The 111,555-nt window shown below is 38.5% G+C and overlaps 1 protein-coding gene across 3 annotated transcripts; it reads left to right on the top strand.

The window, feature by feature from the left end:
* The first annotated feature begins 2,816 nt into the window (after positions 1-2,816).
* VPS13C (vacuolar protein sorting 13 homolog C) lies at positions 2,817-78,658 on the top strand. 3 transcript variants are annotated; one of them, XM_058033775.1, is made up of 85 exons: positions 2,817-2,964; positions 4,332-4,375; positions 5,361-5,403; positions 6,120-6,215; positions 6,944-7,045; positions 9,422-9,484; positions 11,104-11,169; positions 12,893-13,002; positions 13,836-13,895; positions 14,455-14,514; positions 15,262-15,342; positions 15,976-16,033; positions 16,336-16,463; positions 17,303-17,409; positions 18,069-18,240; positions 18,708-18,770; positions 19,370-19,505; positions 20,046-20,140; positions 20,744-20,886; positions 22,037-22,229; positions 22,382-22,496; positions 22,855-22,991; positions 23,684-23,810; positions 24,406-24,523; positions 24,897-25,026; positions 25,319-25,397; positions 26,175-26,314; positions 26,866-27,019; positions 27,421-27,497; positions 27,674-27,733; positions 29,035-29,191; positions 29,343-29,459; positions 30,457-30,560; positions 30,855-31,022; positions 31,785-32,089; positions 32,338-32,485; positions 33,169-33,277; positions 33,723-33,856; positions 34,159-34,315; positions 34,988-35,067; positions 35,883-35,942; positions 37,003-37,168; positions 38,138-38,254; positions 38,823-38,926; positions 39,348-39,515; positions 39,942-40,246; positions 40,624-40,768; positions 41,896-42,052; positions 42,911-43,041; positions 44,016-44,185; positions 44,735-44,973; positions 45,189-45,418; positions 46,192-46,284; positions 46,891-47,256; positions 48,411-48,500; positions 48,919-49,074; positions 50,083-50,347; positions 51,797-51,954; positions 52,378-52,499; positions 52,724-53,018; positions 54,415-54,804; positions 55,509-55,613; positions 56,134-56,298; positions 56,641-56,769; positions 57,321-57,454; positions 57,662-57,788; positions 58,747-58,982; positions 59,305-59,455; positions 60,511-60,651; positions 62,122-62,203; positions 62,294-62,363; positions 62,814-62,925; positions 63,247-63,360; positions 63,796-63,932; positions 64,202-64,283; positions 64,497-64,610; positions 64,866-64,941; positions 65,518-65,681; positions 66,509-66,554; positions 67,578-67,701; positions 68,345-68,459; positions 74,136-74,227; positions 75,208-75,331; positions 75,592-75,678; positions 77,022-78,658. In XM_058033775.1, exons 1-85 carry the CDS (start codon positions 2,865-2,867, stop codon positions 77,109-77,111), a joined length of 11,280 nt encoding a protein of 3,759 aa, XP_057889758.1. In that variant the 5' UTR covers positions 2,817-2,864; the 3' UTR covers positions 77,112-78,658. The 3 variants fall into 3 exon arrangements, 2 of the variants coding, with proteins under 2 accessions (XP_057889758.1, XP_057889759.1); XR_009115215.1 differs by lacking the exons at positions 75,208-75,331; positions 75,592-75,678; positions 77,022-78,658 and adding an exon at positions 69,235-73,963 and having other exon boundaries at positions 74,136-74,224; XM_058033776.1 differs by lacking the exons at positions 75,208-75,331; positions 75,592-75,678; positions 77,022-78,658 and having other exon boundaries at positions 69,235-74,151.
* Positions 78,659-111,555: the final 32,897 nt, after the last annotated feature.

Below are 111,555 nucleotides of genomic sequence, written 5' to 3'. Positions count from 1 at the left end.
CAGCAACTAAACCATGTTTTTGATGACTTTCACCTGAGTAAAGCTAATTATTCAATTCATATTTATCAAACCAATCATTAGGAAAAGGCAAGTAGAGTGCCTGGGGTTTTCCCCAGGAAGAATTAACATTATCTGTGTATTCAATGAATGCTGGGCAAACACCAATATTTCTGTTTGTCCTGGATCTGTTCTCCTAGATACAGAATCCTGACATCATACACCTGTGGATGAGGGGGTTTGGGGTTGTTTCCCTCCCCCCACTCCCTTTGAACTCTTTGCCTTTCTCATTGAGAACACACCAGGAATGGCACCTACCTCCAGACAGAGCAGCTTTAATTAATCAGTCCCTTCTGAGTGGTGTCCTGTCTGCACGGAGGCTCAGGCAGATGAACAAAGGCCTGTTGGTAATAGAGGTGTAATAATATGTGTCTTTATTTCCAAGTAATATTACAGTATTTAAACCACACATATGGTTGATAAAATATCTAATAAAACTGCTCACAGGTTTTCCATTGTTAATTCAATTTAATTTTCCTTTTATTTTTAAAAATTTATGTAGGATTTACTGAAATGGGATCTCTGACACGAATGTGACTGGCTGGTGATCTTTTCCAGGTTAAATCACACTCCTTCAGGAGCAGTTTCTGATCCACTACATCTCACGCCTCTGTTTTCTGGGTAAGCATGGGATTATTTAGGTTGGAAAGGACCTTTAAGATCAAGCCAAACCTTTTGCCCTGCACTTCCCAGGCCACCACTAAACCATGTCCTTAAGAGTCACATCCACAGGTCTCTGAACATCCCCAGGGATGGATCCTCCACCCCTTCCCTGAGCAGCCTATTCCAACGCTTGGGAACCTGAAGAAATTTTTCCTAGTATCCAATTTAAGCCTCTCCAGGGGCTACTTGAGGCCATTTCCTCAATCAAGATGATTTTATAAATACATGGAGTTCTTTTAAGTTCTTTAGAACAACACTTTATCAATCAGGATATTATTTAACCACAAAAAAATTACTTTTTGTGGTTTTCAACACTCTTTATAGTTGTGATTAAATTTTCTTTGGGTTTTTTTTTCTGTGCAGAAATGATGACCATTATGAAAGATGAATTAGAAAATGGATATATCATCCTGGCTATATTGTATAATTGTTACAGAGAAAATTTACTACCATTGATTTGCACAATTGTTCTTAAATTGATGACAGCTGCCCAAATTAGCCAGTACTTTTGCTTAACCTGTGGTTTGTATACACAGAAATTAAAATCTTTCAAAACTTCATTTTTAAAAATCACACATGAAAATTCATTACCTAATAGAACGGCAGCAGGAGGTTTATTCAGAATTTCCTGACATGTTTTCTTCCATTTTCTCTTCCCAATGATGGGAAAAGCCAAGGCTGTACAAAATAATTAAACAAATAAATTGAACATAAAGGTAGGCATAAATATATGTGTGTGTGTATATATATATATGTGTGTGTTCCTAGAAAAGCTCTCTGGATTTTCCTTAACTGCAGCAAGAGGGAGCTTGCAAGCCTGAAACACAGGCTGTAACAGAACCTGAGTGGTAACAATTGCTGATGGACCTTTCCTTTGTCAAACTCAAATATTTTCCTTCAGCTTTGTGGTTTTGTAAGTTCTGCTTGCACTAAGCTCCACAATACATTTGAAGGCTATTTAAAGCAATATTTGTCTCACCGTGTCATATTTATGCGCTGCTGATGTATTTTCACATACTTTTGAGGGCGAATCCAATTGCTAATATTGTTTTCTGCTCGCTGGAATACATTTTTAGACTGAATGTGCCATTTCGAGCTACCAAGTGCTGTGCTTCCATGAATAATTGAGCTCCTATGAATTCAGAATGACTTTACAGAACCAGTTTGAGATTAGCACTCCAGAGATTTAAAAATTTGTTCCAGGGTTGACACTGCTACCTGCAGGTTCACCACATGGAGCAGCATGTTCCTATGCACATTCTCTGCAGTGCTGTTACCTCTAAAACATCAGGGCTTTGAGATTTTTTCCTCATTTGTGTTTACTTCCTCTGTGACCTTCCTGAACTGCTAGATTAACCGTTTAAACAGTTTAATCGGCAATTTTTAAAGCAGAAATGGAGATTAACCGTTTAAACAGTTTAATTAGCAGTTTTTAAAGCAGAAATAGTGTGAGAACACACAGGTCCCGTCAATCCCAGGTGAACTGACGCGAACAATTCGCCCTGGGGCGGCACCAGCACCGCCAGGGCCCCACACGACGCGGCCCCACAGGGGGGCCCTGGCGGGACCCGCCTCAGGGGGACCTGAGGGCCGCCGGGCCGGCCGCCTTCCCCGCACCCCCATCAGCCTCCAGCCTAACCCGCACGGCTCTCCGGGGCTGCTGAGGAGCCGGGGCACGATGCCGGTGCCGGGACAGTGCCTGCGGGTGAGGAGCCGGGCCGCGGTGCCGGTGCCGGGACGGCGCCCGCAGCCGCTCCTCCCTCACGCGGTCTCCTGGCGCCGCGAAGCGCCGGGGGAGCCGCGGATCCGCGCCGCAAGGGGGCGCCGTGTGCCGCCCATCGACTCCGCCCCGCTCCGCGCGCTCCTTCGGCCCCGCGGCTCCGAGCGCTGGCGGCGGGTTCGGGATCCCCCACGGCCGCCCGGAGTCTGTCCATGCCCGGCACGGCAGCCGCTCAGCCGCTCCGCCGCTCCGAGTTCCCCCACGCCCCCCACCTCCGCACCCCGGCAGGCGCTGGGCTGCGCCCCGCCCCGTCAGCTGACTGCCGGGGGCGCGCCCGCGCTGGGTCACGCCGCGCTCGCCGCCCCCTCCCCTGCGCTCCGCTCCCCTCCCAGCCGGCGGCCGCGGCTGAGGGGCCGCCTACGCCATGGTGCTGGAATCCGTGGTGGCGGATCTGCTAAACCGCTTCCTGGGCGACTATGTGGAGAACCTGAACAAGTCTCAGCTCAAGCTGGGCATATGGGGGGGTAAGGAGCCCCTTCCCTCTGCCGCTCCCGGGCCGCCGGAGTCACTGGGGATAGGGTCTCGCTGGCCGCGGTTACCCTGTGAGGGGTGTGTGGGCCGTGCGAGAACCGACCCCTCTGAGGGGCGGGCGCTGGGTTGGCGGCCCCCTGTGAGCAGAAGGCGAGTTCCGGGGCCGCGGCCCTCCGAGACGGACGGACGGAGGGACGGAGTGTCGGTGTGTGGCCGCACAGTCCCCGCTCCCTTGGAGCAGCGTCGCTCCTTGTGTGCCCGTGGTCCCTGGCGCCCCTTCCCTGGCGTCGGTCTGTGGGGCGGGGGCAGGGGCGCACGGCGCTGGCCTCGGAGCGCTTCGAGGGAGGAAACCAGCGATAAACCCCCCGTTTTTTCTCCTATCCCTTCTCTCGGGTGCTGGGTGGAAGCACGATGGTGCTGTTGTGTCTGTGGGCGGGCTCATGGCGCAGTGCCCCGGGTGGCGGGAGCGCGGGGTGCCGGGGCAGCTGATGGGGTGCTTGGGCAGCCGTGTATTCCAGTTATCGGTGTAAATTAAACTGGGGTGCTTGGGCAGCCGTGTATTTCAGTTATCGGTGTAAATAACGCGTGTTAAACAGCCAGGATAGCGCGGGTGCCTGGAGTAGCTGTTCTCGGTGAATGTATCACAACATTTCCGTTCGCTGCGCTGTAGTTGTGTAGAAAACCGGCTGAAGTGCTGCCTAGGGAAGCTGGCTGGTTTAGGTGCCTTCCCTAGGTAGGTCATCACCTTATTTTTGCTCATCATGGTTGTACGTATTTTAGCATTTATGCGGTATTAATACCTATACTTCAAATGGAATATAGCTCTAAGGAATCTGACATGAAAGCACTAAGAGGTGTATTATATGGGCTTTCCTCGGGTATAATTCTGTGCCAGTATTTCATTTAGAAATCCTATTACGTTGTTTGTTTCAGGAAAAGTTAATGTGTTTGTGAAAGTAGGCATGTGTTTTTGTGGCTCTGTGATTCATGATTTTTCTTTGATGTGAAATCATGAAAAACAAGATACCATTTTCCAAGTCTACCCTACATTCTTAGAAGTGCAGTTGTCATTCACACTGAGTAATAAGAAAGGCTTCCTAATCTTGTGGGTGTATTTAGTAGAGTAGAAACATGTTGACGTCTAAGTTGGTGATGTTTTTATCATCTCTTCCAACTGAAATATTTTCTATAACCAATGTTTAGTGGCTCTTACAAATTACATGTTTATTGTGCTATTCTGTAATGGAATAAGGTTTTCAGGTTTTATTTATAAGTACTTGGTAGGATTGTGGTTGTGTTCTTTTTTCCAACATAAGTAATACTTGAAATAATTCTGTACTTCTCCCTTTCTTCTAAACAGGTAATGTGGCACTTGACAATTTACAAATCAAGGAGAATGCATTGGTAAGTATCCTAAAAACTTCAAATTGCTTTTATGGGTCTGAAGACTGAGGCTTAGGATAAAATGTTGCTCACTGTAGTCTCACAAACGGATGAGTTCTTTTTGACTGGTATAGGAAGTAAGTTCTTGGTTAACTCCTTCTAATTTTGCTCATTTTACTGGAACAGAGAAAGAAAAGCTGTGGTTGAAAAACAAGAAGTAACTTGCATTAAGTTCCCATACTCTTGTCTGGAAAAACAAATGCCTTGGCTAATTTTCATGTTTTTAATTTGGCTAATGAACATCTCTACTACTGGGAGAATCTTACTCCAAAATTTAATGTGTTTCAACTTTACTAAAGAGAACTGTTACTCTTCTGTGCATTGAAAACACATTGGGTCTTTATATGACCTGATCACTGACTTCTCTTTGTTATTTGAAAGTTTCATAATTTGCTTGTCCATTTCATCCATTCCTCATGGCTTTGTGGTACTTCAAATCTCTTGCTACAAATATCTTCATGTCTAGTAGATAGGAAAGGAAAGAAGTGTTACTTTGTACCCACCTTTCCTTCTTGTGGGGATGGATTCAGATTGCAGCAGTGCTGATGTAGAAAAATGCAGAGTCATGTATGTGAGTGACCAGAGCTGAGAGTGAGCTAAGACCAAATTGAGAACATAAAGTAAGGGGTGGTTCTGACAGCCTTAAAATTTCAGTGTGTTGGATTTCCATGCAAAAGTTATTATCAGAAGGTCAGTATTGAACACCACTTTTAGAGAAGTAGCCTACTCTTGAAAAAGAAGGGATCAAAGGAATATGATATGGTCCAGTTCTTCTTTTTTCCTCTAGTTTGCCTGTCTGCTGCTGTCTTGTTTTCCTTCTAAGATTTTCCAGTAGAAAAGAAGTAGCTTTTAATTTATGTATGTAAATAAAGTACTTTGCAAATATAATTTAAATAGATTTGATTTTTACTACTTCTGTTTAATACTTTATTTTTGTCATTTACAGAGTGAACTGGATGTACCTTTTAGAATAAAAGTTGGTCAGATAGGTAAGTTTTGGTTCCAACACAACAATTGCAGTGGAAATTTTAATATAGGCTGCAAGGTCAGTCTTGCCCCTGAATTTCTTTTATCAAGCTTTCTTAAGTGTAATTATACTCACTGTTGAAACTGGCATAGAAATTCAACTTGACTGCCATTGATGGTATCTGGCAAACCCTGTTTGTGTAACTTCACAGATTGATGTGAAAAACACATCTGAGAGGTTCTTCCTGGAGACAAGAATGATTGAGGGAGCTGTTTAGTGTAGACAGAGAAACTGACAAATATGCCAAAGGTTTTGGAACTCTTAGATTTTTTTTTTTTTTTGTAAACTTCTTTCCCTGGTAATCATCATTGGTTTTTCACATGAAACATTTTTAGGAGATTTATATATGTGTCGTATTTTTTCTTCTCCTTCCTGGTAAAATCATATTCATCCCAGTGAATTGAACTTCAGTCATGATCTCAGGTTTTGATTTGAAGTATTCTGACTCAGACTGTGACTTTATGCTTAAAATCATGGCTTATGTTTCCTGTGTATGTATTTTATCACTTCAAGGGCTTTATAAAATGTTCATGTCCGTGTGGTTTCTCCTAACCTTCTAAGGTGTTTAGGATATCAAGATAGAGGACCAGTGCTCTTTAATGCTGGAGGTGTTCTTTGGACCAAGCACAGAACTGAGTGAGATGTTTGTTTTGATGTAACTGTATCTGCTTTGTTTAGATAAACTTACTCTGAAGATTCCTTGGAAGAATCTCTATGGGGAGGCAGTTGTTGCAACTCTAGAAGGCTTGTATCTTCTGATAGTTCCTGGAGCAAGTATGTCAACTTCTCAGCAACAGTTAAATAATGGAAGAGAAAAATATCCAAGGGTACCATGTAAATGAGTCTAGAATAGCAAGTAGTTCATGTGAGCCACCATTTTTACATTCTGCTCCTCAGGGAAGTTTCTACACATATGCTGGCAATTTAGTAGAAGGGTGGGAGAAAACAGCACTTGTTGCTTTTATGGAGATCCTTGGTTGTATCCATTACAAGTTCAATTCAACAGCCAAGTTTCCTCTAAAAGGTGCTTATCCTGAAACCAATTTTGTGGCATGGTTTAGATCTTTAGCTGTTTATCTGCTGCTAAATGATAACAGTCAAAGTAGTAATTCCATTTGTACTGTGTGGAGGGAGAGGGAAGAGGGTCAAAGAACTTTATTAGTTTTCTCTGAAATCAGAACCTCTGGTGTGATGAGAAAACTTGCAGGTTCCTGGGGCATGAAATATATGTATAGAAGAACTTGAAAAATCTGTCTTATATTGCACAGACCACTCTTAGGAGTGGGAATTTCCATGGAAAATTTCTTCCTGTGAAATAGTGCATAATTATGTAAAACCAGCAGTTTTGGAGGCTGCCTGCAGTGTTCAGCAATGAAAAAAGAATAGCTTTTCCCTCAAACAAGGTGTTTTGCAACATGATGTTGTATATGGTGTGCATTGCTTGACAATGCATTTATATAACTTGAGATTTAGGATTAATGCTCTCCCAACTTGGCTTACAGGTGTTAAATATGATGCAGAGAAGGAAGAAAAATACTTGCAGGATAATAAACAAAAGGAACTGGCAAGGATTGAGGAAGCCTTGCAGAAAGCAGCAGAAAAAGGTACTGAGTTAATAATGCAAATCTCCATTGGAATTTGAGGACTTAAGCTGTGCTGTGAAAGAAAATTCCTGGTTTCTAATTGACTTAACAAATTTTGTTTTTTCAAGCATCTAGCTAATCTTACTACAGTGCTTTGAAATGTCTTTTTACTCTAAAGCTTGAAAGAAATGTTATTTGTTTGTTTACCATTCATTTCTCCAGTCAGCTTCCCTGGGAAATGGGAATTTATTCATCTGGTATGTCTTTTATTTTTTTTTCCCTTGGTGCTTTAGGGGAACAGGACCATACAGAACCATAGAAAGTACATTCTGTGAGGGTAATGTTACCTTGCTTTAGCACCATAATAATAGATAGATGTTTAACTGTGTGGTTTAGAGGTGCAGGTAGGGTATTCTTTGATGAAAGGAACCTTTAAGGGGAAAGGTAAGGCTTTTAAACTTTTGCTGCAATGATAATGCTTTTGTTCCAGTTTCTGCTGTGCTTTTATGATGCACTGAGTTTGGACTGGTTTGGTAAATGAGACTCAAATGAGTGAGCAGGAAATAATTTATGACACAACAGAACAACTGATTATGAACAGGAACCTTTAGGAACCTTAAACTTTTGCTCTAGATCATAAAAAGTGTTAAGCTCTCAATTAAGTCCTGTTAACTTGTTTGGTGGTGGTGATTTTTTTTTTGCTTATATTGTCATAACCCATACCTTTAATAGAATTATGGTATCAGTTGGGCTTGTTTGGACAGAAACCAAATTCAGAACCAGTGACAGGTAACTACTGTGTTGGAGGAAAAAGTTGGGGGAAAAAAAAAAACTTATCACTGAAGGTTTGTCTGAATTGAGACCTATTTGTTGGCTTGTGTAATGCTTCTAAAGATGCATTTCTGTGATACTTGTAATGCTGCAACTCATGGAAAAGTTACTGGGAAAGAGATGATGCTTTCAACACTTGGAAAAAAGATAGTTTGGGTGTCATCTCTTTGCTCACTTAATTCTCCAGTTGTGGGATAGTCTGTGGCCTTTCTCCTGCTCTGCTGGTTTGAGAGGGACATGTGCAGTTTCCTTCAAATGGCAATCTGACAATCTGGCTGCAATGAAGAAAGGAGCTTTGCTTTATTTCTTGTCTTTAATATGCCAGAAAATGTGTGAGGGCTAAGTGAATGAATTTTGCAGCCAATCAATTCCCTTGATACTGGGGGGAAGGAATGTTGGTAGAGGTTTAACCTCAGTTATGTAGCACATGGAGCCTGTACAGCAGCAGTGCTTCAGCCAATGCTCTTTGCACCAGTGGCAATAGCATGAAAGGAAAGAGAGATGAAAGGGTAAGATGAGCTTAACCTAATGAGTGCTGCTTGAGGAATTCCAGTTCTGTAGCTTTATGTATTTAAGAATGAGTCTGTGTGCCTCTGGCAGTTTTCTTTCTCAAGAAAAACTTACTGCATCCAGTGTTTGTAATGCTTTTGAAAAAAATCATCATGGAAAAATGATGCTTTAGTAGCTAAGCTGGTTATATAAAGAATGGGAGTTAGATTTAGTCATGTTTTGCAGTTTTAAACTTTAAGCCTTGACAAGGAAAAGCAAGAGGATCATTTAAATTGGATTATTTTCTACTCTAACTTGAGAAGTTCTGTTATCCTGTGATCATATTTCAGTGGTAGCCATTTGTGTTTGTGGTGCTGTACTAGAATATTGTAATCAAGAGGACTTTAGTAAGTCCTGCATGAGCAGATCCTTTGCTTTTGCTAGATATAGAAATCTTGGAGCCCATGTTGCCCTACTGAACCATTAAATTCTAAGAAATTCAGCTCTCTCTCTAGGCTTTTAAGAGCATGCAATAGCTGCTGGAAAGCTAGGAAATATCTTGAACAGAGAGTTGTCAGGGTTCATGAATTCTCAGTTGTATTTTCTTTTCTGATTAATGCTTGGTTTATGGTAACATGTTTGGAATCTTGATTCAGTCCTTAGATTTAAGAGTATAAATAGGCCTAGAGATAATATTTTGAGATGCTATTCAAATACTGAGCCAAATGGTCATGGCACTGTGTTGGTAAGGATGTGTGAGGGGGAAGTGGAAACTGCTGACACAAGCTGATGAAACTATTTTCTTTTTCTAAGCTGTTACAATCTATCAGACCTCATACATGGACACCAGAGGCTGCAGGTCTTTTGCTGGTTACAAGAAAAAGTGTCAATTGCATGATTTCCCTATGTAGGTAATCACTGAAAGTAGATATTCTGAAGTGAATTGGGCTGTCAGGTACTGTAATGGAAATACTGCTGTGTCATACAGATTTGGTGAACTTAATATGAAATCATGAGTTGATTTCCTTCTTTTAAACCAAATGCATTTCTTTGGTTATTTGCTGCCGTTGGACCAAGGCGCCCATTCACAAGATTCCTTGTATGGGTTGGAGAGTCTGGTTTACAAGGACGCCAAGCCTGGTGGGTATGCATGGTTAGTCACATTTTATACATGCATGATGAACAGGCAGTTGAGGTTTTTAAATTCCCCCCTCTCCAAAGCAGCCAAAGGTAGAAGTGAAAAAACAATACTTGTTTGGTGAACATCCACACATTGGTGGTTCTAGAAATAAGATTTTAATGAATATGGATTCAAGTGGAATCTTGAAATGACTTAGTCCCCTTTTTAATTGAGTGGCTGTTTCAGAAGATTAGGAGACCACTTAGATTTCTATCAGTCATGTTGAGCTCAAGAATGTTACAAAATGCTGACAATATTCTACTATGATTTTACAACACCATCTTTAGCTGTTTGGAGAGTAATTACCCTTACTTAATGTGTCTGGGCTTAAGATAAAGGAAGTCCAGGCTGTCTTGAACAAAATGAACTCTAGCAGGTTGAAGGCATTAGCATGCTTTCCCCTGCTTCTCTTTATTTGCATTGCTCTCAAGTTAGCCAAGGAAGCAGCTTCCCTTGAAGTTCAGGGGAACTTTTGTTTTTTGTACATGCTTTATTTTTAACTTCTGAAACCTGATTTTCAGAAATTTACACTTGGCCAAAGTTTCTTGCTTGAGCTGTTGTCTGAGCACAGGTTTAAAGTGAGCTTAAAAACATATATTTAGTGTAGGAATGTGCCCAGTTTCTCCATAGTAATGGATGTGGCTGAAGAAGTGGAATATCCTGTTTCCTTAGTTTTTCCATACATGGGACTGAAAGCCCGAGACCTGCAAATTCAATAGTAAGTGAGGGAAGCTGTCATTTTAAAGTAACCTTGATAAAGGATTACTTGTAGTGCTAAAAGGAACTATGCAAAATAAAATGTTTCTATTTGTCTAGTTTTTCCTTTTTATTATTTATGTTGTGACCACCTTACCTGCAAGACAGGTTGAAATCTTGGCAGGCAACAATTTCCCTCCTTTGTTTGGACAGGCTTGCAAATGACATCAAGGTGTTCCCCATGGTTAGGTTAGGTACACTGTTAAACTTACTTCCTTCTTGCTTTGTGGGATACACCCTTCCCATGCTCCAACCCCATAAAGATAAGCACAAGCAGCACTATTGCTGAATTATTTTTGCTGGGATGGCCAGAGGAGGAAAAGAAACAGTGCAGTTCACCAAACTGGTTTTCTTCAGAATTGTGGAGAAGCATGAGCATCATTTAAATAATGAAATGGTTGTGATTGTGTGGGTTGTAAAATGTGTGTTAATAATGGAATTTCATTTCATGTACAGCTTTTAGAATCATCATTTTTGTATGTCTTTTTTGTGGTTACTGGATTTGTTCTTTTAGAGTTGATTATCACGAGAATCCTGTTGAAAAGTGCTCTTTGGGTTTCCACATACATCTGTATCTTAACTTGAAAATTATGTCCTTGCATGGTGGAAGCCTCTTCTAGATGTATATTTTATGCTATGTGAAGTAGCTGATTGTTTGCTTACCACAGCTGCAATTCCTGAAAAGCTTTTAATGTCACCTTCTAAGCCATTATGCTTTAAGACAGGCTAAACCTTCTTCCATATTTTCTTATGCTTTCTCACATTTCTGCTTTACTAACTTGAATTTTATCCTTTTTCCAAAAAATTGCTTGCATTACAAAAGGACGTAAGCGTAAAAAGTACAAAAAGCATTTTAAGAGACCCTTTAGAGGTCGTGATCACTCAAAAGGTGGGTAACAGTTATGGCTTTTAACTTTAAGGCTTCTTTTTGCTTTCTGTTTGGATTAATTTTTAACAGCCTTGGCTGTCTATCCAGTGAGATCTTTTCCTCCTGTTTGAAAGAGAGGTTATAAATTGGAGAGAGCTCTTTCTGCTGTTCATGTTCTCTGGAGCCATGAGGCTGAAGAGAGTCCTTGTTTCTCTTTACCTGGATAGGTGTGCTTGTTCCTTTAATTTGAGCTATCTGTAGTATTTGCAGCAGAACTGTAAACTAGTGGCATTTCACAGTGACTGTTGGAAAAACTGCTTGTGCAACTTAACACTTGTTTGTCTGATTTTTGTAAGATTCCAATAATAGGTAAAGAAAACCTGAAACTGCTGCTATAGCAGTAAACAGTCTTTTTTATCACCTTTTAGCTCTGTTCCAAATAACTGGTGTAGTGCTATGACATATTTAAACAGGAATGAAGTTGATGTTGTTCCCCAAGAGGATAATCACTGTCTACAAACACCAAAGGATGCAGGATTGAGCATTAGCATGTGTCCAAGAATTGCCATGTCCCATGTGGTTGTGTTGTGGATTTGGTCTTGGAGGAAGCTGCAGCTGTACACAGACTTGCAGTTAGAGAGAAAACCTTGTGGGGACACCAAGCTTTGCAAGGTGTCACACACATTGCTGCTGGTAGCTGCATGTGGCTGCAAAAATGTTCATGGGTTCCTTGCACTTGGAGATCATGAAGCTTAGATAAGCACTTCTGCCTTTTTTTTTTTAGTCAGTTAATTGGAGGAAATGTGTGTGGCATATAAAAGTGATACAATGTTTCTGTTTTTTCTGAGTTCCTGACTAATTTTTTGATTGAAATCTAATGCTCTTTTGACTGAAACTGTTATATCATGTTCAGTAGTGAAGTCTTCATTTTTAAGCAGATTTCCTGAACCTCTGAAAGATTTTAAAAAAAATTCTCATTTTTTAAGCAGTATGTACAAAGTTAGATACCTGCTTTGCTCACCATGCATTGCATATGTAAAATGTTAGAAATAGTTGAAGTAAGCTGAGTGAAAACCTCTAGTCCTTATTTTTCTCTATAGCCATGACTATTTCTTCAACTTGAGCCATCTGTAGCATTTCCAGCAAAAATGTATGAGCTTGGTAGGCTGATCAGTGGCATTTGCTGGAATTGCCATGTTGTAGGGAGGGTACTGAATGCAGCAGTGCAGGCTGTAAAGGCAGCTAGAGGAAAAGCAGCTCACTGATCCAGCCATACTTCAGGTGAAATGCTGAAACACAGCCTGAGATGGTAGAGCCATATCACCAGAGTGAAATAATGAGGGATTGTAAATATTACTCCTTGCATGTGTTATTCCAGGGTATTTTGTGTTAAAGTACTCTGTCTTACTAATTTGCTTCTTGAAACCCCTCACTGAGGTACTTTTAAGACAGAACCTTTTACCTTAGAAGGAGTATATTAATCCAGAACTTGCTGTGTGCCAAACTGTTTTGACTGAAATTTAGACAGGTACTTTCGTGTGTTTAAGTTATGCATGGGCAGCTAATATCACATCTTCAGAATACAGATGTGCAGAAAAGGAAAAAAAAAAAAAATGTAATCTAAATAAGTGAAAACTGTAGTGTTAATTTAGAAGAAATATTACATTTACATTGATGTAGTTGTTGGTGTTTCAGGATGCAATTATTACACTAAATAATGACTTTTTAAAAATTATTCTTCTAGACAAACCAAAGGAAGAGAAGAAGGATACTTTCTTAGAAAAGCTTGCAACTCAAGTTATAAAAAATGTGCAAGTCAAAATCACAGGCATTCATGTTAAATACGAAGATGATGTAAGTAACTGGGACATATTATCTTCATTTTAAATTGGACTTCAATGCATTTCTGATTCTGTTGTCCATAGAGAAACTGTATTTGCCACCTTGAAAAAGTTGCTGTGGTTTCTTCTGCAGCACTTCAAATAAGTTGCCCCAGATATGACTGAATGCCAGAAATATGGATATGGGGAACAGATGTTCTCTTTACCCTTGTCCAGTGCTGCCTTGCTCACTGAATGTGGGCAGTGTCTGTTCTCACACATTGCTGCATGCAGTGGATGCAGAGTTTTTCAGTGTCCTGGGCAGAGTCCAGAAGGGCAGAAGCTGAAGGGTTTACAGATGGGTCTGAAGGCAAACTGTTAAAAACACTTAACTGATAAACAATAATGTTTGTTTATATGAACCAAACTGGAATTACTAGTTTTACCTTCCTGTAGTAAAATAATTAAGTGGTTTGTTATGAAACGATTGAGTTTAAAAGAAAAGCACTGGATAAGAGGGTATTTCTCAAACCTTTCTTTGGGACTGTTTTCAGAGACACTAAAGTTAAAGAAGTGCATATCATAAAGTGATATAGATGACTGAGATGTGGTACTCTAATTTTAATTTTTTTTCCTGTATGATGATGTTAGAATCCAAAAGAAAATTTTCAGTTTGAATTGAAGTCCTAAGTCTATACACTACAGCCATATTAATTTGGCCTATCTGAGTGGGTTCCAGTAATGTTTCAGTTGGATTAACTAAGCAAAGGAAGTTGCTCAGAACAGTTCAGGATTTCAGTCAACTTTAAAGGCTACATTTGTCTGCAGCAAGAGAAATAAATACCTTTTACTTTTCTATTTTTGTAGATCACAGACCCACAGTGCCCAATTTCCTTGGGAATGACGTTGGGGGAGCTGAGTTTACTGGTAATGTGTGTGTGACTGCCTGTTCTTGTGTGTTGTTTGCTTGTTTTGGAGTAGCAGAAAGGAAAAGAAGCATAATAAGGAGATACAGAGACAGTGTGCATACAGCTGGAACTGAAGACAGTCTTTTATTCATGCAGATAGGCAGTATGAGCAAGCAGAAGGGAAGAGGATTGAGGAACATAACACTTTCTGAGAGTTGGTGATTTGTTCTAGTGATCTGAGTGACCTTTGAAACTGGGCAGGTTATATCCAGGCATAGTAAATGAGGGCAAACATTGCATCATGGTGATCAAGAGTTTGGTGTTTTGCCAGGAATTTTGAGAAATGGGGAGTGAAAATTTCAGCTTACCTCTCTTTGCCTTAGCTGTTAGGCATTTTATGGGTAGGATGAGGAGTTGAATATCAAAGTATGAAAGTAAACTGACAGATTTTTGTATGTTATCTTGATGTGTGTGTATGCAGAAAAACTGGATGCATTTGTTGCTTGGAAGCATAGGATAAACCCACAAATATGTTAGCTAAGATGCACAAAATTGCTTTTATCACTTTGAACTTTTAGACAACAAACGAGAACTGGACACCTTCCATTCTGAATGAAGCTGCAAAAATAATATACAAGGTAATGTATTGTGGTTTTTTCTCCTACACAAGTGAAGAAAGCAAGTGATCTTGAAGACTAGTAAACCTGGGACTCTAAATGAAGTTGGAAAATAGCTTACTTTTTGAATTCTCCTGTTTTTCTTTATTTTTGATGTAGTTTTAGCACAAGTAGAGCACAAATGACTGTTTTTTATGCAAGGCATAAAGTTAAACAAACTCCATTGTTTAAGTAGTTTATGTTGAATGTGAATGCCCCTTGTTCACTGCACTATACAGCAAGCCTGAGTGGAAGCTGTGATTTCAAACATGTTGTCAAATTACCATTTCCTAATCTAATTTGAATTCCTAGTGTAATTGGGATTCTGGGAGCTAAGCAGTTTCTCTGTTCTCCCTGCCCACCTCCTGAACCATCCCCAAGCCTGTGCAGAAAGGAGTACACAGAGATCTAAGGAATTATAGGAACAATCTAAGAAGGGTTTAATAGTCTTGGCTTCTTCATTACGCCAAGTACCAGTTTTGTGCACCCTTGCCCTTGTAATCCAGGGTCATGTTTAACAGATGTGCATGAATGTGTGCTTAAAGTACTTGCAATTCAATTATCATTTCAAAATAGTATTGTCAGATTAAATACATCTCAATCCTAATGGTTCATTTGCTGTCTCATCTGCTTTCATATGTTTTCTATTTTCACAAATGGAAAGCTGTATTTGTAGGATGGGTTGAATACAGAGTATGCAGTTTGTTGCATGTTTTCTTTCCTGTGCAGCTTTTGTGCCTGGACAGCCTCAGTGCTTATTGGAACATACACAGCAAAATGTATTATCATGGCTCCCGTGAACAAATACTGGTAATGTAGAAGAAAATGCATTAATTACTATATTGTCTGCCTCTTGTAGTATTCAAAACTACACCACGCTGATTTCTACCCCACTCCTCACGCTTATGGTCACTGTATTCAGGGTCATTTGTTAATCCATTGCACTATTGTTAATTATTTTGTGAACCTCATTTGTTATCAACCCCTATAGGGTGATATGATATATTTTTCACCATTGTGTTTATAAAGGTGCTCTATGTGCCCTTGTACAGTACTACTACTTACCCTTTTTCTTTTGTGCTCATCTTTATGGATACCTTTATTTTTGTTTTATTTTGTCCTTAACAAATAATGTACTTAACCCAAGTTAATGTACTTAACTTGGGTTAACATCAAAGATGGAATCAAAACTGTGCAGTGCTTAAAACCATCCAGCTGTCTAAGAACAGCCAAGTTCATTTGGCATTGCCTGTCTGTGCATGTTTTCCTTTTTTTCTCTCTGAATCTCAGTCTGAAGTGAAAACACAAATTCATACACAGCTTGAATTGACAACTGCAAAAGTCTGCAAAGTACACGTGAACTTAAGTTGGTCTGCTCAAAGTTTTGATAACTCTAAACAAGTAATGCTCTTCAGCAACTGTTAGAATCATATCCCTTTGCAGGACCAGCTGAAAAAAGGAATTCCCTGTCATGGTCACCAGCCTGAAGACTACCAGTACAGTAAGTGAGCTAGGAATGAGTGAATCTAAACTGTTCTGAGCATGTTGGTGTACAACAGCCTGATCTGATCCTGCAGGCATGGCCATACTATCTTCCTTTTAGAAAAACCATAATGTGATAGGACATATTAGGGCTTGTATGCTTTTTGACTATTACAGGACTATCTTAATTGTCATTGGTAATAATTGCATCCTGATTCTGGTGGGACTTGAGCATGCATGTTATCTGTTGATGTGCTTGATCTGTTCCTTGTTATATTTAAGTAAAAAATCAATCTTTTTTTTTTTTTTTTAATCTTCAAGTTTTCAGACCAGTGTCAGCCTCTGCAAGACTCTATATCAACCCATATGCAGAAGTAGAACTGAAAACTCCTAAGGTTGATTGTAATGTAGAAGTACAGAGAATTGTCATTGAATTCACTAAGCCACAGGCAAGTGGGTTTGGTATTTATCACACATTTCAGTTTTGATGAACTGTAGTGTTTTTTCACTGGAACACATTCTTAGGGATTTGTGTGCTTATATGCCTGTAGGATTTCTAAACTGTTTAGCAGTACCTGTGGGAGAAGTGTAGGATCTTTTCCCCCTCTGTGTAACAATCACTTCCTGGTGATTCTTGTGCTCTGACACTCTTACCTGTGGACCCACCTGATCTGTATTCAGCCCTTCCAGCAGCATTCTTTTCACCTAGAGAATGCAATCATGAGTAGCCCTTACCTTGTTAAATTACAATCCAGTTAGAACTGCAGAGATGCCAAAGTACAAGCAAGGGTGGGAATGAATGGAGTGTGCTGGCTTTGGCAACAAAGCCTGCTGAAGTATCAAGAAAGTAATTTAGATGGTTCCCCAGAAATTTTGTATTCTCATTTATTGAGACATAACTTGCAGTTAGTTGGCTAAAGAGCTTTTTAGCTCTTACTCATGTCTAAATGTATATATATAGAGTTCAGAGCTGTGTCAGTAAGGTGCACCAATGTAAATGCAGCTTTAAAATGAGGGCAACTGCATTGACAAACAGAAAAGTTGGTTTGAGAAAGCCTGGGAGGTTGTGCTGAGCAGGCTGGTAAAACTACAAACTGTTGTTCTTGGAGGGAAGCAGGGCTTCAAAGTGGTGTTCTTTGAGAAGAATGGGTGCAGTCAGTCCACTTTCAGGTACTAATGAAAATGAATCAACTTAAATTTCTGTGTAGTTTGAGAAATGTGAGGGCCATGCAATTGGAGCCTGCAAACAAAACCTGAGCCTTGCTAAGAAACTTTTTCCTGTGTTTAGTACCTCAGCATGATAGACCTGCTGGAGTCCATAGATTACATGGTTCGCAATGCACCCTACAGAAGATTTAGGCCAAATGTACCTCTCCATAAAAATGCCAAGGAATGGTAAGCTGTGTACATTCATGCATTCTCTGGGAGTCTTCTCCAGTCTCTTCATTCTCCTTTGTGATTAAAAGTACTTTTAAAACTACTCACATGCTGATATAACTTCCACAGAGCTTTGCTTAGCCATTAGATTCAAGTGATAAAAGATCGAGTTGATGAAAATCTCACTTGCTAAGCTGAAGTCCCCAAAATTTGAACAAAATGCCAATGCTCTCACTAGAGGTTAAAATGTAATTTTAGAAAGGCTAAAGAAAAAGCTTGGCAAATGTTATACAAGGGAAACGTGTGTCAGCTGTAGATTTGAACTGATACGCTTTTTGTTGGCTTTTTTCAAAGTACTAACTGATGCTGATTATCAGAGTGCTTAAGTTCACTTAGTGCTGTAACAGCCCAAATTTGCAAATGTGCAGAAGTCAATAATGAAGGTTTGTAGCTCTTCACTCATTAAATGTAAGCCCTCTGTATTCAGGGTCTGCATGAAAAATGAAAAAACATTTGTCAAAAGTGATGTTGAGAACATTGAAAGTTTTATAAGCCAAGTTACTCAAATCACAAGTGGTGAGCAAAGTGTTTGCATACTAATAAACTACCTCTGCAACCTGTAAGTTGTAATGCACAAATGAAATGGGAAGTTGTTCACAAAGATGAAATTCTTATAGGTGGAAATATGCAGGTAACAGTGTTCTGGAAGTTCACATCAGAAGGCGTACTCGAATGTGGTCATGGAGTAACATAAAACAGCACAGGCAGCTTCTGAAGAGTTACAAAAATGTGTACAAGAACAAGCTCACACAGAGCAAACTGTCAGAAGAAACACAGAAGCAAATCCAGGTATGAGTCTTCTCTCTTTGGAGGAATTATGTTTTAGTCCCTCTATGAAATAATTCTTTAGATATAATTGAGAGTAATCCAGGTTGATGGTTTTACAAGAGCAAAAGAGGTCTGTGAAAATACCTTCTTAATCTGAAGTTCTGTGTAACCCCTATTGTGGAAAACAAAATAAAATACTAGTCAAGTGCCATTAAAAGCAATCTGTATTTGGCTGAGGATTAGGGAGCATGGATACTTTTAATGAAGAGCAAGAGTAATCTAGTTAAGAAAAAAAACTGGACTGCCTAACATCGATTTTAACTTCTAGTGAACTTTGCAACTGGAGGTGGGATATACCTGTGATAGAAGTGAGCAGAGCTAGAAATCAATTGGAATGTAAATATGAAGGAGCTGGTAGAAAATTTACAGTGGAGAGCCTTTCCTAAATGTGTTTTATTTGCAAATAATTTGATAATGCATTTTTGTAGGACCTAGAAAGAAAACTTGACGTCTTCAATACAATCTTAGCAAGGCAACAAGCACAAGTTGAGGTAAGGAGTCATTTCTGTTCAGTAATATTGCAGCACTTCAAATAGGATGGTTTTGTCATGATAGTATTTTTAAAAACATTGTGCTGATGTGTATGATAGGTAGGTTGGAAGATAAGTTTCCTATCTTTCCAGGACATGAATAAAGTGATTTCCAAGCTGGAAACCAGTTCAAAAACAAGTTCAAAAGTTTTGAATGGTGCAGGATTGGTCCTCAGGTTTGTTACTACTAGGTTAAGAAATCTACTGGATTTAGGAATGTAAATGCTTTTTGTACTCTCTTAAATACTGTCTTTTTGTATGGTTCCTACCTTTCTGTAGTCTAAATGCTGGTGAAATGTGTAGAACAAACTGCCTAAAGTAAAAATAAGGCATGCTTGTGTCTGTGCATGCACAGATACACAGACACATGTCCCTTACCTTGGTCCACTTTTTGGCTTTATCTGGTGAGTGAAAGATCTCTTAATTCCTTGTGGTGTGGTGTTGCTGTCCCTCAGTTAAATGCATGTTCAACATGCACACATACATGGATTATTTACAGAAAAATAGTAATACAATAATTTATGTATTTTGTCCAATTTGTTTTAATTTTTGGTTTGTAGACAATAAGATCAGGACAAAAGCTACTGAAGAAGAAGAGCACTGAAGCAGAAAAGAAAAGTGGAGGATGGTTTAGTGGTTTCTGGGGTAAAAGAGAATCTAAGATTAAAGAAGATGAAGAACCACTCGTGCCTGAAAGTAAGTGTAGATTGTAGTGCACTAGGGAGATTTTACATCTTCTTATACATTAAAAAGAATACAGTATTTTTACTTCCTACTATACAGGAGAGAGTATGGCATAAGCAGTGCATTTCATGGCACCTCTTACTGAATATTGAACTGGCAAATAAGGCATTCTTCCAAATTGTCCATAAGCTTTTCAGAACCTTGGTGAGGAGAAAAATATCTCACTTACAGCTATAGTGATAATTGGCAAAAATTGGAATACTCTGTTTCTGGTGATTTTGCTGTCTGGATCCAAAGTTTGATCTACTAAAATTCCTGAAATCTGTTTTCATCATGAGGGGCTATGGATCCTTTTGTAATAAAAATTATATTGATTTCTGTACCACCATGCATGAAGACTGTTGTGTGAATTATTTTGCAATCTGGAATTTAGTTCAGTATGAAGAATCAATGGAATGCATCACCACAGCTGAAGTAGTAGGAGGCAAATGTAAACAAAAGGGGTAATGGTTATTTACTAAGGTGCAAATTGTGTGGGTTTTTGGTTTTTAGCTCTTGATGAACTTATGACCCCAGAGGAGAAAGCTAAACTTTATACTGCTATTGGATATAGTGACAGCTCCCATCACCTTTCATTACCAAAGCAGGTAAGCAACCTATGGGATGGTTTAAAAAAAACAAACCACACAACAAATTCAAGATGCCTTCAGCTCTCTCATTACCCTAAAGAAATGTGAAGGCTTCAAATTCAGGTAGGAAATATTATTTGATCCTTCTGAAGCTGCTGATTTATGTAGTAATAAAATGGTACATATATTGGGAAGTCAGAACCCTCTTTTGGGAAAGCCAAGACTTGACATTTAGCAGTAAGAACAATAAAGGCATACAAGGTGTGTCTTCTGAAATGTAGTTATTTAATGGAATTACAATGATTTTGGTTGATGTACTGAGTCCTCTACTGAATGTAGTTTAGCTCTGCTTGCCTCAGGGTTTAAAAAAATTTCCTTAATGCTGAAAAGAGTGAAACTATATTTGCTCTGCCCTAGTTGAATTACACTGTTTTATGTTAAAGAAATGACTGGTAAACATTGAATAAAGTAAAGAATCTGTACTTTTCTTTCTGCATAGAGATGAGTTTCTAATCTTAGTTGTCTGGAAAAACTTAGACACATTTTAGTTTAAAATGAGGTGTTCTGATTTTTTTTCTTATTGAGATGATTAATTTCAGTTTTCTCTATTTTTCTCACTAGTATGTTGCCCATGTTGTGACACTGAAGCTGTTAAGCACTTCTCTTACAATTAAAGAAGACAAGAATGTGGCAGAAACTCTAAAAGTGCAGATGATTGATCTGAGCACCAAAATATCACAGCGCCCAGGAGCACAAGCCATTAAGTAATTGGATTGGTGTTTTCTTTTTGTAGAACCATCTCTGCCCCTCCTCACCCCACTCCCCAGCTTCTTAACTTTTCTTGGGTAGTACATTGCCTTGTAAATTTGTTGGCATTCTGTAATTGTACTCTGTTGTAAATAATATAATTTGGTGAATGATATGGAATGGGAGGAAGAAGGGAATGCTGTCTGCTGGTTTTCACGAACAATGGCAACCTTGTTCCTGAATATAAGTGTTGAAGTGCTGAATATGACTTTTGGAAAGTGATAGCTAAGCCATGTGAAATGGTGTGGCCAGCACACTCCAGCCAAGCTAGTGAATGTGTTACTCACTGCCTAAGAAATGACAAATTATGTGATGTAGGTGGAAGATCAGCCTGAGCATAAGATACTGAGACCTTCCCGTGTTTTAGGAGAGGGCACATCAGAAATATTGGATTATTGGATTACACAGTCAATGAATAAGATTCCCATGTCTGGAAAATGAATCTGTGCACTTTTTGCTTTCATTTGCAGTTCCTTCAGTTCAGGCTTCATACATAAGATCACCAGCTCAGCCACTGACAATTGAAATATTTCTGCTGAAAACTATTCTGGGGAATTTTCAAGGTGCAGCTTGAATGCTGCACAGAAACTAAGAGCTTTGGCATTATTTTACATAAATACATAACATAAAATTTAGTTGTCAAGACTGAAGCAGTAGAACAGATAGTCTTATAAGTTTTATGTTTCTGAAAAAAATGGAGTTCAGTTATTTCAACAGAGCCAGGAATATTACACTGATTGTGGCCAAATATGTTGCCTTGCAAAGTCAGGGATTTTAATGGTGGAGATGCAGGACCTGAAAATCAGTTTCTTATGTAACAAGTACTTGTAAGGATGAATGAAGTTGGTGTGGTTTGGTGGTGTTCAGTGGCTTTCTTCAAAGGTGTTTTCCTCCAGGCTCCACTTAACACTGCTGTCAGGGCAGTTCTCAGTACAGAATTCCCATTTGCACCAAAAGAGGTCTGTGACTGCTTTTTACATCCATACACACTAGTAAACATTCCTACACTTTTTATTTATGTAACATAGATATTCTGCCTTTCTTTTCTCTTGCAACTGATTCTAACCCTTGCCCAATTAAATATTTTTAACTATTCATTTTCTTTAGGGTTGAAGCAAAGCTTGAAAACTGGTATGTGACAGGCCTGAGACAAGAAAACATTGTGCCATCTCTTGTGGCTTCCATAGGGGATAGCAAATCTTCTCTGCTTAAGATTGAGTTTGATATTAACCCAGAGGACAGCACAGCTGACCAGAGCCTTACTATTGAATCACAGCCTGTGGAAGTAAAATATGATGCAGTGAGTAGTAACCAAAACTCTCAGGTGTTCCTGGGTCGTCTTTCTCTGCTCTTACTCTCTTTGCTTTGTCCAGATCTGATTTTGAGTTTTTGTTGTGTAATACTATATAATGCTGATTCTTGTCTTTTTTTTTTTTTTTTTTTTTTTTTAAGAGAACAATAAATGCAATGGTAGAATTCTTTCAGACAAGTAAGGGAATGGATCTTGAAAGATTAACAACAGCCACGTTAATGAAACTGGAGGAAATCAAGGAGAGAACTGCTACAGGTAAGATAGTAACAAATCTCAGTGAAGGCAAACCCTTAAATTGTTTCCATGTGATTACCCAAACACTTGGTTTATGTTTTGATTTGTGAGCAAATAGTAGGATTGGGATTTTTCCTTGAGTTGCTGCCCACATTTCAGCTGGGATACAGTTAATTACTTCTCACTTCATTGCTTGGAGATTTAGGGAATGTTTTGTGGGAAGGAGCATTGAGTTTAGTAAGAAATCAGTAGAATGCTATGAAAGTCTTGATTCAAGAGGCTTTATCTTTCAGATAACATCTTTTTATATGCTGACTGTCACAGTTGTTTCACTTGTGAATAGCATTGACATTTCCATGGCCTTTCCTTTTCCTTTAAGGATTAGCTCACATTATTGAAATGAGGAAAGTCCTTGACTTGAAGATTAATCTGAAACCTTCCTACCTGGTGGTTCCACGAACTGGTTTCTACCATGAAAATTCAGATTTGCTGATTCTGGACTTTGGTACATTTCAGGTATATAAATGATGTCTCTTATAACCTCAGGGGAAGCAAATATTCTCTTTTAACATAGCTGTCATCTGGAAGCATCTTCCTTTCGGAAGGCAGGGTGATCATCTGTGGCAACATATTTTTAACTTATATTTCTAACCAAACAGATTTGGGTCAGCAGTTTGATCAGAGTTGCTAGGGTATCTTTGATGTACTCCAACTAGTTAATCCTCCCCAGGAAACATGATCATGTTACAATCATAATTGTAATACCTTGTCATTTAGTATCATTCATTTCTTCAGCAGAATACCTGAACTTTTGTTTCCTTTTTTGTAAAATTATAGCCTTTTATTAATAAAAGAGAAGATAATTTTTCTCTTGAACTTTGAAAATTAATTGTTTATCTAAAATGGAAAGATTGCAGTAATTTAACTTGATTTAATGACTGATTAAATATTTATTCTAGTGATATTCCATAAGTAAAACTATAGATTAGTGAAAAAAGGTTTTTGAATAGCTTGAATTAAGTGGATTGATAGAAGTAACAACAAAAAAAATCTACTTAGCAAGAATAAGTGAAGTGATTTAATCTTTCTCTGTAAGAGTCCAAATGTCAATTATTAACCCCTATAAATCATCTTTTCATCTTCACTAGAATGAATAGCACATGTCTGTTTTAAAGACTTAACTTTTATTTTGTTTTTTATGTGTTTAGCTGAACAGCATAAATCAAGGCAGTAGTGAAGCTTCTAACTTTTCATCTTTAGAGGAGATTATGGACAAAGCTTATGACAAATTTGATGTGAAAATTAAAAATGTGCAACTTCTTTTTGGAAGAACAGGTAACAAAACCACATAGCTGCTGTTTATGCAAAACATTTTCAAAGGCTACATACCTGTAATAAAGAAATATGTTTTTTAAAGAAAAAAAGACAAACTAAAATCAGTAGTTAATGAAAAGATGCGTTATAATATATGTAGGGTGTCAAACTTTGAAAAAATTTGTTAGTTTCTGCTCATTTTTTCTTTGAACCTGTGCATCACTAATGGTAGCAATGAATGTAAATAAAAAGAACTATTATATTTTCCATCATACACAGGAAGTCACTGCTAAAATTTGCCTTAGTTCTTCACTTAAGTTTATGTAATCAAAAGAATGCTAGGTTGCTCTTCTATCTTTTATCTGTCTGTCCATTTGTTTTTCTAGGGGTCAATGTAGATACATCTTTTAGTGTAGAATTGGGTTTAGTGCTGCTGAGGTAGTAGTGTTCACAAATGGGATTAAAAGCTCTTAAAATACTTCATCTAAGTTGTTTTACGTTTCTTAAGCTGGTTTTTTACCCTCCTAGTGATACCATTTGATTACTTTAATGATGCCTGAATTAAAGCAATTAGCAAGGGTTGTTTTTTTAATCTAAATTTACTGGACATTTTCAGGTGAAGACTGGAAGAAGGCTCGTTTTCAACACCCATCAACTTTGCATATTTTGCAGCCTATGGATATCCATGTACAGTTGGCAAAATCAATGGTGGAAAGAGATTCCAGGATGGCAAAGTAATGTATTAATGTTGAAAAGACTCATTTAGAATTACTTTGTACTTAGAGAAAAGAAAGCTGTGTTTTCCCTAAGGGTTCATTTGTAATTTGCACCATGTTCAGTTGTTCATTTGCACTCTGTAATTTGAAGATATTAACTAAGAAACTGAAATAAGTTACTACTGTTGGCAAAATCTTTTTTTTGGGTAGTGATTCTCTGAAACTTTTGCTGGTTACTAACTACTGCTTAAATCCAAGCCCTGTTTTAATGCAGAATCCCTGGCTTCACTGTGATGTGATCTCTGTAGAGGAGTATCCATATTGTTGAGATTTAAATGAAGAATTGGTACTTTTGTGTAGGAGTTTAATCAGTTGTTTTCATTTAAAAAAGGTTTAAAGTGTCAGGAGGACTTCCTTTGGTGCATGTCAGACTCTCTGACCAGAAAATCAAGGCAATCTCTGATCTGATTGATAGCATTCCACTGCCTCAGAAGTCATCTGTGTCAGTTCCAAGCACAAAGGTAAGCTGACTACAGCTAAAAAACTTTAAAAAAAAAACGCCAAAACAAGTAAAAAAACATCATTAGTGTCTTTATTGATTTACCATCAGAACATTCTGGGCTTCCTCAAGCAATGGTGGAGCTTTGTCATTGTTCTGCTGGTTTCAATATAAGTATTGGCAGAGCTGACCTTGCCAAAGAATGCGGGGAAAGCCCTGTGGAACATTCATCATCACTAGAAAATATGAACATACCAAGTTATATAAACTTTAAAATACTGTGTTGGTTATTTTGCTCTTTTCTTTCCCTCCAGGTACCAGCTATTCCCACAATTCCTGTTGTTGGCACAGGGCTGCTTAGTACACCCCAGCTGTTAGCAGAAATGGTGTCAGGTAAGAATCTACAGATGGGTCTTTGTAAAGGTAGCAGCCATAATAGCTAAAATATCAGCTATCAGGGGATAGCTGATATTTTAGCTATTAATATAATACTACTAATAATATTATAGCTGTTATTATTATAGCTGTTATTGATGTTAAAGCATGTAAGGACAACAGAGGTGAGCGGGCTGGGTCATATCTACCCTCAAACACATAAGGAGATTTGATTAAGATGCTGGTGTTACCTCAGATGAATAAACTTGCTTTTTCTAAAAAGCAAACCCACTTTTTAAAAAAAATCATTATACATAAGCAACCTCTTCAAATGAGTGTACTGTAAATACTGACTGCATTAGGTTGTCCTGACTGTTTTGTATTAGCAAAGCTCTCCTTTTTCTGAAAAGGCAGAACTGGAATAGCACATTACTGAGAAATTACTGTTTTGACTCTGGATTTGAGCATTTATTTTCATGGCTGTTCTAGAGAAAAATTTCCTGTGGTGGAACCTGGACACTTATTTCCTGGAGTTTCTCTTGTTATTACATTCTTATGTGTTCTTGAAAGTCTAATGATGCCTTTAGACTCTAGTGCTGTCTTTAATAGGGTTTTAATTTTGTTTACTTCTCATTCAGTGGGTAAGAGAGCAGTATAGATCTAAAGTTTATTTTATCAAGTTAGATTTAAAGTGATCATGCTGTCAAAAATGCAATTGGAATGGGAAAGAGAGAGTGGGATATTTAGTCCTGTTTCTGGAAAAGATTTATTTACAAAGTAATTTTGCTTCTGTAGACTCTGAAGAAGAATATTTTGATTTTGAGGAAAGCTCTGAACCAACTGACAGTTCAGTAATTAAAGGAGAAGAAATAAGAAAAGAGGAGCCTGCTCAGGAGGAACTGACAGATCTTCACCTCAAGTTTGAAATTAAAGAAGTAAGTCTCTAATTCTGTTTTCCCCTGCCTAAAGAATACTTTAAAAAAATTCTCATATTCTTTTACCAGTATTCTCCAGATTAGTGGATGCAGAAACATAATCACCAAACAAAAATCTTTCATGTACACACATACGTATTTCTATGCATATGAGATATTTCTTGTCTGTATGGGATGCATATAAATAAAACAAGAGGCATACATACAGATATATTTAAAAAAAAAGGAAAAAGTTCCTTATTGGAGTATTTTTCCTAGAAAAAATTCATACCAACTCATAATTAAGGGGTCAGAAGTGGGAATTTTGCACTGGAGAAACAAACTCAGTCCCAGGCAGGTCTCTTGCAAAGAGAAAATCCCCAAATATTTTTTGTATTTATATCTTTCACCATCAATCACTTCTCCTTTCTATTATATACTCTAAATCTGTAATAAAAACAGTGCTTCTGACAAAGCAGAGAGGGCAGTATTCTTGCACTTTTATTGTTGGTTTAAATGGTGAGAACACTGCATGTGAGAATATGGCATAACTGTATTTCTTTTTCATCCAGGTTTTAGTAGAACTCACCAGACAAAAGACAATTGAGGAAACAGTGCTTGTATTTGATGTAATGCATCTTGGGACAGAAGCTACTGTCAAAACCTACAATTTAGCAGCTGTGTCTTATTTGAAGAAGATTAGCTTGGATTACTATGGAACTGGAGGTAATAAGCAGGGGCAGAGAAATGGACTTGTGTGTGTGTAGCAATTAGCTGGAGCTCTCCTGTGCCTTGTGCTCTCTGAAATGCAAATGTTGTTCCAGTTTCCCAGCTCATGTGCAGCTGTCCATTGCAGTGCTTGTGCCACTGATAGAGTTGGTAAGCTCTGGAATCTCACCATAATGCTTATGGGATAAATAAATGGCTTAGAGCTCAGTCTTTGGGTGGAGAAGGGATTTACCATTTTGGATTTACAAAGAGAAACCAGTGACTCATATTTGGTGGTGCAATGTATTTTAGCAAATGGTACTGAAAGTTAATCCCTACCTTCAAGGCACAAATATTTTGGTTCTCTGAAAGAACAGAAATTATTCTAATTCTTGTTTATCTCATGTGGTGTTTTACAGGTAAAAAAGGACCCATTCATCTAATTAGTTCCTCAGACAAGCCTGGCTTAGACCTGCTGAAAGTGGAATATGTCAAGGTATACACAAAGCTTTTTAAAATTACTTTTAAAGCATTTCTACATATTCTTAATATATAGTCTATATATAGTCCTATAGCTACTATTCAGAGCTAGTTGGATTATTTTCTATCTTCTGAAGAGAGCAGTGACTGGTTGAAATTAATATTAAACATCATGCAAATCATTATTTTCAGGCTGACAGAAATGGGCCACAGTTTCAGACAATTTTTAACAACACTGAACAGATGATTCAAGTGAGTATTTACAGATTTTATTGCTTATTTTCTTTTGGTTTGCTTGCTCAGAATGGAGGAATTAATAAGACTTGTTTTGCTTTCCTGTTTTCCTGCCTTCCAGCAGGAGACTTCAGGTGTTAAAATGTCCTTGAAAATTTTTGTACCACCTTTAGAGCAGAATGTTTGTCTGTTGAACTGCTGAAAAAGTGTCTGTGTAGCTCATGTGGATGAAATTCAAACTACTGTAAAATAGCACCTTCTCATGCATCAGGGATCATGACATTCAGGGGCCCAGTGTGGGAAGCTACAGTGGAGTCACAAAGTCTTTCACTTTCATGTCAAATAATCTGTGTTGTGAGTGCTATGTATTCAGCACTCTGCTGGCTGTCTTTTATAAGGAGTCTAAACCCATGTCTGACTGTGATTTTTTTATTTTACTGATGATGTATTTCTGAGGCAGATTTTAGTCTAAAGAAAAGAATGACTGACATCTTGAAATAGATGATATTGAAAGGATGGTGTTTTTTGGATAGGTTATTTCTCCTCTTTCTACCTCTATGTCATTATTTTACCTGCCTTATTTTAGTATGAAGACTGAAATATTTCACTTGTTATGTAATAGTTTTAGGTGTCTATAGATTTCATCTGAGATCTTTAATTATTGAAATCTTTTTGCCAAAAACCAGTTCCTGAAGCTGCAGCAGGAGATGAGAGTTCTAATACTCCAGTGCTGCTGAGTTACCTGTCTTTATACTATGGGCTAGTGCTAATGTCAAGAGGACTGAATTTTCTGTACATCACCTGGAGTTGGAGCTCTTCAGGGGGACTTGTGTGCCTGGAAGAATTGCATTTGGGCTCTGTTTCCAGTTTCAAACCCATTCAAGTGGACAATCTTTATTAAACTCCACAGCAGGCACTTACTGACCTTTTAGACTCCTTAGTGGATTTTTTTAAGGAATACCCATATTGTAAATATCTACATATCAGCCACCTGCTGTAGTACTTTATTGTAGGAGCATTCAAGTCTAAGGCTGTGTTTGACAAAATTAATTTTGCATCACTTTTTTTGTACTGTGGAGGTTACAGGTTAGCAGTTTCAGCTGTAAGAGCTGGGTTGTTGATAGGTTCCCTTATTTTCTAAGCTTATCCCCATTCTGCTTTACAGAAAGCTTTTTCCTTTATGATCTGTTGCTGGCCACACGTGCAGCTTTTCTGTTTCTAAGGGATGGTTCTGTTACACTGGGTACTTTTGCACCTCAGTCTGATTCTGACACCTTTAAATAACTCTTTGGTCCTATGGACTCTCATGTTTTCAACAGGTGACTTTTTCATCACTGAACCTCCTGTTGCACACAGAGGCCCTTATGTCTGCTGTCAGTTTTCTAACAGCTGTTAGTCCATCAGGCAGTGAAAGAAGTGGAGAGACACTATCCAAAGAAGAAAAAAAGCAAGAAGATGAGTCTAGATTGAAGAAAGGTACAGTTGTGATTATCCAAATGATGGTTCTAGAAGGATGTGTTGCATACAAGTAAATCCAGTGAAGCACAATGAGCTTTGTAGAAGTAAAGATGAAAGTGAAAAAAAGACTTATAGGTATCTTGAAAATCCCACCTTCTCTTATTTCTAGTGTCTAAACCTTCCAAGGATAAGGATGTGTTTGACTTCAAGCTTTTTGCCAAGCTGGATGCCTTCTGTTTAAATATTTGTGATGAAAAAAAGAACATTGCAGAGATCAAGATACAAGGTATTAAATTCTTTATTAGAAATAACTGCTCTGGTAATTTAGTTTCAAAGCAATTGCTAATCATTGGACTAAAAAATAAGGTGTAAACAGGCAGCATCTGTTTTGATTTATTTGTTTATTTATTGTTATCTGTGCAAGAATGGCTTGTTGTCCTGTTTTTAAAGTCAGCCTTCAAGTCTGTCCTAATGTTTTGGCCTCCAGCCAGAAAGATGTGCTATGTTATTACTCAAATAATTAGGTTCATCTTTTGAGGGAGTTTGATTATGGATGGCTTTTCATGTTGCACTAAGTGTTTTTCATGTTGTACTAATATATTTTGAGGTATACCTTAAAGTTATTTAGGATAAATAATTAGGTAGGATAAGAAAACCCCTTCAAAATGTTTTCTTTAGTTTTTAACCCAAAGGGGTTTGTTTGGGTTCCTTGTTTTGGTTTTGTTTCCTTGATTGGTTTTACCCCTTGAAAGGGCTATCAATAATTCTTTGGGGGAGTTTCACTTTTGTCTGACTTTACCTGCCATCCTCATAGTTGCTAACACTCTCACGAATATTTAAGAATGTGTGATATGCAAGATTAGTACTACAGTTAAAAAAGTCTTTGCTTGTGCCCATCTCTAAATCATATAATGTATTCACACAAGATTATATATGCAAAATATTAGATTCAAATAGTTCAGTTTAGTTACATCTTTCCTGATAGAAAATCTCAGTGCACTCACTCAATAACTTGAAATGCACTCACTCAATAGCTTGCTTATTAAGAAGTGGAGGATTGATTATTTTTCTATGAATTGTAGCTCAGTTATTTCCAGAGATGATTGATATTGAGGCAGTATTGTATTACATGTATTTCTATTTTGTTTTGGTTGAAGCTGTAGTGCAGTCATTCTTAAAGTAACTAAGTAACTTTTCCTCACTTCCTCTGCTGGTGTCCCCACCCTGAAAATAACTGTTACTTCTGCTGTGCAAGCCTCTGTTTCTATTTTTTTACTTTGCAGGTCTTGACTCATCTCTTTGCCTTCAGCCAAGCCAAACTGTATTCTTTGCCCGACTTAAGGACATAGTTGTCACAGATGTTGATTCAAGGACCCTTCATAAAAAAGTACTCAACTACAAGATTTTAACTTTTACTTGATTCTTGGTTAGTTTGATGTGTATAAAAGTGAAATGTAATACACATTCCACTCTTCTAAAAGTATTTGATTTGTCATGAATAAGTTTTTTCAAGTAAGATACATCATAAAAAAAATTCATATTACAAGAATAGATTTCTAAAAGGATTAGAAAAACTAGAAATCTAACTTGTAATCTGATAGGCTGATGGTATCTTTAGTTCTTTGTGTCATTACCTCTGTAGAAGCTGCTGATGGCTGGTGGGTGCTGTTTCTCTTTCTAGGCTGTGTCTATAGTGGGAGATGAAGTTTTCAGTTTCAATCTGACATTAAATCCTCATGCTACTGAGGGAGAAGCCTACACTGACATGTCAAAAGTGGATGGTTCTGTATGTTTGAAAGTGGGCTGCATCCAGCTGGTGTACCTTCACAAATTTCTCATGTCTCTCCTGGTAAGTCTTATTTCCCTTTCTGTGTTTCTGCAGCATTCTCAGATTAGTCTTCTGGGCTGTGCTCTCAGTACAAGTGTTAGGTTTCATTTCCTGAAAGACAAGGGATGGGTTTAATTTTTCCTGTGTGCTATTAAAAACTTTGGTTAGTAACTGATTTAAATTTCAATTGGGTCACTTCCCATGCTCAGTTTTGGAAATAGAGAAAAACTTGGTGCTATTGAGGTAGCTTGGGGGTTTTATGTTTGTTGCCCTTTCCACCCCTAGCAAAATTCTGAGTTCATTGCTGACATGTCAGAGCTAACACTAGAGGAAAATCTTCCTGCAGGGTGGGTGTCATGATGCCTGCAAATTAACCAGTGTAAATATCAGTGTATCTGAGTACCCTAATGATAGCTTTTTCAACCAAGTAACAATGGGCTTTCTCTCATTCAATAGGTTCTTCAATAGGAATTCAATACTATTCAGGGAGGGCAAGAGGAACTTTCAAAATTGTGTCCCTAAAAGCTAATGAGCTAAGGAAAGAAGGAAAAACAGAGATGAATTTAGAATAAGTGGATTGTATGGGTTAGTACTTCTTTGGCCCTCCATTAGAGGTCATGCAGAAGGTACTCAGCTGTCTTTTCTGTGGAAAATTCAGCTCCCATTGATGCAGGCAGCATAACTGGCAGCAATAATTAGTGAATGATGGTGGAAAATGAAAAAGTGACCTAGAATAAAAACTATTTACAGACATTTCTCTATTCTCTTCAACTGCTTTTCTAGACCTTCTTGAACAACTTCCAGACAGCCAAGGAGACCCTGAGTGCTGCCACAGTCCAGGCTGCAGAGAAGGCTGCTACCAGTGTGAAGGACCTGGCCCAGAGGAGTTTCCGCCTTGCCATGGACATTCACTTGAAAGCACCAGTCATAGTTATCCCCCAGTCCTCCATTTCCCCCAATGCCATAGTAATAGATCTGGGCTTGATTAAGGTTCAGAACCAGTTTGTCTTGGTGTCCTCAGAGGGCAGTTCACTCCCTCCAGTCATTGACAAAATGGATGTGCAGCTGACAAAGCTGAAACTGTCAAGGTAGGGTGAGTAATACTCTGCAGAACGTGAATGTTCATGCCTAGAAACCATGATTGGTGCTAGTGTCAAGTATTTGGTATTAAAATACCTTTTATCTTAGAGCAGTTAGATCAGTAACAAAATCAGAAACTGGTTCTGCTTAGGAAAGTGTTTGGTGCTGCATTTGAGATTGTAAGATTTTCAAAAAATCTTAAGTTGTGCCTTCCATCTTTCCAACTGTTTTCTTTTTTTCCTTTCTGTGTTTCAAGGATCACTTTGGAGACAGATTTGACACATCCAGATATTCAGATACTTCACCCTATTAATTTAAGCCTGTCTGTGAAACGAAATCTCTCTGCAGCTTGGTTTCACAAGTTGCCAGTGTTGGAGGTCACAGGGTATCTGGATACAATGAATGTAAGTCTTGTGAGAAGGTGGTGATAATACTGTGAGAGCAACCCTTAATGTTGTTTCTGGGCACAAATGGGCAACATGCTGCTAATTTTTATTAGGTGTGGGGTGGATTTCAGCAAAGAAATAGGATTTATCCCCACCTAGGTGAATGCAGTGGTTTGAGAGGATCACATAAATGGTTTTGTGACCAGTTCTCTGAGCAAGAATTCTTTGAAGTGAAGCAAGAATTCTTTTCTCCTTTAGAAACAGAATCTTCTTGAGAGGAGTTTAAATTAATGCAAACATTTGCTTTAGTAACTCCACCTTCCTACCTTCCCATCACCCTTGAGTTTGTTGTGGCATTTTATGTACTGTGAAAGAAAGTACCAGGGACATCTTGGCTGAAACTGAAATGAAAATATCAAGGAGGGGCATGTCATTGACAAGAATGTATTAAAAGGATAGGTACATTAAATGCTGCAATGTATATTGATACAGCACTGGAGGTCAAAACCTTTAATCTCCTCAGACTTTTACAATAAGTGGTTGAAAGAATTTAATTTTCTTATTGAAGGGATGATTCTGCTGGCAAAATAGCTGTAAATAAGCATTCTTCTTGCCAGGAAACATTGTTCTGCTTTGTTAGCAGGTGATAAGTTCAAGGAACAATGTGTTTTTCCTGACAATTGTGATCTGCAACTTTTTAGGTTGTATTAAGTCAAGAGGATTTGAATGTCTGTCTCAAAGTGTTGACGGAAAACCTGGGTGAAGCAGAAGAAACTCAAAAGGGTGCAAAATCAGTGCTGCAAAAGGAAGGTCAGAGATGGAATTTGTTGTGAATGCTAAGTGTGTTTGCTTTCAGGAGTAAGGAAAAGCATTTATTTTCTGGAAAAGAAGTTTAGATCTGAGAGTATGACAATAAGCTGAGTCTAATCGATAAACTCTTTAATTTTGCAAGGACAATGTTCATACTTTGATACTTAAAAAAAATTGGAAACATTACAAGACAAAATTTGGTAATTTTATTAGCTGAGTTGTCAAGGAACTAGCAAGGTATTGAGATGTCAGTGTAATCTTACTGCCAGAACAGGTTTCTATTTCCCTTTCATGCTCTGAGTTTAAGGGCTCTGCTTGTGGAAATGTTATTAGCTTATCTTAGGTGAATGTAATCCATGCAAATGAATGAGAGAATTGGATGTGTTTCTTGAGCTAAACAAATGATGGTAGTTTCTAAAGTTAAGCAATATATTGCATGTTCCAGGTAAAATGAAAGAAGTGGAGAGATCAGTTTTGATACAGGATAAGAGTGTTTCAGAAGGATTGCTGTCTGAAAAGAGGAAAATAACATTAAATGAAGATGTAATCAATATGCTACTTAATTTTGAAATCAAAGAGGTATGTATCCATCTGTACAACTTACTCAGTCTGAGCTCATCTGTACTCATCTGTTTCTTAGAAGTAATGGGCTATGAAGTCCTTTTTAACAGTTTGACTTGGCAACTAAAAGAAAACTAACAAGAGGAAGAGAGCAGGGGGCCAGGGGAAATCTTTAGCAAATTGGTCTTATAGGGTCTATTTATAAAAATGCAAAATGTCTAGATTAATATTAAGTTTCACATTTAGCCTGTTTATAACTGCCTGCTGTGTCTGAACAGCTTCACTGAAATACTGAACTTACTTTCCTTTCTATATTCAAGGTTGTAATAACCTTGATGAAGCAGGTTCAGAAGGAGAGATATCCATTACATATTCTAACTGTGCTACAGCTTGGCACCAAAACCAAAATTAGAAATCATGAATTGGCTGCAGCAGCATATCTGAAGAAAATTACAATGAGATGCACTGAAATACATGGTAAGTCTTCTAGGGAACTGATACAATCAGTAGAGTGTGTGCAACTGGATTAATAGCCAGAGGATAACATATAGCAACCAATAATGAGGGGAGGGGAAAGGGTAATTTAGATAGAATTAATCTGTTTTACCTGATACCAAGTTTTACTGCTATTGCTGGAGTTAGAGTTAATGTATTTGAGTGAGTTGAGTACTTTGAGCAGGAGTGTTCCTGAGAAGTGTTCCAACTGTTCAGTGGGTTTTGATGAGCTGCTGATTCTGTGCTTTATGACCAGTTCTGTTAGCACTGGAAATGCTTCTTTGGTTGGTCAGGTAACAATTCAAAGTGACAGTGAAGTGATAACTGAAATAGCCATTTATCCAAAGTAGAAAAGTAAGGTTTTGATTATGAAAACATTAAGGTAGGAATGCAAAGAACTTTCAGTTTTAAGTCTTGCTTCAAGAGCAAGATAAATTAATTTTTACTAGTTTAATTTAAAATGAAGTGAATGCAGCATTTCACAAAATAATGCTTCATGTGTAGCTTCTCAGTGAAAATAGCTGTTTACTTTCACCATTTCAGCAAGAATAGTATTTAGTTAGTATGTAATAGAGAATTAGCATGGACTCATTGCATATAGGTGGAATAAAGCTTGAGTGGAAACACTTGACATTTTTATTTCTTTGTTTGCAGACTCAAAAGGAGATCCTCTTTGCATTCTTAATTCCTCAAGTGAGACAGATGAACATCTTTTGAAAATGGAATATATTAAGGTTTCAATACATTTTCAGTAAAATTACATGGGAAGGAAAGTAAGGCTTCCATACTGAGCCTGTAGATTTGTATCTAAAACCTACCCAGGCCTTCTCCCAAATACCTGTTTTTCAGTTTAACATTTCATTTAATTCTCCACTGCTTCCATATAGCTCTTGCTTCATAAGTCAGTGCTATTACTGAAATCACTGGCAAGACAAATATTTGTTTGTGTTCTGTGTGTACAGCACAAATGAGCACCTGTGTGAAACTTAACAGGTGTGATGGTCTTTGTGCAAGTGAAGAGTGACCCTACAGGTGATAAAACTGCATTTGGAGAGTGATATGTTGGTAGCTTAAAAAGCCTTTAAAAATTGCATGAACACTTGGGAATCTGATAGGTTGTAGAACCAGTGGGCTCCTCAGTACTCTTATCTGGACTGGCATCATTTACATAGTGAAAAGTAATTAATTTGTACTGGCAAAGGATTAAGCATAAATGGATCCAGTTTAAGTAGATTCTAGATGAGACAAAGTTTTGTAACTAGCCAGTTGAATTTTCATAAAATATGTGCTATGAAATGTCTCTGAGCAGAGCATTGTGAATAACCCATTCTGGTTATCTTGCTTGTGCATTATTTCAAGAACTTGTTTGTTCAGACTTCATCACTTTCCTTTGTTTTCTTTTCCAATTGGAATAATCCTAAATATTTTCCAATTGTTTGTGGCCTAAATTCAAATAATTCAGTTAATAAAATTATTCATAATTAATATTAAATTATTGGCTAATTCAATAGAGATTGACTATGTCCCTCTTCTGTTTTTTCCTCTTTAGGCTGATCCTGATGGACCAGACTTTGTTACTACTTACCAAAGCACTAAGCAAAACATCAATGTAAGTTTTGGATGTACTTAATTTGTTTTTTTAAGCTTTTTGAATCATAGCAACTGCATTAGTTACTCCCTTTTGTCTTATTGAAGAGGAAAAAAAAGGGAACAAAACCAACCCAAAACCAAAGCCCTGACTCTCATCATTAAAACCTACTGCTTTATATTTAACTACTTCAAAGACAAATCCAGGTAGAAAAAATGGATTTTTTTTTAACTGAAGTATTTATTGTAATAATTTATTTAAACTAAAAACTATGCATTTTCTGCTAGTTGGAAACACATCATTATGAATTTTAACTGAGGCCTTTAGCATGTGCTTTGTTTCTGGAGTGTCCACTTGGCACAGGGATAAACCAGGGCCTTGTGTTTCTGAGCTTGTAACAGTGAAATTGAGATGTGAGCTGGAATATCCAAGGAGCATTCTCAGGGGTCTTGAGTGCAATTAGTCCTTTTACTTCTCCTGAAAGCAGCTATTCATGAGTAGTTTTTCAAGTGACTTCTGGAGTAAGCATGTCATTGTGCTTTTGAAATGTTTCCTTTAAAACAGTAGTGGTGGGTCAAGCAGCTTCTTGAGGGCCTTGTGTGGAATAAGTGACTGATGCTGGATTTCACTCAGCACCACTGGCAGGAGTAGTCGCTGCTCACATACTCCCTGCTCTGATTGCAAATTTTGGATCCTAGTGGGTTTTTTTGTTGTTGTTGTACCAAATCTCCTAAAACATCTTCACACGTGGTTCTGAAGTTGTCAATCAAAGTGCTGAATGCAAAGCAATGAAAGGAAATGCAGCAGAACTCAAGAGAATGTCCTGAAAAGGCACAACCACATGAGGCCTCAGTTTTTAGATTGGCACAGTTCCTCTGTAGCTGCTGTAAGCTTCCCTTCCACCGTTCCCTCATCTGTTCTGGAGCTTGTGAGGTTGAAGAGGATGGAGATAGAAGACTCAAATACTTGTGAAATTGTGCAAGAGGCTTTTTTCCTTGGTTTTACGACAGCAACTCTGAGTTTTTAGGGTATAAACTGCTACTAAACCACAGTATGACTTTGTCTCCTTGCCTTCTTCCAGGTCATCTTTTCCTGTTTGGATATAGTGCTTCACACAGAGGCTTTGCTTTCCATCATGAGTTTCCTCACCTTCAGTGTTCCATCAAGCAGTCTTCCCAGTACTGAGAAATCATCAGAGCACAAGCCTCAAATGAAAGAACAGGAAAAAGGAAGCACTCTTAGACCAGGTAGTGTCATGTTACACAGGCTGTACTTGTGTTGTTTAACAGCATCTCACCTTCAGTTTCACAGGATATTATTTCCAGTGACAGCATTGCAGTCTATTTGGTGGAAAACAAAGCATGCGCAACTGTAAATGGGGAGGAAATCTTATTAAAAAAAACCCTAGCAGACATTTTTCCTGTTGCTTAATTTTACAGATTCTCCTTACTCAATATAACTTTTCCCTGGGTGGTGGTCTGATTTTCATAATGAAAGTTGAATAAATGATGTTGCAGTGTGCAGCCTTTCCAAAGGTTTAGTGTCACAGCCATGTAGCTTTGCAATCTGAAGGCTCTAAAGAGTGCTTACATTGCTGAAAATAAAGACTGCTCTGGGGAAGCAAAGAGAAGTTCTGAACTGAAGGGGTGGTGTATTTATTTTAGGTATGGGTCTTTGTAGCCTTGAAATAGGAAGAGTTTTTGCATGGAAGCTCCTGAATATTTTGTCAGGTCCTGTGTTGTTGATTCTTGTGCTTGTAGTTTTTGTGAAATTCAAGGTTTTCTAATCCTAAAACTATTGGGATTGAGTCCAGTGGCTGCTCCATTTTCTGATTGTGCAGTGTTGCTGCAGCTAATATCCCTAAATTGGCTTTGCTACTTGACACAGAGAGGGGCACTTCTCATGTGATGAGACAGTGTTTCAAATAATGTGGTGTATACTGCACTCAGCAACTGATGCATGAAAACTAGATATTATTGAGTAGATAAGATACCTTGATGACATTGCTGATTGGTGACAATTTGTGTGCCTGAAGGAAACTCTTAATAAATGACTTTTTTCACATTTTGACTAAAGATTATCATATCTTTTATGGAATGACTGCAGGCTGCTTTTGAATAGTTCATATATTTACAGAACTACTAGTCTAATATTTGTTTAAACAGTGGGCTTGTAATATTTGAACTCCTTGTATGTCTCTTGTGTTTCCTGCCCAGTGTCTGGTGATGCAGCCTGTGATGATGTCTCTGAATTGAAGCTCACTGCAAAGCTGAATGCATTCAGTATTACAGTGTGTGATCAAACCTGCACAATTGCAGACATTAGAGTACAAGGTAAGGTGGTTTTTATTTAAATAGGTAAGGTGGTTTTTATTTAAATACTAAATGAAACTGGCTGTAGCCAGAAATAGGCTGTTTCCCTCCCTTCACTTCTAAAAGGCCAGTGTCTGCATTGTGTTAGAGACACAATGCAGGTGTCTCTAACATTTGTTGAAATATATTTTGATTGTATGAAATGATCTGCAAGGAAAAAAATGTTTGATTCAGAAAACAAAGATGATTTCCAAGTGTAGTAAAATTAAAAGAAGTGAAGGCACTATGTTTTAGATAACACAGACTTCCATTTTTTAATAGCTAGATCCTAGATAGTGTTGGGGAATTGTACTCTACTCTTACAATCAGGTTATGTTGGCAACTTTGTCATGTGCAGTAAGGCCCTGACTTCTCTCTCAGGCTTAGCAATCATTGTTACATAGGAAAAGGCTGGATTTAGAGCTGTTATTATTCTTTATATTCAGTAGTAAATAATTCTGGGGGTTTGATTGTTTGTTTTTTAGCAGAAGTGTCTACTTAGAAATTTGTTGAACTGCGTTTATTTCCTTCCTTCTTTTGTTTCATTAAGGAATGGATGCATCTGTGGCTATGAAGCCTAAAGAGATTAAAGTGTTCTCCAGACTTAAGGACATTGTAATTACAAATGTTGATCCAAAAACAATCCATAAAAAGGTAATGTGTTGAGCAGATTGTAAACAACTGATGAGACCCAGTTTTTCAAGTGATTTAGTGACAGCACTGTAGTTTAATTTGCTGTGTAACAGAATGCAGTGTACAATGTAATACTAAGCAAAATGTATTGGTTAATTTCCTTCCCCTCAGAGAAGCAAAACATTCTTCCAATTAATGTTTAGTTCTTTTTAATTACATTTGCACTGGTATGTTTAATTCTGAGGAGCAGGGGTTAAATATAAAATGGGCTATGGATAAGCAAGTGAGAAGAGGCATGTACTATAAAATAGGGAATTCTGTTTTCTTTTGTGCCTACCATATGTCCAAGTACTGCTTCTGAGTTGCTGTGGATCTTTCTGGGGAAATATTTTTTGTTTCAGAAATACCTGGTAGTATTAACTGTGTGAACTTAATCTTCTAGGCTGTCTCCATAATGGGAGATGAAGTGTTTAGATTTCACATGTCACTTTATCCAGATGCCACTGCAGGGGAGGCCTATGCTGATATGTCAAGAGTGGATGGTAAAATGTCTCTGAAAGTGGGCTGCATCCAAATAATTTACCTGCATAAGTTCTTCATGTCTCTCTTGGTAAGACATTAGTTTAAGTTCTTTTATTGACATTAAAAGTCCTTTTTAATGAGATAAAATGCAATCAGCTCATTTTGCCCTGTACCTGGTGGTGAGCTGATGTGCAAGCACATAGAAGTATTTTGCATTAGAGTTACCATTTAAGTTGCACTGCTTTAGAGAATATTGCCAAGGAGAATGGTGACAGAAGTAATGAATGGAGCTGATAGCTTTCATAATATCTTAAAAATTACACAGTAAAATAATGTTTAAGCTTATTCATGATTTTAACATTTTTCTCTTTTGAAACAAGTGTGGTTGAATTAGCAATTTCATATTTAAACCAGAGGTGTAAATTTTTTTAAATTTACATTTTACCTGGACGTTGCCTTTGAGAAGCTTACTTGTTTTCATGGAACTTTTACTTTTTTTCCTACCTGTGAATAGAACTTCCTGAACAATTTCCAAGCAGCACAAGAAGCCCTGACTGCAGTCACTGCACAGGCAGCAGAAATGGCTGCTTCCAGCATGAAGGACTTTGCTAAAAAGAGCTTCCGCCTCCTGATGGATATCAACTTGAAAGCTCCAGTCATAGTTGTCCCCGAATCTTCAGCTTCATCTAATGCTTTGGTAGCTGATCTTGGCTTAATCAGAGTTCAGAATGAATTCAAGCTGGTGTCCTCAGATGAATCTCCTCTTCCTCCAGTCATTGACAACATGGATGTGCAGCTGACTCACCTGAAATTATCAAGGTAAATATGGAGCTGTTTCCTGAGTTGAAGTGTCTTTGTAAAGGAAAAGTGTCCATGTTCTGTATGCAGCATTCTTCTCTTATTTGAACATGGAGGCAATGAGAACATGCTAAAACTAAGCAAAAAACCATGCCAAGCTAAGTTTAGGAGTGCTTTTAGAGAGAGTCACAGGTCAACAATCTCTAAACCTCCTTGGAAAGAAAGCAATGATAGCACGGTAACTTGAGTTCATCTGGAATGCATACAAGGGTGTAAGTGCCTATGTGCTTATTCTTGAATTAATTATGCCTGTAATTTTGCTAGATTAATGTGATATTATTTTGCCTTCTGCAATCAGTCAACATTTTCCCTCTGTTGCTTCCATTGTCTTTTTTTAGGTGCATTATATCCACAGACTCACAACCAGATTCTGAAATCCTGCGTCCTGTGAGTTTGACTTTACTGGTCCAGAGAAACTTAGCAGCAGCATGGTATCATAAATGCCCAACAATTGGCATCAAGGGAGACCTAAAACCAATGCAGGTAATAAATATCATGAGTAATTATATCAAAAGTTACGCAGATTCTCAGAATAGTCCTCAGTCTAGTTAAGGATCTTTTAAACTCATTTCAGTTAGTGTCCTTTACAGTTTGTTGAAAGACTTCCAGCTGGATCATCCAGTTTATAGATTTCTTAGAGTTTTGATACTGTATAATGAATAGTTTTGGTGTAGCTGCATGCAAGTGGAATAAAATGTGATTTTCTTTTTCTGGAGGTCTATTGGAGCTATCCATGGACTCAACAGGCAGTAAAATCTTTGAGGTTATTTGTTGAGTTGCCATTTAAAAACAAAACTTGACAATTCAAATTGTTCAATCTGTAGCATTCAGGTTATTTGAATGCTTAATAGATGTATTAGGAATGAAAAGGTTATCTCTAATACACAGCAATTAAAATTATCTTTGCAGAGGGAGGGCTCTATTTTTCTTTTCCTGCATTAACCATGTGGATTGTAATGGGTAAAACCAAACTGAGGCACTTTTTCCTTGTTCCAAAGCCCTTTTACTTGTTCATTTCTGTATCTGTGCTGTGGCCAAATGTCACACTGGTGAAGCACAGAGAAATAAGAAATTTAAAGGAGTAGCAGCAAAATGAATCAAATGTAGGAAAAATATTCTTACACTGTGTGCTATGGGCTAAGTGACTGCATCTTGTCACTCAGCACTGCTTGCTTTTCTGTGATTCTGTAATGTTATGACTGGATGCTTATTCATTAAATCTTTGGAGGCTTACTGAATGGCAATTGCTTTAGTGTGTACAATGCAAATCTTGGCTTTAATATTTTCTGGTCATGTTTTTGGGTTACTGAATTGTTGAGAAGTGCTTATGTTTCTCAGTTACCCATATTTTTAATAGGCAAAGATCCTTTACAAATCTAGAAAGTATTTATCGTGTGGACTGTTATTTCTTCTTGTAACTCCTGTTTATAACAAGTAAAAAATGATACAGGAGAAATGGGCAGATAATTTTGGTTATTTTGGACAGGATAATTGTGATTGTCCCATTTGTTTCTGCTGGAAGCAGCCCATGGTTTCTCCTCAATGTTTGCATACTGTGTTAGAAGAAATGTTGTCACCAAAACTGAACTTGTGGCTTTATCACTTTACAGATTGCACTCAGTGAAGGTGATCTAACTGTTATCATGAAAATTTTACTTGAAAACCTTGGAGGGGCTTCTTCCCAGCCACATACTGTGCAAGAGAATATTGAGGATATGCAGATAGCTAAAAAAGGGAAAGCTCCACATGAATCTGGTGGCACTGAGGGTATGTTCAGTTCAAAGGCTGAATATGTGTAGGCAGAGGGCTGTTTGCAGATTCAAATATCATATTTTTCTGAAGCATTACAAATTGTTTTAACTGTTACAAATATATTGTAGACATGAGAATTATAAGTAAGAACGTATGCACTTCCATGGAGTGTGAGCTCCTGATGGTCAGAAGTTTTTGTGGTGTGTTTTTTGTGATTCATTTCTCATATGATGGTGTTGTTCAGTTTATATCAATCACTCTTCTGTCTGCATGTGGTTAAAAAAGAAAAAAGCCAAATCATCTACCCCAGAATGTTAATGCACAATTATAAAAATTGAGGAAGATATTAGTATTCAAATTGCTCATTAGTGAGTCAGTGTAAACAGTGCATGTCTCTGGATGAAATATTGTTAACACTTTGCCACATCTATTTCTTCCCCAAACTTAACATTTTCACTGTCAAAAAATTGCTCTTTAGCCAATAGTTGAATGGCTCTGCTGTGAATAGGAACTGGAAGGAAGGGTACTGCAGACTCCTTAAGCAGACTTGGTACTTTATATTGTTCTTCAATAAAGTGAACAAAGAACTTCAGTAAACTTATGACAGCTTCTTTTAAGGTTCTCATCCACTCTATGCTAGATAATTTTATTTTGCATTGGGTAGAACAAAATTAAAAATGTGAATTGAGTAGTTTTCTGAATTTAGAGCTTTCCCTCTTTTTGTGATTTTCTGATCTTAATTTAGAAACCCCCAAACACCAAACTGATCAACAACAGCAACAAAAAAAATAAAGCAGCCAACAACAAAAAACCCCAAAACCAGCAAGCCCAGTGTTCAGAAGAAATGTAAAAATGTTTTCTTTTCACTGACAGGTACCCTTGTTGATTCTGGACAAAAATGTGATTCTGCAGTTCAGTCTTCTGTGGAGTGCTCTACATTGCTTAAATTTGACTTCAATTTTGAGTCCCTTTCTGTAACTCTCTACAACAGTGACACAACTCAGGTTTGTGACAAAGCTTTTACCACACAGGTGGGGTTGGCAGCCAGGGCTTCTCACATGGACAGAACTCAGGTCAGAAAAATGAAGTTATATCAGCTGCAATGGCTTTGTAATGCTTTCCTAATGGAGCCTTGAGCTTTCCTGGGCAGGCAGTGTCCTTAAGAGGAAGAAGGTGTGTGCATTTCTGAAAGTCACACTAAAAATAGTTCTAAACCACCAAAACCACCCAGCATTTGATTTGGCCATTCAAACTTTGGTTCCAGTTAGCCAAAATAAAAATGAATATTTGAAAAGTAGGAATTGTTAGTTCAGGCAGTGCTAGTTCTATGCATGCTGCCTCTAGAGGTAGTAAGCAGATCCAAGCTGTATATTGCCCATAATTTCCTCTTGCATATCCCTGGGTATGAGCAATCATGGGCATCCTCTCTCTGCTGAAAACAGAAGAGAAAGATGTGAAATGTTGTCTTGTTTTTATGACTTAATCAAGTCTGCTTTGTGTAGATGTGAAGATGCTTGCTTTATGCATCTTTGTGTATAGTGAATATTTTTGTGTATAATTTTTAAGATGTTCTTGTGCAGTGAGCCTCACAGGGAAGGACACTGTAGTAGGATGTTATTTTAATTTCATTGCCATGTAATTCCCACTTGTTGCTGAGGTGCTCTTGTAGATGAGTTAGAGTGATGAGAGTGGAGAGATCCTTTGGGAAGGGATCTAGAGTTGAAATAGGTTATCCTTCAGTGAAGCATTCTGAGCAACTGCTGCCAGTGTGGTGCAGAAACAACTTCACTGCAGCCCAGCAGGATTTTGGTTTTCTCAGTGAATTTCTTGAACTCATTTTTATGAGTGGAGGACTGATGACAGCAACAGGCTAGTCAGATCCCTCGGTTCATGGATGCTGATGCACATGGCTAGCAGCAAGGCAAATGTGTCACAGCTTTGTTCAGGGTGCCCAGCCCTGCACTCTGTCCTTGTGCAGGAGTCTCTGCTCTCGGTGCACAGTGACAGGCTGCGCCTCGGGGAGCTCCGGCTGCACCTCATGGCATCCGCTGGGGAGATGTTCTCAGATGGCTCCATGGACATCACTGTCAAACTCAAGGCATGCACCTTGGATGATCTCAGAGAAGGAATTCAGAATGTCACTGCAAGGTGGGTTTGAATGCATCAGAAATGACACTACTCCAGCTTATGAGGAAGGCTTTTTCCTTGTTCTGTACTTTGCTTCCCATGGGATTGATAAAACTCAGTAGTGCTGTCAGCTGTGGCCTGTAATACTGTGTGCTTAAGCCATGAACAATTCTAATAATGTTGAAGAAGTTTCTACTCTTTTATGTTGATTTCTCAAGTTATCTAAAACAAAAAGACATCTTGGAGGCTGGCATATTGTAGTAAACTGTAGAACAGCTGAATAGAGGACACCCAGCCTCATCTAGAGAGTTGTGTGCCCTGAAACTTCAGTGTGATTGTCATGTGCTGCATGCATACTTTCAAAACTGTAGAAACTAGTTGTAAATGAAATTACTCTTCTGCTGGAAAAGCCTCTACCCTTTTATTTCTAGAAGAAACACTGCTTGTGTATATAGTAATTCTTCTTTATAAAGGGCATGGGGAGAAAAAATGGCAGTACTTCTGCATCTTTATTTTCCTAGATCTAGTGTTATGATGTTTGAGATGTTTCTTATTGAACTTGTTTTCCAGAATGATAGACAAGAAAGATGACACAAATGACACTTCTATGATTGATATAAGATACAAGCAGGATAAAAATGGAACTGAAGTTGTTGCTGTCCTCGACAAGCTGTACATATGTGCTAGTATGGAATTTTTGTTGGCAGTAGCACATTTTTTCATTAAGTCAATGCCAGTATCTTCAGCTGAAGGATCTGCACAATTCCAATTAAAGCAAGTTGCTGCTGGGAAATCCAAGGCAGATACAGGTCTGTAAAACCAGTTTCCACACACCTCCATTTCCCTCCTTTGCAGATTTCATTCTGAAAATTATTCATTCAAAAGTTTTCAAGATGCTGTCTTGGTATCAGACTTAAGAAATTAGTTTTTTCTTCAATAATATGTAGACTGGCCACTGACAGAGTAGATGACTTTCCTCTTTCTGGTTTTTATATTCAAGGTGTTTTTTTACCTTGTTTTCCAGAGATATCTGTACGGCCAAACATGACAGTAAAAGCTGTGATTCTGGATCCAGAAATTGTATTTGTTGCTAATTTGACCAGTGCTGATGCCCCTGCCTTAAAAGTTTCCTTCCAATGTGACTTTTCTCTGACATCAGACAAGCTTGCACAAAGGATGACTGCTCAAGTGATGGCCTTTAAAGTGTTGGCCTGTGCTTTTCTCAAAGAAAAACAAGGCAAGAATGTTACTACGGTAAGGAAACCAGTGTTTCATGGTGAAAAAAAACAATTAGAAGGGGTGGCAGGCATCTCCCTTAGCTGGCATATCTATAGCACTCAAAACTCAGTTTTCATATCACTGATTATTCAGGAGAGAGGAGGGACCTGTGCCATTTAAAGGTGAATCCTTATCAGTAGATGCAGGACTTGAGCACTTAGAGCTCTGTCTGAAACCTGTGCTGTGCATTTGTAAATGACATTAAAAGTTTCTTAGTGAAGAAACTGTGTGAGGGGTTTAGAAGCCCCAAGGCCTTTTGCAGTGTTTTTCAGTGCCTGTTGGTTTCCTTGGTGCAGTAGAGCCCTGAGCAGCATTTTGTCTGGAACCTGATGGGCACATTCCTGCCAAGGGAGCCTCAAAGGTGGCCTATGTGCTTCATTTCACATGTGCTTATCTTCCCTTAAACATTTAAGTTTTTTAAAGACTCAGATTTTTTTAAATTATTTTTTCACTGTGTGTTGGGCTTTTGTTTTGTCTGCTTTTTAAGCATTATGTCAGAAGCTTTTGTTTCACTGGCTTTTAATCTTCCAGTACAAAGTGGTGCTTGTGCAAATTGGGATGTGGGGTTGTTGCACTATATGAATTGTTTTTGCTCTGAGACATGTTGTTGCTTCATGGGATCAGTGCCCCTTTGGCCTATGGAGTGAAAAAAATGCAAGACCTTATGAAAAGGTTAGATTTAAGGAAATGAAATTGTTTTAATAATGAATAATAATGAAATTGTTAATAATGAAATTGTTTTCACTCAGGTGTTACGGCCATGTTTTTTGGTCATGGAAAATATGGTGCACACTTCAGGGTTACACACTGTGGCAGTAACAATGGAGGAACTAACTATTAAGGTAAGATTATTAAAATTGTCTTTGGAAGAACAGGTACATTTCTCAAACTGTAGCTTTGTTGTTGTGTAGGGTTTAAAAAATGGGTTTTAAATAATAATAATAATAATAATAATAATAATAATAATAATAATAATAATAATAATAATAATAATAATAATAATAATTATTATTATTATTATTATTATTATTATTATTATTATTATTGTTATTATTATTATTATTTTGTTTGCATATTGTTATTTACATTTTTTATTTCCCCATGAGTCTAATGCCAGAAATATGCATTTTAAAACTGCTCTGTGTTGGAAGAACTCATTGTGTGTTTGTCATTTTGACAGTCCCTTGACTAGAAAGGAATAAGTTAAATACTTCAGATTCTAGGATTCCTCCTACCACTTCCCTCCAAAGTTACAAAATAACTCTTCCCCCTGCTGCTGCCACCACTATTTTTGGGATATTTTACTGGAAAGGAAAACAGGAGGAGGTCCATGAATAGATTCTTTTCTTTGGAAATTAAGTTGCATCCCTGAAAAGTCTTTTCATGTTTGCTATTTCTATTTATCATAGATTTTGTATTTTAATTGAAGACTTTTTTCTTTTTTCGAGATATCACCAATAATTTTGAATACTGTTGTGACCATTATGGCTGCCCTAAAACCCAAAACAACAGAGGAGGATTCTAGAGGAGCAGCAGAAGTTTCTGAGAACTTGTGGCAAGTGAAGCCTGTGGATGAGTGCAATGCTTGGTTCCTGGGTGTTGACATAGCCACAGAAGCAACAGAAACTTTTAGGGACCATGAACAAATTCTGAAGCAAGAGAAATTTGATATTGTAGTGAAATCAGTTCAGATGACCTTGGAATGTGGCCTGGGCCATCGAACTGTCCCTTTATTGTTAGTGGAATCTACATTTTCAGGTGTCCTTAAAAACTGGTCCTCACTGATGGAGGTCACTGCTGATATGTCACTGGAGGTATGTGGGGTCAGACTCTTAGTTTAAAACACTTCTGCACAGTGCCTGAGTTCAAGTAACTTTTTGATATACATTATATGTGCTGAATTAATGATAGCTTTAAATTGAAATGCTCTCAGGATTTCTTTAGTCAGGCAAGTGAGCATAATGTGCTTTGTACAGAAAGTTGGATGTCCAGGAAGTTGGATTTTAAAGGCAGTTGTAATGTGAAATAATCTAGTCCTCTGTTTTTGTATTATTTTTGCATATTGAAGTTCTGCTGTGTGAACAATGAGCTTGGCTTACTTGAATAGTCACATTTAACTCTTCTTGCCCCCCCATTTTGTTTGTTTCTCCAGCATTATGTTTATTGGTAAGGTAGAAGTTACACTCCTTTTGCAACATGAGATTCCCTTCTGAGATGGTAAAAGCCTCTTATGGAGACAGCATGTTAGAATTTCATACAGCCAGATGTGCAGCTGCTTTATGCAATGCATTTACTACCCCTTGTCATTTTACTAAATTACCTCATTTTTCATTCTGTTCTTGGATATCCAAGTAGCTTTCTTCCATTGCCCTGTGTGCAAATCCTGGTGGAGTTTGGATGCTTGATTGTGTACCCCTGGGGGAGGTCACTGTGCTTTCAGGAGGGACAAGCAGAATAGCTGAAAGGGAGCATCCACAGCTCCTGAGTCCACAGCTTCCTTTCAGATCTGCAGTGATGGAGGCAAATTAAAAGCTTGGTGTTGGCTATGAGTTAGAGGAGTCATTCCAGTGGACCAGATTCAGATTATCGTTGGCTCAAACTAATTGTTATTTCATAGTACTAAAAACTACTTGTGGCAGTGAAGTTCCTGGTCTCAAAGTATTTCTCTCAAACCATGTGGGGGCAGATAAGAGACTTGATTATGTTAATTGAAAGTGTTAAAAAGATATGGCATTACCAGGATGCTTGGTTGCTCTCAAAGCAAGCCAGAAAATGAACTCTTGAAAAAGGTGTAATTTGTGAAAAATATATGATTTATTACACTTCTGTGTATTAGTTTTTAAAACCATTAAAAGTTAATAGTTGACCTCCAAAACATGAAATGAAGATTTGTTGTTTTCTTATTAATGTTTTTCATAATAATTGCTTTGTATTTAGATACCTTATTTAATTTTGTATATTTCTTTAGGTTCATTATTACAATGAAACGTATGCAGTGTGGGAGCCCCTTATTGAACGAGTTGAAGGAGGAAGGAAGCAATGGAATTTAAAGCTGGAGGTATGTAAAGATACTTGACATTATGTGCAATGGTTTGTACAGGCAGCTACTTTTAAATTTCTTTGAAGTTTTATGGGACATTGACCTTTTGAATGCTGTTGCTTGAAGGAGCTATGCAGTTTTACATGAAAACAAATTAAAAATCTTTCTTTAGAGATCTTAAGGTTTATCTGTAATGTGAATTATCAGTGCATGGATGCAATGAAGTGTGTAACCATGCAGAGAAGAGAAACAAATTTGCCTCCTGTGTTGGTATAAAATTTCCATCTTTGCTTAAAACATCTGAGATTTACAAGGCAAAGTAGATGTCACTTTGTTTGCACGATTGTCAAGTGTAAGTCAAGTAGATTTTTCCTGTTTTGACATAGGAGAAAGTAACCTATAGGTTTGTTATTGTCTAATGGAATTTTTCTTTCAGATGAAGACTAACCCTGTCCAGGAGAGAAGTCTGCTGCCTGGGGATGATTTCATTGTTATTCCTGAGCCACAAACTGCAATTAACATCTCTTCAATGGACACAATGAATATTACAATATCCAAATGTTGTCTTGCTGTTTTCAGTAACCTAGCCAAGGTAATAACAATCAGTTATGTGCTTCCATAGGAAATTCTGAATTATCTTTGTTTTAAGAACTATGTTGGCTCCCAGTGAAATGACTTCTATGCAGCTCTGACAAAAGTTGCCTGGAAGGGCTAAGGAGTTTTACTCAGCTCCTTTAGGCTCAACAAAAAGTTGGGGGTATCTTTTCAAAGAAGTAGCTTCTGTGTTAGACCAACAAATGTGCCTATGCAGGACTTAAGGAAGTGTCATACATGCAGGTTAACTGAACGTGAAATGCTTTAATAAACACAGCTGTTTCCTACTATACTCCTTCTGAAATATTGAAACAAAAATTTACTTCCTTTCCATATTTTCTGTTTAATTGAATACTGAGAAAAATGTGCATTTTAGGATTGGCCTTTAAACTGCAGGAGTAGAATGTCCCATGTGTTAAAAATACCTTTTACCCCTGTAGTAGGTGTGCTTATGAATGGTCAAGGATGCTTTTCCCTCCTTTTTTTTTCTGAGGTGGGGAAATTTTGGTCACTAAATCAATCTGTTTTTACAGAATGTGACATATGACTATTTATTTTTTAATTCTGAATGAACAGCAGTTCTCTAAGTACTTGCTTACACTGTCAGTCTGTGTTGGCAGTCAGTTGCTGGCTTCTGTGTAACCAAACAAAAGTTTGTAAGTCTAAGTTGTGATTGAATTTGGAGCTTGTACATGTTCCATCTCCTTGTGACTTCTGTGTCCCAGATCTTATGTTTCTCTTACACCCTAAGATTTGGAAAAATTCCCCATGAGGAGCAGGAAGGCTTATTGTAGCATCAACATTTGCTGCAAATCACAGAAGGAAATTAGATTCTCTGGAAATAACCGTACTTGCCTGAAATATTGCTGTACAAAACATAGATCTACTGTATATAATTCCTCTCCTCATTAAAAAGGTAGTTGCTAGGAACTGTCTTTTAAAGCCCTTATAGGTATGTTATTGTGGCTATTTATGTATGACATACTGTAAATGTTTTTATTTACAGGCATTTTCAGAAGCAACTGCATCCACCTTTGGCTATTCCTTTAAAGAGACAGCACCTATCATAGTGAAGAATGCCCTGGGTGTTTCTCTCAAAGTGATTCCTAGCTCCAGTTTTCGGATAGTGGGTTCAGTTGAAAAAGAAAATGTGAATGAAATAGGAACTGGCCAGAGCATGGAACTGGAATATTCTGTTTTTGAAGCCCCCCAGCGAGGAAGGTTGTCTGCACTGCACCGACAGGAAAGCTCTGTCTTCTCTTTAAATTTAGGTATTATGCTAAGGAGTGCTGTTTGCTATCACAGGCTGGGCATGGGAAGATGGGAGTTTAATTCAATGTGGTAGAAATTCAGGTCAAGTGTGTTGTGTTGGAATTACCTTTGAATATTGATGCCAATTAAAAAACACCACAAAACAGGTACTGGGCTTCTTAAAAAGATGGGAGATTCCTCTGCTCCAGTTTTTCAGAAAGAGAAAAGAGTGATATTTTTTTGTACCCCTTGAGAGAGTTGGAAGCCATTCTAGTGGAGTCATTAATAAACCATCTTAGAGGCCCCTGTGATATAGGCCTGTGTGTTCCAGCTCCTGTTAAACAGGATTTTAATTTCTCCTATCACTATTTTTATTTGGCTTTCTGTCGTTACCCAGCTACTTGAGACCAGTTATGATTCTGTGGCTTTAGCTTTGCCAGGAAATAGTCCTAAGAAAACAGGTTACAATAGCCACTAATATGTAATCATCTGAGTTTTTCCCTTTCCATCACATTCCATATGAAGGTGATACAAGGCTTGTTCTGTGTTCATTAACTCAGCCAACAAATACGTTTGATAATTGTTTGTAGTATTTCCCATGCTGTGTATAAATCATAAGGTAAAGTTGTGGAGTTGAGGAGTATTTGGACCCCAAAGCTTTCCTTCAGTGGTATTTGAGTACCATTTAAGGTGTTTTTGCCAGAGGATACTTTGGTGTCTTGGGACTTCTCCTGGTCAGAGTGACCCTGAGATATGTCAGAAAGTCTCTTTTCCCAGCTGAGCAGCTGAAGAAGAGGTCAGGACTCTTCTATCTAATTTCTCAAGGTTGTTTATTGTTTCTTTTCTATAAAATTCTTTCTCTGGCTTGCCTAGGTCTGTTCAGCAGGTCAGACAGAGGCACTCTGGCTGCCCTCAGGGCAGTGTTATCTTTTTATACTAAAAACTGCATGTACATTATTGACCAATACCCATTATATGGGTAAACTGCATGTACATAACTTCCCAATACCCATGACCTCTGTTAGACAGTGAGTTTCCACCTTAAACCAATCCAAAAGTGCCAGCATCACAGCAGAAGATGGAGGCCAAGAAGGAGAAAGGCTGGACATGCCCAGATTCCTCCATCTTGCCCCCTGAACCCCCATTCTAAAAACCCCAAAAAATCTGTTTTTCACCCTGTGACAAACTAATTATTATTCTGTTTAGACTTTCGTGGCTTGCAGATCCTCATGCAAGGTTGGTAATTTTTTCCATAATCAAAGGCAGAGGCATCTTAGGCTCTGTGCCAAGGTCTCTGAGCCCCCTGGCAGGGGTTCAGGCAATCCAGGACAGCCAGAGGGATGTCCTGAATTCCAACACTTTGGTTCTGGTTGTTGCTGAGTTTTGAGTAGCTTAAGCACTGTTCAAATAGGAAATGGCAGTGTGATTTGTGTTGCTAATAAAGGCTTTTGTCTGTTTTTGTGGATCAGAACTGGAGGGATACCAGGAGGCCCTGAGCATTCCCGTGGCCAAGCCAGGCCGGCGCCTGTACAGCGTGAGGGACGGCGCCGGCCGCCCGGACTCCGTGCTGGTGCAGATCGACGCCACGGAGGGAAATAAAGTCATTACTGTGCGCTGCCCCCTGCAGGTAAAACCCAGCCCAGGCACCAGCCCTGGCAGCACTGCTCTGCCAGTCTCACCTTCCTTTGCTTCCTTAAGGCGTTTCTTCAAGATCGTACTTTCCCAAAATGTTACTTAAAGGCCACTTACTAAGTATTTTGCTCTGTTTGTTATGTGAGTTTTCCTTTGGTTTTCCCTTTCCTGTTTGGCTTTCTAATATCCTCAGCCTTGGGGATGCTTTTTATGCTATGTGACATTTTAAGCATGTTTTTCAATTCTTGGGACTTAAGAGTTTTCTCATATACTTGTGTATGAACACAGCTCAAGTTTGTTTTCTAGAGGAATTTGGTTAAATCTACTAATGTTGGTTTTCCTTGTTGTTACTGATACTTTTTCCTGTAGAAATTTGTACCATAGAAATATAATGAAAACTTACTCATTCTGATTCCAGATCAAGAACCATTTCTCAATTCCATTTGTCATCTACCAGCTGGCTAAAGGCTCCAAGCTGCTGAAGCCAATTGGCATATCCAAGCCAGAAGAAGAGTTTCATGTTCCTTTGCATTCATACAGGTACATTTCCTCTGCTCTTTAGGGCCAGTCTCTGTCACACTGATGCACAAATACAGCATTAGTTTTGAAACCTTAATTTGCATGTGAAAGTCGTCCTGACTGGACTAAAACTCCAAAGTGCTGTCTTAGGTAATTAGTGTGCTGCAAAAACCATGACTTTAAAATAGATGAAGTTAGGTGTCAGTGCAAAGCCACTGTGTACAATTCCTGCTGTTTTCTTACAGGTGCCATCTGTATGTCCAACCAACAGGAATATTTGAGGGTCAGTACAAGGAGTCTACAACTTATATTGCCTGGAGGGAAGAGCTACACAGGAGTGATGAAGTCAAGTGCTTGTTACAGTGCCCAGCCACTGAGAGCAATTTCTTGCCTCTAATAATCAGCTCAGCAGCTGTACCTGATGAACTGAATTTTATTTCAAGTTCTGTAGAGGAGTTGGATCCTGCCTACATTATCCACCTTTGCCCTACACTGACTATGAGAAATCTTCTACCATACACCTTGAGATTTTTACTTGAGGTAAGTTACTTCATGGTTTTATTTGTAAATCCCTTCCTTGGTTTTGAGTAAGAATGCATTTAGTTAGAAGTGAAGGTGAATGCAGTGTGGAAGATGCTGAATGTTGAGTTTTGTATTTTCTGTTGTAAATGAATGAGGCTGATATAACATTCTGGATGTTTTGGAGATTTTAAAAAAAATTTGTGTGTACCTGACCAGCTCTGCCTTGCTCCTTTATCAGGAATCCTGTACTGGATTAGTCTTTTTCTTTTACATACTTCTGAGATTCTATTTCTGTTTTGCAAGCTGTCTTTAGCTTCACAAGAAGAGGTATAAGAGAAAGCATCTATAATTTCTAGAGCCTTTTTTTTCTATGTAGAAAATGAAAATTCTCTCCATTCTGACACTGATTCTTTACTGGTGAGTATTGTGAGGTCTTGCACAAATTGGAAGAATCCTTGAAGGATGCCACACAGACAGTTTTCCTCCTGTCTGTTCAGTATTTTCAGTATCTAGTATTTCTTCATTAATCTGAGTGGTTTTAGTAAATACAAGAGGTGTGAGCATTTAGAACCACCATCCTTGTTTGTTCTGTTTTGTCCTACTTGCATAACTGGCTGTGACATTCATTGAGATCTTTCTTTCACTCTTTCCAACATCACATTGGCACTATTCCCAGTTTTCCTCACCTCCATTGTACTTCAGTACTTGGAGTAACTGAAGAATGTAACTACAGAATGTAGAACAGAGTGGTGTTGCCTTGACTGAGGAGCTAGAAACCAGTAATTCATATCTATTTCTGAATTCACTGTACCTGTACAAGGGTTTGTGCTTATTGTCTTCACACCCCTGGGCTAATCAAGCCTGGATACTACTCCATACAGTTAAATATAGTGTTTATCAGTAAAAATGTTTTATCAGTAAAAAGTAGGAAAGCTGTTGTTGTTGGATGCCACTGCCTGAGCCATGTTGTGCTACCAAATAGCATGGCAGAACTGGCAGATCTGTGCCTTGGGGGTTCTTTAGTGTGAGAAATCCTGGCTGTGTATCTGCAGCATAGTCCAGTGCAGTCTTACACCCAGTATTGTAAGAATATGAATAAGAAATCATTGCCAAAATCCTTTGGAAATCATGGAGGAGAGAGGGAGGGAGTGGAAACAGGGAATATGTTAGAACAAGTTTGCTTCCCTGAGATCCAGAATTAAGCAGTCTGTACTGCTCTGCAAGTAAAGTGTAGTTCTCAAATTATTCACAGGATCAATCTCAAGTGAGAGTGATTGGAGATTAAGACATGGGTTACTGAGGTATCTGAAATGTACATCTTACAAGAGAATAAAACACTGGTTCTTGAACCAGCATTTAAAATCTAACTTTTATGTGTTGAAAACTTAATTTACCTTATCTAATTTTGCTACAGGGAACCGCAGAAGATGGTGAATTAACTGAAGGGAGTACTGCGGATGTTTTTCATTCAAGAATCAGTGGAGAAATAATGGAGCTTGTGTTGTTAAAATACCAAGGCAAAGACTGGCATGGCCATCTTAAAATCTGTGATGGGATGTGTGAATTTTTCCCTGTGCGTTTCGTGTCCTACAGTGCCTCAGAGCTGGCCGTGGATGTTTACATCCATGCCAGGCGGGTCGGGGGCCACATGGTCCTGTCTGTGTTCAGCCCCTACTGGATCATCAACAAGACCTCCCGAGTTCTGCAGTACCGAGCTGAAGACACTCATGTGAAGCATCCAGCAGACTACAGAGATATTGTTTTGTTTTCTTTTAAAAAGAAAAATATTTTTAGTAAGAACAAGGTATGCTTCATTTAGGTCTTTAGGCTGTGTTCTGAGGGAGAAAACACACACACTTGTTGTAAAAGGGATATTTTAATGTAGTTTTTAAGTCTAAAGGTTTTAATTTGACTGCTGCTTTCTTTGGTAGTTGGACATTTAAAATGCACACTGCAAATATTCTATTTTGTGTTACATACATTCCTTTTGTTTTGATTTTAGTGTGATGTTTACATGGTCAAGTGAAGAGCACTGCAATAGAAGTTTTTTTGAATACTTTTGGATTTTGGAAAAAATTTTGGATTTTTTTTGGAATTTAGAATTTTTTAAATAACTTTTTTTACCTAACAATAGTTGAAGAAATGGTTGAAAAACTATTCATTTGATTATTTCCTTCCATCTCTTCAAGTTTGTGAAGCACCACAAAGTGATGGGCTTTTTTTCCCCATCTATGTGTGCTGTCATGAGCACGAGTCAATGAGAACTACTCTGCTTTGATACCTTCTACTGTAACATCTTTCCCAGAACTCAATCACAGATTAATAAATCACAATATGAATAGTGATACTACATTATTAGGTTATCCTAATTTATGGGAGGTGCTAAAAGCACTGAAGTGTTGTGTTTACATTGCTATATGTGATATAACTGCAGTCCATAATGCACGAACCACAGAATGAAAATGAGTTTACTGAATTACTTTGCATGTTGTTGTTTTTTGTGTGTAGATCCAGCTGTGTATTTCAACCAGCACTTGGTCCAACAGCTTTTCCCTTGATACTGTAGGAAGCTATGGTTGTGTCAAGTGTCCAGCTAATAACATGGACTACCTGGTAAGATCTGTTGCAGTGATTTGTGAAGCTCTCTGTGTTCTTTTGGCTTGACTTTTTACAAACATGTAGTACTCTGTGTTTGAAAACACAATGATGGAGATAATTGTTCACAATTGTTAGCAAGTGTTTGGATCTGCACTCCTTATCCAAGAGTGCATTTTCACCACTAAGCAGAGTAAAGAGATGTGAGGAGTTGTGTTTTCATGTACTCTTTAACTGTGTTCTGATGATAATGGTCATTTTAAGTTGTCAGTATTTACTCTAGAGGGATTTTTGGTGGATTTTCCCCACAAAAACCACAGCTGCAAAATGCTGCTGCTAAACCTGTCAGTTTACACTTGTGTTAGTTGTGTTGCATAATCTGCTGATTTTACTGCATGGTTGGTGCTTTTACTTCAGGTGGAAGGAACAAGAGTGTTGTGTGTTAGACTTTGTAATTACACTGATGTTGACTTTTCTATCCTGACTTTTCTCCTTAGCTTCTTGCTGATTATTTGCTCAAATTCTCCTTGTTCAACAGGTTGGAGTCAGCATCAAAATGAGCAGTTTCAACCTTACCAGGATAGTTACCTTCACTCCATTCTACACAATAGCAAACAAATCTTCTCTGGAACTTGAAGTTGGAGAAATTGGTCCTAATGGTTCTCTTCCAACTAATAAATGGAGTTATATCTCAGCTTCAGAGGTAATGCTTCATGTTTTTTCTTTTTGATATCACTGTAGACAAACGCCTGGTGTTAAGGTGTCACTTGAGGGAAGAGGAGTTCCCTTACAGAAGCTGTCTCTTCTGGTGGCATGACATGGATATTTCACATCCCAAGGGAACTTGAACAGTACAGGTTGCATGTGCTGGTACATTAATCAAGTCCTTCAGTTTAGATGTGGATGTGTTAATCAGGAGATACTTGGCTAAGAACTAAGGCATGTGAAATAGTCTCAGTCACACAACCCTGTTTGTTTTACTGCTGGGTTACCATATTAAACCATATATGAAATGTTAAAGTCATGTGTATTTCTTGTCTTACAGTGTCTTCCATTTTGGCCTGAAAACTCATCTGGTGAACTTTGTGTAAGAGTAGTTGGCTATGAAAGCTCATCCAAACCATTCCTGTTTAAAGCCCAGGATAATGGTACTCTGCTGAAACTGGAAGAATTGGTGAGACTGACTTTGTGTAGTCTGTTGTTAATTCTCCATTTTAGCCCTGTGGTAGCTTGACTCAATGAAATCATCAAGATCAAAACCTTGTGCCTTAAGTTATGGGTACACTGCTCTTCATTCAGTTCTGTTGCATTAAAAAAGTTATGAATCAAGTTTGCAGTGTTGTTAATGTTTTCATAGCTGTGTAGTCAAGTTGATTTGCTTGTGACGAGCTTATAGGAAACTGAACAGCTCTATTGCTATTAAGTTACAAAGGTGTCTGACATCTGGGCTTTTTGCAGAGGGTATGTCTGGGTGCCTTCAGTTTAAGTAGGTAACAAAAAATAGATTCTATTTTAGGATTTCTTGATCAGCTATTATATGTTGGAGACACACAGTTCATGGTTAATTTGATTCAAATAAAGAATATTATAATTTCAGAATTCACCCTAGCCTAGCATTAGGCAATGTGTTTATAAAGGAACCATGTTCAGTAAAGTCTTTGGATATAATGTTTATCATAGTTCTAACCTGAATTAATGCTGGGCTTTGTCTAACTTCCTCTCCAGAATGGGGGCTTGCTGGTAGATGTGAATGTCTCAGAGCATTCCACTGTGATCAGCTTCACAGATTACCACGAGGGAGCTGCCCCAGCTCTGATTGTGAACCACACTCCATGGGATTTCCTCAGATATAAACAGAGGTATGGGAAAGGAAAAATTCATCATTGCTTATTTAACCGGGGTATCCTGGTTAAACATCACCAAGGTGTCACATGAGTATCTCCAAGAGCTGATGAACCTGCAGCTGGAGGGGTGGAGTAGTGAGTACTGGGGTTTGCTTGCACCACTTCCATCAGTGCTTTTAACCAGTGAGTGCTGTTATTTTCTCCTTTTCTTTTAACCTGCAGTGGATTACAGGAGGAAATGGAGTTGAAACCAAGGCAAGTATGCCTCTTTGCCTGGACAGATCCAACCAAACCAAGAAAACTGACTTGGGGCTACTCTCAATGTTTTGGTGAACATGACCTACTTAAGGTAAATTTTCTGAGGGGAGAAGGAAATGCTGAACCAATTTAGGACTATTCCAAAATTAAAACTGTTTGAGAAAAAGCTTCCTCAGTAACTTTGTCTCAATCTGTAGGAGACTTATAGGTACCATCAAGAAACAAGATTTTAGATGTTTTGATAGTCCAGTGTGTCTGTCTTTAATTAGCTGCCCACTTGCGCCTTACACTACAATGAATTCTTCAGAGGTGGCTTGGTTTTTGTGTTGAGTAACAGAGTTGACAAAACTGAAAAGTTTTGCTAGCTAAAAGAAGATATAGGAAAGCAAGTTTCAGTTTCAAATTTCAGTTTCAAATTTGAGTTTCAGTTGTACTGGAAATGGGTTTAATTTCACACACCTGAACTCAGACAGAACCCGTTACTGTGTGCTTTACTGTATAAGCACTTCCTTTGGTCAAATTTTTCACCTTTAAAAATGGTTTTAGTTTAAAACCCATTTCCTTACCATATAATTATGGTTGCATTCATGATTCTTTGGGGCTTTTGAGTAAAGGGCTTTAAATTATCTCAGTTTTACCTTACAAATTATAAAAAAGGAGTATCTGCCTTTGAAAAGCAGAGATCTTAGTAATTGCCTGGTTTTACTGTTTGATGGTATATGATTTATTGCCTTCTTCTGCCAGTACTAAGATTTGAAGCCTTTTGCTTTGCTCTGAAGGCTTTTGTTCCCTAATGATTTCCAATATTATTCTAAACCACAGATATTACTGGAATGTTTAGTTTATAAAAGTGGGAAAAAAATATCCCAACCTCAGCTTCTTTCCAGTGTTAGGGTACAAGGTGCAACCAAGTCAGGACAATGCAGTAAACTGAACAAACAGGGAAAATACTGAGTTCTGGTTTGTGTTTGTCTGTAAACTTGCTTATAAACATAGAGCAACAGCAGGGATTTACTCATGTAATATGCTTTTTTTTCCCCTTGATACAGGATGACTGTGGCCAGTTCCCCTACAATGCAAACACTCAAATTCACTGGGTGTCTTTCCTGGATGGACGACAGCGAGTGCTGCTTTTCACAGATGATGTGGCTCTGGTGTCCAAAGCACGACAAGCAGAGGAGCTGGAGCAACCTGACCAAGAAATAAACTTGTCAATCCATAGTCTTGGACTTTCTCTAGTTAACAATGAAAATAAAAAAGAAATCTCTTACATAGGAATTACTAGGTACTGCCCATGGAAGTGTAAATATTGCTTTGAATAATCAAAATTTGGCAGTGTATTATAATTTTAGCAATAGAGTTGAAGGGGATATGTTTCAAGTTAAATTAAGTGAAACATTTTTAATTAAAATTAAATTTTGCATTTACTCCTATAGTGGAATTAGAACCAACAGGATTTAACTGCCCCCCTTTTTTAGCTTACATTAAAAAAGACATAATGGAGTTTTTTGAGCCTGAGAAATTAGAAAATTATGTTTTACATGGTTTGCATGCATAAGAAAAGTATAAGTACTCTAAAATTGTTAACTTTGTTATTTGTCTTGCAGTTCTGATGTTGTTTGGGAACGGAAACCAAGGCAAAAGTGGAAACCATTTAATCAAAAACAAATAAACCTATTGGAACAGGCATATCAAAAGTATCTCTCCAAGACTGCTTTCCAAGGTCCTGGTTGGCATAAACTGGACAGCAATACTGAGGTAGGTATTGAGTTTTAGTGTTTAAATGCTTGCAGAACAAGTGCAACAGTTAAAACAGATTTCTGGTTTGCTAAGTTGGGATAGATGCTGTGTGAAGAGAAACAGAAATAAGAGGCAGGATTTTTATTTAAGTAGTTACACATTTTACACAGTAGAATGTTTTTGTCTTGTGATACTGAGGCAGTACTGAGGTATCATCCAGGCTTGTATTATGAAGTAGGAATTTTAAAGGATTTTTCTTTTGTGTGGTAGAAAAGATTGCTCAGTGTCTGCACGTTAGTTGTGAACCTATATTTGCAGTATATACCCTAAATTCTTTGCAGAAATTTTGGTTTTAGCTTCTTAATAAGATGCAGTTCCCATTACTTGATATGGTAAAGGAGTCTTCAGTGTTCAAGGACTCTGGAAATTAATCCACTTACCTGAGCTTGTTCAGACATTAATTATACATCCCTGTATTCCATGCATAAAGAGTGTATTCACATGGCTAAGTCCAATACAACCATTTGAAAGTACCATAGTCAGGCTTGTTTCCTATATCATCCTTTCATTTGAAAAACATGTTTATGCCCTCAGCTCTTTGAAAACTTGAATTTTGACCATTACAGTAGTGCATTTATAGTATATGGTATCAAATCTTTTATTTGTAGGTCATTGCATTGCACTCTCAATAAAGGAGAGCTTTATGCTTCTGCTTCTCATAACTTAAAAGTTGCAGGATCAGGGGGGAAATGTCAGTTGGGAAAGTAAATCAGCTGCATATAAATATCTTTAATTATGCCAGTGTAATATATAACTCATGAAGAAATAGCTACTTAGATGACACAGAGGTTCCTGCTTGGGACAACTAAAGCTGCCATGTAATGTCCTTGTCAGACTAACTGGTGGTTTTCATTGCTTTCCATGCAGTTAATTAGATGGAGAAATTCAGCAGCCTGTGATCTGATAATGAGGAAAACCACAGGGTTTATTTGCTAGTCTGTCAACTAGTAATGTACCATTTTATTGTTTCCCAAATTAAACTGTATCTTAGCTGTGCTTCCTTATATTTGCAGGTGAATTTTAGCAAGTCTCCAATGGAAATGCGTCTCCCCGTCAGATGCAGCATCCGCCGTAACTTCCTGTCAGGAATTCAGGTTGAATTCAAGCAGTCACCTCACCAAAGGAGCCTACGGGCTCAGCTCTACTGGCTGCAGGTACCTACAATTTAATATTTAATCCTTCCTCTGGTTTCAAAACCAGACAGACATATTAAGGCTTTGATTTCCTTCATTTATGTGAAGAAGTATTGAAAAATCAGGGATGCCCCAACGAAGGCAGGGAATGATGCATCTGACTCCATGTTCTCAGATGGCTAATTTACTACTTTATATTATATTAAAGAATACTATACTATACTAAAAAATACAGAAAGGATACTTACTGAATGCTAAAGAGATAATAATGAAAACTTGTGACTCTTTCAAGAGTCCTGACACTGTCCCCAACTGGCTAATGAGTGAAAACAACTCACAGCAGAATGCAATGAAACAATCACCTGTGGGTAAACAATCTCCGAACACATTCCACATATGAGCACAACACAGGAGAACCAAATGAGATAAGAATTGTTTTCCTTTTCTCTGAGGCCTCTCGCTGCCTTTCAGCTTCCCAGGAGAAAAACCCTGGGTGAAGGAATTTTTTCAGAGAATGTGAATTCCACAAAGAAATATCTTGAAATCCATATGCATGTGGTGCCTGTCTCCCTACATCAGAGTAGCAGGGGTGCTGTGATGGGAAAGTATTGCAGAATTGTCATCCCAGGATTTTGAAGTAGTGTGGGAAGAATTCCACATAACTGTGTGCTAATGTACAGCAGGGTGCTATGGTGGAGAGTTTATTTCTAAAGAGCTGTGTTTTGGTGTTTTAAAACAGACCTCAACCTTTTTCAAAATTTTACTGTAGTTTTTACACAGAAGTGTAACATTATTTTACAGAATATATCTAAGAGTTTAGAGACCTTAGTACAAAAACTGCCTGTCTAATGGGAAGTATAGAGCAGGCATTTAAATATGCTCAAATAGTATGCAGTAATGTATCTACATGTAATATTAACACTGAATTAATGTGCAACACTTGCAGCAGGTCAGCATAGTCCTGTCAGTACTAATAGTGTTGCTAAATTTGCCAGTAGAGCACTTTAGCAGGTACTGGCAAGAAGTGTTCAGAGCTAGAGGGAGATGATGTTGAGTGATCATCATTGCCATCTTCATCTCCATTTGCTGCCCTTCTCTGAGGGCCCTGGTGCTTTTTCTGTCCAGCTGGTGGGAAGTTTGCTCTTTCCTTTTATCTTTCATTTTGTTTTTACTTTTGCCTGAAGGTGGTTTTCACTATACAGTCAGTGTTTGCCATCAGCTGCAGACCTTGTAAGGGAGTCTTTGTGGGTGTGAACATCTCTAAGCGTCCCTTGTGCAGCACTTGGAACCATCTGACCTTTTATAACTGAATGAGTAACATTCCACAATGGTACCAGAGTAATCCTTTTGCTCTTTCCTCCTTCCACCCTAATAAGTAGGGCATTCCTCTTGAACACAATTTATAAACAAGTTACTCAAACCTTCTGAAATTAAAACTGTTTGATTATCATGTCACTAAAATATTCCTGTAATTATGCAATAATTTTTTAGGTTGATAATCAGTTACCAGGATCGATGTTTCCTGTTGTATTTCACCCTGTAGCCCCTCCCAAGTCCATTGCTTTGGATTCAGGTAAGAGAAAGCCTATAGTAATATCAGATTTATTCAGCCTTGAAAGTAGGAGCTTGACAATTTATTTTTGAGTGTTTTTTTTCTCTTTAGAACCAAAACCCTTCATTGACATCAGCATCATCACTAGATTCAATGAATACAGCCAAGTCCTGCAATTCAAGTGAGTGTAACAGTGAATTGTAATTTAATTTTAGAGATGTGATATATTTTAGAAGGGAACTTTGTTCTTAAGTTTGTTCTCCTATCTAAACCACTTTTGACTTCAGATTGAGTTTTTAGATGTCTCCAATAAAAAAAAAAATTCAAAAAGGAACTTAAATGAGGACTGACCATGTGAAGGGACTGTTATGCAAAGCCTTTAGTAATCAAAATTATTTCTTTCTTGTACTACAGTATCAGAGTTGTGTGTCTGTTTGTTTTGCAGTGCTGGCCAGTAGGCACTTCTAACTATAAATTGAGAGTTGATATTTTGAATTGTAAATCTTAATGTGTGATATATGGGTAAATCTTAATATGTGTGACCTTGCACAGCAAGACTTAACTTGTATAGGCTAAGCATGTAACATTTGAGTTAAATTTGTACAGGTATACACTTTCTTTCCCATTCTAGGTACTTCATGGTTCTTATCCAGGAAATGGCACTGAAAATTGATCAAGGATTTTTAGGAGCACTTAGTGAACTTTTCACTCCATCTACAGACCCAGAAGCTGAAAGACAAAGGGTAATGTATGAGAGAAACAGATTTTTGCTGGAATGGGACCATAAGTGATTGAGGAATTTAAGTGAATATCAATATAATATAAAATGGAAAAATCACCCAGAAATTTTGTGTCTGTTATGGGTTGTTTGGGTTTTCTTTGCTATCCCTGGATTCATTAGTGCACTCATATTTAAGTAGTTAGTTAACTGTATTTAACTATGATTATTTTTTCTACTGTTTATTTATATATATATGAAAACACATTTAGATATAATATGATTAATTGTATTACATATATGAATGAGATTAACTTCCTTTTTTTCTTTTAAATATTGAAACCAGTCTAAATTAATTCAGCAAGATTTGGATGCACTTAACACTGAGCTGATGGAGTCTTCCCTAACAGATGTGTCAATGCTCAGCTTCTTTGAACATTTCCATATTTCTCCAATTAAGGTATGCAGTAGAGAGATTATTGGTTAATAAATCATTCAATTAATTCATTACAGTAAATCTCTAGTGGGGATTTTACATTCTCTAGAATTTAATACTTTGTTGGAAAACTTTCTCTGTTGCTCATGAGTACAAACAGACCTTTAACCATAACTAAGTGGGGAGAATCAATGGGTATAATAATGCTGAAAGCCAGATAAAATACTGGATAATGTATCATAAATTGTATTAAAATACAATTTAATGGGATTATCTTAATGTGTCTCTTGAAGCAGTTAGATTTTTTTGGAGCAAGGGAAGAAAAATCATCACTAGATTAAATGATAGCTTTCCTCAGTTTTCATCACTGATTTGTTTACATGTGCACCACATGACCTGCTCTGGTTTGGCTTTTCTGTGGTCTTGATTTGTCTTCTTTTACTAACTCTGCCTTGACAGTTGCATTTGAGTTTGTCCCTGGCTGCTGGTGGAGAAGCATCGGATAAGGGGGAGGAAATGATAGCTATCCATTCTCTGAATTTGCTGTTGAAAAGTATTGGAGCTACTCTAACAGATGTGGATGATGTTGTTTTCAAGTAAGCGAATTCATTTGTTTGGGGTTGTTTGTTTGCGGTTTTTTTGTTTAATACTTTGTCTGCTGTACACTTAATAATTGGACCCATGGTAAACCTTGCTGACTGACTAGTGTAAATTTATACAGCCTTAGGGGAAAGGGAGAAATGGAGAGAAGATGGGGTTTGGGATTCTTTTTAAGGCAAGTCTTCAGGATTCTCTGAAGGAAAGCAGAGAAGTATTTGAATGAGGAAGGATATCTTTAACTTATGAATCATTACTTGTCTTTCAGACTTGCTTTCTTTGAAATTAAATACCAGTTCTACAAGAGAGACCAACTGAGGATGAGAGTTATTAGGCATTACAGTGAACAAGTAAGCTTGTTTAGTCAAGTCTTTGTGTACAATTTTGAGTATGTGTCTTAAAGAAAATTTTATTTTTCTTCACCGAACACTTAGTTGGGCACTCTAATACCTTACTTGGGTAGTAAATTAAAAAATGAACCAGGCTGGGATTCTGATGTGTGTGACAACAGCACATAACACTGCTTTTGTTGTTTGCCTTTTTTCTTCCCTCTCATCATTTAGTTCCTGAAACAGATGTATGTTCTTGTACTTGGATTAGATGTTCTTGGAAATCCATTTGGTTTGATCAGAGGGCTGTCTGAGGGAGTTGAAGCTTTCTTCTATGAGCCATTCCAGGTAGGAGTTCCTGATTCTTTAACTGTGTCTTTATAAAGGGCTGATTGAAGGATGTACTGGTAGGGGTTATAGTTTATTGTCACTATACTCCACACTCTGAACAGGCAGGCAGCAGTAATTTTTTAATGTGAATGTCAAAGGAATAACCTATCCAGATGGCCTTACTTGCATCAATGTAAAGGAATTGCTAGTTTTTCTTGAAACAGATGCATCATTGTGTGGTTTTCTGCTATTCCTTATTAATTTCATTTTTAGGGAGCTGTTCAAGGACCTGAAGAATTTGCTGAAGGTTTTGTAATTGGTGTTAGAAGTCTTCTTGGGCACACAGTGGGTATGTTCATAGTGTTCTTTTTTGATGAATTCCCAAATTATTTTTCTAGTGAGTGAGTGTTTAAGGTTGTCATACTGTTGCCAGTGTTTGTGGTACAGATCATTCACACATAATTTACCTGAGACCATCTGAATATCTGTTTGTAGACTGAGCAACCAATGTGAGAAACATTGCATAACATTGCATTGCATCACGTTGCATATATAACTAAGTTAGTAACATGCTCTGAATAAATAAGAAGCATAATTTTAATGGTTCTAAAATGTCTGGAAAAGCCTGAGCAGTGTTCTGTTACAATTACTTTAGATTTTTAGCTGTGTCTTGACAGTAATTAGAGAAAACATTGTTTCATCCATTATGCTATGTAACATGCAGTAAAGTGCTATAAATGTTCTCTGTTGCTGTATGTATGGATATCAGACCACATTCTGGAATCTTCTCATGGATAGCATGGCTCTGTGTGAATTCACCATATCTAAACTGAATAGGAAGGGAAATTGCTATGAACTTGCTGGCTGTGTGTTGTTTGCTGTTAAGATGTGAAAGCACAGTAACTCCTTCTTTGTGTTCCCTCAGGTGGGGCAGCAGGGATGGTGTCCAGGATCACTGGCACTGTTGGCAAGGGCTTGGCTGCCATCACTCTGGATGAGGAATTTCAGCAGAAAAGGAGAGAGGAGATGGGTCGGCAGCCAAAGGACTTTGGGGAGAGCCTGGCCAAAGGAGGAAAAGGCCTGTTAAGGGTATGGTCTGGGGATGAGTGTTTCATGTGGCAGCTTGCTTGAAAATCACCTGCAGGAATTTTGAGATCTTTTTTGTCAGTTAATTAACTAAGCAGAAGAGACAGGCAGTGGGTTTATAGGAGATTCCATGTAGTGCATCAGCTGTAGTGTTTGAGGTCCTGTTTCTGGTCACCTGAGGAACTGGAGTTAGGATCATGGGTGGGAAATAACACCAATTTCTGCTGTGTATTGTATAAATAAATGGTTACTCATATTCAACAAATGTGTTAGGTAATTAAGGTAACAGGGCTTGTAGGTACAAGGTTGTGGTAACTGGGGATGGGCACAGCTGAGAGCAGCACTGGCAGCAATGAGCCAGGGAGTGCCCAGGGGCACTGACAGCCACCAAAGGGAGCAGAGGGCACACAGGGCAGTGCATCAACATCAGGGGTGTAAGAGGTTGGGCTGAAGAGCAAGAGGAGCAGATGCCGGCAGCCTTCTGCAGGGGTGAGGTGTTACTCTGTGTGGGTTGAAGCTTTCTGAAATTGTATGGTGAGACTCTGTGCATCGTGGCCATGTCAGCTGTGACATGTGGTGCACCAGGCCCTTACCTGACCTTGCAGTCAATTCTGTCTTTAAAGTCTTTGCCTTTGTTATAGTTTTCTTAAAAATATCAAGTAAGAGAAAAAACAAAGCCAAAACCCCTAGCCAAACAGTGTTTCTGATACTGAACTTTACATTATAAACTACTAAAATAAAGATTTGAGACAATAGATTGCCCAGTTGTCAAATGCTGCCACAGACAGCATTTCAGTTTCTTATTGGGAACTTAATTATCTTTGTTTTAGGGTGTTGTTGGAGGTGTGACAGGCATCATCACTAAACCAGTAGAAGGTAAGCACAAAGGCTGCATTGCACTGCTTAAGTGGTTTCTCAATACTTGACAATTTATTTTGTAATGTTAAGAAATAGCAAACCAAGTATGGTGATGCTAAGGCATAGCAAAATTTTTTATATTTCTTATTCTAATGTGAATTTACATGATGATTTCCTCAAATGTCTTTATATCCGTTGTTGGGTTTACCACCTTTTAAACATTTGTATGGTTAAGAATAGGTTATCTCTGTGATGTATTTTGTTAGGCCTGCTGTAGTACCCAATTCATTGTCTGAAGCCAGAATAAAGATAGTATAAATAACAAAGTAAAAATCACCAGCTGAAAAAGTTTTTTGGGGCTCTAAAGGTCACAAATCTTAAAAAACAAATTTAGTTTTGTGCCTGAAGTCAGTATTTGTTCCTGTTACTTCATGAAAATGATAGATGATGAAAAATATCTGGGATAAAATGCCTCTTATTAATCTTCATGTGGCAGTGATTTAAATGTTGGGAGTCAGCTGTAGCTGTGTGGTGTTTTACAGCTTTTGTGCAGTACTTAGATATGTAGGCCTTGTCTCTTGGGTGGGTGACCTCACCTGCTTTCTGAACACTCCTTTGGTTCTCCCATAGTTATATATCACTAGAACTATGTAATTTTGAGATAGAAATAGTTAACTTCTATCACACTTCTGCATCTTAGTGTCTTCAGAACATTAACTTTTGTTATTACTGTCAACCTAGAAAAAACTTGTCTATTGGCCTATAGTCCAGATGGAAAGTGTGAGAAGGAGAATCTTGATAACATCTCAATTCTGGGCCCTTCAGAGGCTGGTGAGGTGTTAAGTGGACAGAGATGTGTCTGGGCAGACCAGGAGGCAGTGGGTGACTTTCCACAGACAGCTCTTTGTACAATAGGACTCTGCAATCACTGCCTGTGGGCTGTTTCCAACACAAAACAGCTCCCCTGTAGCAATAATGGTTTAATTCTGTGATTAAGTAGGTCATGAAAACATGTATTTTTCTGTTTCTATTCTTTCCAAGGGGCTAAAAAAGAAGGTGCAGCTGGATTCTTTAAAGGCATTGGGAAGGGGCTGGTAGGAGTGGTAGCCCGGCCAACAGGAGGCATTGTGGATATGGCAAGCAGTACCTTCCAGGGAATTCAAAGGTACAGTGCAAGGGGAAGTTCTCCTCCTATGGTGGATACCAGGTGGCAAAGTGCTCCAGTAGTGCCACACAACTATTTGTAAATACAAAAATCAGAATGATATGTGAGGTTGAGGAGTGTCCAGTGGCCTGTAACAAATCTATTTTGTGATGACGAGGAAATTGCTGCTTCAGAGAACGTGCTGCTCTGTGGTAGCTCAGGTAGGCAGTAACTAATCACTGTGGTAGTTCAGGCAGACAGTAACTAATCCATTTTTTCATTTTGCTCCTTCCACTGAGGAGAAACGTCTGTTAAATTTACTGTGAAAAACAGACCACTGAAATTTTCAGAGTAAAACTTCCCAGTCTGAAATTTGGTTAGCAGTGCCCATCAGGGCCTTCTTGTATTTTAATCAACTTGAGAACCCTTAGTAAGTTATCTGCATTTGGGAATCAACTTCTCCAGCTTATTCTGTAGCTGTTTAATTGACTAGTGCTACTTTTGATTTATTATTAGCAGTCTGTCTTTACTATTTACATCTGCAGGGTACCCAGGATCTGTAAGTGGGATGTGTGGCAAGTGAAAGGCTGACTTCTAAAGATGTACTGGTGAAACTCAGACTTGTATTAAGCTTACCAGAATCATGTTGCACTGTCTGTGGCAGGGTGGCAGAGTCAACTGAGGAAGTGTCAAATCTGCGTCCCCCACGTCTCATCCGTGAGGATGGCATCATCCGGCCCTACAACAGGGTGGAAGCTGAGGGCTATGATTTATTTGAGGTATGTTCTGCATTGTAAACACAGTTAAAATTCTCTTTAGAGAATTTTAGGGCTCCATAAAGGATTAATCTGTAGCAGTCATGATCTGAAGTAAAAATTTGCCCCAGCCAATTTCATAAAGCAAGCCTGGATAGCAGGGAAGACCCAGTGCTTGGAGTAAGCTGAATGCAAAATGGAAGCTGCAGCATTGCTGTTCTGTGGTCTTCTCCATTTTATGTTCACTTCTCATACACTGGAAGGAGGTAGTAGGATGAAAAATTACATAAGGATTAAGATTTAAAGATGTGAAAACCCCTCCATTTTGATAGATCCAGATTTTTGTCTTTATAATAAAGCTAAGGTTGGTTTACAGACTAAGCAACTAAGCAATAGACCTTGAATTGTTTGGTTGTATCAGCAATTAAAAAAACTGCATGAATTTTCATACCACTGCTGTTTGGTTTTTCCTTATGTTGTTCATAATAGCAATCTGTCATAGCTACAGGCACTGTGTGGACATTTAGCCTGCTTTCTCATGTGGATGTGCCTAACATATGGGAGATGAACAACATGAGTTTTCAAGTTCTTGACAGTCAGAATCAGTTAATTTGTATTTTAGACTTTGTGTTCTTAATACTTACCTTTAAATGCTTTTTCTGTTGCTAAAAAGTTGGAGTAAAATAACTGTCTGCATTAACTTGGATATTTGCTAGTTGCTTGTACATGGTCTTTTAATCCTTATTCCCTGTTCTATTTCTAACATTTATTTTCTTTCTCCTTCTCTCCTGGCATGCAGCAAGAACTGGAATAATGGAGTAAACATTTTCCATATTTCTTGTCTGTTTCTCTCATGGTTTTTCATCTGCCTTAAGTATTTAGATCAAGGGCATGATTGCATTTACCATGTCCTCTCCCCTTCTCAATCTTTTCTGTGTAGCAGTTGAATAAAACGGTGTTTGATGTTGTCCAGGCTCAGAAAACAAACTTGAATAACGATCTTCAGTAAGATTAGATGGGAGAGACAGGGAGGGTTTGTTTCCTGTATATTTATTTTTCTGAGGATGCTTAGCTCCTTATGAATGGCAACAACAGAAGGCACTTGGAAAAAAGGATCACGGTAGGTTAGATCCTGAATTTATTTATTTATTGGTGCTCTCCAGAGGTGGAGCTGTGGACAGAAGGGCAGAGCAGATCTTGAGCAAAATTTAAAATAGTGATAGAGAATGGAATTTAATTCTGGGAAAGTGTTTGTAATTTCAAGTTTTTTATAGAAGTGCTGAGAAAACCTGTACTTGTGGTTTCTGTGCTGTGCCATAACCCTGACAGCTACACATCTGCTGACCCACTCTGCCTTCAAGTTACTACTGCTGGTTCTTTATGAATTTGCTCAGTTAAACATACAGCTAGCTTAGTTCTCTCTAGCTTTTAGTCACAGAATCTTCAGGGGCTTTGCTCTTCAACATAAAAAATAAGTATAAACTGTCAGCTGTTAACAGGAATCTACACACACACACATATATAAATAAGTATACATGTGTTTCTATACTAAGCAATGCCATAAACTTCATTACTAATACATTTTAGAAATTAGCAAGCTAAGCTTAAGCTGTTGTCAGAGCAAATTTTTTGCCTATTATATGTGAAAATATGTTGAACAGAAGCATTTTTGCTGGCAATGCCTTTTAGAATGTAATGGTCAATTTAAAATAATTCAAAAGAACATTTAGTGAGTTTTTTTAGAGGATTAAATGAGATTAAGTTGTGATATACTAAGCAGGCCAAATTTTTTCTTCTTGAATGTTTTGGTTTGTTTTTTTTTTTCTCCCTATGTTTTTTATATCTGGCAAAAAGGAAAAGATGGCACAGTCAACACGGAAAATTTGATATTATGCCAGATGGTCCTCCACATCTGGTATTTGTACTTTCTTAAGAGGTGTAGATTGGAGCAGAATACAAACCAGGAATAGATCCTCTGTACAGTTCACTAAATACAATTGGTTTCTTTCAGCAAGTCACTTAATGGAATACAGGAGAGGTGTAATTAACTGTTCTTGGTTTTCGTGCTAGAGGTCAGTGTTGGGAAGGCTTTGTTTTCTAATGTAAGCTAGCAAGCAATGTAAAGCAAGACAGGACAGTGTCTTTACATGAAATTGGATATTTAATGAAAAAATAAGAGTCAGTCCTATGTGCGTTTACAAATTTAATCACAATAGGTACAAGTGCTGCTTATTTTTGGATCCGGTTTTGATCCTATATTAGAAGTAGTTCAACCAGGACCCACACCTTCTCATCTACTTTAACTACATTCAGTGCATATGTCCTTTTAAAATAAATATAAACTCATGGGGTGGAAACCTTGTAAGGTTACCTTAAGGATCACATGCCTCAGTACCATCCAGTGATTGGATGGAAAAATGTTTTACTTAATTACTTTTGTGTGAAATGTAGGCATTAGAGCTTGTCTTAGAGGAGCAAAATGTAGGTTTTAACAGGAAAGTGAGGGTTTTGGTGCAAACTGAGGGTGAAGTGGATGAGTTGAGTTGTGTAAAGTTGTTTCTGCAGTTCCTTGTCCCAGAAGTGCTGGATGTGATGTCTGTGGGGTGTGTAGGGATGTGCTCAGTTGGTCCCAAAGCTGGGAGTGAGATGTGATGTGAGCAGGCTGTGCCTCAGCCCATGGGCAGCACACCATGGCTTTGCTACTCAGAAATGCACAGCAGAACTCAGAGGGCAAATGGGGCAGCTCTAGCAGAATTGTTTTCCAAGGAATCACTTCTCAGGAGTTCCAGTCATGGTGTGAGCAGTGTTGGAGCTGAGCTTTGCAGGAGCAGGTGCTGGGAGCCCGTGGTGTGGTGGGGCTGTGCCTGTGCTGGCAGGGCTGTGCTGGCCCAGCTCCTCGGGGCTGCCATGATGTCACTCATGCATTATTCAATGCCCGTGGCATTACTTTGTTTCACATCCCAGTTAAAGCAGGAGCTTTATAAAGAATGCAGAACACCTCATGAATAATTGAGGCAGGGTGGTGAGGCAGTGTTGTGTGGCAGAGCATAGACTATGCTGGAAACTGCAGATTCTATTTCTGCTTGACTCACTGTTCTGCTGTGTAAATCTGCATTGCTTCTTTCATTTCCATGTAAAGTAAGAATGAGTTAACTTCTTCAGAGTGCTGTAGTATGCTCATAAAAATAACAGCTTTTGATTAAGATGTCTAAATTTTAAGAGTGTGCAGATCATGGAGTAATTTACATCAAGTGCAAGCTCCTTTTTACATAATGCCACCACCATTGTGCTGGCATCTATCAGGTGTATTGAGAATAGCTCACAAACACAGCATCTTTTCAGCACAGGCCTCAGTGGGAGCTCTTACTTTGGTAACATATTGCATGTAAAATCTAAAAATACTATTGGGATTGTTTCTGAAGTTATGAGAAACAGGCTTTCTCTCCAAAGCTTTGAGTTTGAATAGAGAAATATGCTTATGAATAAATCTGTTTAAATATGTGGCATGTCTAATTTCTTCATATTCAACAAAAGGATTCAGAATATGGATTGCAGCCTTTGAATTACAGTCCTCACATGGTGGTGGTTTTTCTATTTCTTAAATTTTTTACTTGTTTTTGAAACAGCTAAGGTTCAGGTATAAAATGTGAGTTCATATTTTCATTTTAGTCATATGCTGCCATGTTTCTTCTAATGTTTTGAAGAGGCTTTGAGATAAGCAGTTTTTCTGGCATCTTTTTTTCCTTTCATATCTACACTGTACAGTTTCAGAAATTTTTAAGATGGTCAGAAAGGGATATTTTTTATAGAAGATGTTGGTTGACCCTATGGTTTTGCTTACTAAAAAATGCTGGATTAAAATGTGTTTCAAAACATAACATCACTAGAGATCAAGTCTAGGAAAACACTATGCTGTTGATTTCAGCTCTTGAATATTCATCAGCTTTTGAGATTAAAGGATTTTTTGGAGTCAGTTGTGATGTATGATGATGCTTTAAGATATTTGTTGAACTTTTGAATATATGAAAATAAAATGCAAATAAAAAAATTCAAATGTTCTTTTAATTGATTCTTATGTAAGCTGATCTTTCAATTTTGGTTACTGAAACTGCATAGAATGAAACCTGTTAATCACAGTCAGACAAATGTGGAGTCAAGTGCAGCCTCTGTTGTCATCTCATTGGTTTTTGGGTCCATCTAAGGAAATAAAAAAGAAATGGCTATTTACAAGAAGTAACTGAAAACCTACTGAATTCTTAGTCCTTCCTCTTTAGGTTATTGTTACTAGTTAGTCAGAAACTTGAGGAATGAGACCTTGAGGAATTTACTGTTGGAGAGGCTGAATTCCACAGTAACAGCTGTAAAATGAACTGAAAGTCGTCCTACTTTGCTCTGAAGAATATCAAACCAATTTTGGGGCACCCATTTGCTAGAAGTTGATCTGAAGTATTTGCATTCTGTATCCAGGCATTCTTCCTTCTGTTTCCCCATTTTTCTACACAGGAGCTGCCCATTTTCCCTTAAAACAGTTTATATTATAAAAAAGGTGCTTGTATTGACCTGGAGGGTGCTATTGACCTTGTAGGGTATTGAATAAAGTCAATGTACATTGACTTCATACTTATATAATTGTCTGGCTACTTTTTCCTAATTAAACACTATTTTTCAGTGTATTTTTTAAAAGACTTACTGCATATTAGGAAAACCAGTAGTTGATATAGATTTGTTGTCATACTGACTTTGAGGCTAGGTTCCCACTAGTAGCATGTTATTAATTTCGTGCTTTAATCTTTTCCTGCATGATGTTTTGATTTGTATTCCTTTCCCACAAACATGCTCAGGTATCACTCTGTGAGTCTTGCTTGTGTTTAATCCAGTGTTATTGGAAGCTTGGTATGGGGGTGACTGTGAGCCTGTGTTCTGTGCTGTCTGTGTTGGTGATGGAATATTGTAATCCTGGTGACATGCTCTAGAAAACATTTTACTTTAGTCAAAGAGTATGTACAGAATGGGAAATCTGAAAAAAACCTCAATGAATAAGTGCCAAAAAAGCCCTAGGAGTATCATAGGATCCTATCCTTCAGTACTTTTATTTCAAAACTTTTTCTGTGTTTGTAGGTTGTCACTTGAGTTGTGGTTGTCTAATCAAAATGTGATGAGTGATTTAATCTGCACTTTCATTTTGGGTATTGAGTGGTCATATCTGCTCAGTTCAGAAATCTGATTTTGAGGTGTATTGAGCATTTGTATCTTGAGAGTTTGTTTCTGAGGGTCTGAGTCATGTGCCTTATAAAAATGCATGACCTTTGCAGGATTTTCACTCTTGAATGAAGCCTACAGCATGGGCTGTAGCATCATGAACATTATTAAACAATTGCTAGCACAGAAAGGAAATCAAAGCTGAAGAAATAGTCTGATACAGCAGTGTCAGTGTTCTACCTTTGAGTGGAATGGATCAGACTTCTCAGTGACTCAGCTTCAGGACTGAGAGCACTGTGAGAACCTCCCTTTAAAGAACTAACAATGAGGTAACTTTTCAGAAGGCTTTTCAATTCAAGACACCAATTTGATTTGTGGTTTTTGGTGTTTAGTGTTTTGTGTGTTTTTTTTTTAATTTGATTTTTTTGGTTTTTCTTTGGGTTTTTTGTTTGTTTGTTTGTTTCTGTTCAGCCCCAGAATTATTTTCTGTTTCTGTTTCAGAAGTTGCACATCAGGAAGCTGGAAAAAGAGGTTTATCGATACCACTGTCCAATTCCAAGAGGCAGAAGAGCAAATCTTATTGTTACCAACAGGTATTGAATTTTGTGTGCTTTCTAAGGGCTTGAGATGATTTCAGCTTGGGGATTAGACATCTGGCTAAGTCTAAACTGATTGCTCTTTTCTGCATATATTCTGCATATATTTTCCTTCTCCATTTTCTTTTTGATTTTTTTTTAAATATTTAATTTTGTTTCCTTAATGGACAGTGTGATTTAGTTGTGATGTCAGTGCTGGATACTAATTTGGGAAGATGGTTTACTCTGAGATCAGTGATCCTTTTATCATAGTGGGGGGAAAATAGTCTTTTTTTCCCCTCTTCATTTTTGATTTTTCAACTTAGCTTGTTATAAGTGTTTGCAGTCAAGCTAACCATTTGGTAAGCTTGGTTTATCATATTGTTAATTAAAGAATATTCTAAATGAAGTCTTAAGTCTTTGTACCAGCATGAAAATTATTATTTAATAATCTGACAGGTTTTAGAATTCAAGATATTGGCAGTGCTGAATTTGAGGACTCAAAACTTTCTAAATATGCTTAGATAATGAAAAGGATTATGATCTCCACAACCCACAGGTCACCAGTTTGCACCTTGCCTGAATGTATGAGAGAGGCTCATCCATAATAAGACCATGGAGGTTTCCCAGTGTGGTTTTTTTGATAATGACCAGCCCAGCTCAGAATTCAGGCTGCAGATGGATGAGATTTCAAGGCCATGGATGATAATTGGGCAGTTTAGTTGTTTGCAGCCTTAGCTAAATGTGCACTTCTCTCCTTAGCCCAGTCCTTGGCCTGCTCATGGTGTGTGATGTCTTGGATCATCTGTGGCTTTTAAACACCAAGTGATTGTCTCAGAATGCATTAAGGAAATAAGGGTGCACTGTGGCTGAGTGGATACTTGTAATCTGCACAGAAAATGCCTTCTTCAACAAATGCTTTCATTTTGTTTAGTTTTTCTAGTAAACTTGTAATCCGAGGGAGAAATTGAGTATGAACTCCTTTTTTTCTTGAACAGGAGGGTGATATATGTGAAAGAAGTGGAAATCTTAGGCCATTTAACAACGGAGTGGGATTACTTATTTGAAGAATTCACATGTTATCCCTCCTATGAAGCAAATGTTTTAAAAATTACTGTTTGGGTAAGAATAGCATGTAAATTTTTTTGTATTTAATATTCACTAGAGGTCCATACATGCTTTTAGCTTATTTATGGTTCTAACTGCTAACTAAGAGACTCTGTGACGGGATTTGCTGAAAGTTTCTTGAAAGTATTACAGTTGGGTTGGACAGAGACCATGTTGAAATTTCACCTGAAGTTGGCATTCAAACCATTTATGTATGAGATTCTGCATTCTTGTTTTGTGAGTTATCTGAAGCACATTTTTGTTCCCCTCTGCAGGAAGAACAAAACATGTTCCAAAGAAGAGACAGTGCAGGTTATGAATGTGTAAAGACTGTTCAGCTTTGGGATGAAGCTACAGCAAGGGTATATTCTTTTCTTTTTAAATTTAATCTTCTTTTCTTATAATATTGTTAACACTCAGCATGTGAAAAGATGGTAATGTCCAAAGGCTTGTTAGAGAATAGGCTGCTGTGCCTGAGGATCATTTACCATAATTTTGTGTTGAAAAATATGCTTTACCAAGAGTATGATGAGACCAGATAGTCCAAAGCATTCAGGAGAGTTTATGCAACAATAATTTAATGTTGAAGCTACATAGTCTTAGGGTCTGTATGTTAAAGCTCATTAAAGGAAAATAATTCCAATATCTAAAGTACTAGGTTGTAATAAATTCCCTATAGTCTGTAGGGTTCCACATAGCTCCTCATTATTTCAAGATCACCTAAGCCAGTGCAAGTGGACCTTGTATGCACAGGCTTATTTAGATTCCTCCCCCCTCTGTCCCCACACATATTTTTTCTACCATTTATCTCTAAATGTTCCTGTTAGTGCCAGGGAGGCTGGAGTGTTTTGTGAGCCTTTGTTCTGTGGATGGTTGGATCTTGTAGTTGACTTACCTAAGGTGATCCATCAGTTTGGGGAAATTCCAGGGTACTTCAAGAATAGAAAAATTTACCTAGGAAACCATGTGTGTGACTGTGATGTTGTACCAGGTTATGAGAGAGGAGGTGTTCTGATACCAAATGTGAAATCAATTAGGTCCACAGTGTCTTGGGAGCATGCTTGAAATTGTAGCTGCAGTAAATGGCAAGTCAGCAGATGGAATCAGAACCAGGGCCAAATTGCTGCTATTAAATTGATTGAGCCTCCTAAAATAATGGGTTAGACTGGGAAGGAAAAAAATTGCTATAATTTTGAGGCACTTTATATACTGGAAGAGTCTAAGTTAGTTCTTCACTGTGTCTTGTCTAAAAGTGTTCCTTCAGCTTTCTCTTCCAGCATATTGTCCAAATCACACTTGGCATTAAGTAATTGAAATCCTTTTAGTTTCTCTGTGTCTTAGTGGCATGGCCAAAGCTGGAGCACAGAACGCACAGGTCACACTAGAAGGAGACTTCCTTGTGTTTAATTACCTTTTTTGGGATTATTTCCTAACTGCATTTTGCTTTGCTAATGTTTATGCTGGTACCTATACATTAAAAATCTATTTTTCTGCTCTCACCTGCAACACTGCCCATTTACTTTTTGTGGATTTCTGTTCATCACTTGAATATTGTGCATATGAATCAGGAGTTAAGTACCTAAATTAGACCAGCCTGTGCGTATGTGGGTTTACATCTTTGTTGAATTATTTTTTAGTGACATCTTATGGAAGAAAAGTGCTACCTGCTTTCATTGTTGTTTGCTCTCTCTGTGTTGTTTTGCAGAGGGTTTGTGGTGCCATTCAGGACGCCCTGGCAACACGAAAACAGGAGAAGCTGGTGAAGAGAGCATCCTTAAAGTGGAGGAAACCTTAAATGCAGTCTTGATAGCCAGGATTTGTCGGGTTTGACACTTGGTATGCAATTTTCTGCCTAAAATTGATTAGAAGCAACATGGAAACTTGGGGCAAAAAGTAAAAATAGAATATCTGAGGTCTTCTTTCAAAGTCAGCAGCCATTAACACTTCAGTTTTAGAAGTTATGCATAATTTGGAGGAATGGGTTTCTAAAACATGCATTTCAGTTTAAAAATTCTTTTTTTTTGATAAAATGTTTTCCCACTCTGAAATATTATTTTCTGTCCTTTTAATGTCAGAGATTTTAAAATGAAATGGTTACCTTATTTGCACTCTAAGGTTATGGTTTACAGACCAGTGGTAGTGGTTGTGGTGTTTTTTCAGATGGAGCACTTCTGTTAGTGATTGAAACAAATTAAGAACTCTATTTTAGACAACATTCTCCTTAAATGACTCTACACAATTTAGCTAATATAATTTCATCTCTGAATGTTTAGTATTAGAAAATACTGCATAGAAGCAATGTAATAATTTCTGTATATGAAAGAAATAGGCTATGGTTGTCTGGAAATGTTTACTTTGAAATGTTGTCACATTGTAAATGAAAATCTGCACTTTAAAAATGGAAAATATTATTCACCTGTCATGTGCCTGTTTATGGTTTTGGTTGTGTCACTGTAGCCTAAGGAACTCTCCAGGAGGAACAGCACACTGGGTTTAGCATTGGATGTCAAAAACTTAAATCTGAGAAATTAGCTGTCCATATTTCAGTGTACAGTTGCTCCACTGGAAGAATGCCATCTCACTGAGTTAGAACTCACTTCTGATGCAACCTTTTTGTGGCAGTTTCTCCTCCTGAAGGCTGTCAGCATTCAGTTTAACACAACAGGTAAACACAAATAGTATGAATAACCCCATGAACTTCCTTGAGACAAGTTCCATTCTTACCAGGAGGCCCATCCATAGGTAACTGAGTCAGGACTAGAGGAGCAAACAAATTTGAGGTCAGTGATCAGGGAACTGGGAGCTGTTGCTGTTGGATCAGAAAATCAGTGTCCTTGCAAAAACTCATGAAAATTTGACCTTCCTAATTTCCTTTTCTTGGAAACAATATTTTTCTATTTCTTACTTCTCTTTTGTGCTAGATAACAGCTGTAGATACAAACTTGATGAATTAAAATGACAGTATTTTTCTATAGATCCATACAGTGCACCAGGCCTGGATTTTTAAACTCTACACTTAAGGGCTGGTGCATTGAATCATTGAATAAATGCACTCTTTACCTGTACCTATGAGCTCACCAAAGTTAGAAAGTTTAAGATATTTGTGTGCTGCCAAACACAGAATTTGCAGAGAGCATTGCACACATGATTTGATTGTTGTTGTATGCACATGGCTATTAATCCATTTTGCTACAAGGGGAAAAATGTGGTACAGCTTTAATTCTTGCTATTGTCTGTTTTCTAGAAAGCTCTGCTCAACAATAAAGAAAAGAGCTATCCAGCTTGTATGTATATCAAGTTCATGTTTTTAAAAAAAAGACAATAAAGTTTTATATGCAAGTATTTGTGCTATGATTTAAAGTTTTGTTTCTTCTCAAGTGCTTTGGTTTGCCTCATGTCACTGACACTAAGAAATCCATCAGAGTACAAAGGTACTGCAAAAGAGCTTTCTACAGCTCAGCAGTTTCTGCATCTTGTGTTCTGACATTTAGGGACAGTTGGATGAGTACTGCCTTTTAATTCGTACTTGAAAATAGATGTCACTTAGTGCATGTTCAGATAGTATCATGTGCCTGCTTTTAGGTGAATTGGAGCTTAAAGCAGTTCTGAAGACACCTTACTGACTCCAGTCTTCTGCTTGATTCCCTTATATACTTCCTCATGATTTTGATAAGCTTTCTGGCTTGAACTGTAAACAGGAGATATTTCAATTGCTCACTATTTGTGATAAAGTTCAATGAAGAAAATTCTATTTAAAATAGTCTGAAGAAGCAGTAGGTTTTGTTTTGAACTGCACATCTTTGCAGTTTGGGTTGCTAGCTGAATTTGAGCTGGTAGGTGACCTCCAGCTGGAGTGATGAATGACCTTCTTTGCCTCTTGGACCAAGAGGACATGAGAGAGGAATTCCATTTGTTTCTTAAATGAAGATGGATGTTTGGGATGAATAGGCTTCCAGTGCTTGTCCTGGGCTTGCCTCTAGTGCTCCATTCTGCTTTACCATGTCTCCTTCTGACTCTGCTTTGTTTTTAAAGTGGCCTTTGGCATAGCTGCATCCTCTGCAGCTGCTGTTGGCTCTACCTGAGCTTTGATCTCTGACTTTGGGAACTTTTCCTGTTCCATGCCAGTTCTTCTCCTTAAGCTGGTCGTGTTCTTGAAGTGCTGGCTGAGGAAGTTAAGGGACAAGGAGTGGCTCTTGCCTAATCTCTGTCTGTATGTCCAGCAGAAGAACAAGTGCAGAATTAAATTATTTTTGTATGGTCTGTTGGGGTAAGAGGGTTACAGTGTGTTTCAGACAGTCCTCAGAGATGAATTTCAACTAGGTGGAAGTGAAAAGAGTTTTTTACTTTGTTTTGTTGTTGTTGATTTTGTGTTTTGTTTTTTTAAGTGTCTGGCAACAGAATGTTTTTCCATACCTTAAGGATTTGATGCCTCTGTGAAGCTGTGGAGTTTTTCAGTATTACTGAGCACACCAGGTTGCCAAGCTGTTGACATCTTCCTACTTTTTCCTGTCAGTGAGTGCCCAGAAGCTTTTTGCTCTCTCAAAAGCAATTTTTTTACTGAATATTAAGACAGAAAATTAGTGTTAATTAGAACTCTAGGTCAGGCCTAGGTCCTGTCTTTGTTACTCCTTTGCTTTCTGGCTCATCATAGGTTTCTCCAGCTCTTCAAAAGTGTTTTTGTCACAAGGTGTGGGTGAATGTTGAGTCCTTGTGACTGTTTCTCAGTCTGTAGCTCCAGCTGCAGCCTCCTGAAGGCCTTGTGAAACTCACTCAGTCCTTTGTGCCGTGCCCTCTGTGCCCTGGCATGCTCAGTTGTCCCCAAGGCAGAGAACAGTTCAGCCTCCCTCAGTGTGGGTCTGTGACCCAGTAACCATTTTAAAAAAAGAGTAGCAGGAAAATGGTAATACAGTCAAGCTGTTTCATTGGAAAACACATTAATATCCTTGTGCTTACATATCTGGAGCCATTTAATTCTTTACAAAAAGAGAGAATGATGTGAGAACTTTAGGAGTAGATAATGGCTGTGTGTGCTTCTTCCCAGGATAGTGCTACCAATTCCACTTAACCATGAGCTTTAAGGGGCATCTTACTTTGAGAATTTTCCTGGAGTTTCTGCCCAATCTGGAGACAAGTAAATATTCACCTGCTGAAATGTTGTATTTTAAAAGTGCAGTCAGCTTCTTTACTGATTTCTTACACGAGCTTTGGTCCATTTTGCTGTTAACTGTTCAAGGGGATTTTAGGTTCTCTTTCAATGATAATTTTTAATGGATTTTATTTAGGCTTTTTCCTTTCAAAGTCACCCTATATTCATTGAGTACTGCCAGTCATTCTCTACATTTCTGTATTGTATTCTGTATTCTCTACAATTCTGTATTGTAATTCTAGAGAATTGCAATAACCAACCACTTACAAGTACTTATGTGGAATTTTAAAGAAACAAATAGCATCTCACCATTCTCAAAGCCCCTCAGACTGTGGGATATCATTGCAGATGTTTGCAGCCTGAGTCCGTGTGGTCCTGGACAGCTCTCTCTGTGCCTGCCTGTGCAGAACCCAGAGATGCCTTAAAGCTCTGCTGATCTGGGATTCTGTCACAACAGGAAATCTAAAATGCCCCCTCACCCCCAACACCAAAGAAAATTACCCAGGAGAATTTGGAAAATTACCTGAAATTACCCATTTGTGTTTCCAGTGCTAAAGTATATGCATCAAAAGAGCTCATACCTCTCACTATCACATTTAACAATTTTCTCAAAGTTTGCAGAGCCTGGAAGACTGTTTGGTTTTTTTATAGGGAGAATAGGGAGTAGTTTACCAGTAAGAGAATAAATAGTTTTTAAGGGGATAAATGGTGAAGTTGAAGGAGGGGATAAGTAATTGATCTCAACAATCAAGTACCAATGTTCTTATTTCATTTCTGGCAGTAAATAAGGTTTTGTTGTGGTGTAATAACACAGAAATTACAGTAGGTGTATCCTAATCTTGGGCTATGCTTGGCAACAAAGTTTATTTATATAAGGATACCTTGGGTCACTCAGAAGATTTAAAAATAAAATGAAAAATATTTATTTTTAACAGTGTAAAGTGACTTGTGAAACCTTTTGAAACTAGCTAACATCTGTTTGAAAAAATAATTCTTTCAACAGTTTATAAAGTTGCATTTCATCAAACCTGAGTGTGAAGACTTAATTTGGAATAGATGCCCCAGTGGACTGACCAGAGAAGTTTTATCATATGAAACAAATGGAGGGATTTGAGAATCAACACATACAGCTTCAAGTTTCATTGGAAAAACCAAAGCTTTTTTATTCAGCTTTATTTACAAGCTGTTAAGCTTGTTTATTAAGCTTTCCTGGACAAAGGTATGCTTTGGAGGGAGAGGGCAGTTCCCAGTTAAACCTGTGATGCCACATAGCAGGAGAAGGACAGATCAAAGTGGGGGGGAAAAGTTATTTTAGAAATAGATGTCTTAATTAAAATTGATTCCAGGTATGTGAATATTTGTTTAGTTTACTAATGATCCTAATGCAATTCCACCCCTTGGATTATGGATCTTATTTGCACATTCACTAAGTAACAGTGAGGCAAATACATAGATCTCCAGATCTCACTATTTATTATCTCTGTGCTGCAATTGCTTCTGTTTTGGATTTTTCTAGATATTTGCCATCAGCTAAGGTGGTAGCTTTATCTGGTTGCCTCATTTGTCTGAGGGAGAAAAGCTGAAACATAAAAGCAGAAGTAACTCCTAAAGGGAGAAAAACTGACCTGTTGAAAGGAACAGGTGGATTTAAAGCTTGATTCAGTTCACTGTAAGTCAACAAGTAAACCTCTAGGTTGACAACATTTTATATTATTTATTATAAAATGAGATGGTCAGTTGTTTATCCTGATCTTTAGACGGCATAGAGGCCAGGAGAACAAGGAGGATGGGAGGAACCCCATAATACTGACATGGTAGGTTGGGAGTGGAGGAAGGTGGAAGCAGGATAATGATAAATCCATGAAATGGCTAGGCCTTCTGAGGTAAAACCAAATTATTAAAAACCTGATTTGGTATCCTGACACAAATTCCTTTTACATCAGCAGTTGGGAAAATAGCTAGTTGTGACGACCAACAGCAGTATTGAAAACAGTAACTTTGTTAGATTTTAACAAGGAAAAGAATTGGATTTGATTTCATTCAGAGGTAGAGCCATTCCCAGGTACTTTACTGGAGTCAGCAGATACAGCACTGAAAATGCGCTTTATTGCTAAAATGACAGCACTCAAATTCCAGTGCTGGTCTTGTGTGTGTGTCCACATTGTTTTTACACTCTGCTGTTTATCAGAGGCACAGTGAAGATGTCCAAGTCTGCAAAACACTTGTCCAAAACAAAAGACTTGAAAAGTAGGGAAGCAGTTTGTGCACTAAATAATGGGGTGAGTTTCCAGGGATTTGAAGCATCTCCCCACCAGGTGTGACATACATTCCTCTCACATAGAATAAAAGCTTTATAGCTAAATCACTGAGCTGTACAGGTCTGGTCTCTGCACTGATAAATGTGGCCGTGAATGTGCCCTTGGTTGAGTTGATGTATGAGGGCTGGGTTGTGCTTATGAACCTTCCTCTCCTGTTTGTCATCTTCACCTCTGGCTGTGCTTTCCCTTTCCCTGCTGGAAAGAAATTTGCTGTTGACTTCTCAAGATCTATGACATTGCACTAAGGTGCTGATACGGAATCCAAAAAGACTTTGGCAACTGATCCCATAGAATTGTTGCAGGTTAATTGTCATTAAAAGCAGCACAAAGGGATATAATCAAATAAAAAGAAAATGCACATTTAATATAATGAGAAACTTTAAACAGTTGAACAACTAACTCTTTAGGAGCTTCTCCACACTTAAACAGAGTGCACCAACCTAGAGTAACTGATGCTGATAAACATCATTCTCTAAGTTGCTGTGAAATTTAAAAAAGAAAACAGCATATTACTTAAAACATCTTGGAGTTAATCACAAAGATGTTTTACATTTGGACACTGGCTGTAGCACAGCAGAAATCCGTGTGGAGTGGCACAGATGACTGTGGCAGCGCTGCAAATGAAGGGATGCTGCTGTAAATTGTTGTTCCAGTAGTTATCCACAAGGTGGGGGAATGGACCTTTGTATTTCACTGCTGTTGTCTTGCATCTTTCCTGCCCCCCTCCTCCTGCCTGGGTTTTAAAATCACCTGCTTGATGTGGTCAATGCAGAGCATGGAGCAGTAAATCAGAGCCTGTCTGGGGCTTTTCAAGCTGTAGATCCAAATCTGGAGTTTTACAAGTGTTGAAAAAACACTACAAAGATCATTCACATGTTATTTCTTATTTGTACACAGTGTAATAAATTGGTGCAGATTTCCATGGGTGCAGATTTCTTTAGGGGGGAATTTTTTAGTGTAAAAGCTTTTCTGTGTGGTTTTTACTTATGTGTTCAATCTGTTAATGGTATTATTGATCTGTAGGTGGCTGTGTAACAGGTGGTGTCATATTTTCCCTCTCTGTATCTGATAAATTCAGATCTAAGGCAGCCCAAGAAGCCATCAGAGGACTCTTTAACAGGGCTGTGTACTTTGTGCTGTTTAGCTGATTTTTTCTTAGTACTTTATAGTAGATACTGCACCTCTTTTAAATAGTACTAAAAATCTAAGAGTAATGCAAACAAAACAAAAATTAAAGATTCGAAATATTATTCTGTATTTTGGTCATGACTTCTGCTTCTTGCTTTAGAGACTGCCACAATGAGCTGCTGATAGAGAGTCCTCACTCAGCTTGTGTGGTTCAGTTTTGGGAACCATTCTCACACCCCTGAGCTTCCAGGGCTCAGAGTCATGGATGTTCCTTTGCAGCATGCAAGAACTTCAGATGCATAAGCTCATTTGCCCTTTTTGTGTCTGTATTGTTTGTTGCAAGTCTCTTTCTTTGTCTGATGTTAGGATCCTTTCCAGTTCCTTCCTTCTAAAGATCCCTTCCCAATTCTTTGCAAAGTAAGGCTACCTAAATGTTTCATAATTTGGCTGGATTTTTTACAAGCATAAAAATATTTAGTGAGAGAAAATATTCCTGGAAGGGCATATGGGAGAAAAGACAGTCTTGATTGTGGGGGAATTAGACATTCTAAACCAGGTTATTTCTGGTATTGTCAGGCAAAGAGTGCTCTGTGCTGGGTTCTGAGGGCTGCTCACATCCTCCTGCCATCACTCACAGTTTCCTAACCTTGGAGCATTTAGGGCTTGCAGGCCAGGGCTGAGAGCTGAGGAGAAGGCAGGAAAGAAGGAAATGAGGCACTGGGAATGAGATTGCTGCCCTACTCCTTTTGTAGAGTCTGCCCAGCTGCTCTCATCCTAGCCAGGAGGAGAAAATACCTTGGGACTCTGTGGTCCAGCTAATGTATCCAGCTTAGCCAGAAAGTAACAAAGGTTGTATTTTAGTTCCCAGTTTGGCTTTTTTATTCAAAGAATTCTGCTGGACATTGTGCCTGGGTTATATCTGCCCTTTTTGGGGGAAAAAATTAAGGCTTCCATTGGCACAAAGACAAACTGAGCCAGCTGTGGTAGCACTGACACACTTGGGATAACCTGAGTAACAAATTCTGGGTGGCCCCTCATTTCTTTCTAATAATTTCTTTGGCTCATTCCTGACTAATCTAGTGACATTTGAAGGATTTGGGAGCTTAGAACAAAGGAAAAATGGAGAATGAAAAGTGGAGAAACCTGAACAGGCCAAGAGACTTGAGAATGGTGTTCTGACTCCAGTACTTGCTCTCTGTGATCTGTACTCACAAAGTTTAAAACCTTAACATAACCTAGGTAGCAGAAACATTTCTATTTGACTTGTAAGATGTTCTTTAAAACTTTGCTTTCGCTAGAGGTAACACTTTCTTGTTTATAGATAAAAGTCAGTGGAGGAGTTCTTCAGGTTTGCTCTGGAGATGTGTTACATGTTCTACCTCTTGCTCTTATGTTGCTGTTTCATTGCTAAAGTTAGAAATGCTAAAGAATTAGTACATGTTTTTTAACTCAAGTTGCATGCTGAAATGGGGACTTTCATTTGAATGAAGTTTTAATTGAAAAGTGACTCCTTTTTAAAGTATTTCCATTTTTATTGACACTGAAGAATTGAGTACCAGAAAAGAAATAAAAAAAATTCATCTGGAATCTGAAATAGTTTGGTTTTGAAGTGATCCAGTGTTGTCTGATACAAGGTTCAGAGGCTTCATTGGTTCTGTTCTTTTCTGTGTGCTGAGGTGTCACAGTCAAATTTTCTGGAAAAATCCCTTTGCCCAGGATTCTTCTCCTGGGAAGCTGAGAAGCCTCAGAGAAAAAGAAGAACAATAATTATCTGATTTGCTTCTCCTGTCTTTTGCTGCTTTGGAATGTGTTTGGAGATTATTTATCCAACAGGTGATTGTTTCATTGGTTTTCTGTGAATTATTTTGACTCTTTGGCCAATCAGTGCTAAGCTGTGTCAAGGCTTTGGAAAGAGTAATGAGTTTTCATTATTATCTTTTTAGCCTGTAAGTATATTTTCTGTACTCTTTAGTAGAGTTTAGTTTAGTATTCTTTAATATAATACAGTATCATAAAATAATAAATGAGCCTTCTGAGAACATGGAGTCAGATCCATCACTCCCTCCTTTGTCAGGGCACCCCACAAATACAATACTGAGCTCTGTGACCACTTCTGGGGCACATCAATAATGCTCCCTCTGGCAGAGTGGACTCCACAAAATGCCCCAAATCCAGTGGCAGGAGCAAAGAGAGGAGTGTGAAGTTCTAGCAGGGAGGCTGTTGGCAGGCAGGCTGTTGATCAGTGCAGCAGCAGATACTCAGGTGTGGCATTTCCAAAGGGCCCTGCCAGATGAGCACCAAGCAGGCAGCTAAAGCTCCAAGTCCTTGCAGTGACATTAGTCAAGCAGATGCCAGTGGGCAGTAAACAGGCCATGATTTAGGATCCAGTCACCAGTGCACCTAGTGAAGATAAATTGATATAAAAGCTTTGCAGGATGGAGTCTGTCCAAGTTGTGAGCATACCTGTGCACTTGGGAGCAGGGCAGCTATCCACTGGCTTTCTGAGGGGATTTGGGAACAAACCCTCTTCACATTTTATGTTTAAAAATACACAAAGGAAATGGTGGGAGAGCACAGCGTGGATCTGAACTTCTAGCAGTTCAGTTAAGAGACTTATTGTGCATTTCAGTGGAACCTGAAATAGATTCAGTTTGTGAGACACAAAGCAATACAGGACAGAGGAATGGCATTGTCCTTGCAACACAGGTGAATGCTTTTATTACCAGCTTTTCTTGAGAAAATATGCTTCTCTTTAAGCATCCAGGTGGAGCTCATAGCATAAGTGATTGCCTGCATAATTTATTATTCAGCTGTTCCACCAGGCCTACCCTGTTACAGGTGATAAGGGCTTGGGAAAAACCTTATAATTAAGATAATTATAAACCCCATTTTTAGCGTTCACTCTGGACTAAAATGGGGAGGGGAAAGCACAATATAGTCTCACATTTCTTTCATAAATTTACAGTAAATGTTGGAAGACTGGATCATAGGGAAAATGACTTCTGTATTGAAACTTGTAAACATCAAAAGATTTGTGTGAGTGGTGAAGGTGCCATGCTAGTGAGTACTAATTCCTATAGTCTGTATTAGAATAGAGTGGTGATGTTACAATATGGAATTAAGAGAGTTTTATGTCTTTTGCAATCCTGTCAGCTTATGGAAGCTAAGTGACATACAAGATGAGGTGGCTGAGACCTCCCAAGAAGTTGTGACAAGAATAGTGTATTATGGAGCATAAAACCATTTTGAGCTTGGAACATTGGAAAGCTGTGAGAGTAGCAGACTTCAGCAACAAGACATATGGAAGGTATCTTAGCCACTTGATAAGCAATGCTGGAGCCACTGATCACAATAATTTAAGGTTTCCTTTCCCAGGTGGTTGACTTAGGCACTTGCTTTTCACTGGGAAAGGCAGAGCTGGGGATGACAGTGCTACTTTGGGGTTGGTGTGCAGTTGCTAACATTGACTTTGAGGGTGTCTTACAGCAGGGTTTTTATGTGCTTTTTAAAGCCTCACCCTTAAACACTCTGGCTTCCCATCTGGCAAGCAGGATTGCAATGCTTTTGTAAATGACTGGTATTTGATGTTTAAAATTGTCAAGTAATCAAATGTAATTAATGTAGATACTGTTAACTCCTGTTAAATCTCCGTTCAAGTGATTCTGTGCATTGACAGAGCACATATGTCAGTAACAAGGAATGATAGATGTTTGCTGGTCCTTTGATGTTTTATAAACATCAGAAATATTAATCCCTTTACACGTGCTCATTTTGGCAGATGCTTGTGAACTAAAACATGCCAAATATATCTATGTCTTCATACACCTTGCCCCTCACTTCTGTAACAATTAGTTAGAGTTCCTGTGGGGCACTTTAAAATACAATAATAATTGCTGCTCAATATTTTAATAAAAACATTCTCTGAAATCTTAACAGCTGAATTATGTCAAACTGGATTTTTTTTTAAGAAATAGGTTTAAAGACAAAGTGATTCTTTGCTATCCAGACTTCCTACTCACTGCTTGATCAGATCTACTTCCCTATTAGAGCAGCACACAAAAATTGTGATAGTTGGTTTTTGAAATGTTGTTTTTTCAATCCTAGTAAAAGCAAAACTTTCAAACTTAAGAATTTTTTGCAAAGCTGATTTGATCTCTTGAGCCAAACCTCTCAGGGATGGCACAAAAATTAAACACAGTGGGTTGTTAGCCTTCCAAATAATGTATGCAAAAGCTTAGGAAAGAATGTTCTTGTTCAACTTTCATAAATGAAATATTGTGTTCCTATTTTGTTAATGGGAGGGAAAGGGGATTAGTTAAAAGGGTAAGTATGCTGGCACATTGATCTGAAGAAGAGTTCCTTGGGTTGAGTTAAGAAGTGAAATCAAAACCAGAGACTTCTGTCCCTCTTCCCCCAATGAAGAGCAGTGACACGTGGATCAGAGCAGCAGCCTCCACATTCCAGGTAACCAAATGCTGCTGAAACTTTGCCTTCTTTGATTGTATCATGGAACCTCCAAAACTTGGTGGTTTTGTCCTAATGGGTGCTGAAGGAAAAAGTGAAGAAGGTATTACTGGAACAGGAAATTAGATTTTTTTCATAGATGGATTTTAGATTCAACCGGCTCCTCTTACATTTTCCTATTAAGCCTTAGGAAAAAAAATTGTCTGCTGAGTATATCAGTCTTTGAATGATACTGTGGAATGGAGAACATGAGGCAGTGCTGAATTCTTCTCAAGACACCAGTGTTCTAGAGAGGCTGGAGCTATATTTCTCCTGTGTGGGTGTTTGAGCATTTGAATTGGCCATCTGTAGGGACAGCAAACTGCTTAAACTTTGTTTGCTTCTTTGTGAGATATTTCTGTAACAGTCTGAGAATTAAAAGAGGAAATGGAGATGGCTAGCTCTTTCTGTTTAGAAAAGATATAATGCTTATCTGGAGAATTTTCTTAAGAACTTTAGAAGCATAGTAAATAAAAGCATGGAGTGTTTTTAGGTTTTATTTAACATGAGAAATCTTGATTTTGTGCATTTGGAGGTCTACATTAACTTAGTTAAAATAATAACACTGTGATAATAAGTAAATTCCACCAAAGAGTTTTCACAAGGTTTAAAAAAAGCCTTAAACTTTTAAACCCCAAAAATTAGGTACATGTGTTTTACTTGTTTCTGTCTTCACTGCTGTCAGTGCTAAACCAGTGAGCACTGTTTATTATACCTTCAGTCACACTCAATGTGCTGAAATTCACTTTCTAAGCTATTTATTTCATATAAGAAAGCTGGCTTCTACTCTGATTATGCAGTTTTCCCCAGACCTATTTCTAGTTCACAGTGAAGCTCCCAGCATTTCTCCTGTGCAGAGTTTCTACAGATAAATGTCATTAGTGAGCCATCATCATGTGTGAAAGCTCCATGGCCTGCCCAGCCACTGCTTAAGTTGAAAAGTTTTCATCTAAACCCCTCAATTACAGAGCTTTCTGCTTGTGACAGTTCCTGATCTATCTCAATTGCCTTCCTTTCCAAAGAGACAATGATTTAAGATTTGCTGTAAGCATAATGCAAATGATGGATGGTACCTGCCAGTTGCCATTGTTTATCCAAACAGATTATTATGAGCAGGAAGGTCTGAACAGTCAGTCTGGGTTCAGTTCTGTTCTGGGCTGAAGTACACTGGGTGCATTTTCCCTCTTGACCACCAAGGAAGATGTTTTCCATGGTGTTCCTTTTCAGCAGGAAGTCAGCACTGGCAGTTCTAAGAAAGAAGTTCTGATACCAAATTTTAACTACCTTGCAAAACTTCGTTGCTCAAAACAAGCCTATGGAGGGGCTGATGCTGTTAATGAACAGCATGGTGATAAAATTACTTTAAAAACAAGTTTTCCATGGTTTGGTAATAAATTCCTCCACACAAGAACCTTGTATTCTATCTGTGTTGTGTTAGACCACAATTCTTGGCAGTAGCTCATTTAAGGAAATCCAGAAACATTGAGAAAGAACCAAGTTATCTTTTCTTCTGGTCATATTTATTTGAAATTTAGGTACTGTAGAGAGACAACTGCTGAAGCTAGTTTTATGTACTGTGTGCATTTTTCCTCTTGACCACCAAGAAAGGTGCTTTTCATGGTGTTCCTTTTCAGCAGGAACTGTCAGCACTGGCAGTTCTAAGAAAGAAGTTCTGATACCAAATTTTAGCTATCTTGCAAGAACTTTGTTGCTCAAAACAAGCCTATGGAGGGGCTGATGCTCTTAATGAATACTGATGATGAAATTACTTTAAAAACAAGTTTTCCATGGGTTGGTATTAAATTACTCCACACAAGAACCTTATTTTCTGTATTCTGTGTTAGACCATAATTTTTACAGTGGCTCATTTAAGGAAGTCTAGAAACATTGAGAAATGACCAGAAGAAAAGATAACTTGGTTCTATTTACGTGAAATTTAAGTACCATAGGGAGACAACTGCTGAGCAGTTATTTTTGTGAAGGTCCACATTTCTGTTGCACATAGGCAGCAGGAGTGGAAGCTGTCTCAGGCAGACATTGTTCCACATGGAACAATCTGTTTGTAGAAAATATCTTCCAGGCTGGATCCTGCACTAGCCTGAGGAGCAAAGCTAGCAATCAGGTGCCATTTAGAGGGATTAAGGAATTAAATTCGGGTTTGTTTGCTTTGTTTTTGGTGAGTGTTCATGTTTATTTCATGAAGTTCAATTAGCAGACTGTAACAATTCGATCTTGGTTAATTTTCTATCAAATCTGTGAAAACAGGAGCACATGGTGACTGGGTTTGTAGGAATATGAGCTTTGGAAAACCTATCAAGAATTTCCTTATTTCAAGAGAACGTTTGCTACAGTGATGGCAGCTGAATTTTGTATAATGGGGACAGTGCACTGGTTTGGAGATTTCATTATTCAGAATGGAGGTGAACTTTAAATCCACTTTTGTTTGTGAATAATTGCTCTGTTTCTGGTGATCAAGATACACTGACAGGTTAAAAAAAAAGGAAAGAAAAAGGCAATATCTTTTTATGAAGACAGCAAGTCCTACATGCACACCAAGCATATCAGAGCAGTGACACTGCCACAATAAAGCAAATACAGCACTTAAATTTCACAAAAGGTTTCAGCATTAGCTGATGCTTAATCTGTTACAGAAAGAACCTTTGAATTTTCTGCTATATTTTATCTGAGAAAAGCATGGTCAGAATTTTTATTGATTTTGAATAACGCCAAGCTGCTGTAGGGGAGGCACTAAAATGCCAGGTTCCACATTTGTGACATGTTGGGCTCCCACCCAGTGTATTTACAGCTGGATGTGAAAAATGTCCTTTGGTTTTGATAGGAGGAAAAAGGAGTGTTATAGCTTTAATGCAGCTTTCAGTGATCTCATTAATTATGAAGGGATGTGTAGCCATATGCTCAAATGGCTGACTAGGCTTGAACATCTCCCAGTCCTGCTGGAGCCCTTGAAGGTTGTTGAACTAAATGTAAACTTCTTTTTTCCTCCATATTGTTCCCCCCAGCATTTGAGATGCCATAAGGTGATCCAAGTCTGAGATCTCATGCTGCACTTCCAGTGTTGTTTTCACAATAAAGAGCAAGAACCCAAGTGAGGCATGATGTTTGAGTTGGAATCTGATTGCATCATTATAGTTGAAGCCTTCCTGAACCTGGATCTCAGAATTCACAGCAGCTTTGGTGTTATTAATGGTTCAGTAGGAGCTGGGTCAGCAGGACTTTGTACTTTATTTGATTATAAAGAATTATCTTTCATTACAGGCTGCTTTTGCTGCACCATTCTGCTTTCTGCTCATAGTTTTTGCCTCTCCTCTCCTTCCAGCTGTCCACTTTGGACATGGTTTCCTTCTCATTGTTACAGGTAGCCAGTAGCTATTTTGCCAATTGTCAGGAGCAGTGATACACCTAAACACACCAAGAACATGGCATTGCAGTTGGAATTGATAGCAGATACCTGGCAATTCCCCATGTACCAGTCAGTGCCATGTGAGTAAATACTGTGATTACCTCAGGAATCATCCTGCTGCTGCTGGAGCTCAGTGTTTGCCCTGTTGTGGTGTCACCACTGTTCATGCAGCTCTGTGTAGGAATGTGTCCTCTGATGGTGGAGTGACAAAACTATCCTTTGTCTCCTTGAAAAGGAAAAAGGCCCAGAAGTTTCCTTCCTCAATTAGCAAAAAAAGACAGCTCATAGGACCTGGAGGACTTCACTCAAACCTAAGGATGGCCAATTGGACAGGAGTCCAAAGTCCTGCCTGAGCAATTTATTAAAAAAAGAAGAGAACAAAGAAACCAATGGCTTTTGTGAGGTGTTTTACCAGGAGCAAGAACCTCTTGCACCTAGCTCACTTTTTCTCTGTAAAGAGTTTTGTTATTTTGCCTTTTATTACAACTTTTTGTTTCCAACACCACCACAAAAACCATCCTACTGATTTTATGCCTGCTAAGGTAGCTGAGCTATCTTGGGTGCGAAATAAATCTCCAAGAGCTTATGAGATCTAGCTTGAGGGGACCCATATATCAGCTATGCTTGTGAACAAAGCAAGGAAGTGTTAAGAAAGTACTTCTTCACCTGGGTCAGGTTTCTTGTCCAAGGCACAGCCTGGCCCTGCAGACGGCGGGACTGGCACAGCCACATGGCAGCCTGGGGGCAGCAGGAGGCAGCCAGCTGGAATCTCTCCTGGGGATATTCATGTTCTTATTCAACATGCATATGAAGGTGCTATCTGGAAGCGTGTCCTAAGCAAGACAAGTTAAAATGGTTGGATCTGAAGGCTTATCCTAAATAAGACAAGTTAAAATGCTCTGGAAACAAAGGTTTCTCCCTGGTATTTGATGGGGTGTTTTCCTAATCAGCCATGATCAGGAGTACAGGGATTGTATTTTCTCTTTATAAATGATGTCATACATCAGAGAAATACCAGATGTTACCTCTAATTTTCTCCTAGTGGAAACAGAGTACAAGAACCCCAAAATTAATTCTGGAGAACAGAACTAAAAAAATATATCTGGAAATTAGGGATCTAGCCAGTGAACTAAAAGTCTTTTAGTAGGTAGAGACACACCAGGGTAGCCAAAACATAATGATTCTACCCACAAGAAATGCTGCATTTTGCAGTGTGAAAATTTGCAATATGCTATACCTTTTGTGGCGAAGAAATACAAATTTTGCCCCTGTAAATTGATGCATTCCTGTACAAATTGAAATGAATATGCATTAATGTAAATAATAAAATAGGCAGAACTTGCCATGAATTAGGTTTTTTTTTGCATAAGCTTCAAATGTGCCATAAATATCATACTCAATAGTGTTGACAATTCCAATAAGTTCAGAGGCACTGTAAGGCAAAGCTGAAGAGCACCAAAGCTGAGTGTTTCCTAACTGTTGTGTAAGGTAAGCTGAAAGATAATGTCACTGCTTCAGGGTGGGGGAGCATGAGGTGACAGAAGGATGAAGATTAATCAGCTGTGGCCATAGCACACCCAACTGCCTGTCCAGCACACCTTTTGTTGTAGGAAACTTGCCAAAGATATTTATAGGAGTGGTTTGCATGCTCTGATGTGGGAACTGGCAAGGGACAGGTCTGATTTCTGATTAAAACAAGACATATTTGAAATATAAATTAGGCTGATTAGATAATCTGGGGAATAACTTGGAAATAGTATCATTTGCAGCTGTGGTAGTCTATGGCATAGCTCATATTCCAGCTGCTTGAGCAGCTATTTGAGTTTAGAGTTGCTGCAGGTAGGGAAGGTGTTATACAATGTTTGATCCCAGTGACTTCCAGCCTTGCTGACTTGTACGGTGGCCATATCTGAGCCATAATTCATGTTTGGCTTTCTACCGAAAAAGCAACTCTGAAGCTTTTGTTCATGTTCAGCAGCAAATCCAGCTCAGTTGGCTCCACAGTTGCTGCCATCAGTCCTCTCCTCTGCTGTCCTCTCCTCTTTTTCTGCTTGCCAGCATGCACACCAAAAAGGGCTGCTGAAGATACAATGCAGCCTTCTACTCTCTCTGTTTAAAAGCTATTTTGTTGATAGCTATTTTATACTAATATGTCAGATGCTAAGTATCTGTTCAGCTGACAAGGGCTGTTTTCAGCTGTCCTGATGGTGCCTGTGGTGTAGATGCTGGTGGCAAAGCAGGCAAAGTGACACAAGCTGTTCTCCATGTCCAGAGGGAGGATTTTGGTAAGTGCTATTTTACTAAATGAATCTTGATTTTGTTGCTGTAGCTGCCACAGGAGCCCATTACAGAGCTGCTCTTTCATTCCCCTCATCTTATCCCACCCCCAGTGTCAGTGATCACCCCACAGGGAGAGGGAATCAGTTTGTCCTGGTCAGTAGAGACAGAAACAGAACAAGCAACAACCATCCCTTCACAGAAGTTTTTGAAGGGACTGACTGCTTTCGCAGCCAATACCCTGTAAATTAGGTGATGCAAATCTTGCTGGAGATGATAGTTATGAGGATAACCTTGTAAAGATTACAAGGTGTTGTTGGTGTTAAAAATGTGAGACCAAGTAGACTCCTGAGCACAGAGCTGGTAATCTGTTTATCCTCTAACTGTGAATAAATCAAGCAACACCAAGATGGAACCTTAGCTGGGCACACAGTGCTTCAGCAGCTTGGCTAAATGCATGCATGCACTCTGTTACTGCTGGGAGGAATGCAGGGAAAACATCAAGGAAGGCTGGAAAAAAAAATGTTTTCCAGGTGTCTTAGTGCTCATTCCACAAGCTCATCTTTTGCACCTGGTTTGGAGCCTTGTGTCAAATCTGTTCCTCTGCATGTGCATGAAGGAAGCACACTTGGCTCTGGAGAGGTCAGGGGAAGGAACAGACCTGTCCTTGCATTTGTGCTCCTTGTAGCTTTAGAAAATGTTCCTTTTTCCAAAAGGGACATGGAGCACAAGGGGAAGCTGCTTTGAGGAGTCCCGAGGCTTCTCCTTCTTCCTGTCCTCTGTCCCCAAAAGGGAGAGAAAAATGCAAAATGCAGAGTCTCTCTTGGTGTTTCTGATGTGCAAGGCAAATTTGCAATGTTGTCTGGCATTTCTTTGATGGTGTATGTGAACCTACTTCCTTGGGCAAAGGAATCCAGTTCAGTAAGGACTGCATGCTCTATCAACAGGTATAAAAATATATAAATGAGAATTAACCAAGAAAATAATATTTAGAAGTCCTGAAATATTATTGCTTTCAGGGAAGGTCCCTAGTAGGAATTTTTTTTCCAATTTTATATATAAAAATATGTGTAAAAATGGAATTACTCATTTTATGATTATTTTAAATAAAAATTCTTGCTTGATAATTTAAATTCCAGAGTAGCAGTGGCACAAAGAGTTTCTATGGTAAAACTTCAACAGTTGCTTGAAATGCAACTTTGCATTGTAGATCAAACCTTCATGTGATGTTTTTGTGTGTATGTTGGTCACAATCATTAACTTGCAAATACTATGATTGCTAAAGGAATCTCTTCACAGCTAAACTACCTGTAGGATATTTTATTATGAAAAGATCTCAGACTGAACATAGACCTAAAAATCACTGTAATGCATGAATATTGTTACCATCTAGCAGTGTATTCCCTGGAGTTCTGGGGTCTTGGTTAAACTGACAATTCTCTGTATAAATCTGTATTTATATTTTAAAAGTGAATGAAAATATGATCAGAGATCAAAATTGAGGAAGCTTGAATCCTTACTTGACCACATTTTTAAATACTCCTAGCAATACAGTTCTTAAAAGCATTGATTTGTCCTAGATTCAAACTGGATTAATATCTTAAATGTCATTCTTCAATGTGAGGGAGCAGTGGTGTAAAAATGGAGGAAAATGGAAAAAAATTAATATGTTATGTGGCTTCAGGTTTTTAACCAGCAAGTATCCTAATTTTCTAAGGAAGTTTTATCATTGGTTTGTCTCCAGAAAAAATTGTTAACAAGTGGAAATATACAGGATATATGAGGAGTTTACAAACCTTCATTTTCTTATCTCACCAGTTGTTTCTTCATGTAGGTTGTCCAGAGGCCTTTACTGTGTGATGCAGTATATTAAATTGCCTGAATAAGAGAAAAAGCTTACCTAAACTTAATGCTTCATGATTGAGAATCTTGGCTGGAAATACTCTTGGTGACTTCAGTCATTCTTTTCTCATTTTTCTTTTGCTATTTTCTGCCATATCCATTCCAGATTTTCAGCTGCAATAAATTAAACATCAACTAGACTCTGTTTTTAAGAAAAGCTGAAAATCTGTATTAAATAATGCCCACAGCAAATGTGTTTGCCTTTGGCTTAGCCTCCAGCTTGAAGATTGTCCAAAATTTGATGTTACTGAAGGAACATGATTTCCATGGGTTTGCCTTGTTAATGCTGAAACGTTTATATACACTGTGGTTTGGGCTTCATAATAAACTCTGGTTGTGTGTGACTGTCCCAAACAGGGAATTTTCCTGGTAGTGCTGAAATGGATTTCCCAGTCAGTGAGGATGCACAGTTACTCTAAGAGAGGCAAGGCCTGTCTGCTGTGTCATTTGGAGATTATTTCTGACTTGGGGTATTTTATCTCTGTCTGAGCCAGCTCAGTGGCAATAGCTGATCTGAGGGGGAGTTTCCTGTCCTGGGGTGTTGGCCAAAAGAAGCCAAAACAAAATCCAACTCCACAAAAAGCCCAGAAGCAGCACTGATTGCCTGGCCTGGGCTGGTGTGTTGGGTTTGGATGTTTTGAGCCATCTGACATCTGCCTTTTAATCAGTGTCTGGGCTGTGCCTCCCACATTTCAGCAGCGGTTGCTAAGTGGGATACTGACATTTCATCTTAGCTTTGGTGTATTAGGATTACATCATGAATCTCTCTGCCCCAGCTACTTTCATTTATCTAAGATTTGGCTTATTTTCACAAATGGGCATATTGGTAGCTATTAGTATTGGCAAGACTTGGCAGCTGCAGGTTTCCTTACAGCAAAGTCCCTGGCTATTTTTCCAGGAGATTGTGATCTTCATTAATGCAAGGTCATTCCCACTTCCTTCTTTCTTTTCTTCCCATCCCAGCAGATCAACTTGAATAAATAAACTGAATTAAATAAATGATCTTTCCTTTTCAGTTGCACTTGATATGCCACGATGCTACATAATTTTCAAAGTGTCTTTTTTAAGAGATGCCTGCAAACAGCAGGGAACCCAAATGCAAGGTCATGTCTGTCCACATTTCTTTTAAAAACTCTTATCCTGGAGTCTGTTCTCCAGCCTCACACCCTAAGGCTCCTTTGCAGGGGAGCTGAGAAGGGTTGTGCCTGTTGCAGGCTGACAAATATGGTTTCCATTGAGCCAATGCAAAGATATTTGGTACCTGAACTACTTCGAGCACTTGTGGACCATGTAAAATACCCTTGCAGCCCTTTTTGAGCAATACACAACCAGGCTCATTTCAGTAATGACAGTAATGGCATGCAAACAGAAGCCCAAGTGTGCCCAGGGAGGCCAATGGCACCTGGCCTTGAGCAGCCATGGTGTGTCCAGCAGCACAGAGACAGTGACCATCCCCTGGGCTGGGCACTGCTGAGGCCACCCCTCAGTGCTGTGTCCAGTTCTGCAAGCTGAGGGGCTGAGAATAATTCCAGAGAAGGGCAGGAGAGCTGGGAAGGCTCTGGAGCACAAATCTGCTGAGGAGGAGCAGGTGAGGGAGCTGGGAGTGTTTGGGCTGGAGAAAAGGAGAAAACCTTGTCCCTCTCTACAGCTACTGAAAGGACGGTGTGGTGATGTGGGGGTTGGTCTCTTCTCCCTGGTAGCAAGTGACAGAATGAGAGGAAATGGCGTCAAGTTGCACCAGAGGAGGTTTGGATTGGATATTATAAACACTTTGTTCAGGGAAGGGGTTGTGGAGTGTGGGGGGATAGAATGTGAGAAAATAGTGCAGAAGGTAATCTCACACCTGAGGAGGTGCAGCTGTATCAATCACCAAAGGTTAGGAACAGGCCTGCCCTTAACAGGCACAGCTGTGTCCAATAAGGATGAGTGCTGTACAGGAGTGGGGTAGCTGGGTGAGAAGAGAGTTGGAGTTTTTGGCTGTGCTGTGAAGAAGGAGGAGTCAGTGCTGTGAGGAGGTGCCCATGAGAAATCACCAAGAAGGTGTGGAACTTTTGCAATAAGGTGACCACAGTGGAGCATTGGAACAGGCTGCTCAGGGAGGTGCTGGAGTCCCCATGTCTGGAGTTATTTAAAGCCAGGGAGATAGCCAGGGGGTGCTCTGGGACATGGTTTAGTGGTGGGTTTGGCAGTGCTGAGTTGATGACTGGACTCTATGACCTTAGGGGGCTTTTCCAACTTGAGCAATCCTGTCCTGCTATGATTCTAAGTGCCCCTGTGATGCTGCATGCTCTTCACCTCTCCTGCTGGAGTATGAGAAAATGTGATACTGGAAGCTGTGGGTACCAGGGATGTCTGCTGGTTTGCAGCCTCCTGATGCTCCACACGCTCCTTAGGCAAGAGAGGGGACCCAAACAGACTTGGGTCACCTCCAGCCTGTTGGAGGCTTTGTTGCAGAGGACCAGTTGGCCAGGTTGTAACCCATCCAGGGTCTCACTGCAGCTCTGAGGTCTCCCCTGTGATTTTCCTGCAGGGCAGTACAGTGGTCATGAACAGTGATCTCAGAAACAGCTTCCAGAGATTCTGGAGATGGAATGACACACTCATTTTCTTCTTAAGATAGTAGCAAACTGTATGATTTGGATGAAAGCAATAATTAATTCAGAAAATGTTTTTAATCTCAAAACATGGCTTTTCTACTGATTTCTAAAGTCTGAAACCAAGTGATAAAAGGTCAAGGAAATACCTGCACCAGGGATTTCGGCTATTTAAAGTTCTTTGTTAAAATAATTGAAAAAAGTCCTGGTAAAAATGAAAAGTTTTCATTGGTATGAGAACATATCCTTCTTAGGAAGTGACAAAATAAATGGCTGTTAATTCTTCCATCTAAGCAGGAAAGGGTAGTGTCACTTCATGTAGTGCATTTCTTCTGTGTTCACAGAGCATTTGGTTAAAATAGGAAACCTGGTTAAAAGGACACGCTTTAGTTTTCACTTGAAGTCAATCTAGTTTAGCAACTTTTGCAAGAAACTCAGGTAACTTTAATGCCCTGTTCAGGCATTGTTTACTTGACAGGCTTGTAACAGCTACACTGCTTGAGCTCCTAGAAGACAAAATTTGTTTCATACCTTGAGGGTGCAAAGTCCCAGGGCAGCAGATGGCCCTATGATTATTATTTCCAACCTGTCTTACCTGACCATTCCTTCCCTGTATGAACAGCTGTTTCACTCACTTCAGTGCAGCCCAGCCTGAGTGGCTATTTTTCTTCTGCCCTTTTCTTTGCACACAACATAAATCTCTTCTTTCCTTTGACCTGGCCTGCAGTTTCATCCACCTGTGCATGCCTTCAGCAATGTCAAACTCTTGCCAGATCTACTTCCCTTTTCCTAGATAAATTCTTTTGAAACTGAACTTTGTTTTTCAGCAGTGCTGAATAGATGGAGTCTTCACTTCTTAGATGCTCACCCTGGGAGTGCTCAGTGGGTGTGAATTTAGTCCACTTAGTGTGTTTTAGTGGACTCAGCCCAGTTATTGAGTGGCATCAGGCCATGAGTGTTAACCACTGAAATGGACCCACATTCTGAAACTTGCAAGTTTTTAGCTGTGCAAAGCACTTCATATCAACCAGTGAAGTTAATTTTGTGTCTAATATCATGAAGGTAAATGTTCAAATTAGAACACGTCAGAATTAAGATGTTCCCAGACAACCTCAGGTTGGCCTCCTTATGAGAAAAGGCACTTATAAGGTGATTTTAATTGTGTAATTACATACCTTTTCTGCAAGACCTCATTTCATTAACTATGCAGGATACTCAGAGCTCAACAAATGAGCAGTTTTTCAGTATTTCATTTTATCCTTATTGCATAGGCTCATGTCCTATTTACTGCGCAGTACTCACACTGTACTGAATATGGAAATAATGATTTCCATGAGGAAACTCATCCTTCAGTTGAGTTAAGAATTCCTTTTTTGGAATACCCCTTTTAGACAAGGTGGAGGCATTCCTTTCAGTTGTGGAATGGACAGCTGGGGCAGACAAAAGTCGGGTACACATTTTACTGGATGATGACATTTCCAGAACCTCAGTTACCCATCTTTTGTTGTTTTTAACTGCAGGGACAACTCTTGCAGTGTTTAACAGTGCTCAGATTCTGCAGATCACATTACTCAAGATGGACCCCCATAAAATGAAAAATAAACAGAAACCACAGAGTTTCTGCCTTGTGTAATTCGCACAGCATCACAGATTCCTGGGGACAGAGCCAGCAGCAAAAGCCAGAGGAGGAAACATGACAGGAAGTTTGTTCTATTGTGTATGATCTTTTTCTCCTCAAGCTTTCCAGATTGTCTCAGAAAGGAAGACAGGGCAAGGGGATGCTACAGGCACCAGCTGTCTTCCTTTTTCTTTTCTGGACACTATAATTTTATTCCCTGAGTTATCATTTTGTTCCCTGCTCCCGTCAGAAATTTAAGGGCTTGCAGATAATGCACACAGGCAAAGAAAACTTGCTGAAGTTGCACAGTGGATCTGAGCCTCTTTCCATTTAGTTTTTGTAGGAAAAAACCTAAATTTCCCATAGAAATTTCCCTGTTTTCACCTCCTTCAGTACGTAAGAAGAGTCATGCTTGGTGGAACAGAGTAACTTGTAGCATAGCAAATCTCTGTTGTTGTTGTGACTGTGTCTTTCTTTTATTATATGGATATTTCTTCCCTCAATCAAATGTCTTGATTCACAACCCATGTCTGGATTTATCCACTTTGAAACGCTGATAGCAGTTTCTTTTAGGTAACTTGAAATGCAAATAAGGATATATTTGTAACAAACTAATCCCTAAAAAGACTTGATGAAGTACTTGTAAGCTTATTTTTCTGAAAGCTGAGTCAAGTCCCACTTAAACATCAAACTGTCTTCCTGCACACAAAATAATGAGTAAGTGATGCTCTGAAAAAGCATCACCAGACACACTGCTGATTATGTTCTGTGGGTTTTATTTTTACAGTAGAAACAGTGTTTTACTAGATCTAATTCTCTGTTGCAAGTAAAAATATGTATTCCCAAAATAGGAATATTGCATGGCAATTTAAAGATCTAAGAGATAGTAGCTTTAAAAAAGGAGAAGTTGCTCCTGAAAAATTTTCTTAAGTTAAAATCTGGCTGGTTATAGGTATGTTCTACCTGTAGATCTGCTTCTCTTTGAATGCAGAAATATTTACCAGGAGTAGTAAACAGCTGTAGAACTGAGGGGGTTTATGCAAATCTGTAATATAGATGCAGTCTTATTCATTTCTCTGGAGGAAAACCCACACTTTTTGCCGAGAAAATTGGGGAGAAACAGATGAATTTGCCTTAAGGTTCTAAACAGAAGATCTGGAAATCATTCAGTGTCTGTTCTGCAGAATCTCTGGAAGTGATGATGGTGATTAATTGCACATATATGTATGAAAGTTAGCAGGATCAAATTTGTGCTTATTTTTGATAAACATGGTGAATTGAACAGTCAAAGATGATGCACAAAGGCAATAGACCCATTTTAGTAATACAGTTGGGTGGCACCCTGCATTCTGTTTTCTTTCTAAAGATACAAATTTATATTGATAAAAATAAAAGGTTGTTTCCTGTAACAACCTGGATTTAATTTCCTGTATAGTAATATATTTGTCTTCCATCTGCAAGCCCCTGTAAACCCTTGCAGGTTATTTAAATGTGAAAAGCATCTGGTTCAGACCTGTGAACATGAGAGAACAACTTTCATGTTATTTGAGCTCTGCTACTGTTTCTAGGAAAACATAGTTAATTTTCCCTGTACTATCATATTGTGAAATTATAAGTGAAAGAGCCATAAATGGTGAAGATGTATTCAAGTTAAATAATTTAAAAACCCATAACTTTTAAAAAGAACCAAGTTAGGAAAACAGGACTAAACTACAAATGTTTCACTGCATGTACAAAGTTGTTTTTTCAGGCTTAGCTATTGAAATTCAAGTGCCTGTTGAAATTCAGTTCAACACACATCTTTAATAAGCACATGTGAAAAAAAATTACAATTAGAAATATTCTTTAACATAAACGCAGATATTTTTTTTCCCCAGGAAGGACAAAGAAGGCTGAAAAAGCCATGTTAGATTTAATACCCTGCCTGTACTTAGTGCCTTGAGGTGATGACAGATAATACAGTCCTCACTTGTAGAAATAGCTATGGAAATGTTACAGAAACCATTAAAAGTGGGCATAAGAACTACATTTAGAATATTTCTCTTACTCAGCAAGCATTATCAATTAATTTTCACATTAAGTTTCATCCAGACCATAATTAATTTCTTTTTAGGACCACAGATCAAAAATTGCTTTTGCTTTTCTTAGGAAGTTACAATATCAGAACAGTAAATCCTGGGGGCCTGATATCCTCCCCAACAAACTGATTCAGTTTGCTTATCTTAGCTTTTGGGGTAACTGTCCTAAAGCCACTTCAGGCACAAAACCTGAGAATTCCTTAGCATGAAGGATATTCCTTAATATTTCTGAGGCCAGACATTTCAGCAGATTATAGGGCTATTTATTTGGTAAAGTTTCATATAAATTCTTAGGTATTTCTAGGAGTCAAATGTGTATTATCAGTGTGCTTCTTCTGAAAGCAGGTGACAAAGTGCATGGACAGGGAACTCTTAGTGTGTGGACAATAACTAAAGTTGGGTTTTAGATTCTGGCTCTGTGTGTTGTCAGAAATAGGGTTCCTCCTCAGAATCCCATATGGAATTCCATGGAGCAGCCCTTCCTGACTGGGATCCCCTGTTCCACAGGAAGGTTTATTGTGAAATCTCACTTGTAACCCTTTACAAAGAGGGTGGATAGATCCATGGGCTTTGTGAAGAGCATGTGATGAGTTTTTCATGCATTCTTCATGCAGCAAAAGAGCTACAGTGGTTTCACAGTGTGAAAAATTTGATTATCCTAAATAAAATCAGTTCAGAATTCATTCCTAAGGTCAGGTCTATGGGCAGAACTGACAAAGAGGGGTTTTCTGCTCACCTGCTGAGCTGAACTGCCTGTCAGGTGCTGGTGCTCCCAGAGGAATAACCTCTGTCCTTTTTGTGGGCAGACTCGTGTCCTACAGCTTTATTTCATAGCCTGCATTGTTATGGGACAGCAGGGAGGAAAAGAAGAAATTCCTGATTGAGGCTTACACATGGATTGTCCTCCTGAGGTGCTGCTGGAACTGAGCTCGTTGGGTGCCTCTTACCTTGAATTTCATTAATTGTTCTCCTTGGATTTTGCTCATTTGAATTAAAGGAATCATGAGCTACGTAGACTTAACACATAACACACCAATGTGTTTTACATGTCTGCCCTGACAAACACTGAGCCAACTTTGTCCTTTCAAGGTGCAGAAAACAGAGGACTGAATTAATAGGAAAACTCCAAGTTGAAATTCAATTCAACACAGATCTTTAATAAGCACATGTGAAAAAAATTTAAAATTAAAAATATTTTTTAACTTATAACTTCATAAACGTTTTTAACTTATAGAAATATTTTTAATTTATTTGTTTAAATCCAAATGGATTTGTCTTACTGGTTTAAAAGTGTCAATTTAAACCTCTCTTGCATTGCATCTGTACTGCATCAATATGGTAGCATAAGGTTGAGGTAAGAATTAAGAAGGAAAACTTTAACATTAAAAGTAATATGAAATGTAAAATGCAAATTAATATAAATAGGAATTAGGGAAAGAATAATAAAAACCAGGACAAAAACTTTAAAATCAGGGTTGTGAACTATTAAAAACAATTTATGTTAATGGAATAACATCAATACTGTATCAATATGTTAGCATAAGGTTGAGGTAAGAATTAAGAAGGAAAACTTTAACATTAGAAGTAATATGAAATGTAAAATGCAAATTAATATAAATAGGAATTAGGGAAAGAATAATAAAAACCAGGACACAAAACTTTTAAAATCAGGGTTGTGAACTATTAAAAACAATTGATGTTAATGGAATAATGTGTATTCTCAGTTTTTTGAGGGAGAAATTCTCCTTCTGAATGGAAGGCCAGAGTGCTTGACCTTTAAAATGCCAGCTCTGCTACTGTTCTACCATTTCAATCTTGCATAAAGTGGTGAAAATGTATCTAGGAGGACGTCCAGTTCCAGAATTTAAACTTTTAGATTTCACAGGAGTGAAATTTAAAAGTTAAAAGGGAAAAATACTAGCAAAGATACTTTTGAAACTTGGACCTGGAGCCTGTGTTGCCTTGAGCAAATCTGATTTTAGGGGTAATTAGTTATCCTGGAGGTACCTGTTACAGTCATAGCATGGAGGTTACAGAAACGGGCAGGGGATGAGATACAAAAACTATTTAAAAACTGTCATCTTAGCAATGCCAAACCAGTATTTGGTCTTGTGTATTCTGTTAAACTCAGGGATAGACTTATATTCTGGAGAAACCTCTCTATGGGAGACCATATGGAAACTGCCTACAATTTTTTTCCAAAGAATACCTGAAATAACAAGGCATAGCTTAATCCTCCCCTCAGCTTCCTTCTTAAAGTAGTTTTTCACTTTAAAATATTATACCAAAAGAATTTAATAATTTGTATTATCTATTTATAATATATAATATTATTTCATAATACTACCAAAATTTGGCATAAAATTTTTCATTTAAAAAAATACAAAAATTTGGTGGACCTGAATTTAAACAAGATGCAGCCTTGCCTTCCCGTGCCTGCAGTAAAACATGTTTGTAGCTCTGTGTTGGCTGCATCTGTGGAAGGAGCTGCTGCTGCTCGGAGGAGCTGTGCTGCCTGGTGGGCAGCCCTGGCACCCTGTTACCCCGATGGACTCCAACTGATACTGTTGACAACGAGAAATGTGTGTTACAAAACACACAAAACATTTCCTACCATAGATTGTTCTTCTAGATGCAGCTCTCTCCAATTAGGCTGTCTTCTCTCCTTGTCTGAAAATACAAAGGCGCACAGAACATCAGAGGCTGATAAACTGTGATAACAGTTGCATAATGACTTTCATAAAATAACTTTTGCCATAAAAATAGCTGTTCATAATTGCTTTTGGGATATTTGAGTTTCTGATTCTTCTTGGATCATTCTAATTACTTGAGGTACTTTTTAGAGAGCTTTTTTTTTTATTTCCTTTGGGCACAATGATAAACAGTTTGATACTCAAATGTGCAGATAAAACACAATTGATTACACAGTATTTTGTTGTTCAGCTGGATGCATATCACTCATGGCTGCAGGACAAGACAGCTTTGAATCTCTTGGGAGTTACTGAACAAGATTAGTGTTTTTATTCTAATATTAAAGAAAATTACATTCCCAAAGAAATCCATGTAGCTGGGAGGGTTTAAATGCCATCCTGCTGCAGCCCTGCTAGAGGGGTGTGTAGTGAGACATCCTGGCTGCAGGAGAATGGGATCAGGCAGCTTCAGCTGTGGCTGCCTTGGCTGTGGGAAGGGCTTTGCAGACCCTTATCTCTTCCAGGAAACCAGTGCCATCAAACAAAAAAGATAGAATTATATCCTGATTTTCTGTTATCAGTTGTTGACATGCTGATATAGATTAGAACTTGTGTAACCCAAACTGTTGAGGGTTTCAGATGTCTCTGTGTCTGTTCATAACAAGTCAGTTCTGGCAGTACATTCCTTTTGCTTTGTTTCTTCCCATGGGAAATGTACCATTTCCCTTTCTGAAGTTTTGGTTTATAATCCTGGCTTGGCTTTCTGTGATTACTGCTTGAATATTGCACCTCCATGCAGAAGGGAGCTGCTGAGTGCATTTGATTTATATGTGATATACGAGGATATGAGGTTTTGGCTGGAGTCTACACTTTCTTTTTCTTTTTTTTTTTTTTTTTTTTTTTTTTTTTTTTTTTTTTAAGCTCAGTTCTTACTTTATACAGGAAGTCAGCTTATCTACTGGTAGCCACATAGCATCTTGTCTTTGGGAGATTTTAACAGTTTCTGTGGGATGTACACAAAAGTATTGCCAGCTTCTGGAAGTCTTCAGCACTGAACAATGCTGTTCTTTTACAGATTTTTCTTTTTGTTCTTTTCCTGCTTCCTTTAACAGACTTATTTCTATGTATCAGCTTGATGCTTCAGAAACTTTCATGTTGCCAGACATCATGAAACTTATTGCACTGCCAAAATCACAGAAACACAGAATTGATAGGGTTGGAAAGGACTTCTGGACATCATCCAGTCAACCCCAATATAAAATATCTAATACCAGGCATAAAGTATGAATGCCTTTCTTTTGCTGGTTTCCTAAAGTACTGTGTCACATCTACAGCAAAAAGTGCTTTTTGGTTAATGAATTATTAAGCTTTCTAATTTTTTATGAGCAGCTAGCTACTGGGATTGTGCTAGTGGAGTAAGCAAATAAAGTGTGTTCACTTGTAGTTTGCACTGACAGCTGTTTTGGGAGCAATAGAACAATGAATGTTGTGCTGAAAATGGGAAATAGGAGCAGCAAAGACTGGCTGATATTACCAGGCTTCTTGGAAGTTTAAATGAAACTGGTAAGTGTATTTGCAAAGGTAATTTCCCTTCCTTGACAGGAAAAAAGTATCCAGTATATTTACAAACTCCCCCTTTTTCTAACAAAATGTACCTACCTCTGAAATCTTACAATAAGTGCCAGTGCAATTGCCATCTGCTCTTATTCTGCCTGCCTTTTCCATCTGGATACAAACATTCTGCTCTGGATAAACCTAACTCCTTGTGATGCCTCAGGTTTAGCTTTTATATTATTCAGATTCTGTTCTGCTTTAGTGTGGGGGTCTGGGCTTCATGTTAGGGGGTGGTGAGCTCTGTGCACAGAGCGGGGAGACACAACAATTCCTGCTCTAGCTGGGACCAAGGGCAAATGATCCAAATCTCAGGCCCAAGAGCATAAATGTGGAATGAAGAGGGAAAACAAGAAGGGTGGGACTGCATGGGCTGGAGCTGTAATTGGACAATTAGCTCCAATATGCTAATGGAGCAAAATTATAAAAGTGTGAGACCCCATAACCTGTGGTCCATTTTGGGTTGTGCTGCCCGAGGTGGATCCATTGAGGCCTCTTAATAAATCCCTGCTTTATTCTTCAGCTCTGTCCAGTCTCTGTTCTGGGTCAGCCTTCACAAGGCATCCCTGGTTCCTCCAGCCCCCCTCAGCTGTGGTGGCACCTGCAGGATGCTGTGAGCTCTCAGGGGTTGGATCTGGAGGGGTGGTGGCCCTGGGCTGAGCAGGACTGGGTGGGATTCCCGTGGAGCTGGGTCCATTTAGAAAGGATGCAGTGCATGGTTTGGTGAAATGAGTCTCCACACCTAAAGCTGTTTGCAATGCCTGCCTTGGCATATTGGCATAATCCTGAGCATCTGCTATGGGGACAATAAATGTACAGAGGAGCTTGTCTTGATGCCTTTATGTTTCTAATGCTGACTAGTTATTAAATTGCTGAGAAATTATTAAATATGAACTGTATTTTGAGCTTTGAAAGTGTCTGTTGGCTTTTCCTCTTTCTTATTTAAGAGAAGCTAGTTTGAGCTTTCAGTTTCATATGTTGTTTTTAAGTATTAAATTGATTTACTTTATACTCTCTGCCACAGTGACTGGAAATAAGGGTTCATTTTAAAATGCAAATTGCACCAAGGTTATGAGTTCCTCACCCATGGCAGAGGGTTCACAAACTGGTGCAAATATGTGGCTTGACAGTGAGCCAATAATTCATGTGACCTGGGAACCTGGCTGCTCATCCCTTAATCCTTCTAGCATTCATGTTTCACCTCTGGATGGTCTTGCCATACTGTAGCACAATGGAACATCATCTGCAGGAGAGGTGTTACTGGTTTTCTGAGGAGGAGGTTGGTGAGGGGTACAGCAGATGTGTGATGTACTCAGATCTGCTCTGACCCACTGGTGTTTTCAGTAACAGATATCCTAATATATATATGTATATATATAAAACAGATATCCTAATACTGTTTCTGCCTCTGGATGTGGGGCTGGAAACCATACCTATGTCTCATTGGGATGGCAATTTCAGGATGGTGCTTGGGCATCCATAGTGAACCAAGTCCTCAGCAGAGCACCCTGGGGACCTCTGAAATAGATTCTTCTCCTTTCTCCAGATCACTGGGACTCCATCTCTCTGAAGGACTGAGGCTTTGTTGGTATCAAACACATGAATAAAAACTATTGTAGGATCCATGCAAAGGGCTATTGAATCATCTCTGTATTACTCAATGAATACCTGCTTGAGTAAATTACTCTCTGACCAAACAAATTTCACCTGTATCTTTTCCTTCTGATGTAATTTGTGGTGCAGTTTTCAAAAGCCTTCCACCATCCAGTTCAACGTGAGAGTAAGGGAATGGAATCTGCTGGTTCAAATTAATCACACCAGGTTGCTTTTATACATAAAATGCTATATAAATAATTTGTATGATGATATACCCCTCCTCCACCCCTACTCTTCCACTGATTCCCTTAGTTTGCTTTTCTTTTTTTTTTAAGGTAATGGTCCCAGTCTTTCCTCCAGTTCAATCTGGTCAGTTTTGTCCTGTGATTGAATAAGAGACAGGCTGGCCAAGAGACTGGGCTGGTGCATCCAGAATCATTAATTCAGTCAGTCAAACAAATGGGAGGCAGGAGAACAAGAAGCAGTGACCAATTGGTCACATGGCAGGGGATCTGCCCTGCAGCATGGAACACACTGAGCCCAGCCCCTGAGCTGCATGGTCACAAATGCCATAATGATTTCTTAGCATGGCCCTGGCTGTGGTAGCTCATGCCAGCCTGCTGAGCAAGCTTGGCCAGGCTTCTTGAGATTCACAGATAAGATTTATTCCTGAAGCCTGACCTACATGAGTGTGTATCTAAATGTGTGAAAGCTGTGATTTGATGGCAAGCAATGAAAGGTCATAGAAAAAGCAGGCAATGCATTTAAATCAAAATGATGAAGCTGGGTAATTTCATTAGCAACAGTTGTATTTACTGGAAGTCACAGATGGTGCAGTTTAGCTTATGGCCAATTTGTTAAGACAAAATAAGTATAAAGAAAGAAATATTCCAAGTGAGAGGTGGTTAAAAATTAAATAGGCACCAGATGGCTCAAGATTGTCCTTCATAGAAATTTGGTGAAAGAAGACATAAACAATCCAAAAGCATTTCTGAATGGGACACTTAGAGGCTGGCTGGTCCTTTTTCAGAACTAGGTTGAAAAGCAGAGCAATTAAACTTCCCTCATGTGTTAATGTTTGACATCCCAGCAAAATATTCAACGTGAACTTTCAAATTATTTTCTATCTGATGTGTTCTTAAAACTGAGAAACAAGATAAATGGAATAACCAATAAATGTTTCAGCCTTCAGCTACCTTTAAAATAACCTCAGCTTTTATTTAAGATGAGGAGAAATTTCACTGTGCAGTGTATGTTTATACATCTAGATGTATGATGCCAATACATGAGCCTTTATGCTCAGAGAAATGGCAATATTTTAGTTCTTGCTTGCTCTGGAGAAATGTTAGCAATTGTTACAGTTCCCTGATGATAGGTTACAGCCCTAGAGTGAATTCCAGGGGATGCAAGTTCCTTTGCTGGGTTGCAGTGCAATTATTTTCCTGGCCCTGGAAAAAATCACTTTCCACATTTATGCACTTCATTTATTCACTAGCACGTACAGTGAGTTTTGGGAGTCAAAAGCTATTAATATTTTTTGCTTAGTGTCCAGAGCTGCTAAAGCTGGTTGTTAGCACTGATGCCTTTGGACTCCCTTGTAAAACAAATAACAATACTGATTCTCCATGTTTCTGAGTGGATAACATGATTTTATCTTATTGAGTGCCTTGATTCTGTTTCCCACTCACAGGCATGTTTTGTCCGTAATAAAGTACAGCCCTGTGCATTACCAGTAAATTCAGCAGTCAAAAAAAAAAAAAAAAAAAAAAAAAGAGAAAAAAGGGAGTAAAAACATTACAGATGATTCCAAGGAAAAGGAGTCAGCATGTGCTCTCTGGTTTTATATGGAGCACCAGATATAGGTGGTATCAGAGACACAGCAGAAATCCCTTTAAAGCAAGCTGCATATATGGAACTGCTTTTCCCAGGAGTGGGAGTGGGGGTGGGAAAAAAGGAAAAGCAAAGAAAAACAGCCTTGAATGAGAGAGGCAGCTGGAGACTGTGTTGACTAATTAATGAGCAACATACACTTAAGAGCTTTTACTCATCCTGCACTAGCTTTGCACATTTTCTACTGCATGTTGCAGGCTCTGGGTATGAAAGCTCAGCAAGTGGTGCCTGCTTGCAGGGAAAAGGCTACACTTGAAAAAGATGGCTGTACTCACTGAAGGGAAATGAAAGCATTTACAAATGTCCTGGAAAAGCCTGGAACAGTCCAGATGGGGAACATGATTTGAAGAATTTCACAATTAAATGAACTTAAAAGAAAAATCAGAAAGGATCCAGGAATAATTTTCCCATGTGCCAAGGTAACAGTAAAGGACACGTACCAACCACAGCCTTGCCAGGGAAATACAATCCATAAGAAAATTTTTTATTTGGTTTTGGGTTTTTGTTTTTTTTGTTTCAGCTGCCAGAGTTGCACCTGTAAACAGGATGGTGATTTACAAGCATGGCTTTGTGTTGAAAAAACACCATCCATGTAAGGGTAATAATGATTTTTTAAAAGTTATTCTTTAAAGACAAAAACACACAAAAAAAGGATTTTGCTAACCTTGACTAGAAATAGCACAGACTTTTTATTTTATGTATCTGCAGGACTTTCTGTGTGGAAGGAGAAAGGGGGAAGGGTGGAAAGGCAGGCTAGGAGGAAATCAGAATCTTTAAAGTGTGCACTCTGAAAACTTTGTATTCAGCTGCTGCCTTTAAGTTATTGCTGCTCTTTGCAGAGTGGTTCAATCTCAGTGCCCAGTCTGGTGCTGTGTTTCTGAAATTCTGCCCCTCTCTGCCTGAGTTAAGGCTGCTCTGATTGTACTCAGCAGTGGTGAACCCAGCAGTCCCTGCTTGGTAAATTCTGCATCTCCCACCCCATCCAGCACAGCTTGCATCACCCTTACAGGGATCCTGGTTCATAAACAGCTTCTCTTTCATGCTTACAGGCAAACCCAAATGTTCCTGACCTCACAACTGCCTTGGTTTTGGGGCTGGAGACTCACCCCAGTCACAAACTGTGCTGTGTGGGATTTGTTGTTACCTGTTTGAAGCTGTTCCATAGTCAGGGAGCCCCTTGTTGCCAATGTCCTTTGTCAGCAGAGTGGAGGGACAGTGGCACAGGGGGTGGAAAAAGAAATAAAAAAGACTTATGGCTGAACAACAAGAAGAGTTGGGCCTTTGTAGGTGGTTGAACAAATGCAGATGCTCTGAAATTTCTGTCAACTCCTTGTTAAATGTGGTAGAAAAACACTACAGCAGAGGAGGTTTAAAGCTGGCAAATTGCATTGCAAGAAATTTGTAAGTGGAATGAATTTTCAATCCACATCCAATTTCCTACCATAGCTGCTTCATGATTAAGCAGAT

This window comes from Melospiza georgiana, chromosome 13 (genome assembly GCF_028018845.1).
Source record: "Melospiza georgiana isolate bMelGeo1 chromosome 13, bMelGeo1.pri, whole genome shotgun sequence".
Lineage (NCBI taxonomy): Eukaryota > Metazoa > Chordata > Aves > Passeriformes > Passerellidae > Melospiza > Melospiza georgiana.
The sequence above is the reverse complement of the archived record's forward strand: the minus strand, read 5'-3'. Positions and strand labels throughout refer to the sequence as shown.

Excerpts from the sequence above, each read along its gene's own strand:
- VPS13C (XM_058033775.1), top strand. The coding sequence starts at position 2,865 with ATGGTGCTGGAATCCGTGGTGGCGGATCTGCTAAACCGCTTCCTGGGC. Across the intron at positions 5,404-6,119 it reads AATAAAAGTTGGTCAGATAG|ATAAACTTACTCTGAAGATT; the intron begins GTAAGTTTTGGT and ends TGCTTTGTTTAG. Across the intron at positions 32,486-33,168 it reads GGTATCTGGATACAATGAAT|GTTGTATTAAGTCAAGAGGA; the intron begins GTAAGTCTTGTG and ends GCAACTTTTTAG.